The sequence below is a fragment of the Mya arenaria genome, chromosome 3, assembly GCF_026914265.1.
Source record: "Mya arenaria isolate MELC-2E11 chromosome 3, ASM2691426v1".
Lineage (NCBI taxonomy): Eukaryota > Metazoa > Mollusca > Bivalvia > Myida > Myidae > Mya > Mya arenaria.
In genome coordinates this window covers 68,525,894-68,670,072 of record NC_069124.1, presented here as the reverse complement: position 1 = coordinate 68,670,072, position 144,179 = coordinate 68,525,894, and the positions used below count along the sequence as shown (strand labels likewise).

At 36.1% G+C, this 144,179-nt stretch overlaps 8 protein-coding genes and 2 long non-coding RNA genes across 10 annotated transcripts; 4 read left to right on the top strand and 6 right to left on the bottom strand.

Moving 5' to 3' along the window:
- The first annotated feature begins 713 nt into the window (after positions 1–713).
- On the top strand, positions 714–4,232 carry LOC128226231 (uncharacterized). The gene is made up of 2 exons (XM_052936120.1): positions 714–1,331; positions 2,619–4,232. Exons 1-2 carry the CDS (start codon positions 714–716, stop codon positions 4,230–4,232), a joined length of 2,232 nt encoding a protein of 743 aa, XP_052792080.1.
- A 902-nt stretch (positions 4,233–5,134) lies between these two features.
- LOC128228807 (uncharacterized) lies at positions 5,135–14,356 on the top strand. Its single transcript, XR_008259985.1, has 3 exons — positions 5,135–5,839; positions 12,794–12,953; positions 13,238–14,356. It is a non-coding gene; the product is annotated as an uncharacterized LOC128228807 (long non-coding RNA).
- A 13,716-nt stretch (positions 14,357–28,072) lies between these two features.
- Positions 28,073–28,744, top strand: LOC128226230 (piggyBac transposable element-derived protein 4-like). The gene has a single exon (XM_052936119.1). It carries the CDS (start codon positions 28,073–28,075, stop codon positions 28,742–28,744), a length of 672 nt encoding a protein of 223 aa, XP_052792079.1.
- A 5,758-nt stretch (positions 28,745–34,502) lies between these two features.
- LOC128226473 (uncharacterized) lies at positions 34,503–42,515 on the bottom strand. Its single transcript, XR_008259685.1, has 3 exons — positions 42,434–42,515; positions 35,221–35,290; positions 34,503–34,759 (listed from the first exon to the last, which is right to left on the bottom strand). It is a non-coding gene; the product is annotated as an uncharacterized LOC128226473 (long non-coding RNA).
- A 14,996-nt stretch (positions 42,516–57,511) lies between these two features.
- Positions 57,512–63,007, bottom strand: LOC128226229 (uncharacterized). The gene is made up of 9 exons (XM_052936118.1): positions 62,962–63,007; positions 60,795–61,005; positions 60,462–60,530; positions 59,714–60,151; positions 59,268–59,442; positions 58,661–58,822; positions 58,325–58,465; positions 57,941–58,202; positions 57,512–57,786 (listed from the first exon to the last, which is right to left on the bottom strand). Exons 1-9 carry the CDS (start codon positions 63,005–63,007, stop codon positions 57,512–57,514), a joined length of 1,779 nt encoding a protein of 592 aa, XP_052792078.1.
- Positions 63,008–68,711: 5,704 nt separating this feature from the next.
- Positions 68,712–76,180, bottom strand: LOC128226228 (uncharacterized). The gene is made up of 9 exons (XM_052936117.1): positions 76,135–76,180; positions 71,980–72,190; positions 71,681–71,749; positions 70,999–71,436; positions 70,578–70,752; positions 69,953–70,114; positions 69,610–69,750; positions 69,156–69,417; positions 68,712–68,983 (listed from the first exon to the last, which is right to left on the bottom strand). Exons 1-9 carry the CDS (start codon positions 76,178–76,180, stop codon positions 68,712–68,714), a joined length of 1,776 nt encoding a protein of 591 aa, XP_052792077.1.
- A 6,139-nt stretch (positions 76,181–82,319) lies between these two features.
- Positions 82,320–88,729, bottom strand: LOC128226227 (uncharacterized). Its single transcript, XM_052936116.1, has 9 exons — positions 88,684–88,729; positions 85,697–85,907; positions 85,377–85,445; positions 84,613–85,053; positions 84,187–84,361; positions 83,567–83,728; positions 83,218–83,358; positions 82,772–83,033; positions 82,320–82,591 (listed from the first exon to the last, which is right to left on the bottom strand). The coding sequence occupies exons 1-9, from the start codon at positions 88,727–88,729 to the stop codon at positions 82,320–82,322; spliced, it is 1,779 nt and encodes a 592-aa protein (XP_052792076.1).
- Positions 88,730–97,024: 8,295 nt separating this feature from the next.
- Positions 97,025–104,219, top strand: LOC128228499 (DNA polymerase iota-like). Its single transcript, XM_052939840.1, has 9 exons — positions 97,025–97,228; positions 98,077–98,172; positions 98,442–98,606; positions 98,891–99,043; positions 99,374–99,616; positions 100,593–100,771; positions 101,455–101,546; positions 102,146–102,276; positions 102,601–104,219. Exons 1-9 carry the CDS (start codon positions 97,090–97,092, stop codon positions 103,740–103,742), a joined length of 2,340 nt encoding a protein of 779 aa, XP_052795800.1. The 5' UTR covers positions 97,025–97,089; the 3' UTR covers positions 103,743–104,219.
- Positions 104,220–107,948: 3,729 nt separating this feature from the next.
- Positions 107,949–112,185, bottom strand: LOC128226571 (C-type lectin domain family 4 member E-like). The gene is made up of 5 exons (XM_052936519.1): positions 112,142–112,185; positions 111,816–111,910; positions 111,213–111,303; positions 110,762–110,984; positions 107,949–108,043 (listed from the first exon to the last, which is right to left on the bottom strand). Exons 1-5 carry the CDS (start codon positions 112,173–112,175, stop codon positions 107,989–107,991), a joined length of 498 nt encoding a protein of 165 aa, XP_052792479.1. The 5' UTR covers positions 112,176–112,185; the 3' UTR covers positions 107,949–107,988.
- A 25,983-nt stretch (positions 112,186–138,168) lies between these two features.
- Positions 138,169–142,823, bottom strand: LOC128225545 (deoxycytidylate deaminase-like). Its single transcript, XM_052935400.1, has 5 exons — positions 142,725–142,823; positions 140,057–140,159; positions 139,380–139,509; positions 138,908–139,121; positions 138,169–138,558 (listed from the first exon to the last, which is right to left on the bottom strand). Exons 1-5 carry the CDS (start codon positions 142,751–142,753, stop codon positions 138,444–138,446), a joined length of 591 nt encoding a protein of 196 aa, XP_052791360.1. The 5' UTR covers positions 142,754–142,823; the 3' UTR covers positions 138,169–138,443.
- Positions 142,824–144,179: the final 1,356 nt, after the last annotated feature.

Sequence of the window (144,179 nt, the reverse complement as noted above, 5' to 3'; positions counted from 1 at the left end):
GTCGACATATATCCAAAAGGACAATTTGAAAAGGCTGGCAGGGCATATGTTATCATTGACGATCAAAGCAACTGTAGCTTGGGTACTGTCAAACTATTTGATAAATTGAGTATTTATGGACAGACCACTCCGTACACGTTATCGTCATGCAATGGCCGTGCTACAAAGTTTGGTAGACACACTAGCGATATATGTGTTAAATCGATTGATGGTTCCACAGGGATTGATGTTCCTCGAGTCATAGAGTGCGATGATATTCCAAACGAATATCAGAGATACCCACTCCAGACGTGGCAAGAGCGTATAGTCATCTGAACCACATTGCAGATACAATTCCTAACCTACAAGGAGACTGCAAGGTGCAGCTTCTTATAGGACGTCATGTTCCTGAAGCCCACCATGTTATGGACCAAGCCATTGGATCCCGTGGCACTCCGTTCGCTCAAAAGTTAGCGCTTGGTTGGGTAATAGTGGGAGAGGTGTGTTCAGGGCGCGTCCACACAAACGAAGATGTCTCCGTGTACAAGACCTACATCATGCCCTATGGCAGAGGCACACACATCAAACCATGCCAATTCAACCTGAATATAAAGGAAAATCAAGGTCCTGATTTTCAGTCGCTTGATGATACCTTGTTTGTTCGAACAGTTGATGACGATACGACTGGACTCTCTGCAGAAGACAAACAGTTTGTAAAACTTATGGACTCTTAAATGGAACGTGACCAGAATGGCTTCTGGACTGCACCTCTTCCATTCAAGGATGACAGACCCGAGCTACCTAACAACAGAGCACAGGCGTGGCGCCGAGCTCAAATCCTAGATAATAGCTTGAAGAACAATTCGGTCAAGAGACAGCATTTTGTCACCTTTATGGGCAAGGTCATCGATAGCGGAGCTGCTGAAGTTGCACCCTGTGCTATTCAACAAGAGTGTTGGTATCTTCCACTATTTGGCGTCTACAACCCGAATAAACCTGGACAGATAAGAGGTGTATTCGATTCGTCGGCAGTCTACCAGAATATCTCATTGAACAGTGTTCTCATGTCAGGCCCTGACATGATAAACAGCCTGCTAGGAATTCTTCTCAGATTCCGTAGAGACGAAGTCGCTGTTTCTGCCGATGTAGAGCAGATGTTCTATCGCTTTCGAGTCACTCATGAGCATCGTGATTTCCTTCGTTTTCTGTGGTACAGAGATAACGATCCTGACAAAGAACTCATTGAATATAGAATGTGTGTTCACATATTTGGAAACTGTGCTTCCCCATCTGTTGCTACATATGGTCTACGCAAAGCTGTACAAACTGCTGAAAAAGACATTCAAAATCTGGTTAACCCTTTAGCGCATGTATACGAGATAGGCCGACATAGCTCATTACCAGATGTATACGCATTTGGCCGACCGTATCCATCACTGGATGTAAACGCATGGCCCGCATATTTCAATAGGGTCATTTCAATATTTCAATTTTGCATCTTTCTTTTTGTAAACAATATCCCGGATGTTTATAAAATTAAAGTTTAACCTTTTGTGTATTGATTTTCCCTTGAAAATATCGTCTGCTAAATTGAGAAGGTGTTTATACTCCCAATCGCAGGTGTGATATCCCATTGTGACGTAATAAGACCACGAGCTAAGTACTGTATGGAATTTCCCCCAAATTCATTGATGCGTAAATCATTAAATATATTACATCAGTTCAGTTTACCATTAAAATCAATTGAGATTATATTTACTTAATATTAATATTAATATTTTGTTTACAAACAAAAGAAACAATTAGTAAATGAGAAAATGATGGGTAAATTTTCTGTGAAGCTTATATAATGTCCATCATAGTTTTGGCTGTAAAATAGGTCATGTGCAAGCGTTTTGTTTGATCTAGATCTTTTTATTCATACCGGAAAATCATTTATCGGCTTTCTTTTTTTGTAAACAATTTTATGAGGGGGTAATAAAGTTAAACAGACACCTTGGACTGGATCTCTCAGCTGGATGACACCGGATATTCCTGACATATTTCTGTGTATTAATACACAAGAACATAAATTGTCGGCTTTTTAATCCAGATGGGTCTTTTTTATGATAGGGGTACTAAAAATTAGATCGATCCCAGCATTTTATTACCCTTTGATTTAATGCAATTATGACATTTCAAAGAAATGTTACAAATCCATCTTGAAAATACATTCACAGCTGAAATAAAATAATTTAATATTTCATCATTGACACCATTTATTAGATAATTTAATTATCTACAAAAAATGAATTCACATAAAAAAGATTTGGACACAATTATTTGGAGTAACATTGATTTTAAGGTCATACTGCTGTATTCATTTTCTCATTTTCAAATATCCAGAAAAGTACCTATGCAGATAAGGACTGCTTATCAGTAAGATGGCTATTGACTGGGAGGTGTAATCTGGCCACTTGTCTATGTGCTAAAGGGTTAACAAGGACTTTTATGTAGATGAATGTTTAACGTCTAAGCCTACTGTTGATCAAGCAATAGTTACAATGAAAAGAACTCAGACAGCTTTACGTGATGGTGGAAACATTCGGCTACATAAAATTGCATCAAACAATGTCGCTGTAATGCACGCCTTCCCTCAGGACGACCTTGGAGGTGATTTAAAATCACTAGATCTTAGTGTAGATCCTCTTCCTGCCCTGCGAAGTCTCGGATTGGCCTGGGACTTGAAGAAGGACACCTTCATCTTCAATATCGAAATGGAAAACAAGCCTTTCACCAGAAGAGGCGTACTTTCCATGGTGAACAGTATCTATGATCCCCTTGGTTTCATCGCTCCGATAACCATAACTGGCAAGATACTACTACGTGAAGCTACACCATCCGGTGTAGACTGGGATGCTCCTCTCCCACCAAGCCATGAGATGAGATGGCTTGAATGGAAGCAGTCCTTACAAAACACAGAGACAATTGCTATTCCTCGTGCCTACACTACGATTTCCTTCAGTACAGCAAAGATGAGTTCAGTGAATATCTTCTCAGATGCTTCAGAAGTAGCTATTGCTGCAGTTTCTTATTTGAAAGTGACCGACCAAGTTGGTGAATCCAGTTCTGGGTTTCTGTTAGGAAAAGCGAAGTTAGCCCCTACACAAGGACATAGTATTCCTAGGTTGGAACTGTGCGGCGCAGTTTTAGCCACTGAGTTAGCTGTTATAATATCTAAGCAGTTAGACATACCGATAGCTTCTATGACATTCTTTACTGATAGCAAAGTGGTGCTAGGATACATTTGCAACGAAACTAGGAGATTCTACACGTATGTGAGAAATCGTGTTGAAAGAATATTGAATGTATCTACACCAGAGCAATGGCAGTACATTTCAACGACCCGTAATCCTGCCGATTGTGCAACCAGATGTCGACCAGTTTGCCTAGATGTTAGCGACAGTACGTGGATCAAAGGTCCTCCTCTTCTGAAAGATCATGAGCTTCAGATAGAGGATAACATCGAAGAGTCCAAGAACTATGACCTGATCAACCCTGAAAATGACAGTGAGATTCGTCCTGAAGTTCTCACGAGGAAAACAGTGAACGTTGAATCCAGTATAACTAGCAAGTTTGAAAAGTTTTCTACTTGGCAGTCTTTGGTGAGAGCATTCGCACTCTTGAAAAGGTCGTGTAAAGATCACAAAAAAGTAGCAAAACCTGAGGTCGTTACGAGTCACATTGAAGCAGAAAACTTCATTGTACGTACAGTTCAAGAGAGCAGTTATGAAAAGGAAATTCAGTTATTGTTTAGCAAGAGAGCTGTACCTGCAAGTAGCAGTTTGTCTACATTGAGTCCATTTCTAGACAAGAAAGGTGTCTTGCGTGTTGGTGGCAGATTAACAAAGGCAGATGTTCTGTCTAACAGCAAACAGCCAATCATCATCCCGAAGAAGTCTCACATAGCTCTTCTTCTTGTGAGACATTTCCACGAGAAAGTTCAACACCAAGGCAGACTACTTAATGAATCCACTTTGCTTAACAATGGCTTCTGGATTATTGGTGCGAAGAGACTTATTTCCAGTACTATTCATAAGTGTGTCATCTGCAAAAGACAGCGTGGTAAATTTCAAAGTCAATACATGTCCGACCTACCTGAAGACAGAGTTACTCCAAGTGCTCCCTTTACAGTGATTGGCGTAGATACATTTGGACCATGGTACATTGTTGCCCGCAAGATCAGAGGCGGACTTGCAGAAAGTAAAAGATAGGGCATGCTTTTCACATGCTTGAGTACTAGGGCAGTGCATATTATAGTTATTGAAGAGTTAAGCAGTTCAGCCTTCATAAATGCATTTAGAAGATTTGTAGCCATAAGAGGACCAGTCAAAGAGGTTCGATCAGATCGTGGTACGAATTTCATTGGGGCGCTTGATGATCTCAAAGCCGAAGGCATTTGTGTAGAAGATGGACCTGTAAAGAAATACCTTCACGACTCGAAGATAACTTGGAAATTCAACCCTCCACACTCGTCACACATGGGAGGAGTGTGGGAGAGAATCATTGGACTCACGCGTAGAATCCTAGACTCTATGCTCCTGAAGACACACGCGCAAAAGTTGACTCATGACATTTTGTGAACATTCATGTGTGAAGTGTGTGCGATTATCAACTCCCGACCTATTGCTTCAATCTCTACGGACCCAGACGATCCTGAAATAATGACCCCGGGAATGCTGCTAACCCAGAAGAAGTAACCTTTGGAAGGATTGGACTCAACCCTGAGTATGAGGGACATATACTAACCGCAATGGAAGTACTTTCAGGTGATGGCAAACACTTTCTGGAAACAGTGGCGTAACGGATACCTTCAAACTTCGCAAACACGGCGAAAGTGGCCAAGTGTTCTAGAAAATTTGAAAACCGGAGACGATGTTCTTGTTAAGGATGTTGAAGAACATCGAAACCATTGGCCATTGGGAATCGTTGTTCGTGTCTTCCAAAGTGGAAGTGACTCAAACATTCGTTCAGTGGAAGTACGCATCGTTAAAGACAAAAAATGTGTAAATTATGTTAGACCAATCACAGAGTTGGTACTCCTAGTGGATTGATGTACTTTCTCAAAATAAGTCAGTTTATCTACATACACAAACATAAATGTGAGACAATTTTGAGTGCTGATTAGAATATGTCTTATTGTTTTGCATACATGCTTTCATTTGTTATAAGATACATGTATTGGCTTCAATATTGTTTAAATTAGGGTTTGGATCTATTGTTTTTAATAGTCAATATTTAACTGTCAATTATAATTACTCTCATAGTAAGAAACTTAAGTAACATTATATTTCTTTATTTTGTAAAAGTAGGTCAAATTTATGTATTTTCATATACACTTGTTAGTGAAGTTTTATTAAAATTAACACTAATGTATGAACTTTATAATTTCAGTTTCTTTACTGATGCTTTGTATCTTGGTCATTTTGTTTTGTTTAATTAGGACTTGTACTTTAAGGTGATTAAGTTCAAAGATATAGCTTTTTTGTCTTGGGTTTAATATGTGAATCTCTATATATGCTGTTGTATTAGGTTAAAAATTTGGTATTAGAATACCAGACGGGGAGTGTACTGGAACTGAAGTTCCATGTTTGTTTTCTATTATCTTTATTCAGTATTAAGTAATGTTTTCTTGTTTAAATTTGATAATTTGAAGTTACACTCGGGGCTAAGTTTTACTGGTTATTTACAGACCACTGTCGATTTGTTAACTGTTGAGTGCAACTCGTTTGTTTTGGTTTTTTGACGTTCCGTCGTGTCGGGTGCGCTCTGCACCACGAGTCTAAAACAAGCAAATTCTAGTCCTATAGCCCCTCACAGTGTAAGTTTACTGCATCAATATGTCTTATATTATTCCTTATAACTTTCTGTATAGTTAGATTTTGACCGTATACTCTGAAAACCCTCACATTCGTTCCGAAGCCGGATTCGTACCCAACCTCGTTCGATTCGTTCGCACTAAAAAGGGCGGTGGCATATTGGTGTACATAAGAGAAAATATCCCATTCATTCGCAGAAAAGAGTTTGAGTCTGAACACATTGAAGCAATTTGGATTGAAGTATGTTTTTGCAATGCCAAACCATTTCTAGTGTGTTTCATTTATCGACCACCTGATAGTAAGTTAGAATGGATTAATATGTTCAGTAATCAGTTAAAGAATGTTGAAGACTTAAATTTAGAGTATCATATCATAGGAGACATTAACATAAATTATAATGCCGAATGTGGGTCATTTAAAATTACCACATGGCAGGATTGTATTATAAAATACGGATTAAACCAGCTTATAGATGTTCCTACAAGGGTAACAGAGAAAACATCTTCTATTATAGATCATGTATATACGAACTCAGTTGATCGAGTATGTGAAGCATTTGTATCAAGTCTAAGTATAAGTGACCACTTTCCAGTTTGTTTCACTAGAGCTGCCCGTTTACAAAAGGTTTCAGAAAACACGCATAAACATCATACATTAAAATATAGGTCTTTCAGAAACTTTAATGAAATTTCCTTCTGCATTGATCTTAACAAGGTAAATATAAATGGGGTTGAACAAATTCAAGACCCTAATGAAGCCATGGAAGTTTTATATAAGCGACTGAATGACGTGTTGTCGCACCATGCGCCACTGAAAGAAAAACGAATAAAATTTGAAACACAACCAGCCTGGTATACTGACGAAATTTGGTTGGCTATAAAAGAAAGAAATCGATTCAAAAAGCGTAAACAGTGGTCGGAATATAGACTTTCAAGAAATAATGTTACTCGATTAATACGTCAAACCAAGAAAGATTATTACAATAAAGCTGTAAAAAACTGTAAAGATCCTAGGGTGTTATGGAAGAACCTCAGAGAGTTGAATAATAATAATAATGACACTATTAACAATAATAGTATAATATTACCACAATACCTTCACACAAACGGAATAAATGTTGTTGGCGATGCACAAATATTAGATGTATTCAATAAGCATTTTACTGACATATCCGATTGTATCAATAAATCAGTGTTCGATGAAACACATTTTTCAAAACTTGGTACCAAATTAAATAGTTTGCTAAAGGGTCAGTACTTTGATATATCTTACATCACCCCATTAGAGGTAAAAATGTATATTGATAAGCTTAATAAGGCGAAAGCTACAGGATTAGATGGAATAGGGCCTAATATCCTAAAACAATGTGGTGATTGTATTGTTATACCTCTAACATCCATTATAAATAATAGCATACGGCTAGGAATATTCCCAGACTCATTAAAAGAGGCTAAGGTTTTGCCTATATATAAATCTTCTGATCGCAATGATCCAAATAATTATAGACCAATTTCTATCCTTCCAACACTGTCAAAGGTGTTTGAACGGCACTTGGCAGATCAAATCAAAACATTTTTAAAAAATACGAATGTCATACATGAATTTCAATCTGGGTTTCGAGAAAAACATTCTTGTCATACAGCGTTGATAAGAATAATTGATGATTGGATTGATGGAATTGACAATGGAAACTATGTAGGTGCTCTCTTTCTTGATTTACGAAAGGCGTTCGATCTAGTAGATCACCAAATACTTATACATAAATTGAAATTATACAACTTCAGTGATAATTCCGTCCAACTGATAACTTCATATTTGAAAGATAGACACCAAATTGTAAAGTTCGGTGATTCCCAATCTTCACGAAGATGTATAAGGTCTGGAGTTCCTCAAGGATCCATTCTTGGTCCTATTCTTTTTCTTATATATATTAATGACATAACCTTTGAAATTGAAAATTCCATGATTGACTTATATGCTGATGATACTACACTATATGCAAAAAGTTCAAATACGCAGGAAATTGAACGTACGTTGCAAATAAATTTAGATATGGTATCGGATTGGTGCAAAGTAAACAACATGGCAATACATCCACAAAAAACTAATTGCATGTTGTTGGGTTCAAATGCAAAATTAAGAAATGCATGTGCACTCAATTTATTCGTAGACAAAGTACTAATTGAAAATGTAACTTCGAAGAAATTGCTTGGAATTATTATTGATTCATCATTGTCGTGGAACCTGCAAGTTGAATTTGTCTGCAAGAAAGTAATTGCAAAGATAGCCCTTTTAAAAAGACTCAATTATTTTTTAACGGATCAAATGAGATAATTGTTTTATAAATCGTATATACTTCCTATGTTTGACTATTGTTGTAGCGTTTGGGGGAAAAGTAAGCAAACGCATATGAGAAGAATCACCTTGCTTCAAAAAAGAGCTGCAAAAATTATTCTCTTTAAGCCTATTAGAACGCCATCGCATGAATTATTTAAAAAATTAGAATGGCTTCAATTTGAATACCATTGCAGATATCAAACGGCTGTTATGGTATTTAAATCTATTAATAATCTTACACCGAGTTACATAAGAGACATTATTAAGATATCTAGCAACACAAGATATGGATTACGATCTTCCACTCGACAAGACATTGCTCACTTTCGACATAAAACACAATACAAGAAACACTCGTTTGCATGCTACAGTGGGAAAGTTTGGAATTTTTTACCAGAAGAAATACATAAGTCTAACACGAGAAAGACATTTAAAACCTGCTGTAAGAAGTTCTATTTACATCATCAATCGCAAAATCCGTTGTAAAAATTATATGCATAATTCCATGCATACCACAGGTATAGTTTATACGTATGTATTTGTTGAGTAAGGTGTTAAATAAATGTGTGACTGTCCTACTTACTCAATTAAACAATTTTGATGAGTTTTCTTGTTAACATTTAGGTACAAATTGATGTATTATTAAGCATTGATGTGTTAAATGAATGTATTATATTCATGTTTCTTTATGTTTTCGTATTACATTTTAATACGTACCTTTCTGAAATCCCATTCAAAGCATTTTACATGTTAAAACGATCATTAATTCTAGTTATAGGCCATGACGAAAAAATGTAATAATGCTTTTTTAACCATATGTATTTTTGCGGTATTGTTCAAAATGTGTTTTCACATTTGTGTTTTGAGTATTAATTATTTGCATCACATCTTATTTAGTGTGTGTGTGTGTGTCTGTGTATGTTCTTTCAGAAGGCCGCATTGTAAATAAGACGTGTGTTATGTTTTTAATAATATGATGCCTATGTCTTAATGTGTTACCTTCTATAAATAAAGTTATTATTATTATTATTATTATTATTATGATTCGTAACTCGTTTCGTACCCTAGGTTATTTTATACTATTACGTGTAAATTCTATAATTTGATTTGACTATTAAGAAGTTTCTTTTCTATGTGATATGCTGTATCCTAAATAAGATTTCAGTCATATTGTTTAGTGTATCCTTGTGTATTTTCAGTTTTTAACCGCAATATCTATGACGAATAAATGGTTAAACTAGATGCGTCGTCTTCCCATGGATGTGGTGGCATTATAGTAATAAAGCTCCCTTTAACCCCTTATGCAGTTGTTTGTTTAATTTGTTTCTTAACACATTCTGTATAACATGGTGTAAATAAATTTCGAGATAAAACAACAAACAGTCTTCAAAAGATATTATTCACAAAATCTCAAACCAGAGATGTTGGGGAGGACCACAACACTCCTTCCCTACAATTCCTCAATTTTGTTATTCATTCTGTCAACTTAGTATCAGTCAAATGATTTAAGGGGTTGTTGTTTTTTAATTTTCTGAATTTGACACTCGTTTTCACCAAGCTCTTTACATAAAGGCCAATAGCCCAGTACTCACAAAGCTTGCCAACTGCATGTTTTAATCTAAAAAACAATTTTGATAATCCATCATGCCATATCCCCTGGAATTTTGATTCCCCCCTCCATAGTTATTCCGAAAAGCTCGCGAGAGAGAGAGAGACCAAGTTAAAGACCGTAAAAGTGACATAAAATGAGACAACCATATTTAAAGAACTGAAGTAAGTGAGAATGGAGGTTAATGAGCTCACAGCCTGAAGTTTTGGCTATGCCAAATGAGAAGGAAAAAAAAATGGACATGTAATAGTTTTTTGAAGACAGGCCAAACTAGATGCCGACACTGCTGTAAGTGTGGTGAAACAGATCATTTCATGTACCAGTGTTCGGGAAACGGAAGCCGGTCACTAGAAGGAGGAAAGGGAAAGTGACCAGCCAACTCTACAAAGACCTTCTGCATGTGCGCATAGCAAAACATCATCAACATGTCTAACTGAACTTTGTATCGGGTGTCGTGCTGTTACATTTTGGACAAGTGTCATAAAAGACATTGGCATTATGACACTTGTCCATTATGTCGGCCATCTCCGGCAAGCTCCTAGATAGAAACTGGCCGAGGTGTTCGATTGATATCAACTTGCCCCCTAAATGGATGAAGTTTACACAGTACTATTACAATATCCTTTATGATTCTAAACCTCTTTACACTCATAAAAAAAGTTGAGGTTCTCCCCAATCAAATTCTACCAGTCAGTCTATATTACTGATGACATTACACCCCTGAAGTTACGTTTAAAGAAGGTTGTTTCCGAGATCCCTGGCATGGAGAAGTGTTTCGTGAGAGACAGTAATGTACATTGCGTGTACAAGAAAGTGCACCATGTCATTATGTTACCTGATTACATTTTCAATGAACTCAAGGTCGACGTCACCCTAGATTTGTTGAACGATCTCGGGAGTCGGGGAATACCTATAGGCAGACTGGGAGGATGGGAAGAGCGTCTACTGCTGCAATTGTTCTTTTTTGAAACCTTTCTGTGTTCCTTATAATTATTGTTCAAATTGTTCATCAAATATCAATGATAAAAACATTCCATTTCTTTATCATAACATTATCACTGATAAAAACAGTGATGTCATTTCTCATTGTGTAAATAAATCCATTTCTGTTGTCAGACAACATGATATTTTAGATGATTGACCGGTTGTTTCCTCTAGTCATACTATTGATCTCAGTACCAATTTAATACTCATACTGTTACTTGTTGTTGACCAAATGTATCTGATGAAAATGTAAATAATGTCAATGTTACTGTTGATGATGAAAAATGTGATAAACTTTCCTATTGTGTCAATAATTCCATTCACAGAAAATGTGATATTTTGGACGATAAACCATCCATTCTTACTTCTAGTCATGATTTAGATCTCAATTCCATTGACCACAAGAACTCGCGGGCTTAGCGCAAAACGGTTGTAACTGACAATTTGAAAATTGTTCAGGAGAGCATAAAAACTGATTTATTTTCCTAGTTCCTATCATTTTCACTTTGTTTTTTAATTATAGTTTTAATTTTGTGTACTTTTCATGAATAAATCACAATAACACATTGCATTCAATTTCTAAAAGAGATATTTGTTAAACAGTCAGTTACAACCCTTTTGCACAAAAAATTGAGGAATTTTCTAAATTTATTTTTACGCAAAAGGGTTGTAACAGTCAGTTACAACTGTTTTGCCTGAAAAATTGAAGATATTTCTAAATACATTTTGCGCAAAAGGGTTGTAACTGAATCTTTTTTATTAAAGTTTCTTTGATAGCTTTAAGATATTTGACTTTTAAGCACCATTTATTACTTGCAATGTAAATTATACTTAAATACATCAACTGAGGATAAAAGCTATGATTTTTTCCACTATTTTTTGAAAATTGAGTTGTGTATAGAACATCTTATATGCTATGTATATTTTTGTTAATATACTTATCACAAACAGGGGTTTTGGTAAAATTTTAGTTTAATACCACAATTATTATATATGAAAAACAATTAAATTATTATATATGAAAGACAATTAAATAATTAATTTATTTAAACAACAACAATATATACTGCAATCATCTTGAACATCATATTTTAAGTTAATAATCAGCTTAATTTAAACTGTTAATGATGAATAACAGCATTTTGTTAATACAATTGTGAAGTGAATAGCAATTTCATTAACTAATAAAGATATGCATGTATATTTTTTATTTCTAGTTTTTAAGTTAAAATGATATCAAGAAACATTTTTACAAATCACCATAGTATACTAATGACATCAGCTCTTATAATGACCATCATTGTGTACAAAATATACAAGAACTTGAAATTTATATAATCATTTAGCAAAATCATAGATAATAAATGAAAGCTACTTTAAAAGTGACAATGACAAAATCCGGTACCTAAACATCATATCCCGATGAAATCATTTAAGGGGTAAGATATTTCCAAAGCTCATAAATATCAGGCTTCCATATTCCAGTATGGCTTTACTCAGCACAAATTCTATCTCCTTCCCCCATGAATATCAGAAACTTTCCATCTACTCTTAACAAATCCTTAACCCTAGCATGATTTCCATCTACTTGCATGGCTCATGGATATTTTCCATCTACACTAAACCTCATTAACCCAAGCATGATTTCCATCTACTTGGCTCATGAATATCTGAATTGAATCCATCCACACTAAACATCACTAACCTGCATGATTTCCATCTACTTGGGTTCTAAATATCAGAATACATGCCATCTTCACTAAACAACATTAACCAGCATGATTTCCATCTATTTGGTTTATGATAATCAGAATGACTACAATCTACTTTAAACAAACCATTAACACCAGCATAAATCATGTGTGTTCATTTTAGTTTGATTTATAAGGACTGTAGGCAATATCCTAGCATTATATTTATTTCGCAACACATTTTCAAATGTTATCATTTCCCTCAGACTCTAAATTAAATTGAAAACATGCACTCTTCACAGAAGCCATACTCACTGTCAGTTTTAACATTCCAGTACCTTCCACAAGACTCATTGATCCTTCAACAGACTGGCCCCTGCTTCAATGATGACGACTTCTCAGCAGACACCACAAACAGTTTGGGCTCTGAGCCGGAAGAGTTCCAAATAATGGGCATCACATCAGCCCACAAATACCAGTGCTGCCCAAACTCAGGTTTGTTTGTAATCTTAGGTCATTGATTACTGATTGCTTTAAAAAATTAAACAAATCAAATCTTCAGCTCAAGGCTGTCTTAGAGCTGCTCTATGCAATTGTTAAACAATTCACAAGTGAAAATTATACTAAAAAAGGTGTCTCAAATCAAATGCAGTTTTAAAGTAACCTATCTTCACATAATACAAATATAACATTATAAAACTCATATGACTTTTAATCAACTATAGACCATTCTTAAAACATTGTACACATAATGGTTAATGTTTGTTTAAAATTTTCAGAATGTCGCAACAAAAAGTTAGAAAATGACAGTTGTCCGACATGCAAAGGCAAGTCCTTAACAAGACAAACCTACTTCAGTGCCGCACAAGTAGTGCTAAAAAGAAGTGATGGATCCTATGAAATGAGAAAAATGTTCCACACTGACCTAAAGCTGATATGTGAAATGCCAGACTTAAACACAGATGGGAGAAGATCCAGCCCTATACCAATTTTTAACAGGATTGCTACCAATCAATGCCCGTGGCCTCTTTCTCAATGGAAAAATAACCATCATGTCTACAAAACGCCAACACGATCGTTGAACAGATCTACTATACTTGGAGCTTTAACCTTTACTAGTGTTCATAGGACAGTTCTTACAAGACAATCATTCTTAAGTCAACCAAGTCACTCTCAAAAACAAACATTTCATGCTTAGGGAATAACAAAACAGTCTCACACTAAATTACAGCTCATTTGTGAATTGCCCGACTTACAAGATAAGGCAAAATATCCAGCCCTGAACTTGTTCTTCACAGCATTGTAAATTATCAATGGTTGTGAACTCTTTCATAACACATAAATTACTAACATTCTGACCAAACACCATCATCATAGTTCTCATAACATTGCCAGAACCCATCATTCTTATCTTTTTATTAACAATACAAAACTTTAACATTATTGCCATTTCCGGATCTTATTGCCTACTTGTAATCATGTTATGTAACTGAAATATCATATGCTTTCATTTCTCATGTTCACTTAGCTTCAAAACAAAGATAAACAAAGATAATTTCAACTTCATCTCCCTTCTTCTGTTATATTTCTCTATTACATAATGTCCATTATAGTGCAACATCATCTGGTTTCCTTATTTGCTATTACTACATTATTATGTTATTTTTTGGCTTAAGCATGAACACTTCAGTCATTTAAATAATGGTTTACATTGCATACAAACTAGCACACATACATCTGCTCAAATCATTCAGCAAAAATCTTTTTCACAAACAATTTGTTTAAACCTATGTTTACATTTTAATTACCTACATTTTCCATCAATTCTTTTCCATTTACAACAATTATACATTTACAGCTTGCCCTTAGTTTTTACTACACACTTCTTACTTACCTCATAATTATCAAAACTTTAAGCATTGTTTAATTTCAATTCAATATACTACAATTGTCATTTTAACAGTTAGCTTCTTAATATTCACTCTGTGCTTGGAAACTGTACATATGTTCAAACTATTATTTTCCTTTCATTTTACTTCTTCACTAAAGTAACCTTTATTTATTGGTGCTTTGCGCCAATCACACTGCGTTTGCATGTTACAACATATTTCTTGAGGTTCCTTTTTTATAGTTTTACATTCTATTACATACACTTCGTTTAGTAACTAGTGCTTAAATTGTTTGGTTTTTTAATCGTTAGTCTTTTATGATTCAGCTATCTGTACATATTTAAACTTACAAATTTTGTCATTTGATGTTTTCCAAGGTGAATACCATTTCTATTACATTGCAACATTATGTAATTACTCTGATAGCACTCAGAATTTTGCACTCTGCATACATATGTTATAAAAAACCATTTCATATGTAATATTTTTCCAATATCATTTCAAACAAATCAAACAAAATAATTATATTAATTATCATCATAATCATAATATTTTAGGTTGTCTTTTATGTTTACATCTAAAATTTCATGCGCATTCAAACTCTCTGCTAAAAAGCTGTACATATGTTTAAACTGTTATTTTTCTTTTGTTTTACTTCTTTACTTAAGTACCTTTCATATATTGTTGTTTGCATTCACATGTTACAACATATTTGTCAATATTATTCTTTCGTGTGTTTCCCATTATATTACATGCTCTTTGTTTGCCATTTTGAGTGCTTTAAATGCTTGTCTTTTGACTCATTGGTCTATTATGATTTAGCTGAATGTTCATATATATATATATATATATATATATATATATATATATATATATCATGTCATTTGATTTTTCTTAGTATGAATATCATTTCTGTTCCATTTGTCATATTATGTACATACTCGTCACTCAAAATTTTGCGCTCTGTGTACATATGGTATAAAAACGTTGCATAAAAAATTGCGCAGCTCGAACAGTCAAAACATTTGACAAAAAGACATTTTATAAATACACCATCAGAATAACTCTTATAATGCTATAACAGCATTTCTTTACATTACAAAATACAATAACTACTATGAATATTTCCATTTAAAATGAAAGTCAATAATAGTCAAGTATTTTCATCTCATTAAAATGATGGTGAATCTACTTTTAACTGCTTCAAATGAAGAACAATCTATTTTCAGTTCAATTTCACTCTACTTTATAAACAGTCACATAATTAATTTATAACTCTACTTCTTGGTTTCATTTTAATAAGTTCCTTATAGCCTGCTACAATATTCAGCCATGCACTGTCTGCACTTATTTATCAACAATTTTAAACTTCTTTTCCTTCATGTTTAAACACATTCGTGTTCACAATCATCTTACCCCATTAATTCCCTCTATTACTACTTCAGATAATTTACAATCATATTCAAATTTATATTTGTTTTGTTGAAATCAATATTTATCCATTCAGTAGTATGCTTTCTCATTGTTTTTTATTCATCAGTGTGTTTTATTTCATGTCTACGTTATGCAATTTGTTTTGTTTATCACAATTCAAACTCTATCAGATGATCATTTCACAATCAATGTTCCCAAAGTCATTACTCAGTGTCCACATACCTTCATGCCACACAAAAAATAAAGTCTCATTACTTATTGTGATCAGACTTCATTTCCTTAAGATAAACATAAACATTTGTTACATTTTATATGAAATGTTTGCTTTATTTGTGGTCTACCTGTTGCAAAGACCAACACAATATATGCTATGTACTTATTAATATGCTATGTTCTTTACTTTCAAACAATGACTTTGATACACTAGAATATTATCGTACACTTATTTTACAAAGGTAAAAGTTGTTCAAAAGATCTCAGAACTCGTCTATTGTTCATTATCAATATGTCAGCAAAGTACTTGACCATAATAATGCAAATTATGCACAATGTTTAACTTTCATTTTGTTCATTTAACATGTCGATAACCATATCTGCCACTCACAAATATATTAACCGCTATATTCATATTGTTTTATAAATGACGTTTCATACAGTTCAAAAATAAAGTTTCCTAATACAATTTTAGTATCCGTTTTATTTTGCATTCGAATGTACAGTCCACATGGCCAATTATCACTGTCTTTACAATGATTACTATACAGCATTTCATAACAAGGGTCCAATACTTTGATCTTTTGAATACCGTCCAATATTACACTGACATATACAAATAATGTTTGACCTTAATTCATCAACTTCGTTCTGACCCGACATATAAACATGCATAACCACTAGATGGTCCGCGCTAACATCCAATTGCTGCATCTTGCAGCAACTTTTGTACTTGTATATCATTGTTTTGTAATTAGTGAAATGAGCCATAATGTATTACTTTTTAGTTTCAAAGTTGTTAGGAGTGGCCAATGAAGATGAGGTAGAAGGTTTGTAATTACAATTGTATTATTATAAAAGATGAGGAAGAAGGATTTATTAACTTCTGTGTTAAAGCTGCACTCTCACAGATTTTTAATTTGACATTTTTTTTTATTTATTGTCTTGGAATGAGCAAATTTTTGCGTATATATATGCAAACCAGAGATAAAAGACTGCTGACAAAATATCAGATTTAAGATTTTCATATTTCAGTTCGAAAATAAATGCTTTATGGCTAAAAGCATTTTTAACGATTTAAGAACAAGAGCTGTCACAGAGACAGCGCGCTCGACTATTCTGCCGCTTTTCGGTGTATGGATTGAAAAGTTTTGGCGAAACATGCATGGATCACTGTTGGATTAGATTTCAATGCAATACATGATGTGCTGAGTTATTTACATAAATTGAATTGGAAAGTATTTGAGGTGGAACGCAAACTTTAACGTAAATTCTAAGTCGAAAAAGGGGCATTATTTTGTCAAAATGCTTGATAAAGTTACCTCCTCCTGTGTACAGGTTGTGGGCATGATGGTGAACAAGCGTGCAAAGTTTCAAAGCCAGATGTCAATGGATTTCGAAAGTATCTGAGGTGGTATGCAAACTTTAACATAAATTTTAAGTTGAAAAAGAGGCATTTTTTGTCAAAATGCTTGATTGAGTTATCTCCTCCTGTGTACAGGTTGGGGGCATGATGGTGAACAAGCGTGCAAAGTTTCAAAGCCAGATGTCAATGGACTTTGAAAGTATTTGAGGTGGTAAGCAAACTAAATTTTAAGTCGAAAAAGGGGCATTTTTTGTCAAAATGCTTGATAGAGTTACCTCCTGTGTACAGGTTGAGGGCATGATGGTGAACAAGCATGCAAAATTTCAAAGCAAGATGTCAATTGACTTTGAAAGTATTTGAGGTGGTACGCAAACTTCAACATAATGGTTACGCCGACGCTGACGCTCGGGTGACTAGGATAGCTCTCATTATTCTTCGAATAGTCGAGCTAAAAATGCAATAAACATCAATTTTTGAACTTAAATGTGAAGCTACGCGATCTGATTTTTTGTCAGCAGTCTTATATCACTAGTTTCCATGCATTTACACATAAACTTGCTATTTCAATGACAAAAAATAAAAAAGTTGTCAAAACTTGAAATCTGTGAGAGTGCAGCTTTAATCAGTGCGGGCTATTCAATTCTAAACAATTTCCCTATATTGGTGCTACACCTAATGGACATGTACAATGTCATTGCTGTGGCACATCACTCTTAGAATTCAAATGCCAATCCACTCTGAAAGAAAGTCTCCTTGACAGCGATTCCAAAAAATATTGTTAGGGATAATGGTGCTTGACCATAAACACCCTTATTACTATCAGGTACAGACACAGATGGGTGTTACTGGCATTTAAGGGCAACACAATTTGTGACTGAAAAGGCAGAACATATTGAGCTTGTTCTGTTTGAGGTAGACGCATAGACTGAAATCAGTGAAAGGTGTTACTGAGTTGGAGGCAAAGAGAGCAGACGGTTTTTGCAACGACTGACTTTTATTCATTTAATTTATATCTTTAAGAACTTCACATTATCTAGGTAAGATACATTAATGGTGGAAGCGGTGATTAGTTTATTATTTGCAATAAATATTTCAGTTGTTTTAATTGGGAATTCTGATATTTTTCTGCTGAATTTTTTTCTGCAAGCGGGCCACATGGTATTTTTTCTGAAAACTTTTGTAACTTTCTTAGTTATTCTTGGTGTTGTTTGGCATAAATAATTGTTTATTTGGATTTAAAGTGTAATAATGACTTGCTCTAATTATCCTATAAATTTTATGACAGTGGAAAAATTACAACAATTGCCAAATGTAGGCCCTAGTCTTTCTAAGACTATTGTCGTCATTCGCACAGAAATGGGCAACCTTACTGAGCAGACTCTGCAGGTTCTTCTTCATAGTAAAATGTCTAGGGATGTTTGGGAGAAGTTGGATTTCATGCCTAACATAGACCTCCAGTGGGGTCCTTGTGACATGTCAGTGGGGGAGGAGTATGGTGAAGAGCCAGCAGCCAGTGGTGGGGATGAGCATCTTGTGGACATGAAGGAGGAGATCAGCTGAATAGAAAGTTGGCTGACAGCGATGCCTAGTATGTTACCAAGGAAGGAGGTCGCAATTGAGGATTAGCCAGAAGTCCCAAAGGGTAAGTATGGGCAGGTAACAGAAAGTTTACACTAGGTCATTATAAACCAACAGTTGGTCAATCACCCTCACTCAGGAGTCAGCACCCCCCATTGTCAGACATAAATGTATTTATTATCGGAATTGATAATGTAAAATTCGGTTGTGAGGTAGATTTTATAGGGTACTGTAGTTTATATAAGTTTTACATTTTCCTCGAGGAAATTACAAGTATTGGGTTATGTACTGATTTGGGAAATCATTCGATAAGCAAGTGGGGTACGGAGAGGATCGTGTCATTGTACACTAGTAGCGTGTTTTATTATTGTGAACACTATTTATTTTCTTGGACATTGGAAATTTAGAAATTAAATACTTAATATTGCTATTTAATTTAATAAGCCACTGCTAGGCTATGTTTGGGGGGACGGAAACAGAAGGCAGTGTTATGAGGAAGGAGTCGGAGGCCGGTCGTAGCGACACACCGGAAGGAGGAGCTGGCATGCCACGTGGCCAGGGAGAACAAGGTAGGCCCCCGGGAGATAAAGAAGATGTGTTTCAGGCATTTGGTCTGTTCCGTGAATATTTTGATGCCCAGATAGATACGTTGAAAAAAGAACTCTGTAGTAACAAAAGTTCGGTGGATAAACCGACCATTCCTAGTTTCAAGAACACTTCCTGTAGAATTCAATTCATGTTCAATAAGGACATTTCCTCTCTTTGCCAATCTATCATTGATTGCGAGAACTTGGACACGGCCAAAGCGAAAGCTAAAGAATCATTAAAGAAACTAAATCATAGAAACAAACTTGTGCGTTTAGCAGACTCTTCTCCCAGGGGCTGGGCCACTGTTAAGGAGTACGAAACTCCAGACATTGGCTCAGACAGTGATGACGAAAAGAAAATTCGCAAGGCCGAGTCCAAGGCAATCAAAAAACTCAAATCTGATAATTCAAACAGCTTTGTTTCATTTTCTCGCCGCGCTGGTCCACCGCCAACGGCCACCGTGACGTCAGCGACTTCCGGCCAAGGCTACTTCTCCAGTCCTGCGTTCTCCAATCGAGCGCCATCCATGGTCATGGGTAGGGATAGACAGCAGCTTTTTCGCCCCTACCACCCTTACCAAGCGAGGTCCAACGCCAACACCAACGCCATCTGTTTCGGTTGCGGACGGAAAGGACACTTCCGGCGGGAGTGCGAGCTGGTCGGCGGGTCGTCTGTCAAACGAGAGAGGGGCATCGGAGGGCCTAAACAATGATAAGTATTTTCATGATGATAGTGACTGTTTGGGTGAAAATGACATTGATAGGCATTGTTTAGACAAGTATAGTCCAGTTTCAGGCATAAGTGTAAAAGGAAATTTAAAGTCACATGTTTCTTTTTGGAAAACTATTGGTGCTAATCCAGATGTTGTGGACACTATAGAAAACGGATATAAAATCCCCTTTCTGAAAAGTCCTGATAAATCCTTTTCAAACAATAATAAATCGGCATTGTTAAATATGGATTTTGTTGAGGAAACTGTATGTGACATGCTCAAAAATGGCTTTATTATTGAAAGTAAAACAATTCCATACGTGGTGAGTCCTTTAAGTGTGTCAATTAATTCTGTCGGAAAGAAGAGATTAATTTTAGATCTTAGAATTGTAAATAAATGTATTTGGAAAGAAAAAATGACATTTGAAGATTGGAAAACAGGAATAGAATATTTTGATAAAGATAGCTTTTGTTTCAAGTTTGATTTGTCTAAAGGTTACTATCATATTGACATTTTCCCAGAGCATCAGACGTTTTTAGGCTTTAGTTTAAACGGAAAATACTATTGTTATTCAGTCGTTCCGTTTGGATTGAGTTGTGCCCCTTTTTGTTTTGTTAAAACATTACGTGAAATTGTCAAATATTGGAGATACAATTCAATTAAGATTGTCATGTTTCTCGACGATGGCTGGGGTACTAACAAGAATTTTGAAAGTACAACGAAGGATGCTAAATTTGTCAGAAAAAGTTTATTTGATGCAGGTTTTGTGGTAAATGAAGAAAATTCAGTTTGGTATCCAGTACAAAGACTTGAATGGATAGGTTTACTCTGGGACAGTGCACAATTTTCTATTTGTATTCCTGATAGGAGAATTGCAGATTTAAAAACGGTTTTGTCCCGTGTAACAGGTTACTTGCCTATGGTGAGCGCAAGAGAGCTCGCAAAATGTACTGGGAAAATTGTTTCCATGATGCCTGTTATTGGTAATCTCGCTAGACTCATGACTAGATTTCTGTATGTAGAAATTACGTCTAGGCCCTCTTGGGATCGACGGATTGCTATATCGTCTGACAATTTGTGTGTGTCAGAATTTGAGTTCTGGATGGATCGTATTGACCACATCAATTGTAGGTTTTTGAGTAAAGATACATCCATTGATGTGTTGAAAGTCTTTAGCGATGCTAGTGGTTTTGCATGTGGTGCTTATATTGCAAATTGTCCAGGTTTCATTTTTCATGATATGTGGTCTGACGAAGATTGTCAAAAAAGTTCAACTTTTAGGGAGCTTAAGGCGGTTTTTCTTGCACTTAGATCTTATGGCGATGTGCTTGCTCATAAATCTGTTAAATGGTTTTCCGACTCACAGTCGTGTGTGCAAGTAGTTAAGGTAGGCAGTCCCAAGTTAGAGTTGCAAGAATTGGCTTTAGGTGTTTTCGGTATATGTTTCACCAATAATATAGATCTCGAGATTCAGTGGGTGCCGAGAGATTTGAATAGTATTGCTGATGACATTAGTAAATACAGAAATACCGATGAATGGGAGGTAACGTTGGATTTCTTTCAATATCTCAATGGTATTTGGGGACCCTTCACGATTGACAGATTTGCCAATGCAAAAAACAGAAAGGTAGTTCGTTACAATTCGAAGTTCTTTGATTTTGAAACAGAGGCTGTTGACAGTTTTACACAAAACTGGGGTAATGATAACAATTGGCTTGTACCTCCTATTTATCTAGTCAGCAAGACTATTTTACATGTGCTGACTTGTCAAGCACACGGTGTGCTGGTAGTTCCGAAGTGGCCAAGCTCACCTTTCTGGCCTCTTCTGTTTGATGCAGATTTTTCCAAGAAACATTATGTTCTTGATGTAATGGAATTTGACAAAGAACAGGGAATATTTGTCTGTAATAATGCTTCTGTGTTTGGTGCTAGAAGGTTCTCTAGCAGAGTTCTGGTAGTTCGGTTCTAAATACAAATGATGTAACCAATGAGAAAATGAGAAAATGAGAAATGAGAATGAGATGAGAAAATAAGGTTTCTATCATCGTATTTCGTAGTTATTTTAAAATAACTTACGTAAAGATATTATTTGAAAATGTGTGTTTCTTATACCATTTACATCTGATGTAAATGAGGTTCGTACACTGTGTGCGAAGTATAACATAATATGTTTAGTCCCTTGGACAGTTCCGCTTGTATCAGATACTTGCGAAGTCGTACTCTGAGTGCGAGGATTATTTTATGCATTGCAGAATATAGAAATTATTGTAATTATTATGTTTATTTGTGTTTTATACTTTTATTTATGAAATTAAGTCTGTATACCGTGTGCGAAGAATGTAAATATATAATGACGAGAGTGGGGGGAGGGGGAGGACTTTAAAACTTTGAAGTTCCCTCGACAGTTTCCGTTTAAATCAGAAAATTGTAAAGCCTTATTCTTAGTGCTAACATTATTTATTATTTTGTGAAGTTATTATATGTGCATTTGTGTTTACATTTAACAGATGCCTTTAAGATGGGAATTTGGAACACACGTGAAGACCTTCCTAAAGATCTTAAAAGCTGTCATGAAGATTTAAAGTCTATAGTTATTTCCTCTAAATCAAAAAATACTTTTAAGCAATATAATTGCTATTTCAAATCGTATTGTAATTGGTGTAATAAATATAATTTCAAATCTTTGCCCACCTCTGATTACCATGTAAGCCTGTATCTTGTTTCTATTAAAGATTCAAAACCGTCAGCTTCAAAAATAAATGCTATTGTTTTTGGAATTTCCTGGGCACATAAAATTGCAGGTTTTGAAGATCCGTGTTCTTCCGATTCAGTTACGTTTGCTAAAAATGGTCTCATAAGAGAAAATTCTAGACCTGTCGTTCAAAAATGTGCATTTTCTGTAGAAGATATGAAATGTATTGTACACCATTTTGGAAGTTCAGAGGCATTGGTTGACATTCGTTTTGTAACTATGTGTCTAATAAGTTTTTCAGGTTTTTTAAGATTTAATGAACTGGTTTCTATAAAAAGATCAGATTTATCCATTCTTGAAGATTGTGTTAAAATATTCATAAGTAAAAGCAAAACAGATCAACTACGTCATGGTGAAACGGTGACAATATCTAGAACAAACTCATTGTTGTGTCCAGTATCATATTTGGAAAAATATCTTATAACAGTTGGTATTGAGGAAAGTTCCACAGAATATATTTTTAGAAATATCATGTGTTGTCAAAAATCAAAAAGATGTGTATTATCCGGTGTAAAACCCATGTCGTATAGTAAAGCCAGGGAAATTTTGTTGGAAAAAATCAAATTTATGGGCATGAACCCTGAAAAGTATGGGCTTCATTCTTTCCGTTCAGGGGGTGCTACGGCGGCTGCTAATGGGGGTGTCCCTGAACGATTGTTCAAAAGGCATGGCAGATGGAAATCTGAAAATGCAAAAGATCGTTATGTCAGGGATTCGGATGACACTAAGAAATTTGTATCTCTTAATCTTGGTTTATAGATTACATGAATTGTTATACAATTTAGGTATATTTCATTCATTGATATACTTTTGACTGTTGTTTACGCACCCGTTCTTTTACTGTCGATAAAATACCCCGCTTGTTGGCACACCTATATTGTGTTCCTTTGTTTGTCTTTACTTAAGGTTAAGATAATAAATATTTTATGTTTGGCATAAAATGAAATGAAATAGAAAACATAAAGCCTGCTATGCCAAATTTCACAGTGACTCTGCCAGCTAGTACCCCGTCCGCCAATGCGGATATTTTCAGTTATGGGCAGGCAAATGTTCAAGATTTGTCAATACAAGAGATAGACATGCCCTTAGGGACATGCCAAAGTCTATGTCCTTGTAGATGCTTACACAGATTTGCCGGAAACATTTAGCAATCGCCAGGCTATAGATTGTTTTTGTCAGGGTCTTGTTGATACAGAGGCAGGACATAATGCATTCATGCAAGGTTTTGTAAGAAATGCCGTAAATCATTAATGCAGAAGACAGCAGAGTCCATGTCAGAGCTAAATAGTATACGTAAGCAAATTAAGGATTTGCAAGAGCAAATGAAAAATATGTTCAATGCTGGCGGGAGTAGACCAAAAGCTCGGAGGTCACCTGTCAGCACAGGCCCTCGGATGTGTTTCATTCGCGATGAGACAACACACATGGCTGCTAAATGTCCTCATAAAGCAAAGGTAAAGCAAGCTTTAAAAGACAAAGGGCTAAGTCTGGGAGCAAAAACTCAGTCAGAGAGATAAGCAGCTCCAAAACAAATGCCAAGGTAGGTCATGTTGTAGCTGAGGGTGAAAAGGTGCTAAACCATCCGTCTAGCTCTGCCAGAGTAGAGCAGGTACTGTCTAGCCAAAATGTTGACACTGTGAGTTCAGAGGCACAGTTGCCTTCGGAACATATACCAGGTTCTCCTAGACACAGAAGGGAGACTGTGGATAATGTTAAGGTATGTTTACTGAAATCATTGTCCACTTTCAGCATACTTGTACAGGTAGGTGATATATCAGTAAGGAGGTATTGACGATTCAAGTTACTGCGCTGAATGTAATGGCTTGCATGTTGCTTGGGACCACTGACCTGGAAAGAACAATGCGAATGGTGAACATGTCAATAGCACCTTGTCCATCCTTCACGTTTACTCAGCGTAAATGCCAGTGTGTGGACGGTGTACGGAAGATCCTGGGTGTATCTGCTTCGGATACTTGTGAGGTGTTCCCACTAACATCTCCGGCTGCTTTAGTTCATTGGAGAGCGCAACTAGTGTTGTGTGATTTTCATGAGGTGTTCCCACTAACATCTCCGGCTGCTTTAGTTCATTGGAGAGCGCAACTAGTGTTGTGTGATTTTCAAAGTCGTATCCAAGTGCAGACTTAACAACTGCACTTATGAATAGGGGGATCTGGACTGCCATAGGGATACACCCTAAATCAACCAATGATATGTCGGGAGGACGATTAGAACAATTTTGAAAAGTATTTGGCTTTGCCAGGGGTACGCGCACTCGGAGAAGTGGGGTTGGACTATACTGAGCCACCGAAAAAATGGAAGACGCAACATCGAGTTATTGATAGGGCACTATGTAAATTGAGGGGGGATCAAGTTCTGGTGTTGCATGCACAGGCGAGGAAACGAGGACAACCTGTGGCAGCTGCTGTATATGCTGAAGGGACGGGTGAAGCCAAGCCAACGTATTCATCTTCATTGTTTTACGGGTAAATGTGAAACCATAGATTTGTGGGTGAAGGAGTTCCCCAATGTGTGCTTTGGTTACACAAGTCTGAGAGCTAGTTGCTCAGATGAAGCTATGGAGGCACTACAAGCCCTTGGATTCGAGTAGGCTGCTACTAGAGACCGACTCTCCATTCTTCAAAGCGAAGGCAGCTAAGTTAGGGAGTCCACTTCACCTGGGAACCATGGCCAATGCCGTGGCGCTGTACAGGTCGGAGTCGTGGCAGGAAATATTACAGATAGCTTGCTCCAATGGCCAGCGGCTGTATGCGTCCCCACAGTAGGGCGTGGCATTGCCTCCTCTCAAGTTGGGTGAGGGGAGGTGAGAGGATCATGGTGGTACAGTGACTATCATAATGCAGTGGAGTCGTGGAGTAGGCAGTTCTGGAACCATCTGCTGTGGAATACAAGGTAACACTTCTAGACTCTCTTTTTTTTAATGGGGGGAGTGTAGTGGTTGTTCCTCAGCAGAAACTGTGGAGTGCTCCACCGGAGTGATGAAGCGGGAACTGTTGAGTGTGCTGGTGTTAATATAGAATATCGGGTGTTGGAGTCAAAGAGAGCAGACATGTTTTGCAACGAGTGACTTTTATTCATTTAATTAATATCTTTAAGATCTTCACATTGTCTAGGTAAGATACATTAGTTTGCCTGTGCAGCCCCTAAAAGAAGTCCAGTCAACTCTGTCTTCACAAAATGAGTCTGAAAAGACATGGGGTTATTGTGACCAAGTGATGTCAGGAGAAATGATTTGTTGTGATGCTGAAAACTGTCACATTGTTTAGTTTCACTTTACATCTTTGAAAATTGAGCGAAAGCCCCGAGGGAGAAATGTTTTTTCCCCGACTGCCGAAAGTCTGAACTGTTGAAGAAAAAGAATTCAACAAGGAAATGAAATAGTGATTTGTAACGTTTCTGTGTTATCATGTATTAACATTATTCCATATGTATCTGTATTTACTACGTATAAGTTATAATAGAATAATATATGCCATAGGCTGTAATGTCAACTTAGTGACATCTTAATATTTTTGTTATCTAAAGTTATTTGGTTCTATTGAAGTAATTTTCATTGGCATTTAGCATATTCAGATGATACCGGTATTTGTGCCTTATAAGAGCAAATGATAAAATAAAACTGCAAAAAAATGGTTTCATGTTTGTAACAACAAGGGAGTACTCTGTACTCTGGTAATCAGGTTAAGCAAACCAGTACTCTGTGTTAAAAAAATCAACTTTCATTTTATACAGTACCAGTACTCAGCTTGTGAAAAACCAGTGCTCTGTTTAATATAACTAACCAGCACTCTGTGTATGACAACCAATACAATTTGTCCAGTATACTTGAAATAAAATGATCGGAGCACATTCTGATGTTGCCAAGGTTTATTCCTGTGAAATCTTGACCGAGTCTCACAAGCTCGATCTTCACCTTTCCATTGATAATTCTCGGGTCCTGTCATCTTGGTGAAAAAGAATTTCCAGTAACTGGAGAAACTTTCTGTCATCTGAATTGTTAGCCTTATTATGACATTTAAACACACTGCATGAATTTACCATTTTCAATTTCAAAGAAGTTCCAACATATCTGGTCTGGAGGTCAACAATGGCTGTGCTTATCAGTCTGTCCCTCCAAGATGGCGACTATCGATTTTATTACGTAACATGCAACCTCTCTATTGGTAACAACCTGTTTCTATGTTGGTGCGACAAAAGATTGGTACAAGTGATGACAACAGTACACAGTGAAAATACATAAAGTGAAAGTGTAAGGTCTAGATTCCACCCAAATTTCACAAGACAAGTGGATCATCCTAAAGCTATCCAGCTATACACAAAATATGGGAGGTGGCAATCTTGCAGATCAGCAGACCTCCTCTGTGCCTTGCTTCATCGTATGCTCAAATGATGGAAAAAGCTGTTTGTTTGCAATTTACTTGTAGTAAGCATATTCAACTCAAAAGTGATTTACAAATCCCTGCATCCAGACAAAAGAATTAAAACTGAAAATGTTAGGCTCAGTGTGATAGAGGGACTACTTTCTGGTTACGAGCAACTAACACAAAAGTATTCCATCGACCCTTGAACAATCCACCTACTCTGATAGAGGAAAAGCACTTCCCCAGACTTAACCCTAAAGTACTGCTCACGGCAAAAGGTCTTCTGCAGACTGCATGAAATTTGAATTAAGGTTGTTGTTTGTCATTTAGGGTGGGTGTTTTCTGACAATGAAACAAGCATTATATTCAATATCTGCTTTGAACTGTGAATATAACAAATGATTCTCAAAATTTCCACTTTTATTTACAAAAAAAAGACAATTTTTACCCAAAAATGACACACACATATGCATGATACTTACTTACATTAAAATATGATGTTATACAATGACTGTCCTGCATAAATGTCAAGTTTTACAGAGATAATCAATGAATAAGTCCCATGACATGACTATTACTCAGAGACTCATTACATAAATTACTAATTGGGTCCATAGTGTGCAAAGAGTTTAGCTAGTGTGCTTATCACTGAGAGGCATTAACACTTTTAACTCTTTCGGCACCAATGTTGCTGTTTGATACTATGACAATGCACACGAACCTCTATGCAGCACAATTTCTTGCGGAACATCCAGGGTTCGGACAGTATTCTCGGTTTAGAAAATGGCGTGAAACAAATACAGCAGAAATGAAAGCTTTTGTAGCATTACAAAGAGCCATGGGAATAAACAATAAACCAGAACTTGAAGACTACTGGGGCAAATACTGGCTGACAAGAAACCTGTTCTGTGATGTAATGTCCAGAAATAGATTTGAACAGTTGTGTGGGTTCAAGCACTTCAATGACAATACAACTCGCCTACAAAGGGGACAGGATGGTTACGATCCGTTGCACAAAGTAAGGCCAGTCCTGGAAATTGTGGATCCTATATATCCATCAGTTTACAATCCTGGCAAGGAGCTGGCCCTGGATGAATCAATGATCAAATACAAGGACCGAATTTTCTTTAGACAATACATGCCCACTAAGCCGACAAAATTGGGTATAAAGACATTTGCTCTTTGCGAGAGTGACACCGGCTATGGGTTACAATTTGTTGTCTATACAGGAAGAGCAACATTCCCTGTCGACCAATCTTCACCTCTCTCAATGACTGAGCAAGTTGCCGTAGACATAACCAAGGATTACGTGAACAAAGGACATGTGTTGTTCATGGACAATTTTATACGTCACCACAACTGTTCATGGCATTGAAATAAAGAGGTATTGGTGCATGTGGGACTGTAAAAGCGAGCTGTAAATTCATGACAGTAGATCTAAAACCAAATGTGTTGACACTGAACAAAGAAGATGAGCCAGTTTTCATGCGAAGTAGTGAGCTCATGACATGTGCCATGGTGGACACCAAGAGAGTTCATTTTCTAAGCTCAGTCCATCATGACAACTTGTACGACAAACGAGTCAGAGATCGGAAAAGCAGTTCTGGATTCAGAACTGTAGAATGGCCAGTCATGTGTGAGGATTACAACCAACATATGAACGGCGTGGTTTTTCTAGATCAGAAGTTGGGATCTTATGCATACCCACACAAAAGTTCTAAATGGTACATGACCATTTATCATCATGTCCGAGAAGTTGCATTAGTGAACAGATACATTGTGTACTGCAAGTCTCTACCCGCGGATGCCAAGCCAGTTTCTCCGCGTGTGTTTCGTGAAAAAGTGATTGATGGGCTCCTAGATGGCTATGAACTACGTGCAAGTAAAAATGGACAGCCTTCACAAACAGAAATGCCTGACAGACTTACAGGGAGGCATTTTGTAGCCAAGTATGATGATCACAAATATCGTCCTGAATGCACAGTTTGCAGTGACAAGAGTAACTGAAGGCTGGCGGAGAGTTCAAACTCGACACTACTGCATAGAATGTGCCAAGCCCATGTGTCCAGTTGATTGCTTTCGGATCTATCACACATACAAGGACTGTAGATCAACTGCAGGAAGGCTCATTCACAATTTGTAAAGTGAAAAGACCTGGTTGGATTCTATCAGTGAAATGACACTTGACAAAAAAGACAGAGCTGTCAAGGTTCAAGCTGTGCAAAAAAAACTATTCAACAAGAAAACTTGAAAAATGAAAAAAAACACCTTAGAGATGGAAAGGAATCCATATATGTTACAACCCAGTCACTCACTCAGCTGCACACTGGCATTTGCCTGGCACCATTTTGTTATCACTTTGAGTGTTAAGCACATAATGATGGCTGCAGATTTTGACAATTTAATAAATGAATTTAAATTTCAACTGCAGTTCAATATTGATGACCTTCCATTGTTAAGCTCCAGACAAGACCAGTTCTGGCCAATTTGAGGAAAAATTGTCAATGTAAGATGTAAGAGACAAAACCCCTTTCAAAATAGGTCTGTTCTATTGAAAGAAAATAAACCAGATAATATTCTTAATTTGTTCAGGATTGTTCAACAGTGATGGAAAATGGTATCACTTGTATTATGCATCCAAATTTTCAGTGACAATTGACCTCAATACACGTCTGAGACATCAAGACATTTGTCGCTTTGTGGCACATTGAACATGTCACATCAAGTCCACGACATCCAAGTTCAAATAAGACTTACCGAACGTATGGTACAGACTGTGAAACAACAGTTATTAAAGGCCAAAGACAGTGATCATGACCCATACATCTAGCATTGTTAGAATAAAGGAACACACCCATGTCAGATTGTAAGCAATCACCTGTGCATCGCAACTCATGGTTGGTTTTACCTACAACAATATTGCAACTGCTACCTAAAACTGTAAATCCTAAATTGGTAAGGCCAGCCATTCAATCATCCAAAAGCAAGCAGAAAACAATATATGACATAAACTCAAAACCACTTTCAAGGTTGCAGGTTTATGACGTATGATTTCAAAGTTGGAAAGATATGGAAACCAGCTAAAATGATTAGGGTTCACAATGACCACTCTTATGTAATTCTTAACCCAGGTGGGAGTAGTTACAGGAGAAACATGTTACAATTACTTCTTTTATTTACATGTTTGAAATATTATTAACTATTATATTTACTCTTTCCTTTTAACACAACAAGAGATATGTTGCAGATTCTAAAAACAGACTGTACTTTATATCTTTATCTTTTTGCATGCTGAGTATTCTTGGACAGTCTGTTGGTTTACATTGCTTAGCGTAGTTCATAATAAATAGTTAGAGCACACTTGTGTTTCTTATTTATTATATCACATAGTGAACATTGAACACACGCATGCACAACAAGGAAAAACAAAACAATCAGTAATAAACATGTCACCAAAAAGTACCAAAATGGATAATTGAATTGGAAATTATAAAGTATATTTAAATAACTTGCAGAATGAGATAGATACCTTGGCCAGCCATTATGGGAGGCCTAAGGAGGACATCTGTCAGAATCACAGGACTGTTGCAGAGCCAACTTGCACAGAGACGGAGATCAAAGCTGAATTCCTCACATTTAAACAAAGGATGTGCATTTACAAGGAAATTTTATCAGCATGACAATTATAGTCTGTGGAAATAGGCAGTGATTAATTCAGCATTAGGAATCATGTTGAAAAACAACAGTATTGTGAAACTGGTGAATAGATCTCTTTTATTGAGATTTGAAATCATTTTTGTCTACCAAGTAGGTAACTTTGTAGGTTGTATCACACCAAACTGTGCATTATTGTTATAAGAATGGTCACTCAACCATTATTTTTTACAGACTTGATATGTTGCAAAAGTTGTTGTTATAAACCAGTTGTAGTTTCTGTACCTTGTTGGTTGCAATTTCTCTCTGTTTCATTAAATCTATTTTCAAGAGAATGGCAAGTTTACTGTTATAAGCACTTGTTAAATATAGGTTTTATGTTCATTCATGATTGCAGTTGTCAACTTGATTCATTGGCGTTGCTGATTCATCTATGACTGACTCTGCTAGGTATGGTTCATAAGATAAGAACAACACAATTTACATTATTACATAGTATCAACCAGCTCAAGTGGTTTTCTAGCAATTTACTTACAATTATTTTAAGGTTTGTTTTCTCTTTGTTCAACATAAATACACTGTAATTTGTTGCTTTCCTAGAGCAAAGCTTCACCAATGATACTTAGTATTACAAATCCACTTCAAATATATATACATACCAGTTTAGAACTATAATGATCTTCAATCAAATCTTCAATAATCAATGTCAGATATTATTCAAATACTTATAGTATTGAACTTTAATAAATTTTATTGACAATCAGAAATAAGATGATTAAAGGAAAAGAATACACATAAAAATTTAATTCTGATTAAATCATTATTTTGCAGATAAAAAGGTGGAACTGATGTGGCTGGCCTGATGAAGGATGATGTCATCACCAGATCATATCCAGCAATGAGCTATCTTGTGGACACCAGCTTGCTGCTACCCACTTCAACAGCATGTGTTGAAAGGCTTTTCAGCCTCTTGAACTCCCTTTGCACACCTGCCGGGAGCACACTAGGCGAACAAAAACTAGAAGCTCTCATACGCATATGCAATGCAGAAAAGAAAACTCTTTCAAAAAGACACATCAATGCCATAATTGACATATTCAAAAGCTGCGTGTGGTGCTCTCAATTACCTATCCCTGTGTGACAACCTTGAGAAGACTATGAAAGAATGGAGTGTAGAACTGCGGAGCAATGGCTACTACTCGCCCTTCAATATGGTTGCGCGCTCAAGACTTTACAGCCATCCCAATTTCAAGGTATTGAATGGATGGTGCACTGATTTCCTGGATCGCCATGGATTCACATTACCGCAGCAAACACACATAGATGTTGATACAAAGGTGGTGGCTTTCAAGAAATTGTGATCAACCAACAGAAAGATCAAGCTTGGAGTTATCGTTAACATGAATGAGACACACATATTCTTGGACATGCCTGGTAACAGAACAATTGATTTCAAAGGGAGCAAGCCTGTGTCTGTAAAAAATGCTGGGGGTGAGGAGGCCCACTTTACAGTCATACTGTCATGCCTTCCTGAAGGTACTAAGCTCAAGCCTGCAATCGTCTTGAAAGTGAAGACTCTTCCAAGGAGAAGCTCCCCCAGGGTGTTATTGCCTGCACACAGGAGAGAGGTTGGGTGGACGAATTTTGTTCTTTTGGAGTGGCTAATTGATGTGTGGTTCAAGAGGCCCGGTGCTCTGCTGAACAAAAGTCCCTTATGGTATGAAGAAGCAACTTGATCAGTGTCTGGTAATCGGTACTTCTATGAATGAATCAAATGATTTCTTCAGCATTTCGTAATGCTATCAATTTCTAATGTAAGTAATCGATTTTATCCAGTTTGACAGAAAATGTTATAGATCTTGAAGTCAATATTAACTTATATCATATAATGTCTAGTAGCTTTACAACTAAAGAAACAAGAATGTTTTTCTTGTTCTGAATATAATGAAATAAAATGCTTAACCTAATTATTAATCTAAATATACAGTAACTAACTAGTGGAGAGATCATCATAGAATGTCTTGCCAGTACAAGTGAAGTAAAGATTCCCATTCTATCTACACTGTCAGTCAAATGTTTTAAATGGCTAGAAGACCGATTAGAAACTTTTATCTAAGGTGGTAACATGTCATGTAATGTACACTGCTCTAAACTTAACTTTTTCTCAGTATTTAGTTTTGCTTCAACAATCAAGCAAATTTTTGAGTGATTGAATCACAAATATTGATAACAAAAAACTTTCACAAGGTTAAAGCAATCTGCCTTAACATACAACTTTCAACACTTCGAAAATGAATTGTTATACAAATATTCAGTTGTGAAATACTTCACCATTTCATAAACAATTAAGAAATTTATATAAATAATTCAAACAACAAAATTATTCAATATATTCACCAGTCGCCAAGGTGTAGATCTCTTAGCCTTATGAATCAAAGGCAATTGGATAAATCATTTTAGGTTTCTCAAATATGAACTAATTGACTATTTATAAATTTTATCCTTTAACAATCAACTTATATAAGGACTACAACTTACGACTGGTTAATGGACAGATCCATCTTTTTACTAAATAAGGCATATCCAGAGCTAAAAATAAGGGTTGTTATTCACAAAAACTCTTTAAAATGTGCCAATTACGATATAACTTCATGCATGTTCGTATCAATATAAACACCCATTGTTATAAGGGCAAATTGTTCCTACAATCAAATTGACAACCATTTTGGGAGCAACCCTTTAGACCCAATCGAAGAACATTAAACCGAATGCGATGTAGAATTACTTCCAATCCTATAAAGATATTTACCTTGATGATCATTGTGGGTTTTTTTAATGCAAAAGGAAGCAAAGGTTATCCTTTACATGTGTCAGTCAGCTGCTCACAAAACTCATCACAAACAAATCATGTGTTAATATGGGCCAACATATACATTGTAGCTACACACAAGAACTGAAAAAATCTGCAAATTTATTGCATTAACTGACCTACTTGAATTAAGGCAGGACCCTTATACTCCATTTTTTAGGTTTTTCATTAAACTAGCCTATGTAAACTTATAATTATCCAAACATAACTGGATAACTGGTATCCATCCCAACATTAACATCAACGCTGTAAAAAAAGGAGAGACATAAAGATGTCAAGGTACTCACTGTGACAATGATCTCTCATAATGGACACCATACCAATACTGTTTTCTGCCTAATAAAAGGACTCTGGTTGGTCCTTAGGACCTGCCAAAGACAGGGTTCTAAGGTAATTTTATGAGAACCCAATATAGCAGTTAATTTCTCAGTGTTGATTAGGGATACAAGTTTAGTTGAAAATGGGATTCCTTACCAAAAACAGTTTGTCATGGTTTCTGCATTAGAGAAAGCCCTGTGAACTCATTCCAGCATATTGTAAATTGATGCTTTGAGGGCATCTTATGTCAATTTGCTTTTTGGCCCTTTTGTCAATTACTGGAAAATATGGCTTTTTTCATAATAATAATCATGTTGGCTGTAAAACTTAACTAACAAGGGAACTGTCCATTGCCTTAACAAACAAAATCTTACTGGTCACACACACACAACTGCTACATTTGGCACTAGAATCGTCCATGAACTTTGACCTCCATCTGCTATGATGTCACAGGCGTCACGGTCAAACAAGATGTCAATTGCATGGGAATAGCTTCCACTGTCAGTGTACCTAAGTGTCACTTGTTTCCCTCTCCTGGGTGGTACTTGCCTGAAACAAACAGTCCACTTGCCTAAAATTGCCTAATTCATATCCCCAAAATAAAAATACTTGCTTAAAATAAACATTCTATTGTCTGAAATTAACAAATTACTTGGAGGAAATCAATATTTATAATTTGCCTAAAATAATCATTAAACTTTCATGTAATAAGCAACTTACAAGCTTGAAACAAAATTGATTATGTTTTCTGACTAAATGTAGGGCCATCACTCTTACATCACAACATTCACTTTCCAAAAGGCTCTGAGAAGATAAACACAAATTTGGCCTTAAAAATAGAAGTGCTATTGGCAATATGGGCTATTATATGCTACAGAAAGATGTAAAAGATTTTATCATTCCATTGGCCAAAATAACATGATATTTCATAAAAATATTTCAAACAGGACTGTAATATTTAGTAATTGCAGAGTTGGAATCAGAAACTTTATTACAGCCAGACAACTTACCTGCTCTGATCAGGACAGGGTGCATTCCTGAGTTGGTTACTTCAACTACATCTACACGACCTGCATGATCCTGTAGGTATAGCCACATATGAGCATATAAGCCATCTAAAACATTCTATATTTATACATTAAACTAGAACTCCGCGAGTCTGATGTGTCGCCTGACAAATTATTTACTTCATTGAATTTGGCCAGGTAGTTTCAGAGGAGATGTTCTTTAAGCAATTGTTGACGGACGGATGACGGACAAAGACCGATCACAATAGCTCACCTTGAGCACTTCGTGCTCTGGTGAGCTAAAAAAGTGTGCAAGGTAAAGTTAAACATGAAAATTAACAAAGGGCAATAACTCTAATATGGAAGCAAGAGATACAGTTTTTGTGCACTGCGATCCCCTTCAATAAGATCTATCTATCTATAAAGTTTTAAGTTGATAACTCTTTTAGTTTTCGAGAAATGCCCCGGACAAAATTTAAGCTTGAAAATTAACAAAGGGCAATAACTCTAAACATATAGATGCAAGAGTTACGGTTTTTGTGCACTGCACTTTCCCTCAATCAGATATACCTACGGAATAAGTTTCAGGTTGATACCTCCTATAGTTTATGAGATATGCCACGGACAAAACCTAAGCATGAAAATTAACAAAGGGCAATAACTCTAAAAATATGGCAGCAAGAGTTACGGTTCTTGTGCACTGCACTTGCCCTTAATGAGATCTATCTAGCTATGAAGTTTCAAGTTGATACCTCTTATATTCTTCAAGATATGCCCCGGACAAAACTTTAAGCATGAAAATTAACAAAGGGCAATAACTCTAAACATATAGATGCAAGAGTTACGGTTTTTGTGCACTGCATTTTCCCTCAATCAGATAGACTGCACTTTCCCTCAATCAGATATACATACGGAATAAGTTTCAGGTTGATACCTCCTATAGTTTACGAGATATGCCATGGACAAAACCTAAGCAAGAAAATAATCAAAGGGCAATAACTCTAAGAATATGGCAGCAAGAGTAACGGTTCTTGTGCACTGCACTTGCCCTCAATGAGATCTATCTAGCTATGAAGTTTCAAGTTGATACCTCTTATATTCTTCAAGATATGCCCCGGACAAAACTTTAAGCATGAAAATTAACAAAGGGCAATAACTTTAAAACTAAGAAAGCAAGAGTTACTGTTATTGTGCACTGCACTTGCCCTTCATGAGATCTATCTACATATGAAGTTTCAAGTTGATAACTCTTATTTTCTACAAGATATGCCCCGGACAAAACTTTAAGCATGAAAAATAACAAAGGACAATAACTCTAAAAATATGGAAGCAAGAGCAACAGTTCTTGTGCACTGCACTTGCCCTCAATTAGATCTATCTACATATGAAATTTCAAGTTGATACCACTAATAGTTTAGGAGATATACTCCGGACAAGCGAAAATGGGACGGGGACGCCGCCGCCGCCGCCGCCGACAAAAGTAACCCCTATATGTCGTCTTTTCAGGCGACACAAAAAGAGCATCACCGAGAAAATGCAAATGTTTATTTGTTGAGGATTTTTTCAGTCAAAAAGGAGAATCACTCGACAATAATTAAAGTTTTGGGCGTGCTACCCATGGAGGCATTGCCTTTGCAACATAAAAACAAGAGGCACACCAGTGCCTGTGCTCCACTGGCCAAAAGGTTCAAGCAAAGACCACCTAACGAACATTTTCGTCAAGTCGTCAAGTTTCATAGAAATACAATCATCAATTTTTGAGGAGAAGTTATTTAATTATTTTTTTTACTTTAATAGCTCTGGCTGCCATGTTGTGCAGTGGACCGAAATGATTTGGGCAATTTGAGTAAAGGAGCACCAAACAAACATTTCTGTCAAGTTTTATCGAAAAAAGGTCATCGGTTTCGACGACAAGTCGTATAAAGTTTTTTTTATTTTTTAGCTCTGGCAGCCATGGTGTGCAGTGGACTGGAACCATTTAACAAATTTTGGTTAATGACCACCCAAGGAACATTTCTGTCAAGTTTCATCAAAATCTGATATCGGTTAACATTTAATCTGAATAGATTATGAAGCAAATATCTAACCTGAACAAGAACTGACGAGATAGAATCAACTTGGTGTTTCACTTACACTTTTCGGCCATTTAAGTTACTAAAAATAGCTGTTTCATAAACTTTCAGAATGTCACTTAAACGAAAATTAATGTTCAGTCTATATATACTTTCCTATGTATAAATGTAAGGTTTTTAAATTGATCTTTTTGTGAGAACTTTGTGCTTATATGTTTACTCATAAATTATTATTGTTTAAAAATTATTTAAAGATGCTATACGTGAAAAATTAAGACATTATTTTTTTTCTATTAAAGGGAGGTAATTCAGTAGTAAAATGTAATCAAAGCTATTAAAGCATGGCATTTCTTTTCTAACCATGTTGATATTATTACAGTCTATTCAAGCAAGATACCTTTTGTTTTTACATAGTACCCATAGGTTCTGAAAAACAAGGAGCACTATTCCCAACAGAAGGATGTCACTCCCTATCACTGCATGAGCATCATAATAAAGAAATGTTTACTCAAACTGCAAGCTGCTCAATTGAAATAGGTATTTACCTCAAGCATACAGTTTTATAATGTGGCAAAATAGTCGGACTACTAGATTGTCATTCGGACTAGTAAAATATGCCATTATGCTAGTCCAACTGGCTAGTAGGTTAAAATGTTTTTCGTGAAGACTGCGGACGAGAAGTCCTTAAAGGTTTTTCTATTTTTAACTCTCGCAGCCATGTTGTGCAGCGGACCGGAACCATTTGGGCAATTTTGGTTAAAGGGCATCCCGATGAACATTTATGTAAAGTTTCATCAAAATCTGATAATCGGTTTCTGAGAAGATGTAGTTTAACGTTTTTTTCTATTCTTAGCTCTGGTGCCCATGTTGTGCAGCAGACCAGAACTGTTTGGGCTATTTTGGTTAAGGACTACCCAAGTAACATTTCTGTCAAGTTTCATTGCAATACGATCATCGGTTTCTGAGGAGAAGTCGTTTAAAGGTTTTTCTATATTTACCTCTGGGGGCCATCTTGTGCAGTGGACCGAAACCATTGAAGCAAATTTGATAAAGGACCATCCAAGGAACATTTCTGTTAAGTTTCATCAAAATCTGATCATCGGTTTCTGAGAAGATGTTCTTTAAAGGTTTTTCTATTTTTTTGCCCTGGCAGCCATGTTGTGCAGCGGACCGGAACCATTTGAGCAATTTTGGTTAAGGACCACCCAAGGAACAATTCTGTCAAGTTTCATCAAAATCTGCCTATTCGTTTCAGAGGAGATGTCGTTTAAAGATTTTGCTATTTTTAGCTGTGGCGGCCATATTGTGCAATGGACCAGAACCATTTGAGCAATTTTAATAAAGGACCACCCAAGGAACATTACTGTCAAGTTTCATCAAAATCTGCCGAACCGTTTCAGAGGAGATGTCGTTTAAAGATTTTGCTATTTTTAGCTCTGGCGGCCATATTGTGCAATGGACCGGAACCATTTGAGCAATTTTGGTAAAGGACCACCAAAGGAACATTCCTGTGAAGTTTTGTCAAAATCCGCTGATCAGTTTCAGAGGAGATGTCGTTTAAAGTAAAAGTTTACGCACGCACGCACGCACGCACGCACTCACGACGGACAATCTGTGACGACATAAGCTCCATGGCCTTCGGCCAGTGGAGCTAACAAGTTTAATGTGAATATCTTGAACAGTATTTAAATTATATCTTTTCTTATGGAGAACACAAATAAAACACTAAGGCTGTGACAAAAACTCCCCTTTCTTCTTTTAAAAAAAACAAACAAACAAGATAATCTATTATTTTATAGGGTCTCCAAAATTAGCAAACATGAATACAAACCAAGTCAAGCTTAAATATATCCAAACTCAAGAAGATATATTCAGTGGTACTGATATTTTAATATGATTCTTTCAATGCCTATTTAGAATGGCAATGTCTTCTCTTGATTTTCAGTCAACAAGGGACATAACTCAGCAATAACGAGTCAGAACTATGAGTTTGGGTGTACATGTGCAGTTTGTTCCTTGCAACATGTGAACAAGTTTCATTTGAACACCTTAAAAGATTTTAGAGTTAAAGTCAAGGTTATGGCCATTGACTTGACAAGGACATCAATGCCATGATTTTTCGAAAACAGATAAGATTATTTTATGGTGTCTCAAACATCAGCAACTAAAAACATGGCCAAATTAATCCTCCTGTTGGATTTTTTTAAAAGTTTAAAAATTTTCATAAAGTATTTAAAGAACTCTTAAAATTCAAATGGTTCTTCAAAAACCTTTTTAATAGCCCGGCAGATTAGTGAAAAAATTGTTCACATTGTGGTACAAGCACCAAAATTGACATGGAGACTCTTTTGGATCTACTTATCGGAAAATCCCGTTAGCCACGAAAAAATTCAAAATGGCCGCTTTTTTTTCAAAATGGCCGCCATTCAAGTTAATCATTACTGTTGTTATTAATTAACTTGAAATGCATAATCACACTTGACGGGTTTTAATCAGAAATTATTTATTTAATGCATATTTAAAAAAAAATATGATTTACAAAAATAAAAATATTGATTTCCCAGGTAGGGATGTATATTTTTGTATTTTTTTGTATTTATGTTTTTATGTGTTTCATTACAAAAATATAAGCTTTTTTCATTTTTTTTCCAGCTTTTTCTCTGTTCTTTTCTCTTTTTTATTTAAGAACAAGTCCTTACTTTGAATACATTCTACATTACGTTCGTAATGTCTGGTATTTTTATTTGCATCCTTGACTTCAAATGCCAATTCATACTAAGCAACCAAGTGACTGACTTCAGCTCCAGCACCATGGCACCATCCACCGACATAGATTGGATGGGTCTTCAGTCACATCAATGGTACCACCATCACCGTTGATAACAGCACTAGCTTTCTCATAAGCTTGGTCAATAGCTTACGCTGAAAATTTACGATTAGATTTGTGAACAACAGATATCCCGTTATGGAATTCTGCAGCTAGCTGAGGATGTGCATGCTCAAGCACCATCATGTGTCTGAGATGTATTGGGAGCCATCGCGCATAGTTCACATGGTTGTTTGCAAAAGAGAGTGGTATCTGCACGCACAACAATTGATGGTGTCAAGTAAATTCTGCTTCATGGAATGATGAGACCAGGGACAAGATTATAAATTCCATTGTCAACACTAGATTTCTAAATTGAATCAGTGGACTTTCAGTTTTGCGCCTTTAACAGCAGTCAACGATACATATGTTCATTGGCCCCTGAACACTCCCTGACATTGTACAGCCTGTAGGCTTCTTTAAGTAGCATGAAGAGAGTGCCTAAGCTGTAACCTAGTGCATTTGCCGTGTCCTAGTGGCACTTGAGGCAGAAAAAAAGCATTTTGCTGTCCCTGAGGAAGTAGTCAATGCCTCATCAACAGCTCCTATCCATCTCATAATTTGATGGTTCCAGTGGACTGAAATACCACCAGTTCAATATGCAGGCCCAAGACATAATGCCAAACTTGTCTTCAGCTTTCTTTTCAGGCCAATGACACTGTTTTGCTAATGCGTAGATTGTGTTTTTTCCATCTTGTTTGTACAATGATACTTTCATTATATGACTAAATGAAGACAACATTTTAAACATTGTTAAGGCGAGCTTTGTCAGATAGTTGTCTTTGAATGACTTTATAGTATCTCTTAAGAACAAGCACTGTTATTACAGCTTGATTGCTTCGTTGAAAGACGATGTTGGTATCTGGTAGCTGAGTACTTGAAGTTAATTCATCAGTTTATATGTTATTATTTTGCATTATTCTATATTGTTGCGTGCTCAAATGTGGCTTATACATTTTAATTAAGTAATTTCTCATACATGAAGATGGGACAACAGTGAGGTTACGGCCATACTAACAAATTAAACATTAGACTCGAGTTCCAGTGAACTTTAGTTTCACTGACCGTTCCAGGAAGGTATTCCATCATTTGACAGTAAAGCAATGTTGATGATAGTATTGTTTGTTTCTGGTGTTTGTATTTGTTTATATGGTGTGGGTGTTTGTATTTGTATTTGTGTATGTGATGTTTATATGTTTGTGTCTATAGTTCATTGTCGTCTAGGCGTTTGTCTGTCCCTATAAAAGAGTTCATTTTGAATGTTTGGGCTTGTCCCTGTAGTTTTCATTGTATCAATTATTATTTAACATGACTAAAGGTATGGGGCTTGTTATTTAGCATCTGAGACACTTAGCTTTACTAGTGATTATTTAGCTCACATTAAACCACATGCTGAGTTTTACGGCAGTAGTCTTACCAGTGTGCCCTTGTTGTACTTTGTCGTAATTAATAGTAAGAGCTTCAAAAGAGTTTTATATAATTTTGTTTCTCTATAAAAGCAAATGTACTGTTTCAATCCAATTGCATTATGATAGAACTATTTAGTCATTTTTTTATTAAGAATAATTTCTTTCAGTCTGGATTAGCGCACATCTTGAAAATGGCCGCCATTTTGAAAAAAAGAGATGGCTTACGGGTTTTTCCAAACAAGTAACCTAATAGGAATACTTATGCAAATTTTGATGATTGTATCACAAACCAAAATCATTTCAATTGAACTGTTTGGTCAACTTTTGTATTTGAATAATTTCTCTCAATCGGGATTGGCGGCCATCTTGAAAATGACCGCCATTTTGAAAAAAGAAGATGGCTAATGGGTTTTTACAAACAAATAAACTGATAGGAGTTCTTATGATTATTTTCATGATTGTATCACAAACCAAAATCATTAAGAAAGAACTGTTTGGTCAACTTTTGTATTAAAAATATATCTTTTCAATCAGAATTGGCGGCCATCTTGAAAATGGCCGCCATTTTGAAAAATAAGATGTCTAACGGGTTTTACCGAACAAGTAACCTTATAGGAATACCTATGCAAATTTTGATGCTTGTATCACAAACTGAACGATTTTTCTTAATATTGACTTAATCTGCCGGGCTATAACTGGTTCTCAAGATAAACATAGAAATTAAAAGACTGTAAGAAGTTTACATCTACCCAGAGTTTATTCATCTTCCTAGAGTTTATACTTCTCTGTATAACAATCAAAGAACTTTTTAGGCCGTTTAGCTTGTCTGTTTTTATTACTTTATTTTAGAACTTCTATCAACAACTTACCTCACCAATCTTAAGACACTCTTCTGGTCAGACATCCAGATCTTCAATTGTTGACAAGAAGAAGGCAGTCTCTTGTGAACTGACCACATACGCTTTACAATCTGCAGCATACCAAAGCCCAGTCACTTAAGGTCCTGAAATATTTGAAATATTTTATTTAATATTAATACATTGCTTTCATGGTTGCAAATAACTCGTTGAATGAACCTTTGGTACCAATCAGCGACCCAAAAGGTATGCAATGGTATAACGTTCAATGTCTAAAGCCATGTAGTAATGTTAGTATCGGAGCTTGTTAATCCAAACAATGTCATTTCAAAGACTTATTTACAAAGGTCTTAAGGAGAGCATTTGCAATATTATAATTGTATTTAGGTGATTTACATTTTATGTTCCAATTAAGGAATCCAAACTTCAAATACAGGAATTTGGATGCCCTGTGACCCAAATTATTTTGTTATCATTTAAAAGGTGTCGAATGAGAAAGAAAAATAATGAAGAGAATAAAAAATCCACTGTTCCACCACATTAAAGTTTAAGAATTGCAAGGTTTTGGTAAAACATGCATGGATCACTGTTAAAATAGATTACATGCAAAACTTTTAAACAGTAAGCAGTCCCATGAAAGGTGTCCAAAAAATGTTTTTATATATGACGTTTGATCAAGTTATGTCTACGCTAAATTAAGTTATTCAGTTTTAACCATTTTTCTATTTTTAGTAACAGTGACCTTGACCATGACCCCATGGGGCTCTAAACGCAATCCCATGAAAGGTCTCTGTAAACTCTTTCTAAAAACCAAGTTTAGTTAAGATGTGTCAAACCTAAATAAATAGATTCAGTTTAAACATTGACCTTGACCCAAGAGGCCCCAAATGCAATCCGCTGAAAGGTCTCCATAAACTCTTCCTACATACCAAATTAAGACAACCTTAACTCAAAAAATTCAATTTCAACTGTTTTTCTATTTTTAATAACAGTGACCTTGACCCCCAAATGCAACAATGATGTATATCATTCTAAAAACCAGGTTTCACTATGTGGAAACCTGCTTAATAAAAGAACTGTTTTTAGCATTCTGTAATCCACCTTCAGTGAAATCACAATAACCTTTAACCAGTTTTACAACTCAAAAGCTTTCAGTTTTTATTTCTAATTTGGAGATTTAAGCACTTGTCTTTTATGTGGAACCCAAACTGATTTGTATGTCTAAATTTGTACGCCCAGCCATACTGGCATTTGGTTAGGGATGCCATTTAAGTAGGTTTTATGGTTCAGAACCCAATTGTATCAAGTGTCAATGCAAACACATCAAGTAGTTGCTGAGATATTAACCTATTTGTGCTTACATGCAAAACTTTAAACATAATTTCTAAATCATGTAATAAATGGCAGTATTTGCATTATATGCAAACAAGAGTTATCTTATTTCATTAATTAAGTAGGTTGGATAATTGGGAACACATATCTGAATTTTCTATTTGCTGAGATAATGACTTAAAGGTGATTGCATGCAAAACCATAACCAAGGTTTGATGCTATCTAGCAAGTAGTATAGCTCTCCTTATTCTTTGAATAGTCCGAGCAAAAAAATGAAAAAAGGACCACTTTTAAGTCATTTTCTGTTGCTGAAATCATTCAGGCATTGTCAAATTCAGCAAATTGTCATATTTTAACAGCCCTGGACAGAAAATTTGTTTTATTTTCATAATACACTAGAGTTTAACTTCTGTAAAAGAGATGCTTATTCATCTGAAAGCTTCACTGAGGTGTACATACTGGAAATTATCTGGTCCTAGTCCAACCACTAAAGAATTGGTCAGTCCCTCTGGTTAACCTGGATAGTCATAAAATCCATTATATAAATAAGTGAGGTATTTCAGTTTTCCTATCTTTCTAGTACACATATATATTTAAAGGGTTTGAACAAAGAGATACAAATGATTCACAAACATGTATGTAAAGTTTGGTGAGGATTGGACACATACTTTTCAAGAATTAGATTGGAAACATATATTTTTGAAGTATTTTTGGCAAAAAAGGGCCGTAACTCCTAAATGACTAAAGCGATTTCCATGACTATCGAACTTGATCAAGATATTATGGTCACAAACATGTGTTTAAAGTTTGGTGAGGATTGGACAAACGGTTTTCAAGAATTAGATCGGAAACAATCTTCGGGACGTACGTACAGACAGACAGACAGACAGACGTACGTACGGACAAGGGCAACCCTATATGCCGCCACTTTGTGGGGGCATAAAAAACGCAAAAACTAATCCAGTCTAACATTGCGATAAGAGCCGAATTTTAAAATATTACAGGTCAAACTTATTTATTTTTCCAAAAGCCACAAAAAATATTAGTAATATACAGCTTATGAGCCTAAAATAGCAAAATTTTACAACCTACCCAAAATTTGGACATGATCATATACCTTCAAAATCTTCCAATGCTGTATCATCTACCAGAAGAAATGGTGACCGGCCCAGTAAAGCCATGAGGTTTCGGGCTGCCGTGAGCAACTTTATCACTTCATCATCTGTGAACGAAATTGATGTAAGCAATTTCAACTCTTTTGTTGTATTGCTAACAAACTTCTCTCTTGTCCCATTTTCTCTCAACCTGTAATAAAAATTGAAGAGAACATAAAAGAAATGTTATGTTGATTGATTAAGAAACTCATAACTAGCAGAATGCACGAATTTGCATTATTACTTGATTCTTATCACAGAAAATGCAATTAAAATTATATTCAATTGTATAACAGAGATTCTATAATAGAGAGTTGATAATTGTCAAATTTGAAAACTTGATTGGTGTCTGTTTGAGTAGAAGGTACTCATGCCCAAAGCAGACTAAAGGGGTTTAAAAGCCTTTTTGAAATTGTTTCTAAAGCTTTAAGTTATGGCGTGAGACCACAGTTATTTTTACTATATGTTTCATATAGACACTAACCTGGCTTTTGACTTTATACACATCCCAAATAAAAAAACAAGGACATGGCATCTCCAGAACAATTCAAGACACAAAATATAATCACAAGAAAACACCATGTTGACCATTGACCCAACTGTCAAAATTGAGTTCAAATACATAACCCAAAATCAAATTCAGTCAAGTTCTCTGCAAAAAGAACATTTTTTGCTTCTTTTCCATTCAATTTTAATAAAATATTGATACTTGAACACAATCACTCTTTTTTCTGTATTCACATCCGGATCTTGGTCAACGGGGGGCAGATAACTGTGGTCTTGAGCCTTATACTGTTGTCAGGACATTTCGGACTATGGACATTATGGACTAGACATAACTGACCATATCTGGGGACTATACAGACCATGGTTATAATTTAATGTATAGTACCGTAAGCGAGTTTTTTTTAACTTTATAATGTACCATATTTGGACACATACAGACCATGATTTATAATTTTACTTACAGCTTGTTTTAATTTATAACAGACTATATTTCCGGACTATACGGACCAGTCTGAATTATATGTTGACATTGTCATGTTAAATTAGATAACTTTGGTGGCTTTTTTGAAGAGGTCATTGCAAATGATGATGTAAATACAAAAAAGGTTTATGCTACTAAGGGTTTTAAGTGTAATATTGGGACAAGGCAAGGAGATTTGATTCTCCAATTTCATTCAAACTGTTTATTAATGATCTATGTCAATATCTTAAGGATAATTGTAACCAGAGTGTTTTATCACAGACAATATTCCTGATATACAAGTTGTTTACTGTATGCTTATGATGTGTCAAATTGTGCTGATTATCACTGCTATAAACCTTCAACAACAAGTAAACACTAATTCCAACTTTTGTCATGAATATGAGATGCAGATTAATCTGAATATAAAACAAGAGATGTTTGTCAAACATTATGCCCCCCCCCCTCGAGCGACATGTTGTCAGGATTATTTGGACAATTGAATGAAATATGCATGGACCAAAATGATAGCTGATTTGTCATTGACATTAGATGCCTTTGAGTCAGTTTTAAGATTATGACCATTCAAAGTGTGAAGATAGTAGGTACAGTTTTTAATCATGTTCAGATGATGACTGATATTTGCAGATAAAAATGTATCCTCTGAGCAGCAGAAAATAAGTAAATATGACAAAATTTTAATGATGAATATGAGTTATGACCATGACCTTTGACTCTATGACCTCAAAATCCATAGGCGTCATCCAAAATCTAAATGTCAAGTTTAAGGGTCATGGGTGCAAGAATTGTCAAGTTATCACACAGACAAGCTTTTTGAGTTCAAGATCACTGTGACCTTGACCTTTGACCCCTAAAATAAAAGGGGTCATCTACAGGTCAGGCCCAACCCCCAAGTCAAGTTTGAGGGCCATGGGTGCAGGAATTGTAGAGTTATCACTCTAAGAACATTTTGGCATTCAAGGTCACTGTGACCTTGACCTTTGACCCGATGACTCCTTAAATCAATATGGTCACCTACTGGTCAGGCCCAGCCTCCATGTCAAGTTTGATGACCATAGGTTAAGGAATTGTTCAGTTTACCTTCAAGGTCACTGTGCCCTTGACCTTTGACCCGATGACCCCCAAAATCTACTGATCAGGCCCAATGTCCAAGTCAAGTTTGAGGGCCATGGGTGCAGGCATTGTCAAGTTATCACTAAGACAACCTTGTATCATTTAAGGTCATTATGACCTTGACCTTTGGCCCAAAGACCCCTAAAATCAATAGGGGTCTTTAACTGGTCAGGCCCAGCCTCCATGTCAAGTTTGAAGGCCATGGGTACAGGTATTGTCAAGTAATCACTCAGACAACCTTTTATCATTAAAGGTCACTGTGACCTTGACCTTTGGCCCAAAGACGCCTAAAATCAATAGGGGTCATCTACTGGCCCAGCCTCCATGTCAAGTTTGAGGATCACTGGTACAGGCATTGTCGAGGTATCACTCGGACAACCGTTTATCATTCAAGCAGGGTTCGAATTGAGCACTCGCACACTCGCAAAATGCAAGCCAAAATTGAAAAGTGTGAGTTTAAAATTTGCAGAAAATATGCAATCCTCGAAATAGATATGATACATAATAATCGGTGATCAATTCCTGCATAATAGATATAAAACTAATTTTAGAAATGCCTATTTTTGTTATGCGCATGGGCAGGTTCATGTTACTTTGTATTTTTGTAGACTGGTCTTTCGTTTCCATTTTTGGCGGCGGTATTAAGCGATAATCGTATTGAGACATAGTCTGTATAATGATGAAAAGCAAAAAGATAAGTTTTTTTACGCGTGCTGATTTTAAAATCGCTGAGGACCGAGTGCAATGATAAACCAGTTCCAAACAAAGAAGCAAAAATGAAATAATCCTTCCGTTAAAACTGTTTCGATGTGGAAGTGGGAGTTAAACATTATATTGACCCTCAACACAGATGACGAAAGGAACGTTTTCAAAATATTTTGCACATACCAGTACTGGCCTAATCAAGACTTCCTCAGTCAGTAATGTCAGTGTTACATATATGATGATATTGTTTAATGTACAATTACATGATCATTCATTAAAACAATTACACTATACCTTAAACCGTTGTTTTTCATACAATATATACTTTTTCATTGCAAACACAAAGGCCTAAAAAAAATACGAGCGAGTGTCTAAATTCGAACCCTGTCAAGGTCACTGTGACCTTGGCCTTTGGCCCGATGGCCCCCAAAATCAATAGGGGTCATCTACTGGTCAGGCCCAACATTAAAGTCAAGTTTGAGGGCCATGGGTGCAGGCATTGTTGAGTCGGACAAGCTTTAAAATCTTTTTACCATTAAAGGTCAGTGACCTTGACCTTTGACCCGATGACCCCTATTATAAATAATCAATAGGGGTCATCTACTGGTCATGCCCAACATTCATGTCAAGTTTAGTGACCATACGTCCAGGAATTGCTTAAGTTCTCACTCAGACAAGCTTTGGTCTACAGACCGACCGACGGACCGACCTACCGACCGACATGTGCAAAGCAATAATACCCCTCTTCTTTGAAGACGGGCATAATTATTGTAATTTGGAAATGGATGCCCATTACTCCATTAAGAAAATTAGACACTTAATCATCAGAATTACATCGATGTACAAATGTACTGGTATATTGTTTACTTCAATATTGGTCTGCAGCTAATTCAAAATTAGCAGCTTAGGTAACTGGAAAGCTTTTTTGTTCAATTAAAAACTACCAGTTGTCATTAAATTGCCTCTGAACATAAAAAAATACCACCCATACTTGACAACCTACACTGTTATGTCCTTATATTCAGAATTCCCTTGTGAATAAACACTTTTATCTTTCACCTCAGAGGTAGGGACATGGGTCTTGCACGCGACACGTCGTCTTCGTATGTGGAACACATGTAGCAAGTGATTTTAAAATCTGTCCATACAAGGGAAAGTTACAGCCCGGACACGACAACCTATACTCTATGTCCTTATATGCAGCACTCAATTGTGAATAAACACTAAGTGTGACCTTGACCTTTGAGGTAGGGACACGGGTCTTGCACGTGACACGTCGTCTTGGTATGTGGAACACATGTGGCAAGTTATTTTAAAATCTGTCCATACAAGGGAAAGTTATAGCCCGGACACGACAACCTATACTCTATGTCCTTATATGCAGCACTCCATTGTGAATAAACACTATGTGTGACCTTGACCTTTGAGGCAGGGACACGGGTTTTGCACGTGACACGTCGTCTTGGTATGTGGAACACATGTGGCAAGTGATTTTAAAATCTGTCCATACAAGGGAAAGTTACAGCTCGGACACAACAACCTATACTCTATGTCCTTATATGCAGCACTCCATTGTGAATAAACACTAAGTGTGACCTTGACCTTTGAGGCAGTGACACGGGTCTTGCACGCGACACGTCGTCTTGGTATGTGGAACACATGTAGCAAGTTATTTTAAAATCTGTCCATACAAGGGAAAGTTACAGCCCGGACACGACAACCTATACTCTATGTCCTTATATGCAGCACTCCATTGTGAATAAACACTAAGTGTGACCTTGACCTTTGAGGCAGGGACACGGGTCTTGCACGCGACACGTTGTCTTGGTATGTGGAACACATGTGGCAAGTGATTTTAAAATCTGTCCATACAAGGGAAAGTTACAGCCCGGACACGACAACCTATACTCTATGTCCTTATATGCAGCACTCCATTGTAAATAAACACTAAGTGTGACCTTGACCTTTGAGGTAGGGACACGGGTCTTGCACGCCACACGTTATCTTGGTATGTGGAACACATGTGGCAAGTTATTTTAAAATCTGTCCATACAAGGGAAAGTTACAGCCTGGACACGACAACCTATACTCTATGTCCTTATATGCAGCACTCCATTGTGAATAAACACTAAGTGTGACCTTGATCTTTGAGGTAGGGACACGGGTCTTGCACGCGACACGTCGTCTTGGTATGTGGAACACATGTGGCAAGTGATTTTAAAATCTGTCCATACAAGGGAAAGTTACAGCCCGGACACAACAACCTATACTCTATGTCCTTATATGCAGCACTCCATTGTAAATAAACACTAAGTGTGACCTTGACCTTTGAGGTAGGGACACGGGTTTTGCACGCGACACGTCGTCTTGGTATGTGGTACACATGTGGCAAGTTATTTTAAAATCTGTCCATACAAGAGAAAGTTACAGCCCGGACACGACAACCTTTACTCTATATCCTTATATGCAGCACTCAATTGTGAATAAACACTAAGTGTGACCTTGACCTTTGAGGTAGGGACACGAGTCTTGCACGCCACACGTCGTCTTGGTATGTGGAACACATGTGGCAAGTTATTTTAAAATCTGTCCATACAAGGGAAAGTTACAGAGCCGGACGGACGGACGGTGCGATTTTAATATGCCCACCTTCGGGGGCATAAAAAGTACAGCTTTCTTTTGTAAATATTTTGTTGGAGATTTGTAATTTATTGTGTGGCCTAAGGTGAATGTGGTGAATATCAATGTTAACTATTTATGTCTCAAAATGAGTAAAATATTGGTGCAAAGTATAACAAATGCCTGAAAACAGATTCCGTAAAAATTTGTATATTACAATAAATATCTAGAAAGTTTTAATAGGTAGGCGTACTTGGGCAACTTATATCAAAGAAATACTGCTTACATAAGGCTTTGGCTATTCTTGGATTGCCCAGGATGTTGGGAGATATAAATATATTTATGTATCATTTTAAAACAAGAATTGCTGATTGTTGTAAACAAACATGGCTTGATGATGTAAATAATTCCTCATGTTGTGATATAAATATAAATGCCTTAAGTCTTTATTGAATGTTGAATTCTATACCTTAATATAAGTTTACCATTTCCTGTGCAAAAACCATTGGCTTGATTAAGAACCTCTAGTCATAAACTCCTTATTAAAATTGGTCGTTTTTTAGTATTGATAGAAATGATTGCTTCTGTATTTGTTGTTTATTGGACAAAGACATACTTGTTATTGAAGATGAATATTGTATATTTTTTAAGTGTTCAAGATTTAATGACATCTGCGGCATATTAATATAAATATAAGTCTTTATTGAATGTTGAATTATATAACGTAATATAAGTTTATCATTTCCTGTGCAAAAAACCATTGGCTAGATTAAGAACCTCTAGTCATAAACTATATACTCCATATTGAAATTGGTGGTTTTTTAGTATTAATAGAGATGATCGCTTCTGTATTTATTGTTTATTGGACAAAGATATACTTGTTATTGAAGATGAATATTGTATATTTTTTTAAGTGTTCAAGATTTCATGACATCTGCGGCATATTAAATCCAATGCTTTTTACTTTCATAACCTCATGCTAGCTATATATAACACTTAATTTTGTTAACCAAGAGACACAACTCTTATTTATTACATATATGTATTTTGTTACATTTGATTTGCATTGTAACATGTATTATGGGCGGGAGGCCTTTTATTGAATAACATTTTGTTCATGCATTTGTTTGATGTTTCATCTTTAATCCCACTGCTGCCACCATTTGTAACGTGCAACCCGAAACAAGTCCAACAGATCCCTTCAGAGAAAAGCATGCTCAATCCTGAAGAGGTCCGCTGGTCTTTATATACAGTTTATTCTTAATCCACACAGTGCCCGGGCTTTGCTAATTTGCACATTACCAACAAAGTAAACATATGTACTATTAACGTACTTCCATCTATAACAAAATGTTATACTATAAACGCACATTCGCCGCCTACAGCGGACCGTTACATCATTGTGAACGCATATCTGACGCCTACAGCGGACCGTTATAGCCACCATGCCCAAGAATACTCCTCTTTTACTTCTAAAATGTAAATCTTTAAACTCTTTGTGTCACCTTAACCTTTGAGGTAGGGGTCATGTAGCTACAATAATAATATTAGTTCAAGGAAACTTTTTTGAAACATTTGGGACATTTCTTATATATGTAAGTCTCAAGAGTGCCATAATCATAGAAAACATCAAAAGACTCGCTGACAGCCATTTAATGTAGGTCTAGTCCATATTAACTGCCAATACAGAACAGAACAGAACATTTATTTTGATACAAGCATATACAGCTTATGATCATCAAAACAATTATCATATTAGCATGCACAACAGGATATATAAATTAACATGAATTCAAACAAAAAGAAACAACAAGAAGAGAAATGTTCGGAGCGATTTAAAACTGTGCCCTGAAGCCTTGCAGGTGCCCTTCATGTATATATCGTTGTTTTGACAGAATAAAATGAAGAAAAGCCGTCAAACTCATAATTATAAGTTGGATATTTATTTTTTGTGAACTAATATAAAATAACATTATCTGGTAATATTTCTTGTTTTTATGATAGTTTACAGACAATGCGAATGTCCGTCGGACATGTCCGGTATATTTCCATTTTGACCGACGAAAGTTTTGTTTTGGTCGGTCACAATGTCCGGTGAAAAATTACAGTCAGCACCGTTTAATTCCGGAAAATTTACTTTCAGTTTCTAAATAAATGTTAAGAGTTGTTAACTATTATATCATGATTATTCAGCGTGTAAATCTGTGTATCACTATTTGTAAACCCTTTTTGCACATGTTTCCGAAAAAGCCGAAAAAACACGTAAGGTTCCGATTTCACCTCGTACTCTAATACACCTTAACCTTAATAGACGGAATTTTACGGAATTGTTCAGACCTTACATATTTCAGTATGTATCTTTTTCGGCAAAGTGTTAATTTAAACATGATTATGAATATACCGAGCTGACACTCTTTCTGCTCTGTTAAACATTGCCAATAACACGAACTCTACTTTCGTTTTTGCATAAATGTTGTGTCTTTGAGTTTGACTTGTAGTACAATTCGTTATATTTTATAACGGTACCTCAGGTACTGTATCTTTAATTTAAAGATAAATTAAAAGAGTAAGATCAAGCTGCTTCATGGGAAGACGAACCGGATATTAGTTTTTTTGGGGGAGGCAAGGGCAAAAAAAAAAAATGATTTAAGATCCGAAATATTGATTTTTTTACCTGATGTTAAGCTCCTTCTTTGTAATATATAATAGTAGGACACATCTAAGCAAGAAGATATTAACCTGTTATAATGGGGAATTACAAAACTTATTTATATAAGAGGCTTTAAATCAAGGTTTAGGCTGATGTAACTGAATACTGTTTGTAACATTGCGACAGGTAAAAATTTGGTGTGACAGGTAAACTTTCAGTGTTAACCGGTCGCAATGTCCTGTGAAGAAAAAAAAGTTTTCGCGTTGTCTGAGTTTATAGACGCTATATGCTTTAACCTGGAATCCTGATCGGAACAACTACCCACTTTTGATACTAAACAATTTGTACGTTAAGGATTTGCCATATCAAAAATCTAAAAAAAATCCGTCAACGTACAATTATTTGGACTAACATGTACAGTTTAATAAGGGATTCCGAATCAGGGGTAGTTCCGAATCAGTCGTTTAAATTCACCTGAAAATATCTGCGAATGACCTGCATATGAAGATTTTTTTTACATATATATTGTGTTTGACGCTTCGTTAATGCTTACAACAACTTGTACACATCAAAACTGCCTTTGTGTACATGTTTACAAATATCGCACATGGAACAATTTTACTGACGCACCGGTAATGGAAATGCGCTTTGGATGAAACAACGTCAAATAAATAGGTAAATAAGAGGTAAATACTTGTTATTTTGGGGTTTAACAAAAAATGGATATTTACTTGAACAGATGCTAGCACTCCACAAAAATATATTGACATTAAATATTGATTTTACATTGAAAATGAAAGTGGGTTATTGCGGGAATTCCGGGTCACATGTTGGGGGCTGTCTCAAAGTCTAGTGCACTGTATATTGTACAGTAAATAACGTTCTGGTAAACAATTCTACATTCTTGTGTTAAAATATTTGTTGAAAACTCAACTTTCTACAATAATATCACTTTTTAGTAGCTAGATAAATTTATAGTGAGTGTTTTAAAGCTGCACTCTCACATAGATACCATTTTTTACAACTCTTTTTTAATCTTGGAAACTTGAAAGAGCAAATTTTTGCATAAATATATCTGCAAACCAATGATATAAGATTGCTGATAAAAAAATTCCGTTTGAAAATTTATGGTTTTATGGCTTAAACCGTTACTTACGGTTAACAGTTTAAGAAAAATGCATTAAACATATTTTTTTTAATTTAAATATAAAAATCTGTGATCTGATTTCTAGGGATTTTGGACACAATTTGCTTGTTCCAAGACAATAAATAAGAATAGTTGTCAATACATTCATTCTGTGAGAGTGCAGCTTTAAGAAGTTTGAACCAAAAATATTTGTCTGAAAATTAACTGATAGAAATCATGGCCTTAAGTGAACAGAACATTACTAAGCCAGTGGTTCAGTGTATCTTACAGTAAACTTTTTCATAAAATTTTAAATGGTGCTAGATCTTATACTTAATAGTAGAAGCAACTGATGGCCATGAGGTTGTCGGTGTGCAGGGGCAAACCTCGAATTTGGAAATTAAGAGGGGTAGAACTCGTGGTTGCGAATTTGTAGCTCATTTTAGTTGGAAATCATCAGTGTGTATATTGTAAGTTATTTAGTGTGTTTTTTTTACTTAATTTCTGGTGACTCTTAATACTCTGATTATATTGACATAAAAGGAAACTTAGATGAGTTTAATCACCACATACATGTACATTTACATACAATATATTGACACAATATGAAGTGTTTTACTAAAAGTGTTTTATTTTCAATTTCATGGTGAGAGGAACTGTGTATGCTGAAACATGTTGTGATCCAGCATCAAGTACATGTCCATGGCCAGAGCAAAATGAAAGTTACATGGTGATTGTATGGTGCTTCCATGTCACTACACCATCCAGCCAATGGCATCATGTCTTGATGAAACTTTTAAGAATTTGTAAGACACTGTTGCTGAAATGACATCTGGGAGTGCAATGAACATTGTGATCAGAAATATAAATAGTTACATTTACTTTGTACTGAAGTTTTATCAGATAATGGGACAATTATACTTTTAGCTTTTCTTTTTTAAATTTTAAGAAAACAGTCGAGAAATTGTGATACCCTTGGCATTCCTCATCATCAGCATCATGCAAAAACTTTCATCCTTGGGTGATTATTAAAAAAATGTTTAAGATATTCAAATGAAAATTGGTACACATGTTTCAATAGCCACTTTATTGGGCAAAACTCCAGCTTAGATAATGAGTGAGTAATGCCCATTTTCTACTATTTTTAACACTATCGATATCTTATTCCATCATATCTCCATTTCATATATACCATGTTTGTTATCTTTATTTATTACATATTATTTTTATTTAATTTCTATTAAGTGACTGGTACTGCATGTGTTAACAAAGCCAGTAGACACTGTTTTATATATTCCATGTATATTTTGTCATAATTTATTTTTGTTACTGGTATGTGTCAAAGGTTTTAACAAAAAATAAATATAGTGACAAAAGATATTTGTCACATTCAGCCCTGCCTCAAATACAAGATTGGTGGCAAAATCAATCATTTTGGATTTTCACTTGACCACCTGTCTGAAACCCCACATCCTTACTTTAACCCACCAGTCTTACTTTTTCATTTGACTAGGACAAATAAGGATTGTGTAAAATAAAATAAAAGTTAAATATGACCAACCTTTATATTTATAAAAAGTGCCTGTTAATGAGAGACTGCAAGTTAAAAGAATTCAAACTAGCCTATTTTTTCTAAATAAACTCCACCCAAACACCAAATTAAATTTTTAAAGTCTGCATGAGAATCAAATAAAAAAAATCTTTGGCCTTTTCCATGTTTGTTTCCCAGTTGAAGTTGATTTTGAGACGACCCCCAACTTCAGAGAACAGAAGATGCAGTGATTGGATAAAACAGCCTAACATATCACGTGATCCTAAACACCTTCAACTGATTCGGAATTCCTACAGTGTGTATATTTAGACAACAAGATATATGGACTACAGAAGTCTCATCATAATTTGAAAGTAATAGAAATCTAGTCCACATATATGAGCTCCTGAACATGTATTGTTTCATTTAGCTGACTATCCTTATATTTATACAGCACTGAATTTGTCCTTACTGATTCGGAATCCCTTACTCGACTGTAAGTTCCCCAAACGTTCATTATTGTAGCTATACCATAAGGGGTCATGCACAAGCAAATCTCTACCAAACACATGCCCAAAATAATATTAAAATCAAACAAAAATATCAATACCAATTGTATTATCGTACATTAAGTCTAGAGATAAAAATGTCAATCATGTGTCCGAAATATTTATCCGAAATACAAACCAATTGGTTATACTCATACAATGAAATTTTACCTTTCCAAAGCTTCAAATGTAGAGCACCCGCTTTAATATGTTTTGCTAATTAAGTTCCGCTTTTTATCTACGTAGACCACTTTTATGTTTGAAAACATCTTGGAAGTGTGTTCTCTAATCGGCATCGTTATTATAAAAACCGCGTGTCATTTAGCGCAAATTCTGGAGAAATGTCTCAAAGGGAGGTTACACGTGTTAGGTTGTTTTACACCAAATTAAGTCGTAACACTACCGATACTGCGGAAATCGCAGTATGTTAGAATATGTAAACGTGTGTGTGCTGTTTGTGGAAATATATGGAAGAGGGTGGAATAAGTGGAGGTCCTTCCATGCCCTGAACCCGCTCCATACCCAACAACTAATTCACGGTAAGCTGTAACGTCACTCTGGACAAGTCTGCCCCTCAAAACTCCAAAACATAACAGCAATGTCAACGATATAGGGATTTGCTAAGTAGAACGCACGTACTTTTCATTGTTACAGCAGCTAAGTCATTCCTTGCTAATGCTGTTGCAAATCATCAATGAATTTAAATAAAAGCGGAAAGAGCGGCTCCCCTCGCTCCACACATTAAAAACTCTTAATGAAATTAGTATATCCTGTATTTTCTTTCGCACATGAAGAAACAGCCTCCTATAGTTTTATTAGCAATGTAACGAATGTCATACCGTTCCGATTAAAAATAACATGAACGGAGGTGTGTGGAGGAGGTGGGTTTATGGTGAGTCATTGGGGTGGGGGGGGGGGGGTATAGTGAGTCATTCGAGTAAAGATTAACATAATAAAATAAATGATCTAAACTATATATGCCATTTCATATTTTTCTACCGATAACCTATTTAGATAATAGCTAATTCCGTCTACAGTAAATGACACGAGCGGTCAGTATTCAAATCCTTTAATAAACAAATAATAAGCGGAAAGGACAGAGAGAAATTTGGATACACGGATGAAAAAGGCATTTACAGAGAATTTCATTAAAAATATCTGTATACAATGTAAATATACAATCAAGCAAAACAATAACAACACTCAATAAAGTATGTAACAATATTTTGAACATAGCACTCAAAATGGCTTCATAATATGACAACATTCACCAATATTGTCGCAATGCACACTGTCACAACAGTTTACTTAGTTCACCATCAGTTCACACGGTGGTCTGCCGGAACTCCACTTCCGGTTCAAAGAGCTCGGCGTCACGCGAACATCGTTCCTCATCAGAGTGCTGGGACTCACCACTTCCGAACCCACTAGAAGAGGATGAGGAGGCTCGCTTCAGGATACGGGCGCCCATCCGTGGCACTCGATGCGATGAACCGTAAGTGGATTGGCTGACATCAAGGACGGAGGAAGCAGCGACGGACAGAAATGAACTGCTCACCAATTCCACGGACCGGGAGGCGCATACCACTGACTTCAGACCTGAATGGAAACAAATAAACTTAAATTACTGCGTTCACAGGCGCATATAAACTAAGTTCATTTTAAACGTTGAAAATGTTGTTCGTTTTATATCAAAATAGAATGTTGGAAATTGGTTCTCTAGTATAGTATTGGGCTTAAGATATATCCTTACCATTGACAATTTCGGAGTAGACGCTGTGGTCGCTGGAGCCTATTGACAGGGAGTCGCGGATGGTGGACATGAGGCGGCAGACATCTGTCAGATGCTCCAGAGGCCGGTTAATGAACTCGCACAGCGACAGCGGCTGTCTGTGTGCCTCGAGGCGCCACAGAAAGCGCAAAAAATCGAGATCCCTCTCTAGAGCAGCAAGAGAGCGAGCGGAGCACGGCAGACCGGAAGCGTACTGTGAGTAGGCCTGCAGGATCACTGGGAGCTGGAAAGATGGACAATCGTGCAAAATTAATTATTCTTGGTTTAGACATTAGCTTGAAGTTATTTTCTTTGGTGTTAATGCGTATAAAGTAATGTCGTTTCTCATTTATGCCAGACACCTACCTTGAACCTGTAAATGATGCCGACGGTTGTGGTCATGTCGGCGGGCTCGACAGATAGCGAGTCGTCGGGGTCGGCGTGGTCTTCCGTGTCGGGTAGGTTGGACAAAATCTGGTGAACCTGGTACTCCGACATGCTAACCAACTGGAATCACACAGAAAGACATGGGGTATAACGATTAGTTTTACATTACATAAAGTATTATATAACGAGAATATAATTAACATTAAAAGCTCGAGCTTAGGAACTTAACTGTCAGCGCGTTTGCATTCTAGTGTTACACTAATGCTTACAATGTTATGTCTTATGTACATGTAGAAAGCGTGTAACGAGGCTTACCTTCTCCACGTTCTGAAAAAGCGCGACGTGATTCTCATGAGCAAGGAGGCAGTGACGTAGCGGGCGGGAATAACGCTGCATTCCTACGGACATAGTCTCGACGAAACCCTCTTCCGCCACCAGCAGCCTGTGAAGCGCCGCCTGCCGCCGCGTGTCGCCGTTCTGTAACACAACCTCTGATTAAGTCAAATAAATATTACAGGATGGAGACTTGGCAGACAGGCGACGCATTTCACTGATTTGTGTTTGTATGTTTGAGGATCCAATGATAACTCGTAAGTCTTTTTTCACAGTTTATTGCACCTAACATTACGGTGATACAGTATAATGAATAAAATCAATCAATCAATGCACCTGTCTGCTTAAGTCTTGTTCAGATACACATATGCACATATTTATCATTGCACTATTTTAAAATATATCACAAGATAACACACTATATCATATTAATTGATGTAGTTCACTTTTGAAAGGCACAACGAAATGTCCTATGTCTTACATCTTCAAATGAGAACTAAAGTCTTATATTTCGCGTGAGTGAGAGTCCAAAACACGCCCGGGAGCGCGACCGTAGACGGCGGAGAATCTTAAAAGGATTGTTGCTTACACTTCCTGTTCCCATGAGAGCCGTGCGGTCATCACAGATCGTCCACTCCTCCGAGGAGCCGTTTCCGGGGCCTGTAGTCCCGGAGACCGTGTTGAAGTGTGTGTACATGGGCGTGTGGGTTGCCGGGATCTGAATTAGCCGCTGCACCTCCAACAATAGGGTCTGCCCACCGCGCCTGCAAAACAACAGTTGTTAGTTTGGATGTGAAAATAAGGTAGAGAAAACATAATTCATTTTTTTTTAAATCCAATAGCTTTCTTTTCTGTTTTTGAATATGAAGTTATGTTTGGCTCCATGAATGGTTTTTTTTTCGGTAAAATGTTTACTTTAATGTGGAGCTCTACACTCGAACCTGAAGGTGAAGGAAAAGAATACAATTAAACAACAACATTCTAATATGCTTATGTTCTGTTGTTTATAACTACTCCTACTTAGTTTCTGCTTACTTAATGCATCTCGCCACGCTTGCTGACGTGGAGCGGGAGACGTTCTGACCATTGACACGGACCACCAAATCACCAGGCCGTATTCCCGCCTCCTCCGCCCGGGAGGCACCGTCCACGCGACCAATGCGGACCGGACACGCATCCACCACGGAGAAACCGAACCCACCAAAAGGAGATCGCTGCACAGAAATCTGGAGACGCTCAGGGCCGTTGATAACCTTGTTGACTTCCGAGATCTCGTGGACGCCGATATCAACAGGCGCGGGGCGGGCGATGCGGCTCTGCATCACAGGGAAGCACGGGCGGTTTTCGCTGACTTTCAGATGCTTCTTGCAGCCGACGTCCTCGGCGAGGAGGTGATACCATCCGGAAACGGGTCGCTCGCCGCTCTTCAGATGCTTCAATCCGAACGACATGCATCCAAACGACTCAATGGGTCTGAAGGAAACATGTCAATATCAATATTATGTAACCGAAAAGCTTAGTTAACCTTTCAGTGTCTGTGATCTGTGAGCTATTGGTTGGGTGTAATTCTCTTATCTAATGCGCATTGAACAAAGACTATTCTGCATGTTTTGATCGAAATGCATCAACAATATTTATTACAAATGTTATTAAACACATATGTATTATTATTTTACAATGGGCATATACATACGACTGTTTTTATGTTTCTAAACTAGAGGATACATTGCATCTTAATAATTCATTTATTATATTATCAGATGTTGTCTTTCCAATCACATACCCCGAGTTTGACTTCTGGCCCCAGACGGCGGCTAGCAGCCTGCGTCCCTCGTCCGCCTCGCTTACTTCACTGAAACACAAGGTCACGGACACGGTCAACACAGGTTTAATGTATTGTGGACATGGATATCTATGTTTTTCAATTGATGGCATATACTTTATATCGACGCTTTTGATACAGATTCGAAGAAATAGAAAAGAAAAGTTCCAAGCCACCACGTGTAAGTGTGTTTTTCGTTGCAGAGGTTTAATGAACAGCTTCTTGTATTAAACATTGTATTGTAATGCCTGTATTACCTTAATTGACTAGTATGCTGACACTTTTATAACTTACAAGGAGAATTTCTCATCATAGGTGGGGCAGCTGGTCTTGGGCACGAGCTCGGTGTGGCAGCGCGTCGGGGTCTCGTGCGGCCGGTCGGGGATCAAGGAGATCATGACGAACGTATGCGGCTGTTTGTGGCCTCCTGTAGTCAGGCGACGCCCTTGTACCACATGGACCGTGACCAGGCCGTGGTTCACGTACGCGATGACCTTCAGCTGTCCTGGAAATGGAGAATTAACGCGCGTGTCAGTACAGTGGGATGATTCAAAGTACAAACCACTTTCACACAATATATATATTTCATTCTAACGTGCACTACTGATATTATTGTAAAAGATGGCAACTTACTATTAACACCACTAAAACAAAAGTGCTTATTTTTTCGAAGGGAAGACGTGTTGAACACGAATTCCTTCTATGCGATGATAAATTAGAAATAGTAAACGAATATAAATATTTAGGTGTGTTATTTAGTAGAAGTGGTTCGTTTTTCAAAGCAAAAGAATATATCGCAAAGCAAGCCACTAAAGCTATGTTTGTTTTGTTGAGGAAAGCTAGATATCATTGTCTTTCTATTGAATTGCAAATTGATTTATTTCACAAAGTTGTCGAACCTATTTTGTTATATGGATGTGAATGTTGGGGTTATGGTAATATTAATATTCTCGAGAAAGTGCAACTAAAGTATTTGAAATATGTGTTAGGTGTCAAGAGCAATACACCAAACTGTATTGTATATGGCGAAACTGGTGTTAAACCTCTAAATATTGACACTAATACACGTTTGATTGACTTTTGGTCAAAATTAATAACCCCGCCGTTACCTAAACTTACTGTATCTTTATATAATATTGTCCTAAGTAGATTTATGTTTTCCGAAAATCCACGACAGTCCCATTTCCAGTGGATTCGTAATATTAAGGAAATATTGATTAAATGCGGGCATATTAACATTTGGCAGAGTCATGACTTTTTAAACAGATCATGGTTAAAGAAAACTGTTTATCAAAAATTGTCCGATCTCTTTATTAATGAATGGTTTTCTACTATAAATACTTCTAGAAAATGTATAAATTATAGATTGTATAAAGAAAAGTTTGAATTTGAAAATTATCTTGTACAGACGGACATAACAGACCACATTTAAGGACATTACGGACCATGATATATAACTTTACGCACAGTTTTAAAACAAAATTTATAAAATGCCATACTTGAGGTCATTACGGAAATTGATCTATAATTTTACATACAACTGGTAGAACATATATATGATTATAATGTATGTATAAAAGAAGAAAAAACATGTATTCAGTGCATATATTATCAAATGAATCGATAAAAAAAATAATTACTGAATATAATACAATTTTATGCTAATATATTAATTATATATTCTTTTTTTTAAATGTCATGCGATCAGTAGATGGAAGGGAAAAAAATCGGCCCGTACTTTGCCAAACTATGACTACTACACTATGACATATATGGTCAACAGTTGAAATTATTTGACAGCTAACATCGAACCCGATTTTACATATCTACTTGAATTGAAACAATGATTTTCCAACACACGTGGTTTATATTGCTCAAACCTACTTACTTGTGATAAAAAATAAAGGTTTATTCACACGTTTTGTTCACACCCACATTTTGCCTTGCAATGGATGCATGGATCAAAGACAACTTTTCTTAATGGATCTCAATACTTTTAAGTTTTAAGAATAAAACAACATATTTAACACAAGTACTAACAAGTAAATAAGTACTTTTTAAAAAGTAATCAGAAGCCGACATGTCTACAGGATGGGACCCGATTTGGTAGAGGTCCGAAAAGTATCAAGTTTCAAGTAGAGGCCGGTTTAGAAGTATGTAAGAGTGACAATATCCATGCTACTATTCAACGAGAGTTTCAACATTATTGTACAGCCATGACAATTTGGTTACTTTTCAGGCATGACGATGTGGTGGCAAACACAGTCGATCCCAGTCATCAAATAAAGTTACCCTTGCGCCATAATTTACTAATTCTGGTAACTTGATATGCAACAACATATATACCAACATTCTTTATTCTTTTATGCACTTGCAGTATTATTTTACATCAGAGTATACAAGTAAAATATATATGAAACATGTCTTTCATATCAAAAACAGTATGAAAAGTTTAATTCACCTTTCATGAAGACACCCTTCTTCCTCGTGTGGGACACTGTTGTCATGGTTACTCAACAAACACAGCTCAAAATTACAATAAGTTCACAAGTTAACACTTTTGAGGAAATATCCACGTTTATGTTAGACACTACAATGTTACGTTTTTATTAATCCAACAGTTTTAAAGGTATCGCACAATCAAAGTAACGGTATAATTATTTCGTCAATTTGTTGGTATATATAGGTGCTGATTTTCTTTTAAGACTTCATTAAACGGCAATTAAAGTTGAGCATTGTTCTTGATTGGTTGATGAATTTCACAGGTTTATAATTAAAATTTGATTAGCCAGTCGGACATTGGGATTTACACACAATAGAATAGATGCTGTTTTGATTGGGCAGTCGGACATAGGGATTAACACACGATAGAATAGATGCTGTTTTGATTGGGCAGCAGTCCGTCACGTGATGTTTTACCCAACGGGTCATATATTGATGAGATTTTCAACCGTGGGACCTATGGGTGTGAAATATGGAGTGACCGGCGACACCAAGCATTTTACCCATCTAGGATGTCCCTTGTGTATTTGCTGCTGTCATTAATGGCTATGTTGTTTTTATAAGACACTGTCACAGTAGCCCCTTTGCAATCCGTATATTGTCAAGTGCCACAGTAGCCACAGATTATCCCTCATTGTACAAACATGATGTACACGGTTGCAATGTATCATAGTAATTTTCTTCTTTAGGAAATTTTGTTTTTATATCATGTTATGTTCCTGTGAAACAAGAATTGGGATTTAGAATTAAAACAAATGTTTGTAGAAGATAAAAATGAAAACCCTAAATTCTCGTACACATAATATACAACAGTTTCCTGGGACTTAAATATTACCAGATAATTCACGAAATACATTCCTATTTTACATATCTAGATACAATTCAAAACAATAGTGATATATTTGTATTACATAAGGCCATCGGCCCAAAATACAAATAAATAATGTTCAAAGAGCGTTATATATTTTAAAGGGAAATATTGTTTGTTTATCCAAACAACTATATTTTACGGCTAATATACAAACGAGCTTAGTTCTATGTTTAAATTTAACGGTTTTTATTGAAAACAATGAATAAAACAAAAGTCTGGGACTGGGTCAATTCTATTTATTTTTACTTTATAAACCCTTTTCAATGACAATGCCATTATGCAATCATTGGGATGTGTTTTTTTTAAATAGATATTATTTGTCATTGGTTTCCTACAATAAGCACCATTTATTGTTTATGCCCCTGGGTGTACAGGAACTACATGGCGCTCAAGTACCATATAAAACAATGGAGATTGTAATTCAGTCTAAAACAGGTTTCTTAAAACACTTTGCAATGGTATGAGGTTTATTGGTCGCTTCATCAGGAGGACAACACTTTTGAATGTCTGTCCATTATATCTGTTGTATTACTGTCCATTATTCTATTAATCCAGTATTTCTATAACGAAACACGTAGATATTACGAATCATGTGAATATCATAATTAAACAGTGAACGCATGTTAATAGAAACAAAATTGCAACGTTTTCACATAAAATATAATTTTTTAGTATATGTACTGTTTTCGTTTACTTTTTTAAATCATTTGTATATGAAAAGAAATACGATCTTTCAAACAAATCAGCATTTGTTCAATGCGTGAAACTTATTATATCGTGTTTCGAATTCTGACCATAGATATTTTTTATGTAGTATTCTTTGAAACATATTCAATGAAATCTTCACAGCATTCTTAGACAATAAGATTCCCCGTCACTGAGTATGTCGGTGTGAAGTGTGCAAAGCCTGATTACTTTTGATCCCGACACCTTCAAATGTAAGCATGCATCAGTTTGTCTTCGATTGAGAATCATTAACACCCATTTACCAAACCATAATTTTCACGAGGCAAACATTCAAATCATAAATGGAAAATAATTAATGATTGTCGATCCAGATCAAGTCAACACTAATATTTTTTCCGGCAGGAAAATATTGAATTAGGCAATAAAAGACAATATAAAAGCTCACGGATATTATCTTATATTTCCTAAAATTCATTGGAGCCTCTCCATCACATTATTTTTATCATAAACCTCAATATTTCCGTGTTGTACAGGAAATTGTGTGAATAAACATATTGACTTGACTTGATATTAAAGACAACATTATAATGCAAACCTTAAATCTAATAATATATAATAACCACATACCTGTTGAATTTATATTAAAAATCTTAAACCATTGTTGGAAAATATCAAATACAACGAGAGAGTCACATACTATATAGTATATTTCAAGAGACATAATACACGATTCACTTTTGTGGGTAGATAATTCAGCATGTATTATCGGCAAAAGAAACCGTGCTCGTTTAGTAACTATCTTTCTTCCAATGCTGCACGGGAGGAATATTTTTTTCTGAGATGGCAAGGGAGTGCTTGTTTATTTAGGTGAATGACTGTAAAATACTTTTTCTTGCAAATTTTGAGCTACGGAGTGATTTTTTCTCGACATGAATAGCCCCGCCTCCTTTTTCCTTTAAAGACACCCATCTGAAAATATGTAAACAAAACCGTTAGATTTTTGCCTTATAATACCTGGAAATACAGAATTAGAATTACGACGACCATTTGCTATCAAGTATTAATTTATTAGACTCCAAATGAACCTTAAAGTCCGTGAAGCTGTGTGGTAGTAGGTCATACTTTAAAAAGATCGATCATGATATTAATTCAGTTAATTGTTAATTTTCATGTTATGAAATTGCTACAGTTTTTTCACAATTCGTTTCCTACTAAATTACTGCTCATGAGCACCAGAACCTATTCATTTGCACCATAACGTTCGGAAAATCGAGCATAGTGCAGCAAAGATGACAAATAAAGTTCTAAATTTTGTAACGCGGCAACCTTTTGTCAGTAAAAAAAGCCACACACGTGTAAAGAAAATGCTTAAACCTAAGGTACGAGAACAATTCTCACGAAAATCCAGATTTTTACGTTGTCAACACTAACGTCTAGCAAGTTATGCATCTTCTAGACGATCAGATATTAAATTTTATTCAGAATTTTTACATTTAGAACAACTCATGGCCATTCTTATGTGAAACTACATTCTCCATTTTTTTTAATTTACTCGTATAAACCTCTGAAAATGAAAAATAAGAAACCATACTCACTGTTTACATCCATATTCCACTCATTGGCACTATAACGGAAGACGCGTTGGAGCATTTTCAACACGTAACAAAATGATATGGCTCCATTGATTACCCGACGTGTAATAGTTGTACTCAGTTTTAGACTACAGGTATTACTACGGTTCAACTTTTATTGGCAATGCCGACAATATCTAAGCCTTTCGCTATGAACAATATACATAGAATGAGGTGTACACAAATTGAAAACATTAACACCCCTTATAAACCCTTATTTACTTGATATATTTAAGTTGGACTCTTTGTTAGTCTTCTTGAAAGATGAAATATGTTACCGTATTCCCATGTCTCTGGACCTGTTTTTCTTACAAACAACATACCGGTCCGTTGCGAGCTCCGCACGGAATATTTGAAAACCATTTGTAGTGTATAAAATAACACCGTATCATATGCCAACAGCAACATTCACTTTTTTCACTTATTGTAACAGCAGCTAACTTATTGCTGTTGCAAATAATTGATAAAGAATAGAAATAAAATCGAAAACAGCGGCTCCCTCAGTAGACGCAGTCTTTTATCCAGCATGAGCGAATATTATCTGATATATTTAAAAAAACAACAGCAACATACTTTCAGGTTAATACCTCTGTAGTTATTTACACCGTTTAAGTTACCTTTTTAGGCGCAGAGACAATATTACCTTATGTCCAAATATAATAGTATAAACAATTAAAGCGCGATGCATATATTTAACAATTTGCATAACATAGGAACGTAGGGAGTATCTTTAAATCTGTTTTTGTCCAATTATTGTGTGATTAACGTGTAACATATCGATAGTAATACGTTTATATTGGCCCGGAGTCTCCAAACTTGGTAGTCTGGTTGGTAATAACCAGCTGATGAGCCCTACTGCTTTGAGATCAATGTATCTTACGTCATGGCCATGGTGACATCGAGCCTAAAACTCACTTATGATCTTTAACTGAAGGGCGCTAAGGCCCCAGTCTTGGTAGACAGGTTGGTAATGACCAGCAGATGGGGACTATTTATCTAGGGATCAGTGGGTCAAAGACCAAGGTCGTGATGACCTCAATCAGGACATCCTTTTTCGACCAAAAACTGAAGACGCTTACGCACAGAGACATCAAATGTTCTAATTGAATTCATTATAATGTACCGACACCGAGCTGAAAATCTGTTTCCGATCGATAACAAATAAATGCTTAGGTCCAGAGACCTCAAACTTGGTAGACAGGTTCGTAATCAACAGCAAATAAACCTTATGTGTATTGAGGTCAGTGGATCAAAGGTCATTGTCGTGTTGACCTTGAGCTGGAAATCCGTTTCCAAAGCCAATGATTAGGCCAAGAGACGAGATGATATCCATTCCAGTTTGCAGTACATTGTCATCAATATTTCCAAGCATTAGAATTTAGATGGGTCATCATGAAATTCATACACACTTTTCGTGTTGCTAGTTTCAACAATTATATGTTACTATCATATCTGACAGTTTATATATACGTTTTAATTCCAGGTAAAAGTATGTGCGGTCATTGGTTTGTTATGAAAGAGGACACACACACACACACAGAAGTAATTTGTAGTCCGAAACGGTGCATTTTGGGCGTATTTATTACTTCTCCTATATTGAAATATCAAGTTGACTAGGACGACCCCTCCCCCGCCCCCTACCCGAATCCGCGAGTGCACTATTATTGAACAGGAATGATGTGCGAAGTAATGTTGCTCCAGATTATATTCTAATTATAACGTATATGTAATTATGTATTTAAGGAAACCAAAAATACTGAATGAAAGCTCCTTTTTCATCTGAGTATACATGCTTACACGAAACCATCATAACATTCAAGATCAAAGAACATTTGACATATGTTGACCTGAGAGTGGTGCCTTGAACAAATGTGTTCGTTTAATACTTTTTTTTCTATACCGAACGCTGGTAAATAGTATGATATTTTTTAAAAGATGACAAAAGGGAACAACTGAATGGAAATAATCTGCAGCAAACATCTCATTGAAAATGAAAATCACTTGCTCTAGGTTTGTCCAAAAGACCCCCCCCCCCCCCCCAAATATTTTGCAATTGGCGAAAGAAACTAAAGGGTATAACGTTTACTACTGTTACACTTTTTTTTGTTTTTAGATTTTGCTCAACGACAATATGTTGTATGTTATAAGGCTATGAATATGTTAACCTTTAATACCGATTAAACACTGTTATGTTGTGTTATGTTATTTGCTTTGCATCCAAATTTGGTAAACAGAGGAAAGGACAATATCGGTAAGTATTCAAATAATTTAATAAACATATAACAAGCAGAAAGGAAAGAGAGAATCTAGATACTCAGATGGAAAGGTATTAACATATAATTTCATCAAACTTATTTATGTATAATGCTAAATATACAATCCAGCTTAACAAATAAATAACAATACACAATAACACTATTTTGAATAAAGCACTCAAAGTGTGGCGAAATAACGAAAACATTCACCAATGCTGTCACTATCATGCATAATGCCAGAACAGTTTACATGTTCACAATTAATTCACACGGTGGTCTGCCGGAACTCAACATCCGGTTCAAAAAGCTCGGCGGCACGCGAACATAGTTCCTCATCAGAGTGCTGGGATTCGCCACTTCCGAACCCACTAGAAGAGGATGAGGAGGCTCGCTTCAGGATACGGGCGCCCATCCGTGGCACTCGATGCGATGAACCGTGTGTGGCTTGGCTGACATCAAGGACAGAGGAAGCGACGGACAGAAATGAACTGCTCACCATTTCAACGGACCGGGAGGCGGACACCACCGTTTGCAGACCTGAATGGAAAGAAATAAACTATCAAATTACTGCGTTTACAAAGTTTAACGCATATCAACAAGGTTCATTTTAAACGTTAAATGGTGTTCGTTGTATAACAAAATTGCTCCTCTAGTAAAGAAAGTGATGGGCTCAAAAAGTTGTTTCCTTGTGTTGAAGTAGCATCTTTACCATTAACAATTTCAGAGTAGACGCTGTGGTCGCTGGAGCCTGTTGACAGGGAGTCGCGGATAGCGGACATGAGCCGGCATACATCTGTCAGATGCTCCAGAGGCCGGTTAATGAACTCGCACAGCGACAGCGGCTGTCTGTGTGCCTCGTTGCGCCAAAGAAAGCGCAAAAAATCGGGATCCCTCTCTAGGGCGGAAAGAGAGCGAGCGGCATGCGGCAGACCGGAAGCGTACTGTGAGTAGGCCTGTAGGATCACTGGGAGCTGGAAAAGAAGAACAGTCATGCAAAATATTCCTTTTCGATGCAGGCTTTTGTCTTGTTGTATTAAATGGCATATCTTATCATTACTTGAGGGTTTTTTTGCTGGTTATTTTTACTTTTCCAAACAAAGTTATTTTCTTTCGTTTATATTCCTATGAAATAATGTCGTTTCTCATTTATGCCAGATACGTACCTTGAACCTGTAAATGACTCCGACGATTGTGGTGATGTCCGCGGGCTCGACAGATAGTGAGTCGTCGGGGTCGGCGGCGTCTTCCGTGTCGGGTAGGTTGGACAACATTTGATGAAACTGGTACTCCGACATGCTTACCAACTGGAAACATACATAAATACATGGGGTAAACCGATACGTTTTGCATTGCATAAAGGATAATAAAGCGATAATATATTAAATCTATATAAAAAGCTCGATCACAGGAGCTGCCAGCGCATTCTAGTGTCAAACATGTGCTTACAACTAGTATGTTGCGTCTTACCGGCACATGAACATGTAGAAAGCGTGAAACGAGGCTTACCTTCTCCACGTTCTGAAAAAGCGCGACGTGGTGCTCAGGCGCTAGGAGGCAGTGTCGAAGCGGGCGGGAATAACGCTGCATTCCTTCCGACATAGTCTCGACGAAACGCTCTTCCGCCACCAACAGCCTGTGTAGCGCCGCCTGCCGCCGCGTTTCCCCGTTCTGTAACACAACCTCTGATTAGATCAAATACATATTACAAACAGAAGTGGGACTTGGCAGACAGGCGACGCATTTCACTGATGTGTGTTTTTATGTTTGAGACTCCAATGATAACTCGTAAGTCTTTTTTTTATTTTTTATTTATTGCACCTTACATTACGGTGATACAGTGATAGTATAATATAAATTCAATAATCAAATGCACCTGTCTGCTTCAGATCAGTCTTGTCCAGATATGAACATATTTATCATTGCACTATTTTAAATTATATCACAAGGCAATACAGCCCTTATATCAATTGATGTAGCTCATTTTTAAAAAGGAACACTTGTTACGAAATGTCCTATGTCTTACATCTTCCAATGAGAACTAAAGTCTAATTTCTCGCGTGAGTGAGAGTCCAAAACACGCCCGAGAGCGCGACCTAAGATGGCGGAGAATCTTAAAAGGATTGTTGCTTACACTTCCTGTTCCCATGAGGACCGTGCGGTCATCACATATCGTCCACTCCTCCGAGGAGCCGTTTCCGGAGTCGGGAGTCCCGGAGACCGTGTGTAAGTGTGTGTACATGGGCGTGTGGGTTGCAGGGATATGAGTGAGCCGCTGTACCTCCAACAACAGGGTCTGCCCACCGCGCCTGCGAAAAGCATTTGTTAGTTTGGATGTGAAAATAAGGTAGAGAAATACATTTTTTAATTAAATAGATTTCTGTTCATTTTTTTTAATATGAAGTAATGTTTGTCTCCATGAATGTTTTTCTTTCGGTAAAATGTTTACTTGAGTACACTCGAACCTGTAGGTGAAGATAAAGATCATAGCAATATCATTCTTATATGTTTATGTTCTGTTTTTTTATAACTACTCCTACTTAGTATTTACTTACTTAATGCATCTCGCCACGCTTGCTGACGTGGAGCGGGAGACGTTCTGGCCGTTGACACGGACCACCAAGTCACCAGGCCGTATCCCCGCCTCCTCCGCCCGGGACGCACCGTCCACGCGACCAATGCGGACCGGACACGCATCCACCACGGAGAAACCGAACCCACCAAAAGGAGATCGCTGCACGGAAATCTGGAGACGTTCAGGGCCATTGACAACCTTATTGACTTCCGAGATCTCATCGACGCCGACACCAAAAGGCCCGGGGCGGGCGATGCGGCTCTGCATCACAGGAAAGCACGGGCGGTTTTCGCTGACCTTCAGATGCTTCTTGCAGCCGACGTCCTCGGCGAGGAGGTGATACCATCCGGAAACGGGTCGCTCGCCGCTCTTCAGATGCTTCAGTCCGAACGACATGCATCCAAACGACTCAATCGGCCTGAAGGAATATCAATATCAATATAAGGTACCCGAAAAGCTTAGTCAACCTTTCATTCGAACATATCAGTGTCTGTGATCTGAATATTTATAACAAATGTTGTAGAAACACATATTTATTGAATTATTTTACAACATGCTTATACATGTACATACTTTTTTATATTTCTAAACTATAAGATACATTGCATCTTTTAGATAATTCATTTATTATTTTATCAAATGCAGTGTTTCCAATCACATACCCCGAGTTTGACTTCTGGCCCCAAACGGTGGCTAGCAGCCTGCGCCCCTCGTCCTCTTCGCTCACTTCACTGAAACACAAGGTCATGGGCACGGTCAACACTGGTTGAATGTATTGTGGACATTGATGGCACAGACTTTTTATCGACGCTTTTGATACAGATTCGACGAATACAAAAACAGTTCAAAGCCAGCACGTATATGGTTGTTTTGTCGTTGCAGATATTTTAGTGAACAACCTCTTTCATTGTCGTGCATGTATCACCATAATTTATAGTATGCTTACGCATTTTTAACTTACAAGGAGAATTTCTCATCATAGGTGGGGCAGCTGGTCTTGGGCACGAGCTCGGTGTGGCAGCGCGTGGGGGTCTCGTGCGGCCGGTCGGGGATCAAGGAGATCATGACGAACGTATTCGGCTGTTTGTGGCATCCAGTAGTCAGGCGACGCCCTTGTACCACATGGACCGTGACCAGGCCGTGGTTCACGTACGCGGTGACCTTCAGCTGTCCTGGAAATTGGAGAATTGAGGCGCGTGTCAGTACAGTGGGATGCTTCAAAGTATAAATGAAACTCGCAATGTCGAACTGTGTTATCTCGATTGTCCCGTTATGTCGAACTTTATTTCGAATGCGTTACGTTTAGTTATACTTTTCTTTGTATTTCAGTTATATCGAATGCTCATAGCGACATGAACATGACGCATTCATTCGTGTTATTTTTCGTTTGTCACTTTTCGTCATTTTCTAAAATAGTGATTTGGCAGGGTCCTCTAAAAAACACATAAAACACTTAGTATTGCCTTCAGCTAAAAAAGGAATACATGTGCCTTTGTTTAAATGAATTTTGAAATTATATGCTTCTCCTTGGCCTAAACTATGATTGCTCAGACATAAACACGCTATTTAAAACATGTTTAGCCTTTTTTAGAAAAGGCGAATAAAACTTAAAAACAGCTTAATAAATTGTATAATTTGCTGTATATCCCCAGCCAAAATATTGCAGTGCAAAATGAAAAAACACCATACTCTGAACATACTGCAAGTCATATGTTGTTATGTAATATAGAAAATAATGTTATGAATATTGTGTGGACTCTGTCTCATAAAATCAAAATTACTGACCGCAGATTTAGTGGGAGTGATTCATAGCCCCTTAGCAACAAGGATATCGCAGCAAATAATGTCGAATATATAAGAACAGCATATCGTGAGATTTGACTAGATTGTTTCAAAAGTTGGGCATGGCTGAATTATATATATCATTATTAACATTGGTCCAATAAACATTTCGTATATCAAAATATTGCTCTTATCCGATATGGTTTCCTTTGCCCCTTTAAGCTAACTTACAATGTTTAATTAACTTTAAGGTTTTGATCGCTAGCGTTAAAGCGCTTTTTTCATTCAAAGCACAGCAAAATCATCAAGTCTTGAATCAATTTGACCATAATTTCTCAAAGATTGACTTTATATTAAAAAAATATTTACGCTTATAGAACCTGATTAAGCACTGCTGTGGGTTTCAGCCGAACAAGTGGCGTAAGACCACAGTTATCTGCCCCCCCCCCCCCCCCCCCGTTGACCAGACCACAGTTATCTGCCCCCCCCTCCCCGTTGGCCAAGATCCGGATGTGAATACAGAAGAAAGAGTGCTTGTGTTCAAGTATCAATATTTTATTCAAGTTGAATAAAAAAGAAGCAAGAAATGTTCTTTTGCAGAGAACTTGACTGAATTTGACACTTGCAGAAATTGATAGTTTTCAGTGTAAATATTGGAAAAATCATAGCTTGTGGAAGCCTGAAAATTAGTTGTTTGTAGCCGATTGACTCCTTGGCGGAAGAGTTATGTATTTGAACTCAATTTTGACAGTCGGGTCAATGGTCAACATGGTGTTTTCTTGTGATTATATTTGTCTTGAATTGTTCTAGAGATGCCATGTCCTTGTTTTTTAATTGGAATGTGTATAAAATCAAAAGCCAGGTTAGTGTCTATATGAAACATATAGTAAAAATAACTGTGGTCTTACGCCTGATATAGAGGAAGCTTTTGGAGGGGTGGCCTATTTTAAATTGTTATAAATTCTTAATTTATACAGCTATCTGGTTGAAATTTGGCCAGTTGACAGTGCTTAGCCATAAAATATTGGTGTTTGAGTATGGAATTTGAAAATCTTATATTACATAATATAAATTAATAATATATAATTTTCTTATATATATTTTGACATTTAACAACTACTTTTACTTTCAATTTAATGTTTGAAAATAGTTCCAAATGATGGTAACTAATGAATGAAAGCCTCACTTTCAATTCCAAAGTATAATGGAGGGATTTTTAAACATAGGAAGCAGACCCAGGAGGAACTGTTGAATAACAAGCCAGACAGCCCCCCCCCCCCCCAAGCTGCACAAAAACTTACTGCACATAGGATGCAGAATGATGTTTTATTTAGTGTGCATATGATTTTCAGCTTATGGACAAGAAAACATCTACTTCAACTATCACAGCAACACAATGAGATCCCAATTTTAAAGAAATAATGTCACCTTTCATTAAATCATTAATTCATTCTATCAATCATTCATATATATTCATTAATTCATACATTTATTCTGATATTCAGTTTATTCATGAAACATATAGTAAAAATAACTGTGGTCTTACGCCACTTGCTTGCAATATCCAATTGTCAAAACGTTCCAATTTAGTCAAAACGTCTTCATCTCAACTCAAAACGTCCCCAAACTATATAGGCTCCACTTATTATTTATTATATTTGTTATTAAGTTGATTTATTTATTATATTTGTTATTAAGTTGATTTCTATAGTTCCTGCTAGATAATATCGCCAGTCACAACAGTATTACCTCTTTCACACAATCTATCAATCCAACGTGAACTACTGATATTGTGGGTGGTAAAGGTTACACTTTTCTATTGTTACTGGTGGAACATGATTATAATGTGTGTGTATCATTGTCACCATGGAGAAGAACAAAATCATGTATACAATACAGAGATCATTACTGAATATAATATGATTATAATGCCAATGTATTAATTATTTTTCTTCTTTTTTTTCAATGTCATGAGAACAAGACGGAAGCGAGACAAATCTGCCCATAATTTACCAAATCGACTACACTATGACAAAAAACATTATAAATGATGGTCCGTAAGTTTCTGAAGATGGTCCGTAATGTCCCTAAATCTGGTCCGTAGTGTCCCTAAATCTGGTCCGTAGTGTCTGGTCCGTAATGTCCATGGTCCGTAGTGTCCGTGACCCTGACATACAAAGTGATCAGTCGTAATTATTTGACATAAAACCAGATTTTACATACATAGTATCTACTTGAATTGAAACATTCATTTTCCAATAAAAATCATGACAACTAACACGAGTTTATATTACTCTAACCTCCTTTATTTCCCTAAAAAATAAAGGTTGTAATACATTCACACGTTTTGTTCAAAGTTTATAAAATGCCATACTTGAGGTCATTACGGAAAATGATCTATAATTTTACATACAACTGGTAGAACATATATATGATTTTAATGTATGTATATTATTGTCACCATGGAGAAGAAAAAACATGTATTCAGTACATATATTATCAAATGAATCGATAAAAAAATAATTACTGAATATAATACAATTTTATGCTAATATATTAATTATATATTCTTTTTTTAAAATGTCATGCGATCAGTAGATGGAAGGGAGAAAAATCGGCCCGTACTTTGCCAAATCGACTACACTATGACATATATGGTCAACAGTTGAAATTATTTGACAGCTAACATCGAACCCGATTTTACATATCTACTTGAATTGAAACAATGATTTTCCAACACACGTGGTTTATATTGCTCAAACCTACTTACTTGTGATAAAAAATGAAGGTTTATTCACACGTTTTGTTCACACCCACATTTTGCCTTGCAATGGATGCATGGATCAAAGACAACTTTTCTTAATGGATCTCAATACTTTTAAGAATAAAACAACATATTTAAAACAAGTACTCACAAGTAAATAAGTACTTTAAAAAGTAATCAAAAGCCGACATGTCTACAGGATGGGACCCGATTTGGTAGAGGTCCGAAAAGTCTCATGTTTCAAGTAGAGGCCGGTTTAGAAGTATGTAAGAGTGACAATATCCATGCTACTATTCAACGAGTGTTTCAACATTATTGTACAGCCATGACAATTTGGTTACTTTTCAGGCATGACGATGTGGTGGCAAACACAGTCGATCCCAGTCATCAAATAAAGTTACCCTTGCGCCATAATTTACTAATTCTGGTAACTTAATATGCAACAACATATATACCAACATTCTTTATTCTTTTATGCACTTGCAGTATTATTTTACATCAGAGTATACAAGTAAAATATATATGAAACATGTCTTTCATATCAAAAACAGTATGAAAAGTTTAATTCACCTTTCATGAAGACACCCTTCTTCCTCGTGTGGGACACTGTTGTCATGGTTACTCAACAAACACAGCTCAAAATTACAATAAGTTCACAAGTTAACACTTTTGAGGAAATATCCACGTTTATGTTAGACACCACAATGTTACGTTTTTATTAATCCAACAGTTTTAAAGGTATCGCACAATCAAAGTAACGGTATAATTATTTCGTCAATTTGTTGGTATATATAGGTGCTGATTTTCTTTTAAGACTTCATTAAACGGCAATTAAAGTTGAGCATTGTTCTTGATTGGTTGATGAATTTCACAGGTTTATAATTAAAATTTGATTAGCCAGTCGGACATTGGGATTTACACACAATAGAATAGATGCTGTTTTGATTGGGCAGTCGGACATAGGGATTAACACACGATAGAATAGATGCTGTTTTGATTGGGCAGCAGTCCGTCACGTGATGTTTTACCCAACGGGTCATATATTGATGAGATTTTCAACCGTGGGACCTATGGGTGTGAAATATGGAGTGACCGGCGACACCAAGCATTTTACCCATCTAGGATGTCCCTTGTGTATTTGCTGCTGTCATTAATGGCTATGTTGTTTTTATAAGACACTGTCACAGTAGCCCCTTTGCAATCCGTATATTGTCAAGTGCCACAGTAGCCACAGATTATCCCTCATTGTACAAACATGATGTACACGGTTGCAATGTATCATAGTAATTTTCTTCTTTAGGAAATTTTGTTTTTATATCATGTTATGTTCCTGTGAAACAAGAATTGGGATTTAGAATTAAAACAAATGTTTGTAGAAGATAAAAATGAAAACCCTAAATTCTCGTACACATAATATACAACAGTTTCCTGGGACTTAAATATTACCAGATAATTCACGAAATACATTCCTATTTTACATATCTAGATACAATTCAAAACAATAGTGATATGTTTGTATTACATAAGGCCATCGGGCCAAAATACAAATAAATAATGTTCAAAGAGCGTTATATATTTTAAAGGGAAATATTGTTTGTTTATCCAAACAACTATATTTTACGGCTAATATACAAACGAGCTTAGTTCTATGTTTAAATTTAACGGTTTTTATTGAAAACAATGAATAAAACAAAAGTCTGGGACTGGGTCAATTCTATTTATTTTTACTTTATAAACCCTTTTCAATGACAATGCCATTATGCAATCATTGGGATGTGTTTTTTTTTTGTTAAATAGATATTATTTGTCATTGGTTTCCTACAATAAGCACCATTTATTGTTTATGCCCCTGGGTGTACAGGAACTACATGGCGCTCAAGTACCATATAAAACAATGGAGATTGTAATTCAGTCTAAAACAGGTTTCTTAAAACACTTGACAATGGTATGGGGTTTATTGGTCGCTTCATCAAGAGGACAACACTTTTGTATGTCTGTCCATTATATCTGTTGTATTACTGTCCATTATTCTATTAATGCAGTATTTCTATAACGAAACACGTAGATATTACGAACCATGTGAATATCATAATTAAACAGTGAACGCATGTTAATAGAAACAAAATTGCAACGTTTTCACATAAAATATAATTTTTTAGTATATGTACTGTTTTCGTTTACTTTTTTAAATCATTTGTATATGAAAAGAAATACGATCTTTCAAACAAATCAGCATTTGTTCAATGCGTGAAACTTATTATATCGTGTTTCGAATTCTGACCATAGACATTTTTTATGTAGCATTCTTTGAAACATATTCAATGAAATCTTCACAGCATTCTTAGACAATAAGATTCCCCGTCACTGATTATGTCGGTGTGAAGTGTGCAAAGCCTGATTACTTTTGATCCCGACACCTTCAAATGTAAGCATGCATCAGTTTGTCTTCGATTGAGAATCATTAACACCCATTTACCAAATCATAATTTTCACGTGGCAAACATTCAAATCATAAATGGAAAATAATTAATGATTGTCGATCCAGATCAAGTCAACACTCATATTTTTTCCGGCAGGAAAATATTGAATTAGACAATAAAAGACAATATAAAATCTCACGGATATTATCTTATATTTCCTAAAATTCATTGGAGCCTCTCCATCACATTATCTTTATCATAAACCTCAATATTTCCATGTTGTACAGGAAATTGTGTGAATAAACATATTGACTTGACTTGATATTAAAGACAACATTATAATGCAAACCTTAAATCTAATAATATATAATAACCACATACCTGTTGAATTTATATTAAAAATCTTAAACCATTGTTGGAAAATATCAAATACAACGAGAGAGTCACATACTATATAGTATATTTCAAGAGACATAATACACGATTCACTTTTGTGGGTAGATAATTCAGCATGTATTATCGGCAAAAGAAACCGTGCTCGTTTAGTAACTATCTTTCTACCAATGCTGCACGGGAGGAATATTTTTTTCTGAGATGGCAAGGGAGTGCTTGTTTATTTAGGTGAATGACTGTAAAATACTTTTTCTTGCAAATTTTGAGCTACGGAGTGATTTTTTCTCGACATGAATAGCCCCGCCTCCTTTTTCCTTTAAAGACACCCATCTGAAAATATGTAAACAAAACCGTTAGATTTTTGCCTTATAATACCTGGAAATACAGAATTAGAATTACGACGACCATTTGCTATCAAGTATTAATTTATTAGACTCCAAATGAACCTTAAAGTCCGCGAAGCTGTGTGGTAGTAGGTCATACTTTAAAAAGATCGATCATGATATTAATTCAGTTAATTGTTAATTTTCATGTTATGAAATTGCTACAGTTTTTTCACAATTCGTTTCCTACTAAATTACTGTTCATGAGCACCAGAACCTATTCATTGGCACCATAACGTTCAGAAAATCGAGCATAGTGCAGCAAGGATGACAAATAAAGTTCTAAATTTTGTAACGCGGCAACCTTTTGTCAGTAAAAAAAGCCACACACGTGTAAAGAAAATGCTTAAACCTAAGGTACGAGAACAATTCTCACGAAAATCCAGATTTTTACGTTGTCAACACTAACGTCTAGCAAGTTATGCATCTTCTAGACGATCAGATATTAAATTTTATTCAGAACTTTTACATTTAGAACAACTCATGGCCATTCCTATGTGAAACTACATTCTCCATTTTTTTTAATTTACTCGTATTAACCTCTGAAAATGAAAAATAAGAAACCATACTCACTGTTTACATCCATATTCCACTCATTGGCACTATAACGGAAGACGCGTTGGAGCATTTTCAACACATAACAAAATGATACGGCTCCATTGATTACCCGCCGTTTAATAGTTGTACTCAGTTTTAGACTACAGGTATTACTACGGTTCAACTTTTATTGGCAATGCCGACAATATCTAAGCCTTTCGCTATGAACAATATACATAGAATGAGGTGTACACAAATTGAAAACATTAACACCCCTTATAAACCCTTATTTACTTGATATATTTAAGTTGGACTCTTTGTTAGTCTTCTTGAAAGATGAAATATGTTACCGTATTCCCATGTCTCTGCACCTGTTTTTCTTACGAACAACATACCGGTCCGTTGCGAGCTCCGCACGGAATATTTGAAAACCATTTGTAGTGTATAAAATAACACCGTATCATATGCCAACAGCAACATTCACTTTTTTCACTTATTGTAACAGCAGCTAACTTATTGCTGTTGCAAATAATTGATAAAGAATAGAAATAAAATCGAAAACAGCGGCTCCCTCAGTAGACGCAGTCTTTTATCCAGCATGAGCGAATATTATCTGATATATTTAAAAAAAAACAACAGCAACATACTTTCAGGTTAATACCTCTGTAGTAATTTACACCGTTTAAGTTACCTTTTTAGGCGCAGAGACAATACTACCTCATGTCCAAATATAATAGTATAAACAATTAAAGCGCGATGCATATATTTAACAATTTGCATAACATAGGTACGTAGGGAGTATCTTTAAATCTTTTTTTTGTCCAATTATTGTGTGATTAACGTGTAACATATCGATAGTAATACGTTTATATTGGCCCGGAGTCTCCAAACTTGGTAGTCTGGTTGGTAATAACCAGCTGATGAGCCCTACTGCTTTGAGATCAATGTATCTTACGTCATGGCCATGGTGACCTCGAGCCTAAAACTCACTTATGATCTTTAACTGAAGGGAGCTAAGGCCCCAGTCTTGGTAGACAGGTTGGTAATGACCAGCAGATGGGGACTATTTATCTAGGGATCAGTGGGTCAAAGACCAAGGTCGTGATGACCTCAATCAGGATATCCGTTTTCGACCAAAAACTGAAGACGCTTACGCACAGAGACATCAAATGTTCTAATTGAATTCATTATAATGTTCCGACACCGAGCTGAAAACCTGTTTCCGATCGATAACAAATGAATGCTTAGGTCCAGTGACCTCAAACTTGGTAGACAGGTTCGTAATCTACAGCAAATAAACCTTATGTGTATTGAGGTCAGTGGATCAAAGGTCATTGTCGTGTTGACCTTGAGCTGGAAATCCGTTTCCAAAGCCAATGATTAGGCCAAGAGACGAGATGATATTCATTCCAGTTTGCAGTACATTGTCATCAATATTTCCAAGCATTAGAATTTAGATGGGTCATCATGAAATTCATACACACTTTTCGTGTTGCTAGTTTCAACAATGATATGTTACTATCATATCTGACAGTTTTTATATACGTTTTAATTCCAGGTAAAAGTATGTGCGGTCATTGGTTTGTTATGAAAGAGGACACACACACAGAAGTGATTTGTAGTCCGAAACGGTGCATTTTGGGCGTATTTATTACTTCTCCTATATTGAAATATCAAGTTGACTAGGACGACCCCCCCCCGCCCCCTACCCGAATCCGCGAGTGCACAGTTATTGAACAGGAATGATGTGCGAAGTAATGTTGCTCCAGATTATATTCTAATTATAACGTATATGTAATTATGTATTTAAGGAAACCAAAAATACTGAATGAAAGCTCCTTTTTCATCTGAGTATACATGCTTACACGAAACCATCATAACATTCAAGATCAAAGAACATTTGACATATGTTGACCTGAGAGTGGTGCCTTGAACAAATGTGTTCGTTTAATACTTTTTTTCTATACCGAACGCTGGTAAATAGTATGATATTTTTTAAAAGATGACAAAAGGGAACAACTGAATGGAAATAATCTGCAGCAAACATCTCATTGAAAATGAAAATCACTTGCTCTAGGTTTGTCCAAAAGACCCCCCCCCCCCCCCAAATATTTTGCAATTGGCGAAAGAAACTAAAGGGTATAACGTTTACTACTGTTACACTTTTATGTTTTTAGATTTTGCTCAACGACAATATGTTATAAGGCTATGAATATGTTAACCTTTAATACCGATTAAACACTGTTATGTTGTGTTATGTTATTTGCTTTGCATCCAAATTTGGTAAACAGAGGAAAGGACAATATCGGTAAGTATTCAAATAATTTAATAAACATATAACAAGCAGAAAGGAAAGAGAGAATCTAGATACTCAGATGGAAAGGTATTAACATATAATTTCATCAAACTTATTTATGTATAATGCTAAATATACAATCCAGCTTAACAAATAAATAACAATACCACGGACCTATAAACCATGGATTGGCAACTGCCCCATATCGGTGAAACGATAAGAAATAATAATTTACCCACAATCCTTAGCGCGCGCTCGGCAAATATCGAAAAATTCCGCCGAATCTACGATCGGTGATTAACGGCGATCTTCGGTTACTTCCGCCAACTCTGCTAATAATGCCTAGTTCGTTATAGATTTAATCATAATTAATAACTGTGATTTTAATCAGATTCAATTCGACTATTATCAACTCAAATGAAAGTACCACGCATTTGAGTCAATTTAATTAATGTTTTCCTACATGTATATATTCGGCCGATGTCGGGCGTCTCGAAAATGACCACACGGTAAGATCTCGGAATGAAATCCCGCTGCACGCGTGAGTTTGAGATTATCGCATTAACACAGATGAGAGTTGCCAATCCATGGTTTATAGGTCCATGACAATACACAATAACACTATTTTGAATAAAGCACTCAAAGTGTGGCGAAATAACGAAAACATTCACCAATGCTGTCACTATCATGCATAATGCCAGAACAGTTTACATGTTCACAATTAATTCACACGGTGGTCTGCCGGAACTCAACATCCGGTTCAAAAAGCTCGGCGGCACGCGAACATAGTTCCTCATCAGAGTGCTGGGATTCGCCACTTCCGAACCCACTAGAAGAGGATGAGGAGGCTCGCTTCAGGATACGGGCGCCCATCCGTGGCACTCGATGCGATGAACCGTGTGTGGCTTGGCTGACATCAAGGACAGAGCAAGCGACGGACAGAAATGAACTGCTCACCATTTCAACGGACCGGGAGGCGGACACCACCGTTTGCAGACCTGAATGGAAAGAAATAAACTATCAAATTACTGCGTTTACCAACGCATATCAACAAGGTTCATTTTAAACGTTAAATAATGTTCGTTATATAACAAATTGCTCCTCTAGTAAAGAAAGTGATGGGCTTTAAACTCAAAACGTTGTTTCCTTACAGAGCAAGTGTTAAGTAACATCCTTACCATTAACAATTTTAGAGTAGACGCTGTGGTCGCTGGAGCCTGTTGACAGAGAGTCGCGGATAGCGGACACGAGCCGGCAAACATCTGCCAGATGCTCCAGAGGCCGATTAATGAACTCGCACAGCGACAGCGGCTGTCTGTGTGCCTCGTTGCGCCAAAGAAAGCGCAAAAAATCGGGATCCCTCTCTAGGTCGGCAAGAGAGCGAGCGGCATGCGGCAAACCGGAAGCGTACTGTGAGTAGGCCTGTAGGATCACTGGGAGCTGGAAAAGATGAACAGTCATGCAAAATATTCCTTTTCGATGTAGACTTTTCTCTTGTTGTATTACATGGCATACCTTATCATTATTTAAGGGTTTTTTTGCTGATTATTTTTACTTGAAGTTATTTCGTTTCGTTTATATTCCTATGAAATGATGTCGTTTCTCATTTATGTCAGGTACGTACCTTGAACTTGTAAATGACGCCGACGATTGTGGTAATGTCCGCGGGCTCGACAGATAGTGAGTCGTCGGGGTCGGCGGCGTCTTCCGTATCGGGTAGGTTGGACAACATCTGGTGAACCTGGTACTCCGACATGCTTACCAACTGGAAACAGACATAAATACATGGGGTAAAACGATAAGTTTTGCATTACATAAAAGATAATAAAGATATAATATATTAAATCTATATAAAAAGCTCGATCACAGGAACTTCCAGCGCATTTGCATTCTAGTGTCAAACATGTGCTTACAACTAGTATGTTGCGTCTTACCGGCACATGAACATGTAGAAAGCGTGAAACGAGGCTTACCTTCTCCACGTTCTGAAAAAGCGTGACATGGTGCTCAGGCGCTAGGAGGCAGTGACGAAGCGGGCGGGAATAACGCTGCATTCCTTCCGACATAGTCTCGACGAAACGCTCTTCCGCCACCAACAGCCTGTGTAGCGCCGCCTGCCGCCGCGTTTCTCCGTTCTGTAACACAACCTCTGATTAGATCAAATAAATATTACAAACAGAATTGAGACTTGGCAGACAGGCGACGCATTTCACTGATGTGTGTTTGTATGTTTGAGGATCCAATGATAACTCGTAAGTCATTTTTCACAGTTTATTGCACTTAACATTACGGTGATACAGTGATAGTATAATATAAATTCAATAATTAAATGCACCTGTCTGCTTCAGTTCAGTCTTGTTCAGATATGAACATATTTATCATTGCACTATTTTAAATTATATCACAAGGCAATGCAGCCCTTATATCAATTGATGTAGCTCATTTTAAAAAAGGAACACTTGTTACGAAATGTCCTATGTCTTACATCTTCCAATGAGAACTAAAGTCTAATTTCTCGCGTGAGTGAGAGTCCAAAACACGCCCGAGTGCGCGACCTAAGATGGCGGAGAATCTTAAAAGGATTGTTGCTTACACTTCCTGTTCCCATGAGGACCGTGCGGTCATCACATATCGTCCACTCCTCCGAGGAGCCGTTTCCGGGGTCGGGAGTCCCGGAGACCGTGTGTAAGTGTGTGTACATGGGCGTGTGGGTTGCAGGGATATGAGTGAGCCGCTGAACCTCCAACAACAGGGTCTGCCCACCGCGCCTGCAAAAAGCATTTGTTAGTTTGGATGTGAAAATAAGGTAGAGAAATACATTTTTTAATTAAATAGATTTCTGTTCATTTTTTTTAATATGAAGTAATGTTTGTCTCCATGAATGTTTTTCTTTCGGTAAAATGTTTACTTAAATGAGTACACTCGAACCTGTAGGTGAAGATAAAGATCATAGCAATATCATTCTAGTATGCTTATGTTCTGTTTTTTTTATAACTACTCCTACTTAGTATTTACTTACTTAATGCATCTCGCCACGCTTGCTGACGTAGAGCGGGAGACGTTCTGGCCGTTGACACGGACCACCAAGTCACCAGGCCGTATCCCCGCCTCCTCCGCCCGGGACGCACCGTCCACGCGACCAATGCGGACCGGACACGCATCCACCACGGAGAAACCGAACCCACCAAAAGGATTTGATCGCTGCACGGAAATCTGGAGACGTTCAGGGCCATTGACAACCTTGTTGACTTCCGAGATCTCATCGACGCCGACACCAACAGGCCCGGGGCGGGCGATTCGGCTCTGCATCACAGGAAAGCACGGGCGGTTTTCGCTGACCTTCAGATGCTTCTTGCAGCCGACGTCCTCGGCGAGGAGGTGATACCAGCCGGAAACGGGTCGCTCGCCGCTCTTCAGATGCTTCAGTCCGAACGACATGCATCCAAACGACTCAATCGGCCTGAAGGAATATCAATATAATTATTAGGTACCCGAAAAGCTTAGTCAACCTTTCATTCGAACATATCAGTGTCTGTGATCTGAAATGTGCTTGTAGGGTGTAATTTTCTTATCTAATGCGCATGGAACAAAGAATATTCTGCATGTTTTGATCGAAATCCATCAACAAATATTTATAACAAATGTTGTAGAAACACATATGTATTGAATTATTTTACAACAGGCTTATACATACTTTTTTATATTTCTAAACTATAAGATACATTGCATCTTTTAGATAATTCATTTATTATTTTATCAAATGCAGTGTTTCCAATCACATACCCCGAGTTTGACTTCTGGCCCCAAACGGCGGCTAGCAGCCTGCGTCCCTCGTCCTCCTCGCTTACTTCACTGAAACACAAGGTCACGGACACGGTCAACACAGGTTGAATGTATTGTGGACATGGATATCTAGGTTTATTCAATTGATGGCACAGACTTTTTATCGACGCTTTTGATACAGATTCGACAAATACAAAAACAGTTCAAAGCCAGCACGTATATAGGTGTTTTGTCGTTGCAGACATTTTAGTGAACAACCTCTTTTATTGTTGTGCATGTATCACCATAATTTATAGTATGCTTACGCATTTTTAACTTACAAGGAGAATTTCTCATCATAGGTGGGGCAGCTGGTCTTGGGCACGAGCTCGGTGTGGCAGCGCGTGGGGATCTCGTGCGGCCGGTCGGGGATCAAGGAGATCATGACGAACGTATTCGGCTGTTTTTGGCCTCCTGTAGTCAGGCGACGCCCTTGTACCACATGGACCGTGACCAGGCCGTGGTTCACGTACGCGGTGACCTTCAGCTGTCCTGGAAATTGGAGAATTGAGGCGCGTGTCAGTACAGTGGGATGATTCAAAGTACAAATGAAACTCGCAATGTCGAACTGCGTTATCTCGATTGTCCCGTTATGTCGAACTTTTTTTCGAATGTGTTACGTTTAGTTATACTTTTCTTTGTATTTCAGTTATATCGAATGCTCATAGCGACATGAACATGACGCATTCAGTCGTGTTGTTTGTCGTTTGTCACTTTTCGTCATTTTCTAAAATAGTGATTTGGCAGGGTCCTCTAAAAAACACATAAAACACTTATTATTGCCTTCAGCTAAAAAAGGAATACATGTGCCTTTGTTTAAATGAATTTTGAAATTATATGCTTCTCAGACTTGGCCTAAACTATGATTGCTCAGACATAAACACGATATTTAAAACATATTCAGCCTTTTTTAGAAAAGGCGAATAAAATTTAAAAACAGCTTAATAAATTGTATAATTTGCTGTATATCCCCAGCCAAAATCTTGCAGTGCAAAATGAAATCACGTCATAAATGAACTCGTGTAGATTAAAAAAAATACCATACTCTGAACATACTGCAAGTCATATGTTGTTATGTAATATAGAAAATAATGTTATGAATATTGTGTGGTCTCTGTCTCATAAAATCAAAATTACTGACCGCAGATTTAGTGGGAGTGATTCATAGCCCCTTAGCAACAAGGATATCGCAGCAAATAATGTCGAATATGTAAGAACAGCATATCGTGAGATTTGACTAGATTGTTTCAAAAGTTGGGCATGGCTGAATAATGGAAAATATATATATCATTATTAACATTGGTCCAATAAACATTTCGTATATCAAAATATTGCTCTTATCCGATATGGTTTCCTTTGCCCCTTTAAGCTAACTTACAATGTTTAATTAACTTTAAGGTTTTGATCGCTAGCGTTAAAGCGCTTTTTTTTCATTCAAAGCACAGTTCTTGAATCAATTTGACCATAATTTCTCAAAGATTGACTTTATATTAAAAAAATATTTACGCTTTTAGAACCTGATTAAGCACTGCTGTGGGTTTCAGCCGAACAAGTGGCTCAAGACCACAGTTATCTGCCCACCGTTGACCAAAAAAGAGTGCTTGTGTTCAAGTATCAATATTTTATTAAAATTGAATGAAAAAGAAGCAAGAAATGTTCTTTTTGCAGAGAACTTGACTGAATTTGACACTCTATTGCAGAAATTGATAGTTTTCAGTGTAAATATTGGAAAGATCGTAGCTTGTGGAAGTCTGAAAATTAGTTGTTTGTAGCCGATTGACTCCTTGGCGGACGAGTTTGAACTTGTATTTGAACTCAATTTTGACAGACGGGTCAATGGTCAACATGGTGTATTCTTGTGATTATATTTTGTGTCTTGAATTGTTCTTGAGATGCCATATCCTTGTTTTTCAATTGGGATGTGTATAAAGTCAAAAGCCAGGTTAGTGTCTATATGAAACATATAGTAAAAATAACTGTGGTCTCACGCCAAGTGCTTGCAATGTCCAATTGTCAAAACGTCCCAATTTGGTCAAGACGTCCTCATCTCAACTCAAAACGTCCCCAAACTATATAGGCTCCACTTATTATTTATTATATTTGTTATTAAGTTGATTTATTTATTATATTTGTTATTAAGTTGATTTCTATAGTTCCTGCTAGATAATATCGCCAGTCACAACAGTATTACCTCTTTCACACAATCTATCAATCCAACGTGAACTACTGATATTGTGGGTGGTAAAGGTTACACTTTTCTATTGTTACTGGTGGAACATGATTATAATGTGTGTGTATCATTGTCACCATGGAGAAGAACAAAATAATGTATACAATACAGAGATCATTACTGAATATAATATGATTATAATGCCAATGTATTAATTATTTTTCTTCTTTTTTTTCAATGCCATGAAAACAAGACGGAAGCGAGACAAATCTGCCCTTAACTTACCAAATCGACTACACTATGACATACAAAGTAATCAGTCGTAATTATTTGACATAAAACCAGATTTTACATACTAGTATCTACTTGAATTGAAACATTCATTTTCCAATAAAAATCATGACAACTAACACGAGTTTATATTCCTCTAACCTTCTTTATTTCCCTAAAAACATTAAAAAATTAAAGGTTGTAATACATTCACACGTTTTGTTCACACCCACATTTTGCGTGGCAAGGGATGCATTGATCAAAGACAACTTTTCTTTATTGATCTTCATATTGTTTAAGAAAAGTTTTAAGAACAAAAAACAAATATTCTTAAACATTTTACATGTAACGAAATGTTATACATATATTTTTATTGGTATTATATTTATATTCTATAAAAACATGACCAACCCAATTAAAGCAGATAAAAGATACCATTGCGTCATAGCTTGCTATATATGTATTTTAATTGAAAATGAACACACTCTGATGTTTTCATAAGTATTTAATTTACATTTTACTATTTCGTCTTCTATGCATGCACTTACGGGTATCATATTTTTACATCAGAGTATACATGTTAGATATATATATATGAAAGTAGTTATGAAACTTTTCCTCACTGCTAAAGTTAACATAATAATTATTTTGTATTCAATTTACAAACTTTTTGCCTTCATTACATTCTATTTTATAATATTGTTTCGAAGTTTATATACGTGACATGTTTATATATATAACTATATGTATTACGACGATGTACTATTGTATAAGTCGAATAAACTGTCTGTACTGTTCTATGAAACATGTATAAAAAGTTTAATTTACCTTTCATGAAGACACCCTTCTTCCTCGTGTGGGACACTGTTGTCATGGCTACTCAACAAACACAGCTCAAAATAAGTCCGTTAGTTAACACTTATGAAGAAATATCTAGGTTATGTTAGACACTACAATGCTATAAGTCCGACAATGTAAATGAATACGTGTTTTTAATCCAGCAGTTTATGAGGTAATCGCACAATCAAAGTAACGGTTTTCGTCAAGTTGTTGGTATATATAGGTGCTGATTTTCTATTAAGACTTCATTAAACGGCAATTAAAGTTGAGCATTGTTCTTGATTGGTTGATGATTTTCACAGGTTTATAATTAAAATTTGATTAGCCAGTCGGACATAGGAATTAACACACAATAGTACAGATGCTGTTTTTATTGGACAATTGTCTGCCACATGATGTTTTGCTCAACGGGTCATGAATATTGATGAGATTTTCAACCGTGGGACCTATGGGTGTGAAATATGGGATCACCGGCGACACCAAACATTTTACCCATCTAGGATGTCCCTTGTGTATCTGCTGCTGTCATTAATGGCTATGTTGTTTTTACAAGACACTGTCACAGTAGCCCACTTTTTAATCTGTATATTGTCAAGTGCCACCGAATATCCCTCATTGTACAAACTTGATGTACACTTTTGCAATGTATCATACTAATTTTCTTCTATCGGATTTTTTGTTTTTCTCATCATGTTATGTTCCTGTTAAACAAAACCTTGGATTTAGAATAATAACAAATGTATGGAAAATATATACATGCATACCCCAAATTGTCAAACACATAATCTACAACACTATCCTGGGACTAAAACGATACTAGATTATACACAACATACATTCCTATTTGACATATCTAGATCAAATTCAATACAATAGTGATTAATTTGTAATACATAAGATCAACGGTCCAAAATACAAACCTAGAATGTTCAAGGAGTGAGGCATATTTAAGAGGGAAATAGTGAATGTTTATACTATTTTATCAAACAACTATAAAGTACCGCTAATATTCAAGCGAACTTTAGTTCTTAATGTTTAAATCAGACGGTTTTTATTGAATACGGGACTGTGCCAATTTAATTATTTATTTTTACTTTATTAACCCTTTTCAATGACAAAGTAATAATTGAGATTTTTTTTTAATATAATTTGTTTTTGGTTTCCGTTTACCATACTACAATAAGCACCATTTATGGTTAATGCCCCTCTGTGTACATGATCTACATGGTAGGGGTTCAAGTACAGCCTAAAAGCCCATGTGCTCAAGTACCATATAAACAATGGAGATTCTAAATACAGTCTAAAACAGGCTTGTCAAAACACTTGACAACGGTATGGGGTTTATTAGTCGCTCTTTCTAGAGGACAACACCTTTGTATTAATCTCCATTTTGTCTAGTTTATTAATCCAGTATTTTCGAAAAACGTGGATTTTACGAGCCATATAACCATTAAAACAGTGAACGCATGTTAATAGAATCACAATTGCAACGTTTTCACATAAAACAGATACATTTTCTAGTATATATGCCGTCTTTACTTAATATTTAAAAAAAACAATCGTATATGAAAATAATTACGATCATTTAAACAAATAAGCATTTGTTCAATGCGTGAAACTTATTATATCAGGTTTCGAATTCTGATCATAAATATTTTTATATAGCATTCTTTGAAATATATTTAAAATAATCTTTGAAGCATTCTTAGACAATAAGATTCACCGCCACTGATTATGTCGGTGTGAAGTGTGCAAAGCCTGATTACTTTTGATCCCGACACCTTCAAATGTACGCATGCATCAGTTTGTCTTCAATTGAGAATCATTAACACCCATTTACCTAATCATAATTTTCACGTGGCAAACATTCAAATCATAAACAGAAAGTAATTAATGAATGTCGATCCAGATCAAGTCAACACTCATATTTTTTCAATTATACTTCCAGCAGGAAAATATTGAATTAGATAATAAAAGACAATGTAAAAGCTCACGGATTTTATCTTATCATATTTTTTATATTTCCTAAAAGTCAATGGGGTCTTTACACTACATTGTCTTTATCATAAACTATGATATATTTCAATGTTGTACAAGAAATCGAGTGAATAAACATATCGACTTGACTTGATATTATAGACAACATTATAATGCAAACCTTTTACCTTATATATATCATAACTACACACCTGTTGAAGTTATGTTTAAAATCTTTTCCAGCGGTCGGAAGATATTAAATACAATGAGAGAGTCACTTACTATTTAGTATATTTCAAGAGACATAATAGTTGTTCTCAGTATAAAACTATAGGTATTACTCATATAGTGTTTGTGTTTTTGAAGAATTTGAAACCGTAAATATATTCCATGTATTCAATGAACTGTAAATATTGTATTAAATACGTATATCATAGTACAACTAAGGACAACCACGCATAACATAGAATTACCTATAGATAGTGATATAGTATGACGTAGCGATGTGCACAGATGAAGAATGTATACAACGTCGGCACGGATTAAAGTAGAAACAGGTATTTTCCCTCTGCTTGCCGAATCGTTCTTACCCGATGGCGATGGTAAACGACCTTAACATCCCTCATAAATCCCATTATTTTAAGATTATACTTCAGATATTTGTTATCTTTTAGAAAGATGAAATATGTTAGCGAATTCCCATGTCTCTGCATCTATTTTTCTTATGAACATCATACCGACCCGACGAGTCGATGTTCATTCCATTTTGCAGTACATTTTCATATCCATATTTTGCTCTCTTTTTTAAAAAAAAAAACCGTTGCAGATCAGTATTTCATAGAATAAGTCTTTCATAGGCTTTTCTTTTCATACATACTTTTCATGCTGCAAGTTTCACCAAAAAAAGTGTTACCATCATATTTTACATATTTTAGATACGTTTTAAATCCAGGTATAAGTATGTGCGGTCATTCGTTTGTTAAGAAAGATGACGCACACTGACGTAATAAAAACGAAGTCCATCTCAGTCGTAAAATAAAGCAACCGTTTTTCATATTCTTCTATATAAAGAAGTTTACACAAAGCCTATAAAATAAAAATGCAATAAATTGTTGCCAAACGCGACGAATTTACAGTTTAACGCAAGAAGGATGACAAATGGCACGAACTACCAAAAAGATCTCAATGCCATTTAACATTGGAACAAACTATGTTGCAAGGTGAGAAACAAAAAAGGTCAGGTCAAAAAGTGTTTGTGCGATCTTTTCGCAATAGCGTATGTATTAGGTCTTTTTTGTACACAGCAGGGGCGAGTCAAGGATTCGACGTTAGAGGAGGTGTTATTTAGAGGCGTACCCTTTTGACTTGCGCCCCCTCCCTTAGAAACGAAAATTATTTGGTTTTTCGTGTTGACAGGTGTGTTAGGGGATCTTCCCTGAAGATCATTTTAACAATTTGTAGTCCGAAGTGGTGCTCTTTGGGCGTATTTTATTACTTTTCTTTTGGAAATATAAAGTAAACTTGGACGATTTTCGGGGAGGGGGTGCGCCCCCGATCCTGAATCCGAAAATGCACAGTAATATTGAAAAAAAAACATTGATGTGCGTTGCAAACTTTATATTTAAGGAAACCAATGCCAATGAACGAAAGCACGTGCAGTGTTACTTTCTTCTTCTATCATCTGAGTTTACATGCTTACACGAAACCCTCATAACATGTAAGATCAAAGAGCATTTGACATTAGTTGACCTGAGAGTGGTTCCTATATGTGCTCGTTCAATACTTTTTTCTAAATCGAATGCTGATAAATAGTATGACATAAATACAAACGAACGAAAATAATCTGCAGCATACATCTATTTGAAATGAAAATCACTTCCTCCTGGTTTGTCCAAAATCTTCTTCGTTTAAAGACCCCCCTCCCCCAATAAAAAGGTTTTGCAATTGCCGAACGGAACTAAAGTGTATAACACTGTTGTATTCTAGTATATACATGTACACTACTGTTATACTTTGCTGTTTAACATTTTGCTCAACGACATATATATTGTAAGTTATATGTCTATGCATATGGTAACCTTTAATGCCGACTAAACACTGTTATGTTGTGTTATGTTATTTGCTATGCATCCAACAAATGGTATTGAGAGGAAAGGACAATATCGGTAAGTATTCAAATAATTTAATAAACATAATGTCCAAGCAGAAAGGACAGATAGAAATTTAGATACACATATGGAAAGGCATTAACAGATAATTTCATCAAACTTATTTATGTATAATGCTAAATATACAATCCAGCTTAACAAATATATACCAATCCAAATAAAAATATTTTGAACACAGCACTCAAAATGTGACGAAAACATTCACCAATGCTGACACTGTCATGCATAATGCCAGAACAGTTTACATGTTCACAATATAAGATCACACAGTGGTCTGCCGGAACTCCACTTCCGGTTCGAAGAGCTCGGCGGCACGCGAACATCGCTCCTCATCAGAGTGCATGGACGGACATTGGAATTAACACACAATAAAAGAGATGCACTTCTCAGATTGGACGAAGGGCCAGGAATATTGATAAATTTGGCGACCGTGGGAATTACCGTATATGGATTTCAAATATTGGGTGGCCGGCATTTTACCCTGTCTAGGATGACCCTTGTGTATTTGCTGCTGCCAATGTAGGCTATGATGTTTGTAAAAGACCCTGTCACAGTAGCCCAGTTTGCAAATCTGTATATTGTCAAGTGTCACAGTAGCAGCCGACTATCCCCCACTGTATAAACATAACAATTGTTGCAATGTGTCATCATATTTCTCGTTTCTTATACATATACGTGTAATGTAAAACAAGATTTACACGTAAATGTTTTTTTAAGATACAATGCAATATCAAATTTACAACTGTAGTCAAGACTAGAGAAATGAAACCACATCCAAAAGTCAGAGCTGTGGGACCACTCTAGATGTCATTCATCGGAGGTTTCGCGGCATTTTGGGTAAAACATTACTCCTTTGGCGAAAATCCCATCAACCGATGGGGGTAAAACCCCCCCTTTGGCTTCAAAATTCTGTTAAAGTCACACTTGGGGATGTGACGGGGTCAGGCCATAATGCAGCCATTATAGGGCGCGGGCAGACCCTTTTAAACTCGACAAGATAAAATGTTCATACGCTCAATCTACAATAGTTTCATGAGACTGATAAAAACTATGATACTTTACGACATTCATTTCTATTTGCTCTTATTGACATATTTAAAGATAGATATTATATGCTAAAACCAGGCTATCAAACAATAATGATGTACGGCTTAATAAAAATTTACATTTAGGTCACAATTATGTTTTCATTTATTATAAAAGATCCAAAAAAGAGCAAAATGAAAAAAAATCCGAGCCAATATATCACGCTCAATTATTTATCTCTATCACTAAAAATATCAAATCAAAACCAATGTATTTTTTATGAAACAGGGATAATTTGTCGTTGATTCATGTCTACCATAAGCACCACTTGTGGCTAATTCCCGTGTGTGTATAGGAACAACATGTCAGCTGGTTCCAGTATTGTCCAAAAGCTCATGCTCAAGTACCATTCAATACAACGGAGATTCGCAGTACAGCCTAGAACAGGCTTATCAGAACCACTTGACAACGGTATCGGGTTGACTGATGGGGAACACTTCCGTTTCTCTGTCTGTGATATTACTGTAAAAAATGTATGTTCTATTAAAGAAAAAAATCTTTATTATGTACGATATTTCAAAGTTGATATTGACTTTTGTATTTTAATTAAAAAAGTGAACGCATTTAATTGAACAAAAACTGGTACGAAATTTACATAGAAAGGGTTTGATTGTTTTCCTCCTAAATGTTTGTTATATGGTTACACGTGAATTTCAGAAGAAATTGGAAACCAAGACAATTTCTTAATGATATTTACTGGTATACTAACTATATATGGATGTGAAGAGACCTCTTGAGCATTATTTTGTGTGTGCTCTCTTTAGGTGTTCAAGTCATTCCATTATGATGGACATGAACATAGACCGTGAATCTAGATTTTGCCTTTCTTGTTTGTCTAAATTCGTGTATGTAATTAAGGACAAATGTTGCATGTTAACGCTTTAGCCTTTGTATTCAGATTTGCGAAATGGTAATTTCAAATCTACTTAGATTGCGGAAATCTCTATGGATGTAATATTCTACAGCATTATTTCATTATACTGAAAATACAGTATTGTGCTGATCTGCAACGCAATAAACATCATTGAGTTGAGTTAAAAATCATCATACTTTAAAATGTATTCAGAGAAATCTTCAAAGCATTCTTAGTCATTTAATTCACTCATCGCATGTTTCGTTGGTGTGAATTGTTCAAAGCCTTACTGCTATTGATACCGACCGCTTCAAATGCACGAGTACAGCTGTTTGCCTTACATTGGAAATCATTAGCACCCGTTTACCTAGCTAATCATCATTTATGCGTGGCAAACTTTTTAATCATGAACAAAACATAATTATTTTATGTAGATTCATTTTTCGCTCGTCGGCGCTAGGCTTTAAATTCTATCAACTTTCAGGTCTAGTGGTAACACACATGACTATCAATCCAGGGGTCGCAGGTTCGATTCCCCGTCGCCTCACTAAAATACTAATCGTCTTCCGCGAGGGACGTTAAATGGGGGTCCTGTGTGGCAGTGCTATACACTGGTGCACGTTAAAGAACCAGGGAAGCTCTAACCAGGGTTACATTCTGTCTGCACTATGCTCCAACAACCTAACATCTTAACGGAGCACTCGCCGAATGGGCGAGGCCCGAGTGCGAGTATTAATAAGCTTACACACCACCGCAAATCACAAAAATTGTAACCGTCTCCGTGGCCTAGTGGCCTAGTGGTTAAGGCGTCCGCGTACGGAGCGGGAGGCCGTGGGTTTGACCCCTGAAAGACGTTATAGGTTGATACAAGTAGCTCCCTTGCCTGGCGCTCGGCATTAAAAGGGCAGTGCTTGGAAAAGTGGTGTACTCAGTACTAGTTCAATTCAGGAAAGTTGTATCCCGTGTATCTGTGCTTTACACAAAGAACGTTAAAGAACCAAGAGGTCTCTTTGCAAAGATCTAGGGTATCGCACCTGGATATTTTGTATCTCACTGTGTTTCTTCAAGTCTTCCAATGTCAAGCCATAATGCGCGGGCAGACCTTGATAAACTCAAATAAACATCCATCACTATAGAGCAACAGCCCACCACTTTTATACAATATGTGGATATATCCTTTTTAAGAAGAGTTTATAAGCTTTCCTTGATAAACATACCTAGAGCATTTTTTTAAATGTATATGCAGTGTGCTGTTTGTGGAGTTCTGTGCTGTTGTTCTATGTTTCTTGTGTGTGTTCTATGACTTTGGCGTTTACCCTGAGCCTTTAAACGGGGCTTATGTTTAAATTTTTGGCTACTGAGCTTGTTTCTGTAGTTTTCACATAAGTTTTTATGCGTACCGGCGTAAGTTTTATACATGGCAGTTTTATTTACATTCGCCAGAATATTCTTTACTGTGTGTCTATGCATCGAAATGTAGTTGAAATGCTAGCAGATCTGAATAGATGAACAAGTTCGTTTCTGGAGAAAAGCTCCTGTCACCACAATTCGTAGACTAAATATATTTGTAGCAAAAGTGTGCTTACACGGTACCACATTCTTCGATTTTCGAAATATGTCCATTTAATAGAAAAAAATCAGATGCAGTATAAGTCATTCTTACATGTGTAAAAATAAACAAAAGGTACAACTACACCACGGAAGTGTTTACATCTCATTTTCTTTGCACCACCGCCAACTGGTGGAGCATGCGTTGAGTAGGCATGAACAGTATGTAACATTAACAACTGACAGAACTAACATATTACAGCTAACCATAGGAAAAAGTGCCTTCTTAATTGGACATACTTATTGAATAATAATTTATATTTTTAAAAATAATTAATTAAAAGCAGATAGTATGTTTCACGTGTTTGTTTTGTTTTACATCTTGTTTTCCCTTTCGAAATAATGCACAGAAATGAAATGCATTTATTGCGCGCAATGTCTACAATTTCAAACTTAATCTGAATTACATATAGGCCCGTGCACATATATTTATACTCGAACCGATTATTTTCATCTCATTTTATTTATTTTATTTATATTTGCCATTATCATCTTCTGTTTAGGGACAATATGTAGTTTGAGTTTATTTACATTGTTATTATAGTTACGGGCTGTGTACGGTAATAAACTCAAATTAAAATATTTTTGAAGGGTTACTTCCCTTATAAGTAAATTAGTAATTTGTACAGTGCTCCTTTAGTCTTTTTTGGTGATTATTTTGTTATTGAATGCATAATATTTCAAATACTTTCGTCCAGTAAAATGGATAGCGACGAGGAAGACTGGAGTCAGCCACTGGGGGTAAACACGAGAAAGGATGTGAGTCCCGTGGGTGGATACATCCCTTCAGGTGACACAACTCGTAGGAAGGTTGGGACTTCTTTGCAAATCCATAGAGCTGGTAAGAAGATTTTTTTTAAAAACACAACATATGATGTTAACTGAGTGATTCATGAATACCTTCAATATCAAATAAAACTAAACTTTAAAGTAACTTGGATGAAAAACATCGCCCATAACATGGACATACAGTATAACCATGGAATGGAACCTTCTATGTTGATAAAGATTATATTGAACATTAGCGAGAAATGAGATTTCACCTGAAATAATATCATATCAGCGCTAATAATTTAACTTGCAAAATCTATTGATACTTGCTGAACGTGCCCTAAGGAACGAGGGTAAATTATTTCGATGGATTTTTACTCCAATATTCGCTTTGACTAAATTTAGACTAAAGGGAGGTTATTGACAAATTACCTTTCCTATTAAAACTTTTCTTAACATTAACAGCTATATACATGGATATGTAGGTTGTTTATATGTCTGTGATAATAATCGGCATAACTGACAGAATTTAACAGAGATTGCTGATTATCTTTGATTGAAGAACTGGCTGAAATTCCCGATACTTGCTGAACATGCTGTCAATACTTTTGGTAAATTTTATTGGACAGTTTCTATTCCATGAAATATATGTCTGTGTCTAGACATCGCAAAAGTTCAGAGAAAGTCTTGGTAATTCAGCCTCTGATATTTTGTCGGTCCTAAAGAAAATTTGCCGGTCCGACATTACTTTGAAATGAAACTGTAATCCTACTACCAGTTTGCATTTAATGTAAATAATGGCCCTTTATCATTCATCATAGAAATTCTGGTTAATATTGGTTTGCATGTTAGATTCAAATGCATTGGAATAGTCGAGCACTCTGTATATGTATTCATGTATTATGTCTTTTTGAACAGATAATCATTCAAGAGTTATTGTTCACATCGATATTGACTGCTTCTATGCCCAAGTGGAGATGCTGAGAAACCCAGAGCTTCGAACCAAGCCATTAGGTACACAAACAAAAACTGTACATGTAGATGTACTTGTTAAATGGTTTTAAGCATAATGATATTTTTCAACTTTTACACATAAATGATTCTGATATTGACAAATTTACTCTTTTGTGGTTTGGCTAAATTGGCTTTAATGTTTTAAATTTTATAACCTTGTTGTTATATATATATATCCACAGTCTTTGACTTCTACATACTTATACATGTACTGTGTGTGTAGTAATATCTATTTAAATGACTACATCAGTTTTAAAATAATACTTCAGGAATACAGCAGAAGTACATCATTGTAACATGTAACTATGTTGCACGAGAGCGAGGTCTGACAAAGCTGATGTTAGTGCGAGACGCAAAGGAGAAGTGTCCCGACCTTGTGTTGGTCAGTGGAGAGGACCTCACTCACTATAGGAACATGTCTTACAAAATATCAAGTATGATCATACTGGATGGACATGCTGGATACTTTTCAGATTTAAGTTTATTTTCTGAAATCATTTCCTTCTTTCTGCACGATTTTATGTACCACTGTTCAAGAAGACTAATTGGTGTTTATCTATGGTATTGTTTAGTTTGCCTATTTATGAAATATTACTTCTGATAACTAATATTTATAGCTAATGGAATTTCATTCCATTTACATGTAGGTACTTAATACTGTTTGAATGAGTTCAGATCCTTAAAATCAATAATGTTTATGAAAACAGTATTATTTCAGATTTTCTACAGAAATACTGCCCATTGGTAGAGCGGCTTGGTTTTGATGAGAACTTTCTTGACATTACCCAGCTGGTTGCCGACCGCATCCGGCAGGGGGAAGAGGAGATGACAGTGTGTGGTCACTTGTATGGGGATGGAGAGCAAGAACATTGTAGGTTGTTTTATTAATTCTTGGTGTATACAGAGCTGAAAAATGTGCCATTATCTCTGATTTAAAATGTAAAAAGGCTGTACAGTAAATAATCGAACACAGCATGTGGCAGCCACTTTTAGACTCACTATTTTATAAAGTATGATATGCAACAAGCAAATATATTTTTTATTTTTCTAAAACTTGTCTTTTGGACTCTTGATCTTACAAAAGCAAGTGAGAACCCTGATATACATGTATGAAAGAGAAACCAAAACAAAAACTCATTCATTGATTTCTAATGTGTATCTTAAACTTGTAGTAGTATAACATGAAATCTTCTGTTCTCAGCCAGTGGTGGCCAGTGTGGATGTGGCTGCTTCCAGCGTCTAGTGGTAGGCTCACACTTGGCAGGAGAGATAAGGGAAGCCCTACAGACAGAGCTCAAAATCACGTGCTGTGCTGGCGTTGCCCACAACAAACTACTATCAAAACTGGTGGCGGGCACATACAAGCCAAACCAGCAGACCACCTTGCTGCCACACATGACTGCCAGGCTGCTGGCCAGCCTCAACAGTGTTCGCTCCATACCGGGTATAGTCATGGTGTTTAATGATGGGATGATTTCCTAATATTGAATGTATAAGTGTGCAAGCTTATAGTCAGACTGTTTTTAACCAGGTTTTCAATGAGTATTTAATGAGTAATTAGTATTGGGATGTAGTTCGGTGGACGGGCGATGTCAAACATTGCTTTCTGCCCAATATCTTAAGCTAGCATTGATGGATAGTAATGAAAGTTGGTGTGTAGGTAGCTTATGTAAAGAGCTAGCTTTGGATTGCTTTTGAGGAGGGGGGTCAAGGTCAATTCTACTTAAAATAGAAAAATGGTTTCCGCCCAATAACTTTAGTTAGAATTAATACTTTTGGGAGTGGGGTCAAGGTTACAATAAATTACGTAAAAATTGATGGATAGTGATGAAAGTTGGTGTGTAGTGTAGGAAGCTTATGTCAAGAGCTAGTTTGGGATTGCTTTGGAGGGGTTCAGGGTCAAGGTCACTGTTACTCAAAATAGAAAAATGGTTTCCATATAACTTCAGTTACAATAGATGGAGAGTAGTGAAAGTTGGTGCGTAGGATTGCTTTTAAGGGGCGAGGGGTCAAGGTTAGGGTCACTGTTACGAAAAATAGAAAAATGATTCCCGCTTAATAACTTTAAATTTTTTATTGCCCATATTAAAAACCTGTTTTCGTTGCATTACGGCGTTTCTAGTATAATTTATAGTACATGTTTAATCATTCAAGCATTACATCTGCTCAATTCATGTGCAAATGATCAATAATTGAGAGTAATTCTAATTTTATGTTCATTTTGTTGTAATACATTTTCATGCTTATGATTAAAATTAATAGTGCAGCCTTTCTTAGAATGATCACATCCTCAAAATTGATGGAAACATTTAATTAAGATGAAAATACATGTTGTAGGTGCGTCTATAAATTGCAGTTTACCTACCCACTGTAAACTTAACTTGCTTCATTCATGCGCAGTATGATGTGATATTTAACAGGAATAGGCCACAGTTCAACCAAGAGACTACGAGAGCTGGGAATCACAACTGTGTCAGACCTGCAGACTGCAGATAGCTCCATTATAGAAGCAGAATTTGGTCCTGTCACCATGGAAACCATGAAAAATCTCAGCCAGGGTATTGACAACACTCCAGTTGTGGCATTCGGTGCTCCTCAGGTATGATTTTTGGCCTTTTGAGGACTGTTTGCATTATTGAGGACATTTTAAGGTAGTTTTAAGGTTAATGTTAAAAATGAAGAAATATGAAAATACATAATTATTTATAGTGTGATGCTAGCATGGACATGTTTCCTATATACTTGTTTTCTTAACTATTACGATCCAATATCTGTCATAATCTGTTGTAGGGCAACATTTCAAAGTAGTTTGATTTTTTTTACCTAGAACTTTATTAGTGTTTGCAAACAAACTTAGTAAACTATGCTTGTACATCAGTCCAAACAAACAAACAAACAAACGCACACGCACAGAACATTCACATTGCAATTTTGCAGTGCTGACGATGTCAGGCATTCCCATCCAGACTAGACCAGAATACTAAATATTAATTTAGTTTATAATTCTTGTTAAAGTCATCTTTCCTACTTTTGTGGGTTCTTGAACATGTACACAGATATGTCTGTAGTTTACTTTCAATCAGGGTTTGGGTCAGTGATTGGTGGCACACCCAAATATCATAGAATTCAGTTTCAGCCCAGTCTTTCAGTTGAAATTTTCCGAAACTTGAATCATTCAGCAGTCAATCATGGATTGGAACAGAGATAACAAAACCACTTTTCAATGATTCAAACCCTGCAAATGTTAAGAATAATATTACTGTTTCTTATTGACTGTTACAGACACTTAGTGACGAGGACTCCTTTAGGAAGTGTTCTACAGTCTCTGAGGCAAGGGCTAAAATTGCCCAAATGTTACAGAGCCTTCTCAGCAGGTAATTTGGCAAACAGTTATGAAGCCACAAAGTGTTTTTGCTGTCCTTGTCATCCACATAATAAGAATTGAAAATAATTTGAACAATCTTGTAATCCTCTTTTGAAGGCTGCTTCTAGATCCAGAATGAATAAACAACACTCTTTCAATTTGTTAAAAAGAGCGGTTGCTAAAAGCAAGCATGGGTCCTTGTACATGTGGCATTTTTTGCACAACGTCGAGTTTTGAAGTACCGGTATATGTGTACACATTTAGAATGATATGTAAGATTGCGCTAGGACCACGATTTATTCAAGTGTCAACATGTTTACATGTACATGTAAGTTTAAAGTGATTTTTACCTCAACTGCATCTTTCACATAAACGTACATGCCATGTTTCAAAACCTCTTTAAAGATTTGAATAACTTGTTGACCCTAATTACTGGTATTTATTCATTGCATGGCGGTTGATGTACATGTAAGAAATACATTTATGGGAGGCTGATTCAGTTAGTTACCTATGTAAAGCATGGAAAAATACAAAGAAGAAAAGGACAAAATCCTTTGAACAAAATTCTTGAAAACATTTACTCAGACATATTTTCTTCCCCTGTTTTAGGCTTCTAGAGGATGGTAGGACACCCCACACCTTGAGAGTAACTGTGCGGAAAATGTCTGAGGTAAACCGATATAACCGTGAGAGTCGACAGTGTCATATACCAGCAAGCTACTTTACTGGATTCTCTTCAGGTACACATATTTGGCTTGTAATGTCTATATATTGTATTGTGTATTCAGAGTATAAATAAGTACATGAACATGAAGATAAAGTAGTGATCTATTTTTTTCACTATATCTTCTAAAAATTGAGCATTCTTCAAGTCTAAAACATGTGGTTAGGAATTCTGCACATCTGCATATAAAACACTAGTACCATATCTGAAGAATGTTTAAATGGCCAATTCACCTAGTTTCATAACATATCATGTTCCTAATTGGTTGTTAATTACTTTGCATTATTGCTACATTCAAAATATGATAGACACGGCCATACTAACTCGAACCTTATTTCAGAAACTGTTCCTCTGGTGATTAGCAAGCTGGAATGTTTAGCAGAGGGTCTGTTTTTGAAGATAGTGGATGTTAAACAGCCATTCCATCTCACCCTGATAAATGTGGCATTCACAAACCTTAGTGCCAAAACAAACACTGACATTGCGAGCTTCTTCTCACACAGACCTGCGGATTCAAAACCTGATATGATGAAAGAAAGGTTGCCAAATGGGTTATCCGATAATGATGTGGATGAGTCAGATGAAGTGAAGAACACAACCACATCTCCAAGTTCCTCTCTCGGATATGGTTTAATACCTCAAGGTGTTTCTGCATCAAAGTCTCTGCCTGCTTTGAAGACCTTACACTCTGAACTGGTAGAACATGAAGGTAAAATAAACAATTCTAGTGACCAAACTCAAGTCATTGTGAAAACCAAAAATGTACGCACATCTGGTGTTATGAAATGGTTAATGTCACCAAGTAAAATTCATCAAAGTGATGTGCTTTCTCTGGAAAACACTGGTGCAAAGCATTCACAAAGTGTCAAGAAAAGAGGAAGGGACTCTGACCAAGCCGAAGACTCTGACATGAAATATAAGCAAAATAAGGTATTTAAAGTTGGGTGTAGCTGTGTAGATGAATATGCTTTCTCTCAACATCATCCTAATACTCAACAGGAAATGAATAAAACATCCAGTGGCAAACATAGCGAAAATGTTGAAGGAACAAACATAATTTCTTCAAGCTCAATCAATTATGAAACCTGTAGATCAGTGCCAGGTTGCAGCCATGACGTAGAGTCAGTTGTTGTTGATACAATCAAAGAGCCTGATAAAGTGACTATCCCTGATAACATTGATAAGGAGGTGTTCCTGTCACTCCCAGCTGATATCCAGCAGGAACTGGTCACAGACTGGAAACAAAGAAAACCCTGTAAAGCAAGATATCCCGGAAAAGTGTGTACAAGTACCAGCAGTCAACCACAGTATCCATTTACAAACAAAATGGGTGTTAGATTTGGAACTGGGAATAAGACGCTATCGTCACAAAATGAAAGCAAGACGATCAGTAATGGTAGCCAGGAAATAGAGAAATCAAGTAGTGTACCCAAAGAAGGTGAAATAGATAAATCTAGGTTGGACAAATCAAAACCTTTTTAAAATGCCAGACTCTTCTTCTAAACCAAACATTTTATCATATTTTAGTAAACGTTAGTTTGATAGTGATATAGCTGGGTGCGTTAGTTTGATAGTGATATAGCTGGGTGCGTTAGTTTGATAGTGATATAGCCGTGTGCGTTAGTTTGATAGTGATATAGCTGGGTGCGTTAGTTTGATAGTGGTATAGCAGGGTGCGTTAGTTTGATAGTGGTGTAGCAGGGTGCGTTAGTTTGATAGTGGTGTAGCAGGGTGCGTTAGTTTGATAGTGGTATAGCAGGGTGCGTTAGTTTGATAGTGGTATAGCAGGGTGCGTTAGTTTGATAGTGGTATAGCAGGGTGCGTTAGTTTGATAGTGGTACAGCAGGGTGCGTTAGTTTGATAGTGGTACAGCAGGGTGCGTTAGTTTTATAGTGATACAGCAGGGTGCGTTAGTTTGATAGTGATACAGCAGGGTGCGTTAGTTTGATAGTGATACAGCAGGGTGCGTTAGTTTGATAGTGATACAGCAGGGTGCGTTAGTTTGATAGTGATACAGCATGGTGCGTTAGTTTGATAGTGATACAGCAGGGTGCGTTAGTTTGATAGTGATACAGCAGGGTGCGTTAGTTTGATAGTGATACAGCAGGGTGCGTTAGTTTGATAGTGATACAGCAGGGTGAGTTAGTTTGATAGTGATACAGCAGGGTGCGTTAGTTTGATAGTGATACAGCAGGGTGCGTTAGTTTGATAGTGATACAGCAGGGGCGTTAGTTTGATAGTGATACAGCAGGGTGCGTTAGTTTGGTATAGCAGGGTGCGTTAGTTTGATAGTGATACAGCAGGGTGCGTTAGTTTGATAGTGATACAGCAGGGTGCGTTAGTTTGGTATAGCAGGGTGCGTTAGTTTGATAGTGATACAGCAGGGTGCGTTAGTTTGATAGTGATACAGCAGGGTGCGTTAGTTTGATAGTGATACAGCAGGGTGCGTTAGTTTGATAGTGGTATAGCAGGGTGCGTTAGTTTGATAGTGATACAGCAGGGTGCGTTAGTTTGATAGTGGTATAGCAGGGTGCGTTAGTTTGATAGTGATACAGCAGGGTGCGTTAGTTTGATAGTGATACAGCAGGGTGCGTTAGTTTGATAGTGATACAGCAGGGTGCGTTAGTTTGATAGTGATACAGCAGGGTGCGTTAGTTTGATAGTGATACAGCAGGGTGCGTTAGTTTGATAGTGATACAGCAGGGTGCGTTAGTTTGATAGTGATACAGCAGGGTGCGTTAGTTTGATAGTGATATAGCAGGGTGCGTTAGTTTGATAGTGCATTAGTTTGATAGCGATATAGCAGGGTGCGTTAGTTTGATAGTGCATTAGTTTGATAGTGATATAGCAGGGTGCGTTAGTTTGATAGTGCATTAGTTTGATAGTGATATAGCAGGGTGCAAGCCAATGCTGCTTAGGTCTGGTGTCGATTTTTATGAATAATAGCTGTAAAAAAATAAGGCACTTCATTTATTTGAATTCTATAAATAAAGTATGATGGTGTTGTTTCAATAAATTGTTTATATCAGAAGTTACTGGGTCATGTATATATCAGGTAGTCAACATTTGTAATATAACACGTTGTAGTACAGTTGTTGCAATTTTTTCATTTATTGATGGAATAAGAAAATATATTCCTTTTTGGTATTAAGATTAGTGACCCTGGCCAAAAGGCGTTGCGTCATAGATGTTTGGGGCTTGATATATAGGGATTATTATGTTAGTCGGTTGATCCGTGGTGTTGTATCACTTCAAGTTGCTTGTGGAAGAATCCAAATCCCATGCGATGATCAAGTGTTATATGTTCAAGTACCACCTTACATATCCAGTTAAAGTGGTTGGTCCGGTATAATTCTCCACCTGCAAAGCCTGAGAAAATTGAGCTTAGTAATATTTGTACTATATTCATACACCAAAACATTTGGTATTTGGTCAGGTCCCATAGATTTCTTATAACAGAAGTTGTTTAAGAACTGTATCTTGTGTCATATGAAGAACCGGCTCAAGAGGTTTATTGATATATTTTTTTAATTTCTGCGGGCCCCTTCTCTTTTTATAAACGTGTTGACAAGTAAGTTTACTCTCATTTTTTTTTAAAGAAATATGACCATCCATGTTAATGCATACTTTTGAAACATTAAGACTTGTTATTCCGGGTTTATTAGGTCGACTATTCGAAGAATAAGGAGAGCTATACTTCTCACATAGGCGTTGGCATCTGGTTCAGGTTCTGCATGTAAGCACCTTTAAGTCATTATCTCAATAAAGTCATCATGTATTGCATTGAAACTTTAGTATTGTGTCCCCAACTATCTAATCTACTTCATTAATGAAGTGAGATAAAACTATTTGGTGTAGTATGCAAATAATGGCCCTTTATTAGTCGATATGAAAGGTTTTGCATGTAAGCACATATAGGTTTATATATCAGCATTTAAAGAATGTATTGCATTGAGACTATATATAAAAGTGCTCAACCAAAATTCAAATTATGGCTCTTTATTATTCGACTGGTTAAGGTTTAGCTTAGGTTAACTTCATTTAAGCCAATATCCGCGTAAATGCACCATGTTTTGCATTGAAACATTAAACATCTGTTCCCAACTTCCCAACAGTTAACCTACTTAATGAACCAAGTTAGGTAACTACAGTCGAAACTACAGTCGAAACCTGTTGGTTCAATTTTGCTTGGACCGAATTCCTTGTTGGCTCGAGCTGAATGTAAAATACCCATATTCCCATATTATGTAAGCATTCCCGCTCGGCTCGAATTTTCGAGGCTCGAGGTATTTTTGCCTGTCTTGGGAGTTAGAGCAAACGAGATACGACTGTATATCATGCATATAAAATGCAAATAATTTCCTTTTAGTATTCGACTATTATACTAATTATACTAATTATAGTTAACGTTTTGCATGTTAGCACAAAATGGTTTATATCTGAGCATATGCTGGTTGTATTGCATTGAGACTTAATACAACGGTACACAACATTCCAACTAACATAAATAACTAGGTAGGATAACTCCATTTTGCATATAATGCAAATCTTTAAATGGGCTTTTATTTTTATGCCTACCTTCGAAGAAGAGGGGTATATTGCTTTGCACAGGCATGTCGGTCGGTCAGTCCGTCGGTAGACCAAAGCTTGTCCGAGTGATAACTCAACAATTCCTGGACGTATGGTCATCAAACTTGACATGAAGGTTGGGCCTGACCAGTAGATGACCCTTATTGATTTTAGGGCTCATCGGGTCAAAGGTCAAGGTCACAGTGACCTTTAATGGTAAAACAATTTTAAAGCTTGTCCGAGTGATTAACTCAACAATGCCTAGACCTATGGAGATCAAACTTGATATGGAAGTTGTGCCTGACCAGTAGATGACCCCTATTGTTTTTGGGGGTCATCGGGGGGCCAAAGGTCAACGCCACAGTGACCTTAAATGGTAAAAGGTTGTCCGAGTGATAACTCGACAATGCCTGCACCCATGGCCCTCAAACTTGACTTGGAGATTGGGCCTGACCAGTAGATGACCCCTATTGATTTTAGGGTCATTGGGCCAAAGGTCAAGGTCACAGTGACCTTGAATGGTAAAAGGTTGTTCGTGTGATTACTCGACAATGCCTGCACCTATGGCCCTCACACTTGACTTTGAGGTTGGGCCTGACCAGTAGATGAACCCTATTGATTTTAGGGGTCATTGGACCAAAGGTCAAGGTCACAGTGACCTTGAATGGTAAAAGGTTGTTCGTGTGATTACTCAACAATGCCTGCAACTATGGCCCTCAAACTTTACTTGGAGGTTGGGCCTGACCAGTAGATGACCCCTATTTTTTAGGGGGTCATCGGGCCAAAGGTCAAGGTCACAGTGACCTTGAATGGTTAAAGGTTGTCCGTGTGATTACTCGACAATGCCTGCACCTATGGCCCTCAAACTTGACTTAGAGGTTGGGCCTGACCAGTAGATGACCCCTATTGTTTTTGGGGGTCATTGGGCCAAAGGTCAAGGTCACAGTGACCTTGAATGGTAAACGTTTGTCCGAGTGATTACTCGACAATGCCTGCACCCATGGCCCTCAAATATGACTTGGGGGTTGGGCCTCACCAGTAGATTACCCCTATTGATTTTAGGGGTCATTGGACCAAAGGTCAAGGTCACAGTGACCTTGAATGGTAAAAGGTTGTCCGAGTGGTAGCTCTTATTTATTCCCTATTTGTAACAACACAACTATTCTCTTTCTTTGGCCTGTATGTCTCTCCCGATTACCTGTACTCCGTTCGAGCTAAAAAAGAAGAAAAACAACACATTATTTTTCCCGCCCCAAAAGAGAACGTGAATACAATATTATTACAAGGATTTAACACTCTTATCTTTGGCCATTTGGCCTTTATCGGCTACATCTCAATGGCAATATACAGAAAAAAGATTAGCGAAAATGAGATATTTACTGTCATTTATAATCACATAGAGAGATGGTTTATTTTGAATACATGTTCAATAAGCCACATGGCCCGTGAGAAAAACAAAATACACGATTTAACATATACATGCAATCATTCACATAGAATAAGACACCAATTGATCCCTTGTATATAATACTCAGTACTATTTGTAAAGTTTCCTCTTAACAACTTCATGTGGAATTCGTATATTGATTTGGACTAAGTTTAGTTGAGTATGTCAGAGGATGTTTGTCTAATTACCAATTTCATGTAAAAACAATATGTATAAAGTTGTCATGACGTTGTGACAACTTTAGTGGATAATGTTATTATGCCCCCCTTCGAAGAAGAGGGGTATATTGCTTTGCACAGGCATGTCGGTATGTCGGTCGGTCGGTCGGTCGGTCGGTCGGTCCGTCGGTAGACCAAAGCTTGTCCGAGTGATAACTCAACAATTCCTGGACGTATGGTCATCAAACTTCACATGAAGGTTGGGCCTGATCAGTAGATGACCCCTATTGATTTTGGGGTCATTGGGTCAAAGGTCAAGGTCACAGTGACCTTTAATGGTAAAATAATTTTAAAGCTTGTCCGAGTGATAACTCAACAATGCCTGCACCCATGGCCCACAAACTTGACATGGAGGTTGGGCCTCACCAGTAGATGACCCCTATTGTTTTGGGGGGTCATCAGGCCAAAGGTCAAGGTCACAGTGACCTTGAATGGTAAAAGGTCGTCCGAGTGATAACTTGACAATGCCTGCACCCATGGCCCTCACACGTGACTTGGAGGTTGGGCCTGACCAGTAGCTGACCCCTATTGTTTTTGGGGCTCATCGGGTCAAAGGTCAAGTTCACAGTGACCTTGAATGGTAAAAGGTTGTCCGAGTGATAACTCAACAATGCCGGCACCCATGGCCCTCATAATTGAATTGGAGGTTGGGCCTGACCAGTAGATGACCCCTATTGTTTTGGGGGGTCATCGGGCCAAAGGTCAAGGTCACAGTCACCTTAAATGGTAAAAGGTTGTCCGAGTGATAATGCGACAATGCCTGCACCCATGGCCCTCATAATTGAATTGGAGGTTGGGCCAGACCAGTAGAAATGGTAAAAGGTTGTCCGAGTGATAACTCAACAATGCCTGCACCCATGGCCCTCAAACTTGACTTGGAGAATTGGCCTGACCAGGAGATGACCCCTATGGTTTTTGGGGGTCATCTGGCCAAAGGTCAAGGTCACAGTGACCTGGAATGGTAAAAGGTTGTCCGAGTGATAACTCGACAATGCCTGCACCCATGGCCCTCAAACTTGACTTGGAGGTTGGGCCTGGCCAGAAGATGGTCCCTATTGATTTTAGGGGTCATTGGGCTAAAGGTCAAGGTCACAGTGACCTGAAATGGTAAAAGGTTATCCGAGTGATAACTCGACAATGCCTGCACCCATGGCCCTCAAACTTGACTTGGAGGTTGAGCCTGGCCAGAAGATGGTCCCTATTGATTTTAGGGGTCATTGGGCCAAAGGTCAAGGTCACAGTGACCTTGAATGATAAAAGGTTGTCCGAGTGATAACTCAACAATGCCTGCACCCATGGCCCTCAAACTTGACATGAAGGTTGGGCCTGACCAGTAGATGACCCCTATTGATTTTAGGGGTCAAAGGTCATGGTCACAGTGACCTTGAAAGCGACCTCGACAATTCCTGGACCTATGGTCATCAAACTTGACATGAAGGTTGGGCCTGCCCAGTAGATGACCCCTATCGTCTTTGGGGGTCATCAGGCCAAGGTCAATGTCACAGTAACCTTTAACGCAAAAAAGTTAACAAATCTTCTCCCACTGATATCTCAACAATGCCTGAACATATGATCATTAAACTTGACATGGATGTTAAGCCTGATCAGTAGATCACCCTTATTCATTTTAGGATTCATAGAGCCAAATGTCAAGGTCACAGTGATCTTGAATGGTAAAAGGTTGTCCGAGTAATAACTCAACAATGCCAGAACCCATGGCCTTCAAACTTGACTTGGAGTTGCATCTGACTTGTAGATGACCCCTTATGATTTAAGGGGTCATTGGGTCAAAGGTCAAGGTCACAGTGACCTTGAACGAAAAAAACTTGTCTGTGTGATAACTTGACAATGCCTGCACCCATGGCCCTCGAACTTTAGGTTTCTGGTGACCTGCTGATGACTCTGGATTTTGAGTTCATAGAGTCAAAGGTCATGGTCATAACACACTCTATCCTCACACTTTAATGGTCATAATCTTAAAACTGCGTTAACGGCAACAAATCAGCTGTCATTTCGATCCATGCATATTTCATTCATTTGTCCATATAATCCTGACAACATGGCGCTCGGGGGGGGGGGGGGGCATAATGTTTGACAAACATCTCTTGTTTGTTACTGTTTTTTCCATTTGATAACATTCAAATTATGAGTAATGAAATAAATAATTTAAGGCAAGCCTCTAATTATGATTAGACAAGTACTAACATGATTATAAAGTGATGGGACAGCGTTATGTTAACGTTTACTTGTACAATACCAAGACATACCTGCTGTCCTTTTCACAAACGACTGATGCAGTACTGGAGCACGAGACATCAGCCCATTGGTAACCATAACCAGGTTGAGCATGCACACAGTTTTCTACAGTTCCCCCTTGTGGCTCGCCCGCTCCCGCGTACCAATCGAACACACGGGATGGCTGTTCCGAGGGATACAGCCTCCATACACCATCGATTACCTCGTCGGTCAAACCAATCCAGTAGTAATGCTCTATACACAATAAACCAAGCTCCATGCTGTTCTCAATCATGTGATTTAGGTGACCAATACAAACAAAATAATTATATGTACATTTTTGTATATACTTTAAGCTATTAATAGTTTGATATTTAATTTGAACTCGGGAAGGAACACAAGCAAAATCTGATACAAAATAGTATCATCGTCCTATTTTCAATTGTCTTGTGGTCGGTAGCCACAAAACTTTGTTTAGTTTACCTTTAAGATTCGACATGAAACTTTTGAGGAAGTTTTGCTCTTCTCGGGTGTTAACGTTGAGCATTGTGGCGTTGAAATGTTCACAATATTTCTACAATTCAAAAGATGTTGGTTTTATCAAGGCTCTGGCACAACCAACCGGTTGCCGAGGAGGCCAAATATATTACTCCTCCGAAGAAGCTTATCATGCACTTTTGCAGATTTAAACTAATAGACGTAGTTTTTCGCCAAACACATTTAGATAAGATTTAATCCGATAATACTTTTCAGTGAAATAGTATTGTAAGTACGCTGTTTTGTTCTTAAAAGCCAAACACGCAAATCATAATTTAACTCATGTTCAATGCAATATGCAGATGCTATATTTCACCAGCTGTTAATGTTTTCAAAGCTATATTCTAACTTGCTCACTCGCAGCTACTAAAACCAAACTATTTTTTATACTATAACTGTAAAACAATGATAAATAATAAGCGTTTTCAGACGCATTACCGGGAAAACTTATTTTACAATAAAATGAGCGAGTACCTTTAAAATTCCAAATGTTTGAAATGCAACATTTGATTAATTAAATCAGTTTGGTTAATAAAACAATATTATTACCACAGCGTCCATGAAGGTGTGTGAGGAATGACCGAACATGTAACAGGAGTGCTGGTAGTACAACCAGCCATCCGGGCACTCGCTGGCGACCAGACCTAAATCACGAAACATTTCTTAAAATCATTCACCGGCATCTAAAGAGTATTGCATGTATTATGGTTATTTTTTGCCATTATCTCTTTCTATAACATGCCATTCCGTTCTGTTAAAGTTATATTCATATGTTTGTTCAAGCTGCATAGACATTTAGATCTGTGATTTAAAGCATCTTGATAGCATATTCACAGTATTACATGACTTAAAAGAAGATCAGATAATAACAATACCTATAAGAAATAGAATTCCAAACCGCATGTCCATTATGCAATGTGCAGACAATGCCTTATCAGTATTTATCAAACCTTGCCTTTATTCCGATAACAGCGTAGAAGAAAAAAATCTTGGACTATTTAAGTATTAAATAACTCCAAATGCAAAAAAAAATCATATCAATGAATATATAAATATATGGGAATAAGTTGCTGCAAAGCTAATGAATAAAACAGAGAGAACAGTTATTCATCTTAACAATGCTTCGATTTAACGAATATGTATTCAAATTGTTAATATTCTACGAATAAGCTACGTATTTGCTTAATAACGCATTTAACATATAAAACGCATAATACGCAAATATTTTCAAAACGGAGGCGTATTGAATAAAACAAAACATGTATATGTCTATGTTTACATTTTGTCCGCGATCGGAGAAATAGATACGAGCGGTTAAAATAGAATATGGGTCATTGGAATTGGACAGGTTTATTCCCTGAAAATTAATCCGGAGAACTCGTTAAAATCCGAAAAAAACATGGATTGCATTCTCATAAGAAAAATACAACAACTTTATCGCTGTTTTGTGGATTTCAAGCAGGCATTTCACTCTGTTTTGTGAGTATGTTTATGGCATACAATAATTAAGGATTGATCGCATTTTTCTTGCGTTTATGCTGTATGAACGCAGTAGGGCACGCGAGCAAATTCCATGAAGAATTTGCCAATTCATGAATGACATGTCCAGTTTGTTCAGATATAGGTGATGAATTTCACATTCTTTCAATATTTACTTTATTTAATTTCACATTCTTTCAAATTCTTTCAATATGTACTTTATTTAAATACAAATTCTTACTGTATGTACTTTATTTGATAATGAAAGAATTAGATACCTAAATCGTTAGTACAAAATACACCAAAATATGATAAAGCTTAAAAATCTTTTTGTACCAAAAATAAGTCTCAACTTTTAGTATTTTTAGAAAAATAATTATGAAATATTTCATTGATGCTGCTTATGGTACCACCTTTGCCCTTATTGTTTTTTTTTCTATTGAGATTATGTATCATTACTTGTTTTATGTATTGTTCTTTTTCTTTTTCTGTTTTGTGATTATTGTTAATCAGTTCATATGTTCCGTTACACATGTACTGTACTTTGAAGTATTTGAAGTCTTCTATAATCACGCATTTAGAATAACACTGTCAAGCTTTTCACCATGATAAGATAACCAAATCTTAGAATTCTTAACATTTCTTCTATTTTCTAATCAAGTTATAATGTACATCATGCTGATGGTGCATTTAAAACCTTTCCTCTTTGTTCTTCTGTGCCTTTTTCGTTTTTCGCATGTATATTGTTAAAATTTACAGTAAGCATAAGTATTTAAAGTTTTTTTTGTCATGAGAATTAAAATTCTGCATTCCAAAATACATCTGACTGAAAAAGCACAACATGTTCAGATAACCGAATCTCTTTCAATAATGCTAGTAATTTGTTGTAAACTAAACTAACCATTAGCATTATACCCGCGGTTTATAGGGGTTATCGGGGTTTCAGTTTCAGTCAGTTTCAGATTATTGGCAATAATCCTTAAGTGCATGTCTTTGGCAAAACACAGACACTATCATATATACACAAATGGCCACACAGAAGAACAATTAAAAATATTTATATCTGACGATTATATACAAAACATACGGATATCAATAAATAAAGCAATACATTGCATCAAATCAAGAAGCAACGATAGCTAGAGCTTCAGTACGTTTCTTCATAGCATTGGATATATAATTTTTGAAAGATTTCTAATATTCCGACTGTTATTAATCAATAAGAAAACTATAACCCCAGCATAAAATTCACTTTACGTCGGAATGCACAGATTAAAATCTTAAACCTGTTTATCGAATATAGACATAAAAGGGATTGGTAACTAAATAACTTAGGCCAAAAAAACATGTAATAAGGGACAGATTGTTACGCTTAATTCTTTAGTGTTTTTTTCCATATCTTGAATTTCGGACTTAAATATATAAATGAGTTTTGATATTATCGTCCCCATATGATTTTATCATATATGTATTCCTACTATTATATTATGATAAGTATCTATCATGTGTTTCCGGTACGGATAGAAAAATCCGAACCGAGTGCACACGCGTAAGCCGGTAACGAGGCTTGCCGAGTTACCGGTCACGCAGCGTGCCCGAGGGTAGGATTTTTCTATCCGTACCGGAAACATATGATTGATATTTTTCTTGCATATCTAAAATTATGAATTTGTGAAAAATTTGACATAGAAAACGCATGTTTGTTCATTTCACCAAAACGCACGTGCGACGTTGTTAACTGACGTCATAAAGCGCAGTAATTTTAAATCACTATTGACGTCAAAAAGTTCCTCTAACAATCGCATTTATCGATTATTTCTTTTCAATTTTAATTAAAGGTCTTGAATACTTATATATTTGATTGCGCTTTATTGAAATGGCATAATATACTTTTCATAAACGATACAATAAAAGAAATAAGAAGTGGCGCGTTGTTGCGCGTGACTCATCTTCCGGTATGCAAGGAAAATACATCTTTTTGAAGGTGCAATAGATGCACGCACAATTAATTCAAAATTGTAATAAGCGTTCTTCATTGAAATCAGGGTTTTTTTATGTTTAATTTAACTCAACATATACGAGTTATGTTTTGCTTCATAACAAAAATATTCAAATTAGTTTGACTTTGATAATGTTAATTTTATCTTATTCTCAGTTGCATGCCGAATTGGCTAATTATATTGTGACGTTGTACGCTCAACGTCGTTAAAACGGTAGTAAAAACGGCAAACCTTTTGATATTACAAGTAAGTAACGGAGTTGGTAGCTGCGAGCTCTCACGCGATACGGTTTCCTTTGCCCATCCCATATCGAGTGACATACAAGCCCCGTGATGTATACGAGGGTTGATCCAGGTGGCTTTTTTAATATTTCCAAAATCGTTCCACATTGAACATATGAACTTCACATATACACATATTACATATCCACTATACTTCATGAAAATTTTAGAGCAATAAATCCAATTTTCGCTGAATTACAATACATTGACGAAATATGGTTGAACCCGACCTGCGAGGTCCAGTAACGTCAATGACGTTGCGCTCATAAAGCGTCACATTTTTTTCGAAGTATTTCCCACCTACACTGACACACTTTTCATGGTGCGTTATGCACTGCGTATAAACATTTAATACCACTCTTTAGAAAACGTGGATATTGCATTATACACATTGACTTGCAGTTCATGGAGTGAATGAAAAGTCTGTCATCTAAGCTACCTCTTGATTTTTTGAAATACCGCAAACTCCACTGGCGCAAGATCTGGCGAAAATGGAGGATACTCGACTGCCTCCAAGTCTAACAGGCTGAGCTCAAGCCGGGTCTATGCAGCAGTGTGTGCTGGGGGGCACTGTCCATGTGCAGTATAAACTGATCCAAGTTTACACCCGGCCTTTTTTGCAATCGCATGTGTCAGTTCTTTTCGAATAACCTTTAATGGATGATAAAGATATAACACAAACACGATTGCGTTTTTGTCATCATAAATTTTCAATTTCAATTGCTATTATTATAATAATGATGATAATAATAGTAATAATAAAATAATAATAATAATAAAAATAAAAATAATAATAATAATAATAATAATAATAATAATAATAATAATAAAAAGTTCGCAAAGTAATCTGCATTGACCGTTTGGTACAACGTGGCTGAGAAGCATTCCCTGTCTGTCCATTAAAATGAACATAAACTTGGCTTCAGACTTGTTTATTCTGGCCTTATCCGGAGGTGGTGAAGAGGCTCTCTTCCAAACAGAGGATTGTTGCTTAGTCTCCAGATCGTAAACCCATACAGTAATCAGGTTTCATGGGTAGTAATGATCCGGTTCATAAATTGTTCACCTTCTCGTGCATATCTTCGCAGAAATGTTATTTGAGTCATGCACACAATTTTCGCTCTCCTCCTCACGGAACAATCGAGGGACCCATCTCGCACAATTTTTTCTCAAGCCTTAATCGTCCGTTAAAATCCTTTGCACACTTCCGTACCCCGCCCGACAGCGCTTGCTACATCACGGACTGTCAAACGGCGACCTCCTTCAATGACGTTCTTCACTGACGTCACTAACGTCGTACTACTCGTCTTCTTCCGTCCTCTTCCCTAATTGTCGTCTAAGTAATCTCGCCCTCCCCTATAGCGTTGATGCCAGATAAATACTAATGAACGGCACACAGGTTGTTTCATTTTCACCTCGGCCATCATTTTCATAGTCTGTGTCGGTGTTTTCCCCAATCCAACGCAAAACTTTATCACCGCTTGCGCTTCTACAACTACAAAGTCCGATGACGCCATATTGTATCCCAGACTGTGCTTGTAATCAGGTCAGAAAATAACGACTTTTAAACGGAAATGATGTCAGAAATTTGAACAGTATATTAGTATATGACGTCAGCGTAATATGTGACGTAATTGGGCGGATTTTCCTAGACAAACGTAGAAGAAAAGCATGTTGTGATAGGTACATAAAATGCTTGTAAAGGTAGATTTAAGACGGTGGGCCGACAGTGCGTTCCTGTTATTTTGAAAGCCGTAATTTTTCAATACTCATTTAATTTACAGACCTAAAATTCTTTTCGTCTGTGCAGAACACTTTGAATGCGATATTCTTGAATATATAAATGATTTAAACGAAAAATATAGAAAAATTGTAAGAAGTCCACGTATTTCTGGATCACGTCGAGACCTGTTTGTAGTGATCAAGACGCCAACGCTATCATGGAAATGTTATCCTTTATTCATCGGAATCAGAAAATTCGCCTCGTAGACCCAATTTTGGTGCAATATAACGATTGAGTGACCCAATATGGGACAGTATGGTGTCAGCGCGAGACCAGTTCTGGGCCAAATAGGTTGCGTTATCCATATTGGAGGCGTGATAAATATACATAGTTCTGATATTACAGTGAGTTGTTATCTAATTCAAACTTTAGACTGTTATATGACGATATTACAAACTAATATTTTTGGTATAGTACGTGATGTGGCTTCATAAATGAGTATCGTTGGAATTGTGCGCGCTTTAATGCTACGTTTCATAAAAATCAGCGATTAAATATTTATGATAAAAACATATTGTTACACAACCCCCACCAATATTAATTCATCTCTGTTAAGGACATCATTCCTGTTTAGTTACTAATGTGCTCAAAATGCCATAGCTTCATTACCGATACCGGAATGTGTCGATTCGATATTCGGAAAGAAGAAGGAACAGAAAATCGCTTTAGCATATGTTTAGGATGACAATAAGGCTTGATTTATAATTATCAAAGGACCTGCCTTTTGCTCAGTTCATATCTTACTTGGTACCATCGCGGATCAATCGACTTCGGCTAAAGGCAACCGCCAATGGCTAGTTAAAGTGCTGTCAAGAAAATAGTTTAATTAAGGTGATTACTAAAATTCTGTCAAAAGGATTCGGCCTAGCTTAATTTTACAGCACTGAACCTATTGATTGTCAAACTCCTTTTTATGGCAACAGCCAGTAAAATCCTTTCATTTTTGTCAAGAGGTATTAAAGGTATCCCATGAAGTTATTAAACTTTTATTAAAGGGGAATTAAAAACACTTTCTGAATGGTCAACTGCAATTGTGGTCAACTGGGAAGTATAAAACACTTATCTGGAGCTTGATAGTTGGTTAGTTAGTGAGTTAGAAAGTTTTGAGTCAGTCAGTGACGGTATGCTTCTGACTGGAATTCAAGATATCCAGCAAAGTGGTTAAAACCTGAAATAATGTTATTAGGTTTAAATATCGAGGCAGTCTACCTGGATAAGTACTGAGAGTCAGCTTTGCACTCCCACAATAAAACAAAATAATGAATAATTAAGAAATAAATAATTGCTAGCAATAAAACCTGTTTCGTCGAACGTGGTTGTTTTGACTTAATTAATATACGATTGAACGGCTTAGTGTATAGAATGCAGATTGGTGAGAGGGGGCTACAATATCAATTGTTTCTTTCAGTGTATGATCGCAATTTCTTTCATGCTTTTTGATGAAATATAGGGTTCCATCAGTGAAATAACAAAAGTGAAAATATTTGATATTTTCACTGCAAAATAAGGAATGAAAATATCAACTCTCAGAACTACTTTTAAAATTCTTTGTAGTAACTTCCCCTTGATCAAAACAGAACACTTCATTTTGAACCAGAAAATGTTGGCAAATTTAAAGATTTTTTTTAAATAAATTTAAATAAATATAAATTTGAAAATTAACAACTTACCGTTTATTACCGGTTATCCCGTTTTTCAAACGTTTTCTTGATCTTGAAGCTGAATATTCGAACATTTGCTTTCATACCAAACAAATTACAGACAAAAACAACTGTTCGAACATAAAAAGAATGTTATATCATCGTTCAAATGTATTTTGAACTGTTTGTCGTTCTCATACGTAAAACGAGCTTCCCGGAAAATTCACACAACAATTTACAGATAATCTGATATTTTTTACCCCACCCACGCTTCAAAATATGTCAACAAACTAGCTTCGTCCTCATCATTACCTTGAAAACGACCTGTCTTCAAGCAACACAGACTGGTAAGATGACAGTAAGATGACTGAATATCCATGTATAATGAAACACACTCTAAAACTAAGAAAAATGTTTAAAATCCATTGATTATCCGCATTCGTTTTGCTAACACATTTGACCTTCCAAATTTTCATTCATTAAATCGCGGCGTAGTAATTTGGTTATGTATTCATGCCCCGCTTAAAATAAAAGTGTTTTCGTTATTTTTTTGGAACATATATGCGCTCTTATAAACCTTCATTGATTACTGTTCATAAAAGCTTTCCACTAAAAACGAGCGAATAATAAACTATAACAATGAATAGCAGAGAACTTTTTCTCAACAAACCGGAAATAGAAAAGTTGACAGCTATTATTTTGCGTGAGGGGCGCCCCACGGGTAGCGGCGTAAATAACACCCTTCAAAAAGGGGGTAATTAAGAAATAAATTTAAAAAACTAATAAAACTCCGAAAATAAGCACAAAAGAAACAGAAAATTTGTTTATTTCAGTGTAAGATCGTATCTTATATCACTCGTGATCATAGAAAAACTTAATTTTCACTCGTGGCTTTGCCACTCGTGAAAATATGTTTTTCTATGACACTCATGAAATAAAATACGATCTTACACTGAAATAAACAAAACTTATCTAAATATTTCACCAAGTGAACACATAAAGCTTTATTTTATGAGTGGCGTAGCCACGAGTAAAATATTCACTTTTGGTGTGATCGAGTTTAAAGTTGTTACGATCTTACTCCAAAACTCACACTTCGTTATATATAAATATTTTATGGCTTAGATGGATATAAAAGACATTTTATTGTATGATTTCAAAAACGCATGCCAAAAAGCGTACGTAACGTAATTTCGATAATGACGTCGTTGGAATCGTGTCCCAGCCATGTGCGTGCTGAGTTTGATTTTGACGTGAGTTCTGTTTGAAACTGTACAATATCAATCAACATTTAAAATATGGATTTCTTATTTATGTATTTCTTAATAATGTTTATTCGACAAATAATATCTGTAAAATGTCAATAATACAATGCAATTCAACAATAACCTTTACATAAACCTACTACCGAGCTGGTTGATAGAAATAATGAATATCATAAGAAGTTGTATATCTTACGAACCATCTCTGCAATCCAAAGCGGATTATCTTGTCCGATTGCACAGGTAAAAGAATGCTTTAAGAAAGTATCGCTTTGTAACCAGAGTTATCATAATCCAATATAAACCCTTCTTTTACCACCGGCCATAAGTTAGTTATAGTTAGCCTTTTTAAACTGTTTATTTGTTGTTTAGTTGATCTGCTTATGTTTCATGAATGTCATGCAAGACTTTGTATGGTGTATTTAAAAAGAAAATTCAAAGTTTAAAAGCTAATCTGAATGTACAAGTAATCTATCTAAACTTTGATCACCGGAATGGACGGTAGTACTACTTCATTTCTTGAGTAAGTTTTTGTTTTTCGGTCTTATTTGGTTTAACGTGTTTCTTCTAATATTGCAGTTATCAACATTGAGATTTAAAAAACAAACAAACAACATAAAGCGATGGTATGTAGTTAACAAACTGATTAAATCATCCTATTTATATAATGTATAACTACAGGGATAAGTCAGGACGCGCAACACATTCACCATGGAAATGTGAAATGTTTTCGTTTTTTTTTAAATTTTATCCAGTGCATAAAGGAGTGAAAGTTTAGTTGAAGAAAACATGTTTAAAAAGGCTAAATATCTAAGGACAGTGAAATCAGGTTTAAACAGTGTACTTGGAGTTGTACTCCGTATGATAAAATAGCGAAAAAAAAGTAAATTGTCGAAAACTGACATACACTTGGCATCGATGTGTACAATGCATTGAAACTTACTAACTGAAGTACCACATAGTTTACAATTTATTTAAGTTTAGCAGTTATTCCGTATGTTTCCATTGGAAAAGATTACTGGGTATGTCTGCCAGGTACAATTCATTCCTTATGCGTGATTGGCTAGTCGGTGTTATTACGTGATATTACCGAGGTAGGTGTATAGCTTAATTATGTCATGCAATTAGAGTAAGCCGTCGTAGCTCAGAGTGTACGACGCTGGACTACAATTTTGGCGACACGGGTTCGAACCCGGTCTCCGACACAATTTTAGTTTTTTACATGTTGGTACTTTTTTACAATTATGATATCAAAGCGTAATACATTCTATTAGATAATAGTCCTGAGATTCGTTACAGAAAAAAACTGTTTTTGTGCCAATCTGGTGTACCGTCCCTTTAAGACAATTACGACTCTCAAACTGTCACGACTTAGGAAGGCGCTTTTATACAAGTTGAACTCATCGACTGTTTAAAAGAACGTACGAGTTCGATGAGGTGTCGACTCAAACTACATCAAATAATTCTGATCTTTGCACTGTTCCTTGATTGAATAAAAGATGAAGAACATGTTTCCATGTCTAGGATTGTTTTTCCATATCCTTCCATTCAGTAAAACACTGAACAGGAAATGTCTTTAAAAAGATAGACAGAGATCAATTTGTAATCATGGTCGTGAAGTGGAACAAGAAAGCAGTAACACACATGTTCATTTTGATTCCTTTGAATATTAAAAGTATTTTAAGTATTGCTGAGGTCGAAACAGTTGTATATATATATATATATAATTAATGCACGCATCGATTGGCGGCCATATTGGAGGTATATGCTTGATTGCGCAATTACGGTTACGTGGAGGTGACCTCCTTTGTTTACATTTGCAACTGAACAACAACAACGAAGGAAAATTATCGTTTGAACGGAAATCAACAGAATGGATAACTATTGTCGGGTAAATGGCTTAACAGATTGCTGGAGGGAAATGTTTGAGGAACAACGGAGAATATTTACATGAACACTTCATTTCTTAACGATGGTTGTTGTTTATCAATTTCACTTTATTTCTGTATAAAGTGCAATGGCATTTCCCATCGATATCGCGTGCATTTTTTCGATACTTCTGTCCTGTCATTTGGCGCAATAATACAAATGGGCGGAGCTTATTTACTACGGAACTATTTTTTTCAATGAAATCGTAGTAAAATTATTGACAACCTGTCAAAATAATGCAGACAACGAAAACTTCAGTAAACCAGAGAAAACAAAATGAGCAACGATAATTTGATTGATTTTAATCTAGATTTTGATTTCATGATGGATGGTACATTTGAAGAAATGTTAAATGACAATGATGACGACTTATTTCGGGATTTGGAATTAACATTTAGTGATTGTAAAGCATCTGACAATTCAACAAAACATGAAATCGATGAATTGAAGCAAGAACAGAAGGAAGAAGGAGAACCGAAGGAAGAACAAGAAGATTGTACCAGGTTTAGAAGGGTTGGTGAGGAAGACGTAAAGGTTTTTGAAGAGTCTCACTAGTCAAAGAAAACAAGAGAAAACACAAAATGGGCAGTAAATGTATTTCAAGGTATGAAAGTTTTTTTTCTTCATCTTTTGTGAAAAATGAGTGTTAATTATTTAATTTTGAATCTCCAATTGGTGAAAAGATAAAACAAATTAATTTCAACACATAAAAATGTTTAAAAACAGTGTTTAAAATTTTAACATTTACGAAAAAAGAAATTTTAACAATATTATAAAAATATATTTTTAACAATATTATGAAAATATATACAAAACTCATTTAACAGGAAAACATAATTATAAACAACTATTATACAAACATTTTTAACACTAATTCAATACTAAAATGCACAAATGCTTTTTCTAACTCCAGATTGGCACAGATCTAGGTATGCTGAGCCTCTAAACACGTCTACTGTCTCAGAAAAGTTACTTGGCCAGATTTTGCGCAAGTTCTACTGCGAAGTTGCCCCGCAGCCATCAGAAAGGCGCTCAAAGGCTTTCGGGTCTGGGTCTAAGGTGTACCACAAGAATAGTATGAAGAACATACGATCTGGTCTGAACAGACATCTGACCGACCTTGGCCGCAACATGGACATTGTTCATGGCACAACATTTAAGGCTGCAAATCGCACTCTTGATGGCTTCATGAAGCACCAAACTAAGGCCGGACTTTCCCGACCCACACATCACAAGCCTATCATCGAGCAAAGCGACCTTGAAACCATTTCCAGGTTATTCGCCAATGCTCCATGCTCTCCAATTATTCTTCGACAGTGTGTATGGTTCTAACTTGCTCTCCACTTCGTGTCACGCGACCTTGAATTTCATCACCAGCTTCAAATCGACTCCTTTGAGTTTACTGAAGACCATGATGGAATTGAGTATGTCACCCTGAAGCACGAGACGCAGCAAAACATTTTCCAGGGTGGGCTTACCAAGGATGAGGCTCCATCAGACCGCAGAAAGTATACGACAGGTGGCCCATGTTGTCCTGTAGCAATGTTAAAGTTACTCATCAATAAAACCGACAAATCGGCGCCGATGCTGTTTAATGCCTACTTCAAGGATGCCATCGATAGACCTTAGGCAAATGACATTTGGTTCACCAATGCGCCTCTGTCAAGGCGGTCGTAATGCAGTTTCATAGCTGACATTTGCAACACAGGGACTTGAATGTATGATGCAGATCCCAACAGCTGCCCCTGGCTTACTTTTAATAGTTGCCTGTGGCCTCAGTTGGGTAAAATCAGTCTTGACCCTGAAAATAAAGAAAATACAACACTTTATGGGCTGCTTAACACGTCATGGAACACAATTCAACTATTAAACATGATTTATCGACGATATTTCAACTTTCTATAAATCTAAAAATCCACCAGCGTAATATAATCAATATAAAGGTCAATTATATTACCCTGGTGGATTTTTAGATTTATAGAAAGTTGAAATACCGTCGACTATTAAAAGTAAGCCAGGGGCAGCTGTTGGGATCTGCATCATACATTCAAGTCTCTGTGCATTAGATTGGTACACCGCACACAGTGTCAGGGCCAGCAGCTATCCAAGCAATGAACGACAGTGGCTTTGAAGCTCGTCATATTATGTTCATGTCCGGGCACAGGAATGAGGCATCAAAGTCGTATTGCAGGGCTTCCAGCAACGTCCAGAAGAAAGAGCTCAGTTCAACACTAAGTCTTCTCGCGTCCTCTGGCTCTACTTCCGCAAAAGCTCCCATTGCTAAACACGTTACCCCACCCGCCGCAACAGTCGTTTCATCCGATGTTAAAGTACAAAGAAATGACAATACACTTGCTGATTTGTCCAACACCATAGTTCAACATGGTTCTTTCGCTGCTCCTTTAACATAACGCTAAACAAGTAAATTGACTGGAATTAATCTTTAATTTGACAACTCGTGTTTAACAAACATTTTGGACCGCGTTTATCGCGAGATATGATGAGAACTTTGCATGTGGCGATATTTTTGTTGTTTTCTTGTTATTGTAAATGTTCCTAACTACAGTTGTATTTTCCAAGTTGTAAAACAGTTATAATGTGGATTTGGTATCCGTGAAGCGTGAAGAGTGAAGACATGGAATGTTTTTCTCCGGGGAATATTAGTGATTTAAATTAAATAAAACTGGATTATTAAACTTATTTGGACATCAGTGTATTGTGGTAATATCAGGCTTCATGTCAGATAACGAAAAAAAGAAAAACAAAAAATCTAACAAGAGGAAAAAGAGTGAAAAGAGGAAGGCGAGTAATTCACTATCGAGTAGCCATCTTGAAAACAGTGACCATGCCGCTTCGGGTAACACGTGCATAAATTTTGATCCGGATTTCGCCAATAATTCACAAGCGTATGTAACAAGTGTTATGAATTCCAATCAATCACCAGTGCTTAACTATGGACAACCATTTCAATATGGATTCAACCCTCAGTCACCGGGTGTATTCGCGGCGTCAACACCACAGAGTAACGCCCCACCCCCATGGGCTCTAGAAATTATGTCGGACATTAAATCAATTAAAACAGTTATACCTAAAATTGACCAAATTGAACAGGCCCTAGGAAGTATCAAATTAAAGTTGTCGGCTTTTGATGAGAGAATGAGTTCGGTGGAAAGGAAAGTCAACGACATTGAAAAGGCATGCAGCTTCGTTAGTGAAGAAAATGACACACGAAAAACAGAGGTAAACTCAATTCAAAAACAAGTGAAACAAATAGACACATTTTGTAAAAATGCCGATTCGGCGATACATTCATTTTAACAGGAAGCAGAAAGGGCCAAAGAGGAACTCTTAGACATGAAAGCGCGGTCGATGCGAAACAACCTTTTATTTTACGGGGTATCTGAATGTGCCCCTGAGAATAATGAGAACTATGAGGAGCTCATCAAGGACCTAATAAAGTTGAAATTACAGCTTGAAACAGAGGGTATGATTTTCGACCGTGCGCATCGACTCGGGGCGAAGGCGGCTGGTAAGACTCGTCCCATTGTGGTTAAATTCCACAACTACAAATCAAGAGAGGCCGTTAGGTTAAAATCCCTCGAACCGCCCATCAAAGATGCCCTGAAGAGCTCCGGCCATGGCATCGGAGTACAATCCCCACAGGAGTACCGTGACGCTCGGAAGGCATTCTACCCTATCGTGAAGGACGCCGAAGAACATGGAAACACCGCCCGTATCACCGGAAATAAACTCTATATAAATAGAAAATTAACAAAAAAGTTTGTAAACGGCAAACTCTGTGACCATAAAACCAATAGTGCATAGGACAGTCAAGAGGAGCCAGAATTAAGGCTTATATCATGGAACATTAATGGTCTTTCGAGAAAAATTTTAGACACTGACTTTTTAGACATTGTTAATAAGTATGATGTTATATTTTTATCAGAAACTTGGATTTCTAAACACACTTGTTTAAATCTAAATATTAAAGATTATTTTTGTGAGCATTTAAATGGAAATAAGTCGTACAACACAAAAAAGGCCGTTTTAGCGGTGGCCTATCAATTTATTATCACCAATCATTAAGCAAGTATTTTGAAATTGCAGAAAAAAACCAACATGGTATAATTGGGATAAAGTTAAGTAAAGATTTATTTAATTTTGAAGAAGATGTTTATATTTGCAACACATACATTCCTCCAAGTAACTCTAATATACTAAGAAATGATCAATTTGATTTTTTCGAAGAAATAGAACTTGGTTTTGAAAAGTATTCTCAACTTGGTAAATGTTTTGTTGTAGGGGATCTTAATAGCAGAAGCTCTAATGTTATAGATTACCTTACATTTGACAGGTATATTGACAATGATAATCAGCTGTCAGATTATGTTCACATTTCACCACGTGATTCAAAAGATCACGTGCTAGATACACACGGTAAACGCCTGATCGAGTTATGTCAGTCCACATCTTATATTATTGGTAATGGTCGGCTGCACAGCGATCACGGTGTTGGCGAATATACATTTCATTCAATGAATGGATCAAGCGTAGTGGATTATTTAATACTTAAGCCTCAGGATATCATACATATCTCGGACTTTCAAATACTTGATCCAAACGAATTTTCCGATCATTCAGGGATCGTTATAAGCGGGTTGAGAAAAATAATACCAATGATAATATAAGTATTAAAATTCGACATGTTGCATTTTATTGGGGTATGGTATGCAATGGCGCAGTTCAAAATGCTGTGAAGTCCTTTGGACTCCACCCCTTTTGAACAGCCCCATTGCATACCATAATTAATTATGCTTGCCGGAAAACTCATTGATCACAAGAAAGATCTGCATAATTTATATTTAATAAAATCCGAATGCATTAACATAATTTTTGATTCGAGTATAAATATTGATTCCTTTCTTTCCAAAGTTCAATATTTTTTAATATTGAAAGAGTGAAGCGAGCGTAACAAAAATGGAATGTGATGTAGTTTTAGATAAACCAAATGGCCTGAAAAATAACGCAATATCATATATAAGTCACGATGTCTCGATATGCTATTCCGGGTCAAAGGGGCATGTCTCATTCCATCTGGAACCTCGAATACCACCCAACCAAGTGCAAGAAGGCAGTTATACATACATATTTATGCGGTTCATACATTTTTTTTTGTATTGTAAACGTTGCTTACGATAGTAGTTCATAACCCTATTCTATGATGATTATAAGCTCGTCTGTGGTCGTAACTCAAAACCCTTTCACGATATATAAATGAATCTTGTTGCCAGAATCAATACTTAAGAAATATAACACATCATCATAATCATCATCATCATCGTCATCATCATCACAATCGCAAGACATCGGGAATCTCCCTCATAATAATCTTTTCATTGTTAATCATCGTAAATTCTGGAACAACGGTATACCTCTATAACAATCCTACGCGTCCAATGAGTTGTTGATGAGTTAATGCGAAACGAATACCAAGAATATATGTTGTGTTGTGTGGAAAGCAAGCAATGTCTACTTAAGCGCCGACTCCATCCTTTAAGCGGATATGGATACAATTACCGTCATTCCCTATTTAATACTATCTATTACAGGTCAGGTGGATATAGACGAAGAGAAGGGGTTCTAGAATGGGACGACTACTTTATGGCCATTGCCTTTTTGTCCGCTCAGCGCAGCAAAGACCCCGTTACACAAGTAGGGGAATCCGACCCCAAAATAAGCTAGTTCTCTGATCGCTACATTAACAATAAAGTCAACGGATGTCTGGTGACCCATTTAATAATAGTGTCATTAAATGGTTACTAACATGACAAACAAATGACCGATATAACTGTTTAACGCAAATTATTGAAGAGTATTTTTACGCTCTTTATTTTTACTGAAATTAGAAGTGAACTGACCTATTTTGTCTTTTTACAAGCACAAACAAGTTTGTTTGTAATAATATATTCGGTTTATCTTTAACATTTTTCCTGCATAGAAAATCCTTTCAGCTAACACCAACATAATGTAGGGTCACCAGACATCCCAAACTAACATAATTGTCAGATACTTTTTCATAATTGTTAAAATGTGTCAAAACGAAAAAAAGTAATTAAAGTGACTCGCTCATGTTTTTTGGACCAACAATTATTTCCCGATAGTGCATCTGAAAACACTTAATTTATCATTATTTTACTCTATGATATCGAAATTGCAGAAAAAAACAGTTAAAGCTTACAAAGTATTTTGGTTTTTGTGGGGTTCGAACCCATGTCTGTAAAGTCAAGAAAAAAAAGAAAACAGCCAGCTAGTCAACAGGGCCACCAGGCTTTAAGAAGAATGGTGGATATGTTGGCCTGTAAATGATACATTGATTACATCACGTGATAATGTCAATCAACCAATCACCCAACACCACAGCCGTAATCAGTTTTCAATCGCGTTATAAATGCTAATGAAAATTGTGGTCTTCAAAGACACCGTCTCCGTGACCTTGTGGTTATGGCGTCCGCCTACGGAACGGGAGGTCGTGGGTTCGATCCCGGGCCGCAACATACCTAAAAAAGGTTAAAAGCTGGTACAAGTAGCTCCCTTGCTTGGCACTCGGCATTTAAAGGGTAGTGCTTGGTAAAGTGGTGTACTCAGTACTGGTTCAACCCAGGAAAGTAGTATCCCGTGTATCGGTGCTTTACACTGAGCACGTTAAAGAACCAAGAGGTCTCTTCACAAAGAGCTAGGGTATCGCACCCAGATCTCTAGTATCTCTGTTTCTTCACGTCTTCCAATGTCTGGATTTGACGGCAAATTGCTGTCACTTCTATCTCATGTCTCTTATGGCATTTAAACACAATTTAAGTCGTGATGGCGTCAAGCCATAATGCAGCCAATGGGCGAGGGCAGACCTTGATAAACTCAAATAAACAAACAGGTCTTCAAAGACGATATTTGAACAACTATCAACATTTGCTGAAGGGTTCCAGCTTTTGGAATTTTTGTTTTAACACTCCTTATATATGCCGCACTTTATTTCGTAAGTTAAAAAGTTAATTTTACAAACCATGAGCGAGTCACCTTAACACTATGCGTACTCTGATTAGGTAGTTTAATTATTTGAAGATATTGTGCAACCTATTTTATCTGTAAAACACACTAAGTCAGAATAAACACTTCAGATATTTCATTTTCATAACGCTTAGTAAGTCAATAGGAAATTGTCTTATTTCTTCCAACAGGTTGGAGCGTGTATCGTGAACGAGGATAAGAGAATAGTTAGTACAGGATACAATGGCATGCCCAATGGGTGTCCAGATAAGGACCTACCCTGGGGCAAAGGTGACCCAGACATCCTAAACAACAAAAAGCTTTACGGTCAGAATTTTAAAGTATAAGCAAGAGATAAATAATTTATCTCAATGTTAAACATATAATAATACAAAACAGCATACAATTCATATTTACAAAAACGGTAGCAGTTAGTTTATGTTCAACTTTCGTATCATCACGGGACTTAAAGTCATACAAAACACAAACATAGTGTTCATGTTTCTAGTTATTCAATTTCCAGTGTGCCATGCTGAACTCAATGCCGTGCTAAATAAGAACTCTACGGACGTTAAGAACTGCACGATCTACGTGTCTCTGTTCCCTTGCAACGAATGTGCAAAGGTTATCATCCAGTCAGGCATCAAGAAAATCATGTACTACTCAGACAAGTACAAGGACCGCCCGGATGTCAAAGCCTCTAAAAGCATGTTTGATATGGCGAAAGTGGCATACAGGTAAAGTTCGTTCATGAGGTATACCGAAAATATCTCATCATAAGTTTAACCTTGTGGGATTTTCGCAATTATGTGACGGTAATAACTGTTGCCATAAACTGATGCTTTATATTACAATTATGAACACTGTTTTTATTTCCATTGTGCGGTTTTGCACTCTTGTAAGCTGTTTAGGATAATTTTCATTTTGCATGGTCCTTGTAAACCGAAATAAAAAGATTTTGTTTAACTATTTTTATTCTGACGGAAATTGATACTCAGTAGAAACAGGTTTAAATAGTATATCAACATTTTCATTGTGTTTAATTTAGAGCTTATATGGTATTTCAGTCAGTATCGACCAACCAGGGACAAGATTGAGATAGATTTTTCTGTGATTGAAAAGATGTCAGAGGGCGCGTACATGGACAGTTAAATTGACACCCCAACTACTAGTAAAGGCAAACTGGATGACTGAGCATGTACATGAAATATACAATTCCATACACAAATTTCTTCTGAATTGACAAAGTTTGTAATAACTTGTTAGGCCACACCAAAGTGGTGTTTCGTTCCGCGGATTTACCGCTCCTAATTTTTTGAAAATGTTTTTTGTGCGGCCGCTCCTATATTCAATCGCCAATCAGATTTTTTGTGTTAATTTTTTAAAGGCTAAAACAATAATAAATTATATTTTTCTACGCTAGTTTAAGTGTTTTTGTAAAGGGAAGTAACCGATGCGTGGTGTTTTATACTTGTATCGATCGGTCAAGCATTGGTTTTAATAATTTCAATTAAATTGGCGACCTCCGGTATAAACCCTGTGACTCGAATTTTGGAAATTTAATCGTGTTTTTGTTTACAATAAATGTGTTTTGATCATGCTGGAAGTCATTGTTAATCGTCTCATGTACTATAGGATCATTAATTGAATCAATAATAATACAATGCCATATGCTAATCTGATATTGGTAGCTAAATATTGCGTATTTATTTCGTTTTGGACACAGTGATTTGATGGGAATAAACTCCTGCTTTGGTGTCATTTAACCTGTACAAAATTCATTACCATCTATCTAGCATAAAATAACTATGATTTACTGCAGTTTAACAATGTCAGAAAATATCGAAATGCCTATATAAAATTTCAATATTTTCTGACATTGTTAAACTGCAGTAATTCATAGTTAGTTTATGCTAGATAGTTGGTAGGAATGACCCCTTTGATTAACTGAAGAAAAAACACACTATATTTTAGGTTAAATGTCACCAAAATTTGTACAGGTCAAATGACACCAAAGCAGGTGTTAATTCCCATCAAATCACTGTGGTTTTGGATGGGAATTCGAATGATGAACAATGACTCAATAAAGTATTATTTGATTCAAGTCATTATACAAGTGACCAGAACTTAACCATAAGTCGTCGATGTCGAAAAAGACAGTTTAACTTAACAGGAACATGGCTCATTGTTTGGTCTTAATTGATGTATCAAAGTCATTGTTGACCAAATTCTGACAAAACAACACTTTTGAACAAATATCTTTTCACAAATAGCGTTATTAACAATGGTCCGGATAGACCTAAAAATAGATAATCATAACCTAAGTGTATCACCTGAATTTCTATTTTCTTTTACAGCATTATCAGCGATTATTAAAACATCTCACTCACCATAAAAGTACTTTCGATAAGCACATGCCATTGCATTTACTGTGATAATCAAAACGAAATTAAGTCAAGAAATTTAAATGTATATGGAGACTGATGTTTGATGATGCCAGTGTAAAACATCATTTTTTAAACATACGAAATCAATTTTAAATACAGTTGCAAGTGATGTTTAAGTGATTCAGGTAGATTTATATAAATCATTTCAAACTTTTCCTAAAAGCAGCGTTATTTTTCCTTATAATTGTTCGTCATGCTTAAAATATGTTTTAATTATAATAGATATTTGTTTTGTCCATATACATGTAATGTGTGTGCTAAAATGGATGATTAGTACGTATTCGGACATTTTCCCAATGTCCATTAGAGTTTCAGTTCAAGATTGCATTCAAATGGGTTTTATTAAGGGCAGTTTTATTGAACAATATTTCTTATTTATATTGATTATAAAAAATATTTTTCGCTCTTCGCTCGCTTTGGGTTTTATGAAAACTGACAAAATTGTATTTTTTTTCGCTCTCTCGCTCCAATATTTTTGGCAAAAATCCGAGGAACGAAACATTAATTTCGGGTGGCCTTATCTTACACTGATTAAACACTGATTTATTGTGAAAGTAGATCACGGCATTTGCAATTGCCTTGATTCATTTCAATCGTTGTGAATGCCGAGTATATGTGCTGTGTGTAAATATGTCACGGCATACAAAGGGAATTCCATAAATTTAGAAGATTTGTTTGATCGTATGACATTATTAATGTCACATATTCAATGAGCAAACATGGAGACATATTGATCTTATACCACTGATATTAAGCATTTTGACAGGCACTTAAAATCTGCGCTTCTATGCAAATCTGCAATATAAGACCGTATTCTACAACAAACTTGTTTAATGTAGTTTCATAATGAAATACAGATCTTATTAATTTTGTCTTTGATACTTATTTATAATTTTATGACCATTGTACTGTAAATTAACGGTAATGGTGTGTGATCAATAAATGAAATAAATTATGTGTGTAATTGTACTATAATATTTATATTAGAAACGAAGTTAACTACTTTTCACTTTAATAAGTAACTGCTTCTAGTGGCTGGTGGGATTAGATGCATAATGATATTGATAAAATGTTTCAAAACGTTTTTTATAGTAAGTAATTGATTGTAGCTATATGATTATAAGGCACAAATTCAAGAGTCCATTTTAAAGAAGGCTCTGCTTTTCCATCGGGTACAGAGGCAGTTATATAGGATGTCGTAATGGACGATTCTAACGGAACTCCTAAAACGTTGGTTTGCCTTTGTACGATGGGTGATTCAAACATTTTAGCCGGATAAGAGTCTTTATTCGCTTGTTATTTTTTTTTTTTTTTTAAATATGGCCTGTGCTACCAAAGCATGCTCATGATGAGCGCTTAGTGCAAATGTTTGAAGAACTATTAGGTAACTTTGTCGCGGACGTTGGGTGAAGAAATGTTGTGCTTCTTTCATTTTTAATAACTTTGTTTATACCCAGTTTAAGCTCGTCTCTATTGCGAAGATGTTACAAATATTATTTCTAAAAACGCTCAATACACCTGATCATAATGTCATATATATTTCTGTAATGTTTTACTTCTTTAAAAGTTTGAAGACTGGACATATGAATACTCTTTTTGATAATCACAATAAATCATTTTTTATTCATCAAAATCAAATATAACATGGATCTCGGTTAATGGAAAAAAGCTTAAGTAGCTTTAGAAGTTTCGACAAATTGGGGCTAGCCCTCACTTTAACATGAATACAAGTAATACGATTCCGCGTGTAAGCTCGAAATTACACTTAGTGTTATGTGTGTTTAATGAGCCAGACAACATAAGAGAGCTTTTTTTTCTCTTCCGCAGTATAAAAGCAAGAAAGACCAACTATTTAAACAGAAATTGGATATACATAGGGAACACTAGTTTTTTAAAGTCTAATTTGTTTGAGTCCATCTGCTTCGTGCACTATTAATTGAACGTGATGTGAAATATACATTAATTTTAAAAGACAAACTGCATAAACGTTATAATTTGTTCTATATAAGCGTTTTGGAAGAAGAAAACACACGTATAACTGAAACATTATCTACATAGAAATAAAGAAAGCTTTTGATGTAATGTACTATAAAGTCACAAAAGACACCAAGATGGTGCTGCCAGAACAGGGTGATTGAGCAAAGTACGTGTGCACGAGTTCGATTAAACTTGCACAGGCAGAAGGTCCAGTACTTACTACAGGAAAGTACGACATTGCTGCACTATTTTGTAGGAAAGTAGGCATGGTCAAAACGGGAGGGTAGAGGAACAACCACGATGGGCTTGAAATGGCAACATTTTATCCAGATGTTCAAATGCTCTCAGAATTTAAATCATGTTATCATACTCAAATCAAATCAAATCAAATCAAAATCTTTATTTCCTCCTAAAAGGAGATATGCATACATATGTACAAATATATATATCTAATTTCTAAAGCATTTCAAAGAAACATATCAGCAATGTGTAATTACAAATAAATAATAATAATAACTATTACAAATAACGTGTGACCATACATAATCCCAATTATTGGGCATCGTCATCATACAGCAATACAATATGTTCGTAACAATTTACACACATGACAGACAGTCACTAATAAATTGGAACGATATCAGGAGAAAGTCCTTATTGTCATTATTGTCAAGCAGTGGCGCTAAAGGTGCACCCATCAGTTTCATAGTAAACATGGATTCGTCCAATTGAAGTATTTCTGATACAAACTCAATGCCGAAACATGAAATAGCGCACACATATTTAGTTCGCAATTCAGTTGTTGCTGCACATTCGCTGACTAGGTGAACAATTTTGTCCGTGGTTTGGACATTACAGATTTGACAAAGTGTTAGAGAGTCAAGTCGACAGCTGCGACACCATTGTTTTGCAACCTCGTGCATAATGTTTCTCTGAGCAGCACGACAACACGTCCTGTACACAATTGACGGAGCGATAGTTGGTTGTAAAATTCTGAAGCGAGCAAAGTCAGAGTCTGTCATATGTTATATGCCAGTGTTATGGGGTCTTGATAAAAAACAATAATTATACTTACCGCAGGGATTTTGACAATTGTTTCACGATGGCGGTAACTCGTGTAAAATGACAACTGATAAACTGTGAAGATGTAACACGGTCTAGACTTTTATAATTAATTATCACCGCCATAAGAGGAAACTTTGAGTTTACCTCTTTCCAATATTTTAGCAGTCATCTTACCAAATGTGTAAGGCATAACATTTATTGTTCACTTGTGTATTGTTTACGATGAGTCAATTTAATCAAATCATTACCATTCAAGGTATGATTTCAAGCTCAGTTTCAGATTATTCCATATAATAAGTCACACTTTGCGTTAATTCACAAGTTGTTTATAGTTATGACAGTCTGCCATCTTTGTTTCCGGCCATAACCTTACTTATCTAGGTTGTGAGAACTCTACCGGACAGTATTTTTGCCATAACGGTCGGTTTTAAATGATAAAAGAATACAGGTTGCTTACTTGAATGGTCATTTACCACTTATTTACACTTGCTGGATTTGGCTATTATATAGTATCATACTTGTGTATAACTTAAATTAGTAAAGGAAAAATTATTTAGCATGTAATGTTACATGTTACAAAGTAGTTTAACTCTTGAAAGTGTACGTTGTAGAGAGATACACACAAAAAAAATATTATATGATAAACACTCATTTTGATTTTGTGACATATTCAATATAGTATCGTACTTAAAATATGGAAACCGGAAAAAATCCGTATAACAAACGAAATTACATAAGGGAACTTATTGCTTTACATCTTACAAATGAATATTTTACCTGAATACATTTTATGAAAACAATCCTCTGCTTGTGATCTGACAGTGGAGATTTATATAAATCATATAATAGCTAAATATTCATTAGCTGTCAGCCAATAGAGTGCCAGCCAATCACCCTTGAGGTAAATTCAAATTTTGTAGCAGGCAACACAGCCATTGTTTGACATTAGGCTGGATGTTCATCTTTTCAGGAGTTATAGTTATATACTGAATAAAATATATGATTCATTTAAAAAAATGAATAACCTTTGATATTTCAAGTGTAGAGTACACAAAGAGGTTGGCTTCTTATCTTCTTCTTTATTTGGTATACTTCTTTCTCGGATTGTCTGCTGTCATAAGTTTGCAACATATTGTATTGGACGTCTTTTCACTGTTAGGCTGATATTGTCCTATGCTTGGCATTCACTTATTATCTCGTTCTTGTTTGAGTTCATATGCATCGTGCAATATTCATTGAACGTGATGTAAAATATACATTATTTTTAAAAGACAATCTGAATAAACGTTATAATTCGATATTTTTTACCGTATAATCAATTGAATTTCTCACAAAATCAAGTGAGTGTTTATCATATATTGATTATATTTTCTTGTTTCCTGGTATTTCTCTCAACAACGTACACTATTAGGATTTAAACTATTTGTAATTTGAAAACATGGTTCATTACATGCTATATACTGAAAGAGTGAACATGTTGGTAAATGATAATTCAAAAGATAGCAAACTGTGTGCCTTCATAAAAAATGGGAAAGACTAGTGCAACTTGCATACATTTCAAATGTAGCTTATTGGGAACAATAATACTAATATTAGCACTGGTGTTCCTTTTCAACAATCTATATTCATATATTTTTGTTAACATTTTAGTATTCTTAATTTAAAAGAAATGCACTCATCTGTCAGACTTATAATTTTAAAGACACTAAGAAGAAATGAGGTAACCTACTTATTTATGATATATACGTGTGCTTTTGACGAAGAAATCGCATTTTAACACTCTCTTTTCTATTTCAGCTAACAAATCGTTATTGTTTTTCCATAAAATATGGAATTTCAACCGGAAGCAAAAATTGACTCATTATTAACTTTGTGATTAAAAACTTTGTAAGGCTCAGGTAAAAAAACCTATTATTTTAGTTCATAACTGTTAAAATTTACGTTTATAATATTCTTAGATTTGAAAAAAAATATTGAAACCGGAAAAATCCGTATTACGAACTTTGATGCAATTCTTTATGATGAAGGGAACTAATTGCTTTACACCTTACAAATAAACATTTTACCTGAATAAACATTATGAAGAAAATCCTCTACTTGTGACCTGACAGTGGAGATTTATATTAATCATATAATAGCTAAATATTCATTAGCTATAGCCCATAGTGTGCCAGTCAAACATCCTGGGGGCCATTTCAAATTTTGTAGCAGGCAACTAAGCCATTGTTTGACATTAAGATGGATGTTAATCTTTTCAGCAGTTTATAGTTTTATACTGAATAAAATATATGATACATTTTAGAAAAAAAAGAATAACCTTTGATATTTCAAGTTTAAAGTACACAAAGAGTTTGGCTCTTTGTCTGCTTCTTTTTTTTGGTATTCCTCTTCCCCGTATTGTCTGCTGTCATAAGTTAGCAAACATATAGTAGTTCTGTTTTACTTCTTCCAACACTAAAAGGTATAAGAAATAGCAAAACAATACTCCTTCATAACGAAATATGGTTCAACATACTGGTTATATCGTTATAGTAAATTAACGGAATTAAGTATTAGTATAATAATGTAAATATTTTAAATTGTGAGGGCATTTGAATATCTTGACAACATATTGTCATTTCAAGTAAATCGTGGTTGTTCCTCTACTTTCCCGTTATGACGTTGTTTACTTTGCTGCATAATTGTGCAGCAATGTAGTACTCTACTGTTGTTTTACTGGACCTTCTGCCTAGACAAGTTTCTTTGAACTCGTACACTTGTACTTGGCTCAAACACCCTGCTCTGGCATCACCACCTGGCTTTCATTTGTGACTTCATGATACATTTCATCAAAAGCTTTCTTTATGTCTATGTAGACAATGTTTCAGTTGCATGTGCGCTTTCTTCTTCCAAAACGCGTAAATAACTCTGACGAAAGCGCATGCATTTCGTCTTTTAAAAATACATTGTAATGTATATTTAACATCACATTCAATGAATATTGCACGGTGCAGATGGGCTCAAACAATTCAGACGTTTAAAAACTAGTGTTCCCAATACATATCCAATTTCTGTTTAAATAGTTGCTCTTCCTTTCTTTTATACTACGGAAGAGCAAAAAGAAGCTCTCGTGTCCGGACCATTATTATACACACATTACACCAAGTGTTGTTTCGAGCGTACACACGGAATTGTCTATATGTTATTAAGTTTGCGTGAGGAAACTAGCCCCAATTTCTCGAAACTTCTCAAAGCTTCAGGAGCTAATTTCATTTAGCCGAAATGCATGTAAAATTTTATTTGGATAAATGATTTTTTTTATTGTGATTAGCAGAACGATTTTTCATATACTCAGTTTTAAAACTCTTGAAGAAATAAAACATTACGCAAATTATAGGCAAAAAATTGAAACAGTGAGATTAGCTTAAAGTGGCATTCAAAGTTCAAAACCAATACATACACATCTTTAACAAACACCTCCTCCTCCCCTCCTCCCTTACAGCATAAGACATTGGCTCTCCTCACTTTTTGATACAACTCTATATATTTTTATATATTACTTTTGTTTTAATATTTGTTTTTATATTTTGTATTCATGCAGTGTGGTTTATTAGATGCCCAGATACGGAAATATAACATAAAAAACGGCATTCTGAAATAAATGCCCCTATTTCAATACAAACACGTGTGTTATTATGTCCATACATTGTTAAACAAGGTTGTCCATTACACCGGAAATACTAGAACATAAAAACATTGTTATCAATATCATAATGTATCCAATGCCAGCAACAGCTAGTAGCATAAACTCATTAAAGTAAAACGTAATTAGCCTTGTTACAATATAAATATGATAATACAAGTACACACATAATTTATTTCATTTATTGATCACACACTAAAATGGTTCATTTACAGTACAATTGTCTTAATATTATAAATTAGTATCACAGACAAAAATAAATAAGATGTGCGTTTCATTATGAATATATATTAGACGGCGTAAATATGTCGGCATGTTTGCTTATTGTGTCTGTAACAGTAATAATTGCATACGTTTACATCAAACAAAATCTTCTAAATGTATTGAATTCCCTTGCAAGGCAGGGCCATTTTTACACACAGCAAACATACTCGTCATTTACAATGATTGAAATGAATCAAAGCAATTATCAATTATAAATTAAATGTCGAAATCTATTTTCAAAATAAATCAGTGTTAAAAAACAAGTTATTACAAACTTTGTAATTTCAGAGAAAAATGTTTATGAAAGTGTTTATTCATTGTACATGCTCAATCATCCAGTTTGCGTTCACTAGTAGTTGGGGTGTCCACACGACTCTTAACGTACATCTCTTTAGTCTCAGACAAAGCGTTCACAATTTTGTCCAGGTTTGGTTCATGCTGTCTGGAAAGATCATTTTATCTTTAAACCAAACACAATGAGATTGTTGATCCACGATTTAAACCTGTTTATTATGATTATCAATTTCTGTTAGAATAAAAATAGTGTAAATGGGGTGATGTTTCTTTTTTTTCGTTTTACAGGGACCATGCAAGATGATGACATTCGGTCCTGAATAGCTTACAATAGTACAAAAGCTCACACTGGAAATTAAAACAGTGTTCATTATTGTTATTAAAAGCATCAGTTAACGACAATAAGTGGCGTGATTACAGACTCATTTTGTATGTTTAAAAACCTCAAGGTTCATTATAATGAGATATTTTCGGTAAGCCTAATGAATGAACGTTACATGAATCTCACTCCCGCCTCTTCCAACATGATTTTGGAGGCTTTGACCTTCGGGCTGTCCTGGTACTTGTCTGCGTAGTACATGACCTTCTTGATGCCTGACTGGATGATAACTTTTGCGCATTCGTTGCAAGGGAACAGAGACACGTAGATCGTACAGTTCTTAACATCCGTAGAGTTCTTATTTAGCACGGCATTGAGTTCAGCATGGCAAACTGGAATTGAAAAACTATAAACATGAACAGTACGTTTGTGTTTTGTATGAGCTTAAGCATTTAACGGAAGGTGGTAGTCAACTCTAGATGCGTAGTGAAATTAGCGTCTTACACTTGAAGTCACGTGATAATGCGAAAGTTGTACATGTACAAACTGCTACCATCTTTGTAAATATGAGTTGTATCCTGTATTGCGTTATTTAATGTTTAACACTGAGATAAATGACTTATCTATTGTTTATACTGTAAAATTCTGACCGTAAACATATTTGTTGTTGAGTTTGTCTGGGTCACCTTTGCCCCAGGGTAGATTGTCACAATTATTTGGCATGTCATTGTATCCAGTACTAACTATCCTCTTATCCTCGTATGCGATACACGCTCCAACCTGTTGGAAAAAGGGCGATTACTTTATTAAGCGTGTATGAAAAGGAAATATACGTAGTGTTTATCTAGACTTAGTGCTTTACTACAGAGATAATATCTTGCAAAAGATATCTCCAGATAATTCCACTATATCATCATAGTACGCGTTGTTAATTGTTATTTTCGTTTGAAGACGTAAAAACAATTATGAAAAAGTATCAGACAATTATATAAGTTTGGGATGACTGGTGACCCTATAATATGTTGGTATTAGTTGAAAGTATTTTCTATGCAGGAAAACGTTATACCGAATATATTATTACAAACAAGCTTGTCTGAGCTTAAAAAAGGGTCAGTTCACCTCTGATTTCAGTTAAAGTAAAGAGCGTTAAAATGATTTACAATAATTTGCGTTAAACTGTTTTATCAGTCATTTGTTTGTCATGTTAGTAACCATTTAAATGACACATATATTGAATGCGGTCACCAGGCATCCGTTAACTTTATTGTTAATGTAGCGATCTGAGAAATAGCTTATTTTAGGGTCGAATTTCTTAATTTGCACTTACTTGTGTACTGGGGTCTTTGCTGCGCTGAGCGGACAAAAAGGCAATGGCCATACAGTAGTCGTCCCATTTTAGAACCCCTTCTCTTCCTCTATATTCATCTGACCTGTAATAGATAGTATTAAATAGGGAATGACGGTAACGGTAGCCATATCCGCTTGAAGGATTGAGTCGGCGCTTATGTAGGCATTGCTTGCTTTCCACACGACACAACATATATTTTTGGTATTTGTTGCGCATTCAACGCGTTTGATTGATAAAGAAATAGATAAAAGTTCCAAAATGTACCATGTTCAACTATGAGAAACCGATTTATGAGTTGCAATTGTTCTTATTATATGATACAGCATTATTTGTGATGATGATGATGATGATGATGATGATGATGATGCAACTTCATCAGAAATAGCGGGTGTTGATATGCTCTGCCAGATGTGGCCGATCCTTTTAATATCATTTGACCCCCAGTGGTGTGTCATATTTATGTATTGATTCTTGCAACAATGATTATTGTAATATCGTGAATGGGTTTTGAGTTACGACAAGGCTAAAGTGTTCGAACAACAACGCCGATCACGACGGCAACAGATTAATCACAATTCAATGCCTTTTTTTTAAAGAAACCAAAAACAAACAGACGAGCTCATTATCATAGAAAAGAGGTATGAACTACTAGCGTATGCAACGTTAACATAACAAGATGGGGTAAGACATGTCCCTTCGTCCGCAAATATCATATCGATACATCGTGGCTTATATCTGATATTGCGTTAATTTTCAATCCGTTTGGTTTATCTCAAATTACATTACATTCCACTTTCTTTCACTCGCCGATTATTTATAGATTATGAATAAAGTAGATATCTCCAGTGATAATCATGTTTACTTTGCACTTAAAATATTCAAGCCCAATCCAAACGTGCTACATGTATATCCATTCAGGTTTGCGGGCGAATTACATATACATTTATACATAGTGAGTGATGTTGTATCGTTAAAGTGACACTCTTATTCAAAACCAATACATGCAAATGTATAACAAACACTAATTTTGACTGATAAACCTTTAAAAACTTACTAAATAATGCATTTATGGAAAATATTAATTGCTGATTACAAGATTGTAATCGTGTATTTAATAGCAGAAAGCGCCAAATTATTAAATAAATGGCGAATGCTTAAATATTTACTGTGATCTACTATACTCTCATTAGGTAGAAATACCATGTTTTATGCTAATTTTTCAAATTTAACTCGGTATCCTTCATAAAAATATTGTTTCCGACATTTATTCATCCTTTTTTTTTGGAATATAAAAACAATTTTATTCATTGTGGTAAATCTTTTATAGAAGTAAGAGTGCATCGTTAACTTTACATATTTTGATGCGCGTCTTGTCTGTTTCTTGACTAATTCTGGCGTTTGTGTTTGTGTGGTGTGTATACGTTTGTGTCTCTAGTTAATTGCAATAAGGGTCCTTGCCTCGTGGCCCATAAACAAAGCTTATTTTTTAATTAATGACTTCTGGGCATGTTTTTGTATTTATGAATGTATCACTAAATGGAAAAAAAAATATGCCAAAACGATCCTAAATATGTTAAGGTGTGGTAGGCAATTGTTTTACATTTATTCAATAATTACAAATGCGAAGAAAGTATAACTTCGTTTTGTATAAAAACACTACTTATCAGGTGGCGTGTCGCGCACAAGACCGAGGTCTGTACTCCAAAGGTCAAAGTCACGGTTAAAGGTCAAATGTTGAAATGGTCCTTGTCCGGCTGAACCTTTACCACTTCAAACATTCTTCTTAAAGGGGCTGTACTCCGTATGATAAAATAGCGAAAACAAAAAGAGAAGAAAATTGTCGAAAACTGACATAAACTTGGCATCGATGTGTACAATGCATTGAAACTTACTCACTGAAGTACCACATAGTTTACATTTTATTTAAGTTTAGCAGTTATTTCGTATTTTTCCATTAAAAAAAGATTACTGGGTATGTCTACCAGGTAGAATTCATTCGCTGATGCGTGATTGGCTAGTCCGTGTTATCACGTCATATTACCGAGATAGGTGTATAGCTTAATGATGTCACCCTATTAGAGTAAGCCGTCGTAGCTGAGGGGATACGACGCTGGTCTGCAATTTTGGCAACACGGGTTCGAACCAGGTCTCCGACATAATTTTGTTTTACATTTTGGTACTTTTTTACAGTTATGATATCAAAGCGTAACAAATTTTATTAGATAATTGTCCTGAGATTCGTTACATAAAAAACAGTCCCTTTAACAGTCCACGAATTCCACTTTGTATCAGAACTTATTCTTAAGTTGCAAGTCGCAATTTTTTTAAGAATTCCTAATACACTTTTAAACCTGATTTCAGTGTCCTTAGATATTAAGCTTTTTTTTAAAAGAATTTTTAACTTAACTTTTATTGCTACTTTATGGTCAGCTTTACACTAGATAAAGTAAAGAAGAGAAAACATTTCATATTTCTTTGGTGAAAGTGTCGCGAATTCGACACTTGTCCTTATAAAATAGGGTAATTGGATCAGTTCTATTACAACATAACATTGCTTAATAATCAAAATTATTTTTAAACCTCAATGATGATAACTGCAATATTGAAAAACAACAACAACAAATAAGAATAAATCACAATAACTTACTCAGGTGCTGGTGTAGCGCTTTCGCTCATTTCGGTGATCGATTACTTGTTCAGAATTTCGGAAAATGACATTCACCGGTATTTGAGGTATTAGTAAAACATGTTATCAGTGTGGACATATCACGTGGTTTGTGACGTCACATTTGGTTATAACAGGAAGCAAAATACAGTTCGATTTTAAAAGGGTTATCGCTGTAAGTTAGATATTTTCATATACTTTTTTTTTATAAAACATAGCACAGGCTTAGCGGGAAAATGTACACAATACTTGGCAACTGAGCGATATGTTGAGCTTTTTTTTCAAAAATCGTGGGCAAATGCTGAGAATGTTCCGAAGTATTGTTTGTTATAACGAAAAGCAAATTATGTTTCTGGTCAAAAAGTTTTTATATTTATATGTTCACCATGTTTGCCTTAAAACGGATGTCTTGGAATGCATAATTATACTATCCCCAGGATATATTCATACCTACAAATGAGGTACATACTATAAAGTAAGATTTAATGTTTGTATTTTGTTATTACGAATAGCAAAAACTATTTGGTTATAACGAAAAGCAGTTTTATTTAGGATTAATTGACCTCTCCCTTTTTTGCCTTGAGCCAAATTAAAACCTGTTGTGCAATATTTGCTTGCATAGACAGTAGATATGAGCAAAGGTTATATTTTACAGTACGCAAAGGACATACGTATATGACAAATAAATGTCACAATCATACTGCTTAGTATGTCACTCATTTTTTATCAGACAACTTCTAACAACAATGCATTTTCTTCAATTTCTTCATAAACTCGTCTGAAGAAAAACCATGTTTATCGATACAATAAAAGGCGCAATGATTTAATCATTGTTTATAACAAAATGCTATCATTTTTCAGAATGAGGCATCCCCTAGCCTTGGGGAAGCGCAGCAGGCTAACAAAGAAACGGGTGGATCTTGTATTCATAATTACGTTAATTTTTATGATCACTAACTTCTCTATATATGCAAGTTATCGAATCGATGGCTTTATCATTAGGCGTTCATATCATTTTAACGGAGAAGTCCGTTCCTATGGATGATTTAGAATCTGTTATGAAACATAAGAGTACAATATAAATATACCTGAATTGGTAGTCATGCATGAGTTTGTTGGTGATATATGTGATATATGAGATTTGTGTACTCAAGAAATTTACCCTGTAATTTCAAAGCTGTATGCTGGTTTATATTTTTTCATTTTGGATCGGATTCATTTATACAAAGGGTGCTTATTGTTTTGATGATTTAAGCAAATTTTAAGGGTGACTGTATCTTTCCCTTCCCAATGATAGAGTATATTTACTTATCAATATCCGATATATTTCCAAAGGCATATACACACTGAACATCTTTTTGTTATTTGACTTCAAACATAAATATGCAATTAAAACTTATTTCTGATAATTCTTAAATCATCCGTTTAGTGTTGTGC

What these genes read in the sequence shown, in the direction of transcription:
- LOC128226231 (XM_052936120.1), top strand. Translation starts at nt 714, where the DNA reads ATGGAACGTGACCAGAATGGCTTCTGGACTGCACCTCTTCCATTCAAG. An exon ending in AAAAAGACATTCAAAATCTG is followed by an intron (nt 1,332 to 2,618) that starts GTTAACCCTTTA and finishes GCCTTCCCTCAG; the next exon opens with GACGACCTTGGAGGTGATTT.
- LOC128226230 (XM_052936119.1), top strand. Translation starts at nt 28,073, where the DNA reads ATGACAATGCACACGAACCTCTATGCAGCACAATTTCTTGCGGAACAT.
- LOC128226229 (XM_052936118.1), bottom strand. Translation starts at nt 63,007, where the DNA reads ATGACAACAGTGTCCCACACGAGGAAGAAGGGTGTCTTCATGAAAG. An exon ending in GAAGGGTGTCTTCATGAAAG is followed by an intron (nt 61,006 to 62,961) that starts GTGAATTAAACT and finishes CTCCATTTCCAG; the next exon opens with GACAGCTGAAGGTCATCGCG. An exon ending in GGCCAGAAGTCAAACTCGGG is followed by an intron (nt 60,152 to 60,461) that starts GTATGTGATTGG and finishes TGTTTCCTTCAG; the next exon opens with ACCCATTGAGTCGTTTGGAT.
- LOC128226228 (XM_052936117.1), bottom strand. Translation starts at nt 76,180, where the DNA reads ATGACAACAGTGTCCCACACGAGGAAGAAGGGTGTCTTCATGAAAG. An exon ending in GAAGGGTGTCTTCATGAAAG is followed by an intron (nt 72,191 to 76,134) that starts GTGAATTAAACT and finishes TCCAATTTCCAG; the next exon opens with GACAGCTGAAGGTCACCGCG. An exon ending in CTACTCTGAAATTGTTAATG is followed by an intron (nt 68,984 to 69,155) that starts GTAAAGATGCTA and finishes CTTTCCATTCAG; the next exon opens with GTCTGCAAACGGTGGTGTCC.
- LOC128226227 (XM_052936116.1), bottom strand. Translation starts at nt 88,729, where the DNA reads ATGACAACAGTGTCCCACACGAGGAAGAAGGGTGTCTTCATGAAAG. An exon ending in TCCTCATGGGAACAGGAAGT is followed by an intron (nt 83,729 to 84,186) that starts GTAAGCAACAAT and finishes GTTGTGTTACAG; the next exon opens with AACGGAGAAACGCGGCGGCA. An exon ending in CTACTCTAAAATTGTTAATG is followed by an intron (nt 82,592 to 82,771) that starts GTAAGGATGTTA and finishes CTTTCCATTCAG; the next exon opens with GTCTGCAAACGGTGGTGTCC.
- LOC128228499 (XM_052939840.1), top strand. Translation starts at nt 97,090, where the DNA reads ATGGATAGCGACGAGGAAGACTGGAGTCAGCCACTGGGGGTAAACACG. An exon ending in TTTGCAAATCCATAGAGCTG is followed by an intron (nt 97,229 to 98,076) that starts GTAAGAAGATTT and finishes CTTTTTGAACAG; the next exon opens with ATAATCATTCAAGAGTTATT. An exon ending in CTTTACTGGATTCTCTTCAG is followed by an intron (nt 102,277 to 102,600) that starts GTACACATATTT and finishes ACCTTATTTCAG; the next exon opens with AAACTGTTCCTCTGGTGATT.
- LOC128226571 (XM_052936519.1), bottom strand. Translation starts at nt 112,175, where the DNA reads ATGGACATGCGGTTTGGAATTCTATTTCTTATAG. An exon ending in TGGAATTCTATTTCTTATAG is followed by an intron (nt 111,911 to 112,141) that starts GTATTGTTATTA and finishes TTCGTGATTTAG; the next exon opens with GTCTGGTCGCCAGCGAGTGC. An exon ending in TTTCATGTCGAATCTTAAAG is followed by an intron (nt 110,985 to 111,212) that starts GTAAACTAAACA and finishes TATTGTGTATAG; the next exon opens with AGCATTACTACTGGATTGGT.
- LOC128225545 (XM_052935400.1), bottom strand. Translation starts at nt 142,753, where the DNA reads ATGAGCGAAAGCGCTACACCAGCACCTGA. An exon ending in GCAAAGACCCCAGTACACAA is followed by an intron (nt 139,510 to 140,056) that starts GTAAGTGCAAAT and finishes TTTTTCCAACAG; the next exon opens with GTTGGAGCGTGTATCGCATA. An exon ending in GAGGCGGGAGTGAGATTCAT is followed by an intron (nt 138,559 to 138,907) that starts GTAACGTTCATT and finishes TGATCTTTCCAG; the next exon opens with ACAGCATGAACCAAACCTGG.